Consider the following 144179-nt stretch of genomic DNA (forward strand, 5'->3'; position numbering starts at 1 on the left):
GGGCGGCATGGTGGTTCAGTGATTAGCACTGCTGCCTCACAGCGTCAGGGACCCGGGTTCGAATGTGTGGAGTTTGCACATTCTCCCTGTGTCTGCGTGGGTTTCCTCCAGGTGCTCCAGTTTCCTCCGACAGTCCAAAGACGTGCAGGTTAGGTTAATTGGTCAGGCTAAATTGCCCGCACAGTTAGATGCATTAGTTAGGGGGAATGGGTCTGGATGGGTTACTCTTCGGAGGGTTGGTGTGGACTAGTTGGGCCGACGGGCTTGTTGCCACACTGTTAGGGATCTAATCTAAAGGGTGTGTGTGTGTGTGTGTGTGTGTGTGTGTGTGTGTGTGTGTGTGTGTGTGTGTGTGTGTGTGTGTGTGTGTGTGTGTGTGTGTGTGTGTGTGTGTGTGTGTGTGTGTGTGTGTGTGTGTGTGTGTGTGTGTGTGTGTGTGTGTGTGTGTGATGAGCTGTCAGAAGTGTTGGAGGCTGGTACAATTACAACACGTAAAAGGCATCTGGATGGGAATATGAATAGGAATGGGCCAAGAGCTGGCAAATGGGATCAGATGTATGTAGGATATCTGTTGGCATGGACACGTTGGACCGAAGGATCTGTTTGCATACTGTACAGCTCGATAATCTTATGACAAAACATTAAACAAAAGACAATTGTCCATCAGAAACAACAAAAACATAGACGAATAGGTTATACGGGCTACTCCTGAACTTTCCATTTAAGGATGTAGGCAGAGACATGAGAACAGGTTGGTGGATGAAGTGCAGTGCAGTGTGGGCAGATCCCTTTCTCCCCTCCCCAGACGATATACCGGGTTAGTGAAGTAGAATGAAGAAATTACCTTCTCTCTTATGTGAGTTCATTTTGCAACACGGTCATCATGCAATCACCTGACTGTGATCTGGCATTGATAGAGCTTAACTTTTCGGTTTTATTCAGCTTGTCCAGCTTTTCTATGGTGACCACTTCACTCCTCTCAAATAAAAGCAGATGAATGATTAGATGTCGGTGAAGGTTTCCTTTGGTATATCTCTGGTTCTTTTCACACTGACCTCAGTCTGAACATTTTTCATGCTGCCTCGATTAGTGTTCAGTTCACAAAGTGATTATCCCCATTCAGTTTCTCGCTTTGGGGTCTCCGTCTTTCATTAGCTGGAGTGAAGCTTCTGTTTGCAATTGGAGAATTTACTTTTTGGCAATATCCTCATATTATTTGTAAGCTGCTTTTAAACAGTTAACACTGACCAGTCAAATGTCATTTGCAATTGCAATTTAACTGTGACTAGTCAACTGAACAGCAATCCAGACTGTTATCTCTTGTTCATGAGAATACTTCACAATTGTTAATACAATGTCAGAAGATATGGTGACATTTGTCAATAGGGCAAACTCAAGATGTTCAAAGTGTGACATTGAGTAACTGGTACAATTTGAAGTCTTTAATCTTGAGAGATTTGTGGCTGTGACAGGAAACAATGAGAGGGAAGTATTCAACTTTGTACACTCTCGGTTACCAATCCCATTACATGGGCTCTGAGGCTAATAAAAAAATTGGTGAATTTGACTTATTTGGGTTTATCATTGCAACTGAATCTTTCTCATTTGGCTATGGCTATGGAAGGGATAGATTTAACAGAAATAGGAAAATAGCGTTCTTGGCTTGGGTCTGTAGTAAGTGTAGAAGAAATGGAGCCTCGGTACAGTGGGGGTGGTTAGTTCAGTAGACAGTTAACTCATGAATCAAATTAACGATAATAGCAGAGGTTCAATTCCCATTCCAGAAGAGGTGGATTTGAGAACTGAATTCCTGCTCTGCCCCTTAGAATGAAAGCAAAGAGTAAGCAACCGGTCCCTGACAAGAAAATAACTTCAGGTGAAGCAAAAGCAAATAATGAGCTAAGAACCAGAATACACATGAATGAAAGACATTAGGAATGGAGAGTGGAAGAACTGTATCCATACAATCACCATTACTGAGGTCTCTGGTCCTGTTTTGCCTCACTAGTGTAGTATGCTGGAAATCAAATCCCACTACCTCTGAAGTCATCATAAAAGATAATACATTTGTCAAAATATGCGAAGTCTCCAATTTACTGTCTGATAGGTTAACAGAAAATACAGATGGAAGTAACAATATATAGTTTTTACAAATAGTACTGTTTATTACAAATGAACAGATTCATGAATAACTATGAATTGTCAACATTTAACTCTACGAGTGAAAACTCAAAGCTGCTTTGAAAATTCCTCTACACACATAAAGACAGACAAAATAAATTGGTGTTATGGATGGAGGGGAAAAATACTGGGAAAACAGGTGATTTTCACCAGTCCTGAGGGCCCAATGTAGGGGTCCTCTTATTTCCCAAGTCCTTTAGTTTGCTGAACGTTTTCTTAAAGCTCGTTTACTTTTTCACATGAGGTACAGTACAACAAAGTCTCTTCCTTATTGCTTAAAACAACAGCTTACAGCAATTGATGGGGAAACAAAAACTACTGGCTTTCTTTAGGCCAGAGTACAAAAAAAATCCCTTGAAGAATTTTATAAGCTTCTGAGATTGCTTCGTGTTTTTATAAACTTTAGAGAACACAGGTCCAGTCTCCTCAATTACCCCACATGGTGGCTTAGTGAGGGCAGCATGGTGGCTCAGTGGTTAGCACTGCTGCCTCACAGCACCAGAGACCCCAGTTCAATTCCAGCCTCGGGTGACTGTCTGTGTGGTGCTTGCATGTTCTCCCTGTGTCTGTGTGGTGTTTATATGTTCTCCCTGTGTCTGTGTGGGTCTCCTCCAGGTGCTCAGGTTTCCTCCCACTGTCCAAAGATATGTAAGTGAGATGGATTGGCCATGCTAAATTGCTCATAGTGTCCAGAGATGTGTGGGTTAGATGGATTTGTCGAGGGAAATACAGGAGGTGGGATGCTTTTGAGAGTTGGTGTGGATTTATTGGGCTGAATGGATTCTAGGAAACAATTTACTTTCATAAAATTCAGTGATTTTACTGTAATGAATCAGATTTGTTTTTGCTAAATTTTTCCATCTTCCATTCCCACAGAAGCTTTTACAGTCCATGTTTATGTTTCTTGCTATTCTACATGCATATCCTATTCTCTCTTTCTTCATGAATTTCACGGAACCTGATCAAGGAGTTTGGGTAGGAATTGTTCCAAGTAGGTCTCTTCAAAAAGCAAATAGGACATAGATAGAGGAACAATGTGGCTGCATTCTGATGAGGTGGCACACTAATTGCCAGACTATAGGCTGGCTCCAAAGTTTCATGGATCATTTGGTGTTATATTTTGCCCATGGTCAGTATCAAGAAACCTATAGCTATGGAACACGACATTGTGCTTCTTCCTGTGTTTAAAGTCAATAGCACAGCATTGAATGAAGTCAGCACATTCAGTTGTCTTGGGTCTACAGTGATATACAATCTGGCTCTTGACAAAGAGCACAATGCATGCATTGGTAAAGCAACCATCAACATTGACCAACTAACTGGCTAAGGAAAAGCAACAACCATATCCTCAAGGTTGAGATGCTTATCTGCAATGCCTGTATCTATAGGATAATAAGTAATGCCCACTGCATTGCGAAATAGTATGTCTCATCAGTGATACCTGCTCTCGTATTCATGCCTGGAAAGAGGACCAAGACAACAATGTGGGCGGCATGGTGGCTCAGTGGTTAGCACTGCTGCCTCACAACGCCAGAGACCCAGGTTCAATTCCTGCCTCAGGCGACTCTCTGTGTGGGGTTTGCACGTTCTCCCTGTGTCTGTGTGGGTTTCCTCTGGGTGCTCTGGTTTTCTCCCACAGTCCAAAAATGTGCAGGTTAGGGAATTGGCCAAGTTAAATTGCCTGTAGTGTTGGGTGAAGGGGTAAATGTAGGGGAATGGGTCTGGATGGGTTGCGCTTCGGCGGGTCGGTATGGACTTGTTGGGCCGAAGGGCCTGTTTCCACACTGTAAGTAATCTAAAAAATGACAACAAGGTTGTCAGAATGTTCTTACTTGCACAGTTTTAAAGACATACATTTTAATTTACTCACTGGCTGGGTCAACATTCAATGCCCATCCTTGTTGACCTTGAGGAGGTGCTGGTGAGCTCATTTGTTGAACTGCTGCAGTCCAGTTGGCATAGGTATACCCACAATGCCATTAGGGAGAGAATTCCAGGATTTTGCCCCAATGCAGCAGAAAGAATGGCAATATATTTCCAGAGTCAGGATGCAGAATGGCTTGTGGGGTACTTTGCAGGTGGTAATGTTGCCATGATCTGCTGCCCTTGTCCTTCAATGTTTGGAAGGCTCTACTTCAGGAGCTTTAGAGTGTTGGTGCAGTACATCTCGTATACATTACTGTTACTGTGTGTTGGAGGTAGAAGGATCAGATGTTTGCGGATGTCATGCCAATCAAATGGCCTCCTTTGTCCAGCGTGGTGCTAAGCTCCTAGTGTGTGGTTGAAGCTGTACTCATCCAGGCCAGTGAGGTGTACTTCATTGCTCTCTTGACTTGTGCCTCATAGATAGTGGACAGGCTTTGGGCAGTCAGGAGTACAGTTACTTGCTGCAAGGAACAATATATAGTTTTAACAATTAAGTAAGGTTGTTGTTCATCAGTATAAATTCAGACAGACTCTTTTTCCTCTCCAACCTACTATGATTTCACAGTATTCTCAGCATCCACAGCAACGAAACTTGGGCAATTTTTTTTCTGTTCATTCATGGGATGTGGGCACCACTGGCTCGGCCAGCATTTATTACCCATCCCTAATTGCCCAGAGTAGAGCTACGTGTTAACCACATTGTTGTGGGTCTGGAGTCACATGTCGGCCAGACCAGGTACAGACAACAGTTTCCTTCCCTGAAGGACATTAGTGGATCAGATAGGTTTTCCTCCAACAATCAATAATGGTTTCATGATCATTATTAATTTCTTAATTCCAGATTTTTATTGAACTCCAATTCCACGATCCACTGTAGCAGGATTTGAACTGGGTCCCTCTGACATTACCTGGGTCTCTTGGTAAATAGTCTTGCAATAATACCACTAAGCGATTGCTTCCCATCGTAGGGGATATCAGTTCCATATCATGTATTCTCCATTCAAAACGGTAAGTAAAATATCTTCAGTATCGCTTTTTATGTCTCAAAGCATTCCAGGTCCTTTTTTTCTCTAGAATTTAGAAGGTCAAGGGATGATCTGATCAAAGTTTTCAAGACGCTAACAGAGACAGGATGGATAAACTATTTCCACTGGCTAGGGACTCTAGAACTAGAGGATTAAGTCTGACAATTAAGGCCAGACTGTCCAGGAGAGAGACTAGGAAGCAAGTCTACACATAAAGGGTTGTAGATGTTTGTAACTCTCTTCTGCAAGTGAATGCAGAATCAGTTATTAAGTTTAGATCTGAAATTGATGAGTTTTTGTTAAACTAAGGTATTAAGACCAAAGACAGGCATCTGGGGTTAGACCACAGATCAGCCATGATCTCACTGAATGGCAAAATAGGCTGGATGGGCTGAATGGGCTACTCCTGTTCCTGATGTTCCACAGCAGGGGTGTGCATTGTTAATCTTTAGCACAATAGCTCCCTCCACTGGACACACTAAACACGAAACACATGACAATTCATAATTTCAAGATCTGAAGGTAACACAGATTCAAGAAATCATTGGAATGAAATATTGTGATTAGCAAATTCTTGATGGTGAGCCAGAGTCAGACTAACAGACAACTGAATGGAGATAGCCCTAATATTAACCAAAAAACACAGAACTCGGCCCAGAAAACTACAAAGGCCAACCTTCCATCTCGAATCCATCTACCAGGCCCGCTGTCAAGGAAAGACCGCCAGCATTCTTAAAGATCCATCCCACCCTGGCAATGATTTTCTACAACCTCTCCCATCGGGGAGAAGGTACAGAAGCCTGAGCACACGGTTTCACAACGGTTTCTACCCTACTGTTGTTAGAATACTGAATCACTCACAAACTCTTAACATTCGCCTGTACCTGTGTTTTTGTTTTTGTTGCTGTTTACCTATTATTTACTAACTATGCTAATTAACTCTGTGATCTGCCTGTATCGCTTGCAAGACAAAGTTTTTCACTGTGCCTCGGTACACGTGACAATAAATTAAATTCAGTTCAATTCAAGTTACCATTTGTATTATATGTGATGCAGACAACCAAAGCATGGGGTGTTGTGAACTGTGGAGAAGATAGCAACAGATTGTAAGAAAATATAGAGAGGCTGATGGAACAGGTTTTGGGGTTCATGATCACAGTTACCTAATACAGACAGTTGACTGCTTGGAAGCAATTTTCAGAAAGTTTGTTGAGTTTGTCAAGAAGGAGCAGTTTAGGCATATAAATTTATTCCATTCCAAGACTAGAAATTCTTCTATCAAATAAGTAAAGCTGCAGGACAAAATTCTTAAAGCTAAGTCTATTATCATGAAGAAAATGACTGATTTTTTTCCCCAAAAAAATCAGTTTCTGAAAGCAATAAGCAACAGCTGTCCAACTTGGAAATTTAAATCATTCAATAGGGTGAAGTGTGACTAGTGAGAATAAACTGCTCAGTTGCCACCAGTTTCTAACTTAATGTTGCTTTTGAGTTTTGCATAGAGCATAGTTAATTAGGTAAAGCAAGTACACCGTCATGACAATTATGAATGGTCCACTGATACCTGAGGACAAACAGTCTGTTAGTTTGGAGTGTGCTGATCTCATTAAAGTTGCGAAGGCATCCTCCTGTTCTCCAGGCAAAGTGTTAAGGAATGCTTCACTGGTTTTTCCTCCTCCTCTTATGGCCCATCTTCCATCTGGTGAAGACAACTGAAGACTGCCTCTGCTCTCTAATTACTTGTAGAAATTCCTTTTTTCTAGGAGCTGGTTGTTTATGATGTAGCAACCAATTGTCTGAATCCTTGCGACCAATAACCATTATTAAGATGGAAGACAGCACATATAGAGGCAAATATTAAGGAGCTTCATAAAGGAGGAAACAGAGGTTAGGGCCTGGGATGTGAATGCGTATTCACCAATGAAGAAGTGATTAAGATTTAAAAAGAGATCATGTTTTGGAGGAGTTTGTAAATCTCAGAGGTGGGGCAGGAAGAGATTACAGAGATTTGGTGACAAGGATGAGAATGCTGAAATTGATGTTGGTGCTTTACCAAGAGCCAATGTAGCTCAGTGACCACAAGGTGATATCTGAACGGAACAAGTTAGGGCATGCGCAGCAGAACTTCCAGTTGCTGGAAGTTGAGAGTGTGATGCTGGAAAAGACAGCAGGACAGGCAGCATCTGAGGAGCAGAAGAATTGACATTTCGGGCAAAAGCTGCCTGACCTGCTGTGCTTTTCCAGCACTTCACTCTAGACTCTAATCTCCAGCATCTGCAGTCCTCATTTTCATCTAGATGCTTGAAGTTGTCAGACAGCTGGGCGAGAAGTGAAAGAAAGAAATCTCAAAATAATAATAGTATAAATGAGGGTTTCAGATGAAGTGTGGCTGGAGTGAATTTGGTCAATATTACAATTATGAAAATAGATTCAGTGATCTTTGACAGTCTAACCTGTCGAACTTTATCTATCAGGGAACTTCAGGGGCATATCCATTGGTTACCCTTCATTCAGTAGCTCAGTTGTCTTCTCAAAGAACCTCTGTAGGGTTATAATGCATGTGAGTTTCTGTGATTTTGAGTAGTTCTAACCAAGATGGTACCTCACTCAAGTGAGACGATTCTCTTTAAGGGGTCTTTTCAGATACAATTAGCATTGTCAAATCTCTTGAACTGTCCTGGAATCCCAAGGAATTCAAGATTAATCTGCAAGATGATGATGTTGGAGGAGCATCACAGAGTCATTACTAAACCGATGGCTTTTGTTTTCATTCTCTATTTCATTTCTTAGTTGAAATATATTGGAGGGAGGCAAAATGTGCTGCTTGACTGATAGCCAAAAATCATCCAATCAGTTAAAGAAGACTTACTGCAAAAGATGGTCACTGAGGGTCATATGACTTTGTGGATCCAAGTACTGTCACACTGTTCTGAAAGGGCAAAAGAATACAGTCTGGGCTGAGTAGTGGTCCTTACCCATGTCCTAAGAACATCCAAGCTATATTCCAAACCTAGTGGTTCATTCTGAAACTAAAAGTGTGATCATCTCAAATATTTATTGTGAATGTTTGCAAACAGTAACCCAGGTAATGGCTAATCAACTGAGATCTAATGCTGTTTTTGTAAAGGAAACTCTGATAAACAACATGCAAAGTCAGCCTTGTTGGCCTCGCTATTTGATATCCAAAGGGACATGACAACTCAACAACAGCAAGAAACAACAGTTGCACAAGGGGCAGTAACATACATGTCTTAAGAACATAGAACATAGAAGAATACAGCGCAGTACAGGCCCTTTGGCCCTCGATGTTGCGCCGATCCAAGCCCACCTAATCTACACTAGACCACTATCCTCCATATGCCTATCCAATGCCCGCTTAAATGCCCATAAAGAGGGAGAGTCCACCACTGCTACTTGCAGGGCATTCCATGAACTCACGACTCGTAAGAACTGGAGACTGTAACATTGCAATGTCTCCAAAAAGAAATGACTCCTTGCTAATATAGACTAAAGTAACTAACATTGTGATCTGTAGACAATCTATCCCTTTGAGGGAATTCTGCATTATTTCTGATAGACAACTCTGGTTATTGTATTCACTGAGACTACACTTCAAGAGTGCAAACATCCTGCTTCTTAAACCTGCACCATGTGCTTTTCAAAATGAGTCAGTCACATGAATGTCAAGTTACTCTTCCTGTCTATCATGTGTAAAAGTGCACTATTCCCTTTAACTACTTTTCCAAGTGTGTGTTTGTGTAAGTGAATGAGTGATGCAGCATGAGATTTTCAGGATGAATGTGGAAATAAATAATTCTCTTCATTTAGTTCTCAAGAAATGCTTGCTGCTAGTTATTCAAATTGTCCTCACACTGGTTAAAAAAAAAATGCACGATGTCTTCCTTACAAAAGAAAGTTAAAAATCACACAACACCAGGTTATAGTCCAACAGGTTTATTTGGAAGCACTAGCGTTCGGAGCACTGCTCTTTCATCAGATGGTTGTCTTTTAACTTTGTCCACCTCAGTCCAACACTGGCATCTCCAAATTATAAAAGAAAGCACACACACCGATTTTCCACAATAGGTGAAGGGAAAAGGACTTTCACTTCTCTCTCTTCCCAGTCCATAACAAAGTCACCTTCACAATTAATCTTTTATTTATCATCTCCTATAACAAAATCATTTATACAGTGTATGGCTACGATCTGCAAAACAATAAGTTCTGCTTACTCAAAGTGTCATTGTGTGAGGAGAGGGTGAAAACATTGGAGAGAAGTTTGCAAGTTTGTTGCAGTGTCAAAGTCACTAAATTATGTCTGGAGCAGGGAAATAGCTTCAGAAGTACATTCCAAGTGTACATACATCCATTGACCTTGCATATGTCCTATGTACATAAGTTACTGCATGGCCCTTTGTTTAAGGTTACCAAGACAATGCATCAAATATCCAAAGTCCAAGAATTATTGGATTTCAAAATGCAATCTGACTAACTGTACCATGATTGGAACTGTGATCTCCAAGAAGCATTTTTTAAATGCCAAAAGGTTCACTTGGTTAAATAACGTAATTAGATATAATGAAAACCACGTGCATTAAGGGAAAACTGGAAATAATTACCAACTTTATTTTTGTATTTTTGTATTTCCTGTCAATTGGAGGATTGTGCTTCTCTTATTTGCAAAGAATTGCAGACCTGTGACAAAAATGCACACAATTATGACAGTAATCTTGATAAGACCGTCCCTGATGGATGAATTACTCTGCTGCAAGTTTAGAATAACAAAGCCTGACTGTATCTAAAGTATCTGACACCAGCAACATTACTCATTCAGACATCAACAGTAAGTAGCCATAGTAGTTAGTGACCTTTTCAGCTTATCTGCAAGTATAATTAGGGTGAAATTGTCCTTTAAAATGCACAAACAAGACAATTAAATAAAACCTCAGCTTTCTGTATGCTGTTGCAATATCCCATCTGTCCACCAAGTGGCAGCACTTGCTTAAATTGCCGAAAATGTGCCACAATATTATTTCTTGGAACATTCCTTCACCATTATTATCATGGTATTTACATATCTATCGGATCAAACTTTTGAGTACAATCGTAGCTTGGAATCAAATGCCATGCTTTTTCAGCTCAAAAAAACTGACCATATCAATTTCCCAAAGTGTAGATCAGGCAAGATTCGGCTAAAAAGCAACTATCTTCCCTTCATCAGAAGGCCAGAAGTGGGTAGATAAACTGATGATTACACAATGTTTAACAGCATTCGCAACTCCTCAGGTACTGAAGCAGTCAATTTCCAGAAAGACATGGACAAAATCCGGGTTTTGGCTGAAAAGTGCCAAATAACTGGGGCGGCACGGTGGCTCAGCGGCTAGCAATGCTGCCTCACAGCACCAGAGACCCGGGTTCGATTCCCACCTCGGGCAACTGTCTGTGTGGAGTTTGCACATTCTCCCCGTGTCTGCTTGGGTTTGCTCTGGTTTCCTCCCACAATCCAAAGACGTGCAGGTTAGGTGAATTGGCCATGCTAAATTGCCCGTAGTGCTAGATGTAGGGGAATAGGTCTGGGTGGGTTGCTGTTCAGAGGGTCGGTGTGGACTTGTTGGGCCGAAGGGCCTGTTTCCACACTGTAGGTAATCTAAACTTTCTCGCTACACAAATTCCAGGCAATAACCATCTCCAACAAGAAACAAATGTGAACAGCAATTGATGTACATAAAATTGTGAGAGTTATGGAGAAGATGGATAATCAGAACCTAGACGGCATAGGTTTAAGGTGAGGGGGCGGGGGATGTATGAGGAAAAGCCTTTTACACAGAGGATGGGTAGGTGCCTGGAAATTACTGCCAGGGGAGGTGGTGGAAGCAGATACGATAGTAGGGTTTAAGAGGCATTTAGACAGGCATGGAATAGAGGGAAATGGACCAAAAGTAGCAGATGGGATAAATTTAGCATGGCATCATGGTCAGCACAGGCATGGTGGGCCGATGGGCCTGCTCCTGTGCTGTACTGTTCCATGTTCTATGTCGAAAGGTGTGTTCAATAGGAACATTCCTGATAAAGGGCTTATGCCTGAAACGTCAATTCTCCTGCTCCTCGGATGCTGCCCGACATGCTGTGCTTTTCAGGCATCACACTTTTCGACTCTGACCTCCAGTATCTGCAGTCCTTGCTTTCTGCTGTTCTATGTTCTGTGTTCATTGTCTCTTGTCATTCAATGGCATTACCATCACTCCATCAATACATCACCTGGGGATTACCAGAAACTGGGCTGGGCGAGCCATAGAGACACTCAGGCTGCAAAAGCCAGTCAGAGGCTAGGAATCCTGCAATGAGTAACTTAACTCCTAATTCTCCAAAGCTTGTCCACCATCTACATGGTACAAGTCAGAAATGTGACAGCATCCTCCCTACTTGACAGGGTGAGTGCAGATCTAATAACACTTCAGAAGCTTGACACCATCCAGGACAACACAGCTGACTTGATTGTTTGTGGTTGTGGTGCCAATCCGTCCCGCCACTGTGAATGATCAGTGGCAGCAGATGTTACTGTCTACAAGGTACCATCTACATCTTCAGGATTTCACCCAGGATCCTCAGACAGCATCTTCAAACCCTACACCAATCACCATCTAGAAAGACCAGGACAGCAATACACAGGAACATCATCACTTGCAGGATCCCCTCTAAGCTACAAATCATCCTGACTTGAAAACACATCACTCCTTCTCTGGCCCAAAATCCCAGAAATCCCACCCCAGTGGCAATGTGGCTCTCCCTCCAGAAATTGGTCTGCTGTGGTTCAAGAAGGAAGCTTACCACCATCTTCTCCAGGATGACTAGGGATGGACAATAAATACTCATCCAACTAGCAACACCCACATCCCATGAATGAATAATCATATCAAAATATAAATACTGCAAAATATAAATTGATTTGCTGAAATAGTTCCAGCAACCATCTTGATTTTGAACTTAACTCCACAGGGAGCTGCATAAATAACATGCACAGAATAAAATTATAAATTATCTCTAAAAATCATTTAAGCTTCCAATTTGTCTGTTGATGCTGGGCATCCTTGCAAGAAATGTTTTCAAGTGGTACTGGCATTAAAAATACTTGTACGTTCATCAGTGCTCTGTGATCAATTCTAAAGTTAATCTCATGATGTGGAGGTGACAGATGGCTTTCTCTGGTGTACCTTAGTGAACCTTAGTTCAATTTTTACAATAATCCAGTGGTGTTCACAATCATTTTCTGGTCTTAGCTCACAGATAGGATAGAATTCAACATATCTTTGTGGAATTTCGATCACAAATCCCCTGGATTGCTAGTCTGCCATGGTATTCTGAGATCATGACATCCCAACAGATGCTGATAGGAAGTCATTACCACCTGTATTGACTTGATTTTGTTTTGACTTGATTTGATTTATTCCTGTCATGTGTACCAAGTTACAGTGAAAAGTACTGTGTTACCTGCTTTACAGTCAGATCATACTGAACAAGTGGATGAGGGTAATAGAACTGAGTGCAGGGTATAGTCTTAAAGCTGCCAAGAATGTGCAGAGACTATGATCAACAATAACATTAAAGATTTCCATTCAAAAATCTGATAACAATTGAAAAGTCTGCTATGTTGTACCTAGGGACTTTTAGGTGGGGAAAATAATATTTGGATTGACTAAATTCATAACTATCTTAGTGTATTCTACATATCTGGAATATTTAAAGCGAAGATTATCAGTTGTTGGGAAACAGGATCACAAAATTTGACTCAAGTGATTATTAAGAACTATAATCATTACAACTTGTGATCTTGGGTGGAGTTTTAATAGCAAATGATAATTAGATTCAAAAGGTCAGCCAAATTCTGCCTCCTCACCCAATGATTAGCCAATTGTTCCTACTGAAAAGCACACACAGATATGGCTGTGATTGGAGACAAAATGAAGTTCAGGTGTGATTCCCCTCAGAACTGAATTGCCTGCAGGCTGTGGGACTCAAGAGCTGTCAGAGACCATGGAATTGTGCCTAGAAGTGGAATAGTCAATAGCTTCAAGGAGGAAATAATTCCTTTTCCAGAAATTAAAGTATATTGTAATAAAAAACGGATTGTGATTGATTAACATGCCTTCTCTCACAGGCTGCCAGCTCTGATATTGGCCCTTGGACTTCCCCTTCTTTCCAACAGATCTTGCAGAAATAATATTTAGCTTTTGTTACACTTCAGGATTTTTTGCTGACTCTCTCCATTCATGTTCCTCATAAAAATAAAGTTTGCATGAAGGCTCATGTCCTTGAGGGTCTCAAGTTGACATCTTTATGCCTGCAATAAATATGAATAGAGTGCTGCAGGATTTCCAATTACTGGTTCACTGAGCTGCTTCCCACTTGGGGCTCTATGGCACCGTCACTAAACAGTTTGTTTCCATCAGCTGATAACACCACAGTTACATGGAATACACAACACAGAAGCAGACCGTTCAGGCCAACCCATTTATGGACTACTCAAGTCTCCTGTGAGTCTTCCTTGTTTAATGATGAACATAGCCCTCCAGTCCCTTCCTCTCACAAGCACAACCAATTGTTCATTGGTGTCATGCTGCCTAAAACTGGTCATCAAATTTCTTTCCACAATCTTTCATTTCGCATGAACAAAATAATATACAGGGGACCATTGACAACTGTTCAATAATTAATATGATAGTACCAGAGCATTAACAGTGTTTCAAATTAGTTTTTTTTCTGATTGTTTTGTATATATGCTTCTACACATCAAGTCTCACTTCCCCACAAACAATAGAGATTGTTGGTGGCCCAGTGGTTAGCACTGCTGCCTCACAGCGCCAGAGACCGGGGTTCAATTCCCGCCTCAGGCGACTGACTGTGTGGAGTTTGCACGTTCCCCCCGTGTCTGCGTGGGTTTCCTCCGGGTGCTCCGGTTTCCTCCCACAGTCCAAAGATGTGCAGGTCAGGTGAATTGGCCATGCTAAGTTGCCCGTAGTGTTAGGTAAGGGGTAGTGGTAGGGGTATGGGTGGGTAGTGCTTTGGCGGGTCGGTGTGGACTTGTTGGGCCGAAGGGCCTGTTTCCACACTGTAATCTAATCTAATCTAATCTAAAACTGCAGAACATGAAATATGAAATACCCTAACTTATTGTACAGCTTTTAAGACCACGGAGCATATTTTCAAAGTGAGGAGAAAGATTTAAAAAAGACAAGAGGGAGAAACCTTTTTACACAGAGAGTGGCTCGTGTGGGGAATGAATTTCCAGAGGAAGTGATGGATGCAGGTTACAACATTTAGAAAACATTTAGTTAAGTACATGAATAAAAATGTTTGGAGGGATATGGGCCAAGTGCAGGAGGTGGGACTGGTTTAGTTCGGGATTATGGTCTACATGGACTGGTTGGACAAAAGTGTCTATTTCTGTGCTGTATGACTCTATAACTTCTCCAGGGTAAAATGGGCTACCCAAATCACATGTATTGTAAACAATTTCTCTATTAAATAATGGCATTCAAGCTGAAAAATGCTTCAGTCTGAATGTTTTTGTGCCTCATTGGTAGCCTTTGATCTGTGAGGCAATGGTTTGTGTGTTGGGGGTGTTAACCTCTGTTCAGCCTTGTCCGGTGTGGCTCCGGAGCAGCTCTCTCTGGTATGCCTGTCTCTGCTGCGAAGGAATACATTGGGTTGAGATGGTTTTCTTTGGGCCTTCTTCTCAGCCAGCTGAGCTCCCTGTTTCTGCTTGCCTTTTCCAAACCATCGGCCTTCACAAGTCACAGCCATTGGTGATGATCTCCCAGTTGTCTCTGACTACTTTGATGTTTAACCAGTATTATGTCACTGGGGCTGTGAAAAAAGGCTACAGTGTCACCTTGCACACGTATCACACAAACATGAAGCTATTTCTGCCACAATTAATTTTAAAGTGTAGCTGATCTGCAGTATCGTGGAGAACCGACTGGCATTTCAGCTTTTACTAGAAGGATTTTATTGTCTTGTTGTTCTTGTAGAAGTACAAGATACTTCTCTGCAAATAGCATATAACAGATTATTCATTTTGATTTGTAATATTAGCCCATGTTCTTTCAAATGTGGTTCTATTTGTTTGATGCAGGATGGGAACACAAACTGGTTATTTTCTTTTTTGTTAGGATGTACAACTTCCAACTGTCCTTGTGGACTAGCTTCCTAAACTATTATGATTGAATCATTTCATGTGGAAACCACATTGGGACCAAACTGAACAAGTTGTGACCAGTTGCCCATCTTGAATAAAATTCATAAACCTGTTGATTATATTTTACATTAATCTGGTTTCTGAAATCAGGTTCAAATTGGAATTTATATTCCACTAAAATATTAATCTAATTCAATACTTTGGTTAACCAGTTCTAGTGACATAACCATTACATTACCAGGCCTACTAAATCAGGAGTTGAAAGTTCATTCACTTCAACTAACAGAGAAAAAATTATATTGTCTTTGGCCTGACCCTGGTCCTACAACACTTCCTTGTTTTAAAACAAAGCTCCAATCTTTCAATTGAACATTTCATTATGACAGAAGATGATAGTTTGATTTGTTAAGGATATCTCAGGTATATGAAGTACGAAGGAGTAAGTAAATACCTCAACAGTCAATATTATGGAAGGAAATAGTTTGGAACCAAAACTTCCTTAAAACTAGTGCCAGTCTTTTAACTGTTCCATGAAAAGTCAACAATGGCACAATCAAAATGTTATTACAGGTTTACAAATTGCTTTGATTGCATCAATATTTTTAGCTAAAATTGTCCTCTTCCTCTTCCTTTTGGGCAATTTAATCTAATTTCCACGTAGACAGATGTCCCTACTTTCTGACAGGCCTATTGCTTGTGTTAAAATTCACTCGCAAACTTGGAATTTGACCCTGAAATGATATTTTCCCGTTGAAAGCTCCTGGAGTTTGAACCTTGTGGAGACATTAACCTGCAGCTGAACTCTAGACGTAATAGGCCAAAGGTTAAAAGGAATTGAATCAAGCAACGCAAATGCCTTTGAATGTAGAAAATGGTTTTATTTTCCAACAGAAAAGACAAATAGATTTTAAAATCAGATTCTTAAATCTCTGTTTCAAACCAGTGAATTGTAATATGTCAAACTGACATCAGCCTGTCACCTATATATTATCTTCAGTACTGTTTTAGAGGGTCTGGTGTTATGTCTTTGTACATTTTGAGAAATCCTTACTATACAATGATATACTTTTTTATTCTTTTGTGAAATGCAGATGCCACAATTAAGGTCAGCATTTGTTGACAACTCCTAATTGCGTTTGAATGGAGGAGTCTGCTGGACCATCAGAATCAAACATATTGCCGTAGGTGTGGAGTCACTTTTAGACCAGACCAGGTAGGGAGAGCAGATTTCCTTTCCCAAAAAGACATTACTGAACCAGATAATTTTTAAAATAACAATTAGCAATAGTTTCATAGTTAACATTGCAGAGACTAGCTTTCAAAAAGATGTTGCTAAACTTGAAAGGGTTCAGACAAGATTTACAAGGATGTTGCCAGGGTTGGAGGGTTTGAGCTATAGGGAGAGGTGAATAGGCTGGGGCTATTTTCCTTGGAGCATCAGAGGCTGAGGGGTGACCTCTCAGGAGTTTATGGAATCATGAGGGGCATGGATAGGGTAAATAGACAAGTTATTTTTCCCTGGAGTGAGGCAGTCAAAAACTAGAAGGCAAATGTTTAAGGTGAGAGAGGAAAGATTTGAAAGGGACTTAAGGGGTTGCTTTTTCATGCAGAGGGTGGTGCATGTATAGAATGTGTTGCCAGAAGAAGTGGTGGAGGCTGATACAATTACAACATGTAAAAGGCATCTGGATGGGTACATAAATAGGAAGGAGTTAGAGGGATATGAGCCTAATGCTGGCAATTAGGGCTAGATTTATCCCGGATATCTAGTTGGCATGGATGAGTTGGACCAAAGGGTCTGTTTCCATGCTGTGACTCGATGACTCTATATTAGATGAGAAGTTCAAGTTTCATCCATCACCTTGTAATGGTCAATTCAATCTAATTCCCTTTTCCTCACCAAGTTTTGAAAGTGTTGACGTAGGATAGGGATTAGACAGTGGTATGCACATATCCTCAAGAACTGGACCAGACAACCAATCTGCATTACTCGCTAACTGACCCTACAAGCTACATTTAGAATATGCCTAGAAAGCAGTCATTTCTGTGGCTGGGAGACACACTGTCAGAGGAAACAGAGAATGCAAAAGGAGGAGAGAATGAAGAATTTAAATATAATCACAGTCTTGGAGTTTGAGATATCCTGGAAACTGCCAAGTAGCCAGATTAATTCCAGCTACTAATGAACAATGTCATTGTCAAACTGTCAAAAGGATTCTATTCTGTTGCAGAGATTCCAGGGTTGTTTTCTCAAGCCTTGCTAATGCACCTTTGAATTCCTACATTTTGCGCCAGTCCAATATTGTCACACTACATTGGCATCATTATTGCCATGCATGATAATTCAGGTGAGTTAAATAGGTAAGATTGGGCAGTGTAAATTCCTGTTCATAGATAGGAATTAGAGTGGGTTAAAACAAATTCCACAAAAAGACAGGCAGCCCTTACTGTTTCTCTCTCTCTCTCTCTTTCACACACACACACGTACATATATATTATGGGAGTCACACAAGGCTTTGTCAGCGTAATGTAGGAATTGGAGATTGAAGACATGAAAGCCATATCCCTTGGAAGAGTTAAATCATTTGATCCCATAACCTCTTGAACTGCTGAAGTTGTTCCATAGAGCAACATTCAAAAGTTATGGCTCTGACCTATTTTCAGAATTTTTAAACTCTCAGCACTAGACCAGATGTTTAAGCAGGGTTGTATTTTGCAACAGCTGTTATCAGATGACTGTCTGAGGACTGATGCTTCAAACAGTGGGACAGCCAGAGTGGAATGTATAGGTTACATTGCATGACAGCGGGAGCAGAAAGCCTAATGTCTGACGAATAATAATAGGTCTCACCCATGCTGGTTCACACAATCTAGATTCAGGAATTCTGACTTGGTTGGAGAGTTAACTTAAGACAGAAAAGGAGAATGTGCACGAGGGCTGAGACTGTAATGTCCCAACTCCTTGTATGGACAGGAGCTGAATGCCATCAGTTTGATCAGACTTTCTTGCTACCAGCTTTAAACTGGGAAAAATGCCACATGACTTTGAAATGTATGTTTAGGGTAAATTCACTGTGAGAATATTTATAAAGCCATCAGACCTTTTCAGGCAGAGATAGAAAACTTGGCTGTATATGGCTTAGCCACGCACAATGAAAATCCTTTTTTAATATATTGGCAACTCCATTTACTTCAGCACCAAACAGCAATAAAGGCAGGATCACAGACATTTATGAATAATCTAGCTTTCTCAGGATTTACAGTGACAGTAATTTTAAATGTTTGGTGATTTAGCGATTTGCATCAACATTAAAAGTGTCCACTTTTTCAACTGGACTCAGTTTAGAATTGGCATTGACATGTCTAAATACACCTGAACTGTTGCATTAAAGTTATATATTTGATATATTGTCCATGCATTAAATGGCTCAACATAACTCAAGTTAATTAGTGGCAAGTTTTTGATTAAATCTATGCTCTCAGGATTAGAGTTTACATTTTTAATGCCCTAAAATCAAAAATATTGATAAATGCAAATAACAGTCTTGTCCATGCTGCCTAAATGCTCAGGTTACTGGTAATGCCAGATGTAAAATGGATACAAAACCTCTAACTGGGTCACCATGACAACCACACAAACAAAGGCACACCAATAACATCCGAGAGAACTCCTTGACTTGAACTTAATCCTGGCTTCTACCATCCACCTCATCCACAGTACAATTCAATGAAATCTATACAGCTTGCAGAATCAGTTCAGTTGGTTCATGTATTTGATTAAACACTGAATCCCAAAACTAAAAAGGGGATAATGATAGAAATGATCAAAATCAATCGATTTATGACAAAGGCTGGTTACAAGCTCTGATGAATGGTTGGGAATCCTGATGATGTAGCAATGTTATAGGGGTTACCTGGGTTACAGGTTTGTGTACGTGACATATACAATTTTGAATTCTGGATGTAGCCACACCAAAAATGGGTGTTGCGTGAAAGCTTTACAATGTGAATCAGTGCCAAGAGCGCTGAACAAGGGAGCATTGTTTTATACTCGCTGTGCTCAATTAAATTGTTTACAACAATTATTTGCACATCATTCCACCCACCAGAACAATTGCAGCAAGATGTACTTCAAATTGCCTGGAGCATTTTTCAATTTCTTCCCTGAAATCAAGCATAAAATATGGTTGCCCTGTATCAAAACTGCTTTATTTTTTGAAGACCAGGGGTCCAATTTGAGCAGTGTTACAGAGCATTTTCGAGCATTTTGAAATAAGTAACATATTCAAGTAGCATCACGATGGCTCCATAAAGGGAAAATAATATTTGGCAAATTTGTAAAAAATTTCTTTGAGGACCTAATACACAGGATAGACAAAGAGGAACCAGTAGATGCAATATATTTGGACTTCCAAAACGTGTTCAATAATGGTACTGCATGCATGTCTATATAGTAAGATCAAAAGCCATTGTATTGGGGTTATTATATTGGCATGGATAAAGGATTTCATGCCCGAAATGTCAATTCTCCTGTTCCTTGGATGCTGCCTGACCTGCTGCGCTTTTCCAGCAACGCATTTTCAGCTTTGATCTCCAGCATCTGCAGTCCTCACTTTCTCCATAGATAAAGGATTGGCCAACTAATAGAAAACAGAAAGTTGGGTTAAAGGGAGCATTTTAAGGGTGGCAAACTGAACAGTGAAGTCCTACAAAGCTCAGTGCTGGGGCCATAGTTATTTGTAATATATATTATGATCTATTATCAATTGTGTAGACACTCAAAGACTCAGAGGTCTTGGTTTCAGAGTAAGGTCATCCATTAAGACAGAAATTAGGACTTTTTTTCTGTTAAAGGATAGCGAATCTTTGGATATCTTAACCATACAAGGCTATTGAAGCTTTGTCAATAATTATATTCAATGCTGAGAATTTTAATCAGTAAGATAATCAAGGGTTATGTGGATAAGGAGGAAGTGAGGACTGCAGATGCTGGAGATCGGAGTTGAAAAGTATGGCACTATGTTTCAGGCATTCCTGATGAAGGGCTTATGCTCGAAATGTCAATTCTCCTGCTCCTTGGATGCTGACTGACCGGCTGTGCTTTTCCAGCACCACACGTTTCAACGGTTATGTGAATAAGACAAGAAAGTGGAGTTAAGACTCTCAGATCAGCCATTATGTCATTAAATGGTGAAGTAGACTTGATGAGCCAAATGGCCCACTTCTGCTCCTATATCTCATGGTCTTATCTTAATTGTACTCGTAGGTTTACCAGTCTGAGCCCTAGGATGGTAGGACTAATGTTTGAAGGAAGACTGAATCAGTTAGAACTATACTCACTGGAGTTTAGAAGAATAGATGTGATCTCATAGAAACTTGAGGATATAAAGGACCGATGTTCCATTTTAATCCAGGATCACGTGAAGCATTATGCTTTATGTTGCTCTGGTTGCAATCTGATAATTTAATATGAGCCCAGACAATTATGTGATTGCAAATCTAATGTTCGCTTGTAATAATTAGCTGTAATAAACATTTATTAATGAAACAGAAGATGGTATTAATAGTAACATTAGCAAATTTGCTGATGATACAAAGCTGGGTGGCAGGGTGAAATGTGAGGAGGATGTTAGGAAATTTCAGGGTGACCTGGACAGGTTAGGTGAGTGGACAGATACATGGCAGATGCAGTTTAATGTGGATAAATGTATGGTTATCCACTTTGGTGGCAAGAACAGGAAGGCAGATTACTATCTAAATGGAGTCAAGTTATGTAAAGGGACAGTACAAAGAGATCTGGGTGTTCTTGTATACCAGTCAATGAAGGCAAGCATGCAGGTACAGCAGGTAGTGAAGAAAGCTAATAGCATGCTGGCCTTCATAACAAGAGGGATTGCGTATAGAAGCAAAGAGGTACTTCTGCAGCTGTAGAGGGCCCTGGTGAGACCACACCTGGAATATTGTGTGCAGTTCTGGTCTCCAAATTTGAGGAAAGACATTCTGGCTATTGAGGGAGAGCAGCGTAGGTTCACGAGGTCAATTCCTGGAATGGGGGAACATCTTATGTTGAAAGATTGGAGCGACTGGGCTTGTATACCCTTGAGTTTAAAAGACTGAGAGGGGATCTGATTGAGATGTATAAGATTATTAAAGGATTGGACACTCTGGAGGCAGGAAACATGTTTCCACAGATGGGTGAGTCCCGAACCAGAGGACACAGCTTAAAAATAAGGGGTAGGCCATTTAGGATAGAGATGAGGAGAACCTTCTTCACCCAGAGAGTGGAGGATGTGTGGAATGCTCTGCCCCAGAAGGCAGTGGAGGCCCAGTCTCTGGATTTGTTTAAGAAAGACTTGGATAGAGCTCTCAAGGATAGTGGAATCAAGGGTTATGGAGATAAGGCAGGAACAGGATACTGATTGAGGATGATCAGCCATGATCATAATGAATGGTGGTGCAGGCTCGAAGGGCAAAATGGCCTACTCCTGCACCTATTCTCTATTTAAATCTTCAATATCATAATTCCCATGCCTAGTTCTCTGTGTTACAAGGAATAACATACAAAATACCATATTGGCAGAACATCCTGCTGGAAGCAACTGTACCTCATATTTAGCAATGGTGGCCAAATTTGAAAAATATTGCAATACCTTGGTGACAGATGTTTAAAAACTAATCAACAGAGAAGTCAGCCATCTCTGCACTTTTCAGTAACGTTAATTTCTGAAAGTACAGACACTATTCAGCCTTTTAGATAAAGCATCAAACAGACAGAACAAATTTCCTTTCTGGTTGGCATGCAAGTTCTTTCAAACTTTATAATAATATCTTACTTAAAGAAGAACAAGGCTGAAGTTACAAATACGGCCAAAACTAACACTTACAAACCTGCCGTGAAGAACAGTGAGTGTTCCACCTCTCTCTCTTTAAAAATAAACTAACATGAGAGGCCTGCTGATCCAACTAAAACACGACAATTAAATGGCTTTGAAACTACAGCTCCAAAGTGCTCCTAAAAGAAAATAGAGCCCAAAAACTCCTTAAAAATAGTTTTCCACATTAAGAAAATTTACTATTTCCAAGCATCGATCTGTCTGCAATTTTATTTCTCCAAAATTGATACAAACGTAGAGCAAAAAGCTGGCCTGACATTATTACTTCTTAATTGGCATTAATGCTACATGCAAACAGAAACCTATTACTACGAGCCCGTAATTCTTAAAGGAGCAGCAACCGGTGGAAATAAAAAGAAACTGAAGCAAAAAATGGAAACATTAAAAAAGAGAAATAAAATAAGTAAAAGAAATAAACAAACACTGCATTGCACTCTATGTATAATGAAGAACAAAGATCTAATTAACACAGAAATTAACATAAAAGACAAACACAATAATAGACTGGGCATCCAGTGGTACCCCTACTGAATTAAATCTGTTCAAACAACATATAGAACATAGACCATAGAACAGTACAGTGCAGTGCAGGCCCTTTGGCCCTCGATTTTGTGCCGACCTTTTATCCTACTCTAAGTTTAAACTAACCTACATACCCATCATTGTATGATCTTCCATGTGCCTATCCCAGAGTCACTTAAATATCCCTAATCTGACTTTACTACCACTGCTGGCAGTGAATTCCATGCACGCACCACTCTCTGTGTAAAGAACCTACCTCTGATATCACCCCTAAACCTTCCTCCATCATCTTAAAATTATGTCCTCTCATGATAACCATTTCCACCCTGGGAAAACAAGTCTCTGGCTATCCATTCTATTTATGCCTCTCATCATCTTGTACACCTCCACCAAGTTACATCACAACATGGAATTCTATTTTACAGTTCAAATGATGAATAATCTCAAGGCAAGGTTCTTAAACATTCTGGAATTAAGAGTCTGATGATGACCATGAATCCATTGTCGATTGTCAGGAAAAAAACCATCTGGTTCACTAATGTCCTTTAGGGAAGGGAACTGCCATCCTTAGCTGGTCTGGCCTAGAGTTGACACCAGACCCACAGCAATATGGCTAACTCTTAACTGCTCTCTGGGCAATTAGGAATGGGCAATAAATGTTGATCTCGTCAGCAATGCCCACATCCTGTGAATGAATCAAAAAGAAAACTTTTGGTTCCTACTGACAAGCAGGTACTTCACAGAATTAACACATCTGGTCAAACCATGGATGATCAGAAAGATCTAAAACTATCCAGAAAGTCCTCAAAAACTATCCCAAGGTACAAAATTGCTTCAATTAACAGATTCCAATTCATGTCATACACACAGCAAACCCAAGAATCTCAAGAAGGCTCACTGAGTTTGTGTACTCTTTCACAAGGATCTTTTAGTCAACAAAAAAACAGTACCACTGATGTAGTACTTGAGGATGAATGCAAATATTGAGCAATGATGGCAGGCCAACTTTAGATGCATGATTTTGGTGTTGTCAACACTAATGTTAAGGTGGACACAATGCAACAAAGTAACTAAATCTGTATCAGTTGTGCATCTACCCAAAAGCTGTCTAACTTGTCATGATATCTGTGAAACATGTACCACAAAGTATCAATGGGCACCCATTTACAGGAAATCTAGATCCAAAATCCAAGCTAGAACAGAACCCAAAATAAAACATGGGCGACCAACAAGATGATGCAATACCATAAAATTAGCAGTAAAGTATTTGAGAAGGGGCACGGTCACTAACACATCAATGAGATTCAGCATCAACCAAGTAAAAGGTAGATTTCAGAAGATGACCGAACTTTCCATCTTATTAATCACACACCATGTTGACTATACAAGTTGATCAGAAGCCAGTACAACCCTTAATATCATATGTCTTGGAAAGACAGTATGACATGCTTTAAAAGCTAAACTTTACACAGGAGCTGGTGCTAACACATTACCACTACTCATCCTGAAAGACATGTGCCTCAGTAAGTGACATTACATGATGTAGTCGATGAAAGAACATCTCACAATATATCACAGATCACCAACTGCATGCATTACAGATCTGCCTTACAGTTCTAATACACAAGCTTAGCTTAGATTCCAAAATCTCCTAGCTGGTAGATAACAATACTCCAACAGGATCAGAGCTACCAGTAGACACAGATCTCAGTATAGTCACAATTCATGAGATTCAAATCACAATGGCTGATATGTTGAGCTGATTACCCAACTCACACAAAGACTAAGGTACTCCTCGTGATCCATAGGTTGATGCATTTGACTGCGAAGTTGAAGACATTCTCAAGGTTGTCCTGTTACACTGTGGCCAGAGCCAGTATGACCAGTTGTAATCATCAACTGCCAAAGATGAGCAACTACAAGAGGTGCAAAAGATCACTATCCAGAGATGGCATGACAGTATCAAAAAAGTACTTGAGAGGATTTGTTCAGTTTGGCTATACAGTGACCTGTCATTTTTAAGGGAAAAAAAGGTCCTCATACCAAACGCATTACACCAAAACGTCATACCCATGTACACCAGGGACACAGTATATTAAACATACAAGACAGCTAGCACATGAATCCTTATACTGGCCAAAGATGAGTCAAGATATTCGATGACTAATGAATGCATATGAGACATGTCAAATATATCAACCCCAGCATCAGAGGGAGTGTTTATATCCATATGATGTTCTATCCATTCCTTGAATGAAAATGGAAACAATAGCAATAGCTATATTTATAGTGCAAAGGGAAAATTACATCCTTGCCATGGATTACTTCTTTGTGACCCACATTGCATTGTCATCCCAATATCTATGCTCAAATAACGTAGCAAAACATATGATAAATGCTCTCAACCAAAGATCACTATGTGTTGAGAAGCAAAGTAAGTTTATCACATTGCATTGAAAAATCTGTAAATGTTGGGCAACCATCCACTACAAGTTGTTGTCTTCACTATATGTTGACAGCGTGTATGTAGCACTCAGGAATCCCTCATCATTCACACTCTGTGCAATTGTTTATTGTCATAAATGTAATCACGCATGGAAACAGCAATTAAACAAATTAAGCACACGCCATTATCCTGATAATATCAGTGCAATTTTATCTAATGGAAACAATATGTTGGAAGCATTAATGATGGGGATGAGGGGATTGGGAGGGGCAAATTTGATCTCCTCAGGGATTAAAACAATGACTTGAAACTTTTATCTTTCTTTTCCAGAGCTCTCTCCTCTTTCATTGGGATAAAGGCTTCGATACAACTTTGGCATCTTGACCAAGTGGTAGCCTACTCTCATACCTTTGTGCAAGTCACTGAGTTTCTCCCTGATTTGGGTGCCAATATCAGGGAATTCCAGGTACAAGTTTCACCTAATCAGCACCTGGTGCCAATGGCATTGTCTCCTAAGGTTTCTTTGCAGGTTCAGGCAGCAATCATCTTGTGAACAGAGATAACCCTGTGCATTTACTCTCTGTAGTGATTAATATTCTTCACTGACACCCACACTAATTACTTTATGTTTGAGAAATCATTTCAGAAAAGCGAAATTGCCACTTCCAGAATTGGACAGGGAATTAAACAGGGTTTTTATACAAATACTAAAGTTAAACCTGCTACAAACAATTATGAATTTTATATTGATGTATGTTTGTGTGAGTCAATGCAAAAAATAAGAAATGTCATTGCTGTCAAAACCAGAAGGGGAAAATATACTTGCTTGCAATGCATCCGTATGTGCAAACAGTGCTGGTGAAAAGCACGTATTATAGATACAGTGACAAAAATAAAAATGTAAGTGACACTTGAAAGTGTCAAGGGAATGTCATCTTGAACCTCTGATAGTACAGCACTCTCTTAGTACTGTATAGATTGTAAAGCTGGCTCTGGAACTAAGTTAGAGTGCAAAGATGCAAAGTGTTCTTTGTATTGTAAATAGAAATTCAATCAGTGTTTCTCAGCTCCTCCTTCACGTTATACAGGCAGCAGTTTCAAACATGCTTCTCCCAACAACTGGATGCACAAAGGCAGGAGGGGCTCACTACCTCCTCATAGAATCCCTACAGTGTGAAAGCAGGCCCTTCAGCCCAACAAGTCCACACTGACCCTCTGAAGAGCATCCCATCCAAGCCCATTCCCCATTACTCCACATTTACCCCTGACTAATGCACCAAACCTACACATCCCTGAACATTATGGACAATTTAGCATGGCCAATTCACCTAACCTGCTAATCTTTGGAATGTCAGAGGAAATCCACGCAGGCATGGGGAGAATATGTAAACTCCACACAGACAGTCACCCGAGCCTGGAATCGAACCTGGGTCCTCACGCTATGAGGCAGCAGTGCTAACCACTGAGCCACCTCTCCAGTTCCATTGCAGTTCGAACACACCATTCTGACTGGGACATATTTCACTGTTCCTTCACTATCACTGAGTCAAAGTTATGGAACTTCATCCATAATGGCATCTTAAAGGCAAATGGTTGCTTTTGGGCTACTGATCACTGGCTGTGATTTGGAACACACTGTAAGCATGAATCCAATTTTTGGTATGTAACATGTTCACAAATATTGGAAACAGTTCTTAAAAATTCATTCATGGGATGTGGCTGACACCGGTGAAGCATTTACTGCCCATCTCTAATTGCCCTTGAGAAGGTGTTGACCACTGCAATGCTTGCGGTGCATGTACTCTTAGTGGTGTTTGGGAGGCAGTTCTAGGAATTTGTTCCAGAGAGTGTTAAATAATGATATGGAATGAAGTCAGGATAATGTATGGCTCAGAAGGAACTTGCAGATCATCATGTTCCTAAGTGGAGAAGTGGAGATCACAGATTTGGACAATGCTGCCTGAGAAGCCTTGCTGAAGTATTGCAATGCATCTTGTATATTCTGCACATTCAATCACTGTCCATCAATGGTAGGAAGCTTCAATGTTGAAAGTGGTGGATCGGGTGCCAATCAAACAGGCTTCTTTGTCTTGGCTGGTGTTGAGCTTCTTGAGTGTAGTTGGAGCTGAACCCATGTAGGCAAGTTGGGACTATTCAAACTTACTCCTGACACATGCCTTATGCAGGCTTTGAGGAGCAGAAGACGAGATTCTCATCACAGAATCCTAACCTTTGACCTGGTCTTGTGACTACAGTATTTTCTGGCTGATCCAGTTCAGTTTCTGTCAATGGTGATCTCTAGGATGTTGAAGTGAGGCATTCAGTGATAGAAATGCCACTAAACTGAGGGGTGATGTTTAGTTTCTCTTTTGCTTATGATAGTTATTTCATGACACTATTGTGGCACAAATGTTAATTGCCTCTGATTAGCACAAACCTGAAGGTTGTCCAGCTCCTGCTTAGCTGCTTTGATAGCTGAGAAGTCACAGTTGATGTTGACCCTTGTGCATTCATCAGTAAACTTTCCCATTTCTCACCTTATGGTGTTGGAATGTTATTGATGAATCAGTTGTAGATGATTGGGCCTATGACATTCCGTTGTGGAACTCTTGCAGGGATGTCCTGGGACTGAGATGATTGACCTCCAATAAGCATAGCAATCTTCCATTCTGCTGGGTATGACTCCAACCAACAGAGAGTTACCCTTGATTCCTATTGAATCCAGTTTTATTGGGGCTCTTTGGTGCCATACTCAGTCAAATGCTGCCGAGATGACAAAGGCAATCATTCTCACCTCATTTCATTTTCAGGTTTGCCTTTTGCTGCTCCTGGAATGACCTCCTGCACTCTTTATTGTACTCGTGTTCTGGATGTAGGTTTGCACGCTGAGCTGGAAGGTTCATGTTCAGACATTTCATCACCATACTAGGTAACATCTTCAGTGAGCCTCCGGATGAAGCATTGCTGATGATTCCTGCTTTCTATTTATATGATTGGGATTTTTGGGGGTTGGTGATGTCATTTCCTATGGTGATGTCATTTCCTGTTCCTTTTCTCAGGGTGTGGTAGATTGGGTCCAAGTCAATGTGTTTGTTGATAGAGTTCCAGTTGGAATGCCATGCCTCTAGGAATTCTTGTGCATGTCTCTGATTGGCTTGTCCTAGGATGGATGTGTTGGCCCAGTTGAAGTGGTGTCCTTCCTCATCTGTAAGTAAGGATATTAGTGAGAGAGGGTCATGTGAATATCAACTAGCCACAAAATGACATGACCCTCATCATTACTCATCAGATCTGGAAGCATGAAGCAGTGCTAACATTTCAGTTTGATGACAACTCTTCAGAACTCTTGTAAGGTCAATGGTTTGAAGTGTTAAATCTGTTTCTCTTTCTACAGCTGTAACCTGATCTACTGGATGTGTCCAGAATTTTCAGTTTCTGTTTCTGACAGGCCGTTGTGTCAAATCATTGATGAGGAGACGGTGGTATAGTGGTGATATTGTTCGTCTAGAAACCGAGGAAATCAAGCTGATGCACCTGGATTCAAATCTCACTGTGGTAGCTGATTGAATTAATATTCAGTTATTTAGGAAATCTGGAAATTAAAGTTATTCTGAAGTTATGGTGACCATGAAAGCTCATCCTTCTGGTTCACTAATATTCTTTAGGGAAGGAAATCTGCCTCGGTCTGGCCATCATATGATTGCTGACCCACAGCAATGCAGCTTACTCTGAAATTGCCCAGCAAGTCTTTCAGTCTTAGGGCAAGTAGGGAATAGGCAACAACAGTTGACCTTGCCACAGTCAGTCAAAGCCCATGGAAATCTTTTCAAAACGTTACGTTACAATCAACTATTTGTTAAATCCGATTAATAAATAGAGATAAACAAATCTAAACATGTAATTTTTTGTGTTACACCTCTGACAGCTACACTTCTAATTATGGGAAGTTGGCATTAACAACTCATCATTAATTATTGGTCTCTGCCATTAAAGCAGACAGGTTGAAAATATTGCTTTATGAGGAGTGAGATTTAAACAAATATGTTGACATTTTAAAATTAAACTAAATGGGCCTCTATCTACATTAGTGAAGGATGATTGATTTGGCATCGACACCTAAACATCTGGTAAAAGAACAAGTAGCCATTTACTGTAAAAGTACATCATTGGAGGAGCTCCAATTTCTGTGGGATGAGAACAGATCCATCCCAAATAAATTGGAATCAAAATTGGCAGGAAAAAGCCGTAAAGGAACAATGGGCTAGCTTTAATGTGAAGATGTTTCAGGTACAATGTAGGTACATTCCCACAAGGGTGAAAGATAGGGCAGCCAAAACCAGAACTCCTGACATGACAAAACAGAGAGACAGTTGGATGAAGCAGAAAAAAGGTGCATTTAACAGATGTCACGGAGAGAAGGCAAGTGAGAATGAGGCTGAGTATTGAAAGTTCAGACGAAAAGTGTCAAAGGAAATAAGAGAAGCAAAGAGAGAGGATGAGAAGAGTCTGGTACCAAATACTAAAAGGAATGCAAAATGTCAAAAGGGTAGAATTGATCAGTGACCAAAAAAGCTCTATTCAGGGACAGAAAGCAAACCTTGATTTAACTGGAATCTTATGGACCAGCATTCTCGATAAAACAGTTAAAGAAAAGTACCTCAAATACCACAAAGTTAACTATATTATCATGAAATCCGAGTAGTCAGTTCAGGGTGTGAGGGAGAAGGCCCTCTGCCAGTAAATTATATTTGAGGCAAAGTTGAATAATTATTAAGCAATTTGTGCTGTAAATAAATTGTAACAGTGATGTGTATACCCCCGCATAATATTTCTATTACTGCGTGTTTTTACATTGACTATGTGGACTTCTGGATCAACTGGAATATTTGATCAATCAGCACACTCCTATTCCCACAGGCAACCAGTTAATAAAATGTTTACTGTAGAAGGCATGGCTGAATTACTGAATGAGTGCTATGCGTCTGTCTTTACCAAGAAAAAGAAGCAATCAAAATTATTTGAGATGCTGGAAGGATGAAAAGTTATTCTGGATGAAATATTCAAAAACGTTTGCAGTCCTTCAAATAAATGATTGAATAGGGTACATCTGAGAATGCTGAGGAGAATAATGGTAGAAATTGTTCAACAATGGACAAGAAATAACCTCCGTCATTACAAGCTAGTTGGGAAAGTTTTCAGAGAAAATAACTGGAGGCAAAATTAAAAATTACCTGAGCAAAAAGGATTAATTGCAGAGAAGCCTTGTGTTGGAGTACAGAGCCACCTTAAGGATATTTTGAACAAAAACTGAACATGAATCTTTTGGACACAAGTGTTGCGGGGGGGGGGAAGGTTATTTCACAGATAGTCAACATTAGTCCAATCACGAGCCAAAAATGTCTCTCCTGTTTTCAACTGAATGTCAGTGTCTGGCACCTAGAGATGGACCAATGGAAGGAAACTGGAGACAGGGTGATTTAAGATGGGAAATCATGTGATTGAAATGTCAGAAATGCATACAACCGGAACTAAGTTTTAAATCAACCTGTTTGGACATGTATATGACACATCTCTGCAGGCATCATATCCCAGGATAGACTTGAACCAGACAGACATTTCCACAGTGCAGAAGTTTTAAAAATTGGCAAAGGAGTACTAAAGAAATAATAAAGAGGAGAAAATAAACTTTGAGGGTAATCTATCAATAAAAATTATAATGAATAGTAGCAGTTTCCTTGAATATATAAAGGGGATGAGACAGGCCAAATTGAACAGGGGCCCAATGAGGTTTGGAAAGTAATAATATAGAACCAGTAAGTGGCAGAGGAGTTGAATGAATAATTTTCATCAGTCTTTGTGGTAGAAGACATTGATTCCAAAAATACTAAATAATCAAATGGCAAAAGTGGGTAAAGAAATAAGTAGAATAACTATCACTAGAGAAAAAATACTAGGGAAACTAATGGGGCTGAAGGCCCCTAAGTCCCCTGGAGCTAATGGGATGGACCAGAGGATATTATAGGAAGCAGCTACAGAGATAATGGATGTACTGGTGGTAATCTTCCAAGAATCCTTAGATTCTGGAAAAGTCCCAGAGTATTGGAAAACTTTCAATGTAACACCCCGCTCAAAAAGGTTTGGGGAGAAAACAGGTAACCATAGATATGTTAGCTTAACATCTGTCATTGGGAAAAGTCTGTGATAAAGGAAGCAACAGCAAGCCATTTGGCAACCAGAGTCTGAATGGTTTCATGAAGGGAAAATCATGCTTGACACATTTATTAAAATTCTCTGAGGAGGTAGCACGCAGGATAAATAACGGAGAACCAGAAGAAGTAATATATTAGAATTCCAAAAGATGCACAAAAGGGTACCGCATGTAAGATTAATTAATAAGATGAGTCCAGAGTAACCAAGGCAGTATAATAGCATGGATGGAGAAGTAGCTAACTACAGAAGGCAGAGAATTGGGACAAGGGGACATTTTCAGGACGGTAACCTGTAACTAGTGAAGTACCGTATGGATCAGTGCTGGGGCCACATTTACTTACAATATAGTAATAACCTGAATGAGGAAGGTGAATGTGCTGTCTCCAACTTTGTGGATGACATAAAAATAGGTGGAAAGGCAAGTAATGAGGATGGTACAAGGAGTCTACAGAGGGATATAGGCAGGTTAAGCAAAAACTTGGCAGATAGAATATAATATGGAAAAATGAGGTTCTGGATTTTGGCAAGAAAAATAAAGGAGCTGAATATTATTTTAAATCGAGCAAGGCTCTAAAATCCGTAGCAGAAAGGGATATGGAATTCCTTGTGGGTGAATCACATTAAAGCTTGTAGACAAAATCAGCAGGTAATAGGTAAGGTAAATGGAATGTTAACCTTTATTTCAAAGAGAGCGGAGTACAAATAAGGAAGTCTAACTAAAACTACGTGAGAGACTAGCTGGATCTCATCCAGAAAACTGTGAACCCATTTGTGGCCTTACTTAAGGAAGGATATGTTAGCATTAGAGGCAGGCTAGAGAAAGGTCAGTTGATTGAGTCCAGGTTTTGTGGAATTTCTTTATGAGGAGAGTTTGAATAAGTTGAGGCTGCACTCATTGGAGTTTAGAAAACCATTAGATTACCTTATTGAAACACAAAAGATTCTAAGGGGACTTCACATGGTACATTCAGAAAGATTGCTTCCCCTTGTGGGAGAGTTTAGGACCAGAGAACATTATTACAGAATATGGGGGTCACCACTTAAAGGCAGAGATTGAGAAGAATTTCTTCTCTCAGACAGCATCTGTAGAACTCTTTACTCTAGAGGGATGTGTAAGGTGTATCATTAAGTATATTCAAGGCTAAGATGGACAGATTTTTAATCAGAAAGGGAATCAAAGATTGGGGGAAACTACAGAAAGTGGAGTGATGATGATCAGAGTAGCCATGTTCTCATAGAATCCCTATGGTATGGAAGCAGGCCATTCGGCAGATTGAGTCTGCACTGACCCTCTGAAGTGCATCCCACCCAAACCTACCCCCTACCCTATTCCTGTAACCCTGCATTTCTGTGGCTAATATACCTAGCCACTATATCCCTGGACACTACGGACAATTTAGCATGGTCAATCCACCTAATTTACACATCTTTGGATTGTGGGAAGAAACCAGAACACCAGCAAGAATTGCAGGGATAGAACTGTAAGCTCCACACAGACCGAGGGTAGAATTGAACCCACGTCTCTGGCGCTGTAAGGCAGCAGGGCTAACCACTGAACCACCGTGCTGCCCCAAATTGAATGACAAAGCAGACTTAATGGGCTGAATGGCCTACTTCACCCCTATATCTTATGGTCTGGAAACATATTGACACACTATTACCCAACCATCATTGACAACTTTCGTCCAGCTGGTGTTAATGATAAATGGACTGAGAGCCACTCAGATTCCTCCCATTCATTTCTTAGCTGGTAGCTAAAAGGAAATGCTGGCAGAAGGCTAGAAGTTTTCATTCTGCCTTGTTTACATTTGTGACAGAGCAGGTGGAAAGACAGGAGGGCAAGTGATAAAAATAATTCCCAAAAAATGTTGAAAATCTTGATATGAAAATGAGAACTGCTGCCAAATAAGCTGACACTGAGAAAGCAGAAGAAGAAGAATTCTACTTGATTTTAAACAAAGATATACCTGTCTTTTTAAAAAAGGTCCATAGCCAAGGTCCATTTTTAGGAATTTACTTGTTGGACCTTTGCTCTCTGACACTGGGTTCATTAAAGGATCCTGAACTTGACAGAAATAAAGGTCAAGATGTGCAAATGCACCGATACACATTCCTGGAATTGAATTGTGTCATGAAAGGCACAGGACTGAATTTGAGAAGAAGTTCGGACTCACTTAACTCGTTTCTCTAGACACCTGAAGAATCGTTTGTGAGGACTTCAGGAAACAGGAACATCAAACAAAGCAGTCATTAAATCACCTGAAAAGAAAACTAAGTTTTAAAATCCTCTGCATATTATTAGACATGTTTTGAAACATCCTGGGGAATTCCTTTATGCTCCAAAATGACAGGATCCTGGCAGGTTTTTGGAATGGAGTATTCTCTGGTAGAATATTTTGGTGAGGGTTGTCAAAATGTAGGTAGTTTAGTCGGACTAGTTCACCGAAATCTATGGATGCTCATCTGCCTCTATAGAGCTGCAAAATAGGAGACTTTACATGAATAGAAAAAGATATCCTAAATATGTCAGCTACTGGCAATTATCTAAGTGCCTCAACAATGAATGTCTCAGGCTTGTGATGTTTTGAAAATCAGGTCTGTCTGTTCTTTTTGTCTCCAGCACAATTACAGGAAGTAGGCCAAATTCAGAGACAGACTAGAATTTGGCTAAGTATTTTGCCCTGTGGTTAAATTGGCACTGGTACCTGAGGTGAAGACATGCGCCAAAAGGGATATGAGGAGACTTTGTGTGTGAAAGTTTGGGGGGCACTTTTTAAGAAAGAGCAGCTTACTAAACAGACAATTTGTAAAATACATTAGAAGTGAACTGCCATTTGTTTAAATTAGTATATGACAAAATCTACTGCCAGTTTAGGCTTCCTTTGTAAATTCAGAGAGAAAGTTAACTTTAAATCACTTATTCCATAACTTACGTGTGGTCGTTCAGATTGTGGTATAGCCTCTGTCATCTAGATTTTTATTGCAATTGCAACTTATCAATATTTCCTTTCACACAAAATGAAATAAAAAGCCTAACATGTATAACAGCCGTGGATAATTTACAGAACCACCAGCAGTAGTAGCAGAGGAGGCTTTCACGTTGCAATCCTGTGGTTGTGGGTTTGAAGTCCAGCCCATGTTTAACACTGGAGTCTGTGTGCAATTCTTTTACCAATTAGTTTGAACCTCAATGGATCACATCCAATGCCTATTACTGCCATTCTCTATAATGCTTCCCAGTAAAGTAATGGCCATTAAGGTGATGCTGAAGTATCCAGGTGTGTCACCCTCCAAAATCCATTGCCTACTGAATTGGTTTATTTCAAACCGGAACAGTGGAATTCAAGTATTACCAAAGTCCTGAACAGCCCACTCATGAAAAATAAACTTAATCAGCACCAGCACAAAAGCAGCATCACATTCCCTTCAGGGATGGAGAAGAACTTACTTTCTAAGACAAAATTTACCGAGAATTTCCTGAAATTTCAAGGTATTTGAAGAATATTCCCATGATAAGAAATCTTACAGGGTGATGGACACTATCCCTAACCTTAAGCCAGAACTGCTGAGTTTAAGAACCAATCAGGATGTGGTGGTTATACATGGTGTGATCACACTGTGACCAAATAAACTGAACCTGCAGGTCCTTGCAATATGCCTGTGGAAGGTAATGAAAGTGGGAGAGACACCTGATCAGTTGTACTTGATGTGGAGTCACACCCATCAAGTTATAGACTTTGACTTTAGACTAGCAATACGATCCAGAAAAATAAGGTATGGGAATCAGACTTACGTAAGTGCTTTGGCTGCCTCAGGAATCTCTGGGTTTGGAAAGTCAAGTTTTCAATTGTCAAGTTTTAAGCTAATATTTGAGTTACAAGTTGAGCTGTGTTCTGTTTCCTGGCATCATTCAAGGATTTACTTATCCATCGACAATCCTATGGTGCAGTATGAGTTTAGATCCCTTTACAGGCTGGAGTTCTACTTGCCAAAAGAAAAGAGAATCCAGAGACCAACTTGAATTATGTTTTAACTCTTATCCTTATACTCAATTCACATTTGGGAACAATGTGTACCTGTGCCATGTTTTGTCATCTTTTCTCATTTTTAGTAACTATTAAGCTAACCCTTTCTTTAACTCAAGAAAACACAAGACTCCTTTTAAAAAATAAATACCTTTGGCTTAGAAAAACGATTTCTTTTGAGGAAAGGGGTCCTTTTTCAAATTAACCTTGTTGCAACCAACTGAGAAAGTGATTGAATTAAGAAGTGGGACTAGTTTATCTCTCCTTATCCAGGGGAACATCATTTGGAGGTATCATTTGGAAATGCAGCAAGTTGAAGGACCCTTGACTAGGGGGCAACTATAATAGGATCATCTCATTTTTGACAAGTGTTTTACACCAAATAGAAAGTATTTTGTTCTATTCCTTCTGGATCCAAAGTGGATTACCTCATGCTTGCCTCAAAATGTTAACTCAAATGGTTCTCACCGTGAGCGGCACGGTGGCACAGTGGTTAGCACTGCTGCCTCACAGCGCCTGAGACCCGGGTTCAATTCCCGCCTCAGGCGACTGACTGTGTGGAGTTTGCACATTCTCCCCGTGTCTGCGTGGGTTTCCTCCGGGTGCTCCGGTTTCCTCCCACAGTCCAAAGATGTGCAGGGTCAGGTGAATTGGCCATGCTAAATTGCCCGTAGTGTTAGGTAAGGGGTAAATGTAGGGGTATGGGTGGGTTTCGCTTCGGCGGGTCAGTGTGGACTTGTTGGGCCGAAGGGCCTGTTTCCACACTGTAATGTAATCTAATCTAATCTTTCCACACATGCTGCCAGACATGTTGACTGTTTTGAAAACTTTCCATTTTTATTTCATTAGCATGATACCCAGATTTGAAGACTTAAATTACCAGGAGAGATTATGCAAAGTAGGTTTATGTTTAAAGAATTTAGATAGTTATGCTGTAGTTTGATTGAAGTTTACAAATGTAAAGAGGTGCAGTGATGTAGTGTTAATTCACTAGACTAGTAATCCAGAACCCCAAGTAAATGTTCTGTGATATGAGTTTGAAACCCACCAACACAAATGGTGAAATTGGAACTCAACAAAAATAATGAAATTGAAAGCTAACCTAATGGCGACCATAGAAACATTGTTGATTGATGAACCATCTGATTCACTAATGTCCTTTAGGGAAGGACAATAAAAGCTTGCCTAGCCGGTGGCTTCTACATCCCAGGATTTTTTTAAAAAAGATTAAGGGGAACAGTTAGGCTAATTAGAATGACAGTATCTCCACTGGTTGGGGTACCTAAGTCTAGGGTACATAGCCAAAAATATGAGTGCCAGACTGTCAGAAATATAAATAGGAAACACTTTGATACCAAAAAAGTTGTCGAAGTTTGGAACTGTCTTCTTCAAAAGCAATTGATACTAGTTCATTGTAAAACTGAGACTGATAGATTTCTGTAACCACAGGTGTTAAGAGACATAGATAGAATTTATGGAGTTAGGTCACAAATTGGTCAAAATCTCACTGAACGATGCAATAGATTTAAGGGGTTAAGTGGCTCACTCCTCCTAGAGCAGGTAAGTGAGCTGGCAGTGAAACTGTAAGATGTAAGATGTAACTGTAAGATTAGCAGAAACTTCCTCAGTGGATGCCCTGTCACGTTCATGAAGTGACCACTCATCATGGCCTCAATTTTCCAAACAAAGTCCCTACATAAATTGGAACTGGATTCCTTCATACACTGCGCAGAAACTCTCAGGGAGGCAACCCACTGTATCTAGCATCTTCCAGCATTTGCCTATTTGTCTACTTCAGTCACTTGGGCTCTCATAGTCTTCCTCTGAGTTCTCCACAGCAGCGCTGGTATGTGATCTTGCCTCCTTGATGATCTGGCATTGTGTCAGCCAATCCTTGGATAAAACCTCCAGTCCATATAAAGTTGGTGATGTATTATATGGGTCAAATTGGTCTTGGGCAGTAGAACAAAATGGATAATAGCACCTAGGCAGAATGTTTTGCACTGAGGTCAGATTTACATTTTGTTTATATCAACAGAGATTTCATATTTTGTATTGTCTGTAAAGTGGGCAATTGATGACTTACTGCCCATTTTATGCTCCTGATAAAGACCATTTACGCTTTTCTTAAGGGCAAAGGCATTGAACTTACAAGTAAATTCTGGAGGGCAATTTCAATTTTCGATGGTGAATCTCCTGTTTGGTGATTAAATTTATCAACGGTGACTGATAGTTTGCACCTATTTCGTACCATTGTCAAAAGTTAAAATAACTCATTAAAAATATTTACTGGAATCCATTTTGTAAATTAATTGATTAGTGCAATACAGAGATATGGTGCTCTTTATGCTTGAATTGTTTCCATACTACCATCTTGGTACAATATTTTTCAACAACACAGAATTCGAACGACACAATATCAGTTGAGCCAAGTACACAGGAGTTCCTCTGGACCTGTAGTCTAAACATTGCATCATGTAGTGACTCACTCAGGCAGTGGACTGGAAATGAAGCCCCATTATTCCTCGGCTTATCAAATTATGAAACTAGAGTTGGACTCAGTGCATGAATGCTGATTAACAAATGCTCATACTTTTTCCTTGTGAATAAGAACACATATTAGCATCAATTTTAAGGATCTGACATGATCATTTGCTTGTCTCTGTTGATATAAACAAAATGTAAATCTGACCTCAGTGCAAAACATTCTGCCTAGGTGCTATTATCCATTTTGTTCTACTGCCCAAGACCAATTTGACCCATATAATACATCACCAACTTTATATGGACTGGAGGTTTTATCCAAGGATTGGCTGACACAATGCCAGATCATCAAGGAGGCAAGATCACATACCAGCGCTGCTGTGGAGAACTCAGAGGAAGACTATGAGAGCCCAAGTGACTGAAGTAGACAAATAGGCAAATGCTGGAAGATGCTAGATACAGTGGGTTGCCTCCCTGAGAGTTTCTGCGCAGTGTATGAAGGAATCCAGTTCCAATTTATGTAGGGACTTTGTTTGGAAAATTGAGGCCATGATGAGTGGTCACTTCATGAACGTGACAGGGCATCCACTGAGGAAGTTTCTGCTAATCTTACAGTTACATCTTACATCTTACAGTTTCACTGCAGCAGTTCCTCAGTATAGTGCCCTAAGCCCAACTGTCAGCTACTTCATCAATGACTTTCCCTCCAATATAAGGTGGGGATGTTTGCTGATGATTACACAACATTCACCACTCATAGAACATAGAATGTTACAGGCCCTATGGCCCTCGATGTTGCACCAACCTGTGAAATTAATCTGATGCCCATCTAACCTACACCGTTCCATTATTAGACGTTGGCAAGTCTACTACTGTTGCAGGCAGGTCATTCCATGCCCTTACTACTTTCTGATTAAAGAAACTACCCCTGATATCTGTCTGAAATCTATCACACCTTAATTTAAAGCTATTTCCCCTCGTATTAACCTTCACCATCTGTGGAAAAAGGTTCTCACTGTCCACCCTATCTAACTCTCTGATTATCTTATACGTCTTGATTAAGTCACCTCTCAATCTTCTTCTGTCCAACGAAAACAGCCTCAGTTCCTTCAGCCTTTCCTTGTAAGACCTTCTTTCCATACTAGGCAAAATCCTAGTAAATCTCCACTGATCCCAATCTTCCTATGATGCAGTGACCAGAACTTTCAGAGTGCTGCTCCTATGTCAGGTGAATGAAAGGAGCAGTGCTCTGAAACCTTGTGCCTTCAAATAAACCTGTTGGACTATAACCTGGTGATGCATGATTTCTGACTATGTACAAATTGGCTTACAAATGTACTCAGGAATGGAATGCTCAGGATATGCAATTACCTGACTGATGAACTCAGGTTATGGGAAAACACTCACCAGGTTATTGTACTTACCAAAGAAATAACTGGTTATTACAAATTGTCTTTAATCATTGATAGAAATGAAATCAAAATTTCCATTATGATTTTATAACTTAAACTTTATCCATTTAGTTTCCCATTCTCACGGACAATAGACTGAAACAGGCAAGATGTGGATGTACAGTGGAAAAAGAAAGTATCTGGGAAACACAGTTTGCTGGCACCAATCTGGACCAAAACCTGATGAGTTATTTACTTTCAGTTTCTTTCAATCCCTTTGTTTGCACACCCATGCTCTCTTTCATTCACTTGTTGAGATTTTGGCCCTTTCATTGTCTCTGAAGGCATTTTCCATTCTTCATTTCAACAAGAGGAAGACGAATGGAAAAATGTTAGCTTTTATGAGAACTTTCAGTTTGAGGCTGGGTGTTTCTGTTGGACTGGCTCTGCACATGTCATGGCCTCTTGGTCAGGACTAAACAAAGTATTGTTATCAAGCAATTGTTGCCTAGTTGAAATCCCATTGATTGTGGTCTGTCTGATTTTGCTATCAATGTTTAAGGACAAAAACTATATTGTATACAACTCACAATGTGCTCTGGAGTTTTGAAACTGTTGCTCTCTCATGGCTCAGTATCCTTGGTTTAAAGCAGTACTTTCCCATTTAAGTTTATCATCTAAAGACACAAGGAAAAAACATCATGGTTTTGACAAACACCTGAAAAAGACTCTTTCCCATCACTGTTTTAGCCTAATTGTATTTCTCAAGAGAATATCAGAAATTAACTAACTTGCGGACGATTAAAAATTTCACAGCCTGTTTTCAACCAGTGTCTTGCGTTGGGCACAACAAGCCTAGAAAAGAGTGCTGCTATTTGCAAATAAATATCTAATGCATTTCAGGAGAGACACATACTTGGATACTTTAAATGGACTGAAGCTTCAATTAAACTAGTAACCAGGGGAACTTCAAATGAATGTTGAAAGTGTTTTCCCATACGTTAGCCACAAATAAGAGACCACAGTGATTTAAAGAAAACGTGCAGCTATAAATAAACCAAAAGCTTAACCAGTCAGGGTATTGTGTGCCAATTTGGATTTTATAATCTTTTATAAGATTAATTTCTAATTAACAATCCTGCTCTTATTACTGGATAAAGCTGTCTGCCCTTTTAATTTTGATATTTAAGATAAAGATACAAGCCTCAAAAGATTGAAGTTTCTGAATGGTGAACCTTCTTATCCTAATTAGTGTAGCTTCACCTGCCTGTCTGAGTTTGGGCCTGTCATAACAGGGAGGGACATTTTTGTGGTCTCTCTGGTATGTTGTATATTGCTGTCAGCCCAAATCAGGGCTTGGTTCCTGCATGCAAAACTGTTAGTATTATCAAAATCCCCATTAATTATTACTTTTTTGCTGACAGATGCTTTCAGGGATGAAAAAGTAAGCATGGTATTTCTTTTAAACTATTCTTGGGGAACGAAGGTAAAGGCTCATTGAAGATTTATTGTGCAGAACATCATCAGAGTTGCTCACTCCCAAATCACGAACATATCTGGATCACCATTGCTATCTTGTTCCTGGGCTACCCATCCTATAACTCTCTACCTCTTTCATAGGATGAGGGCAGCACTGGCCAGGCCAGCATTTATTGCCCATCCCTAATTGCCCAGAAGACAGTTCAGAGTCAACCACGTTGCTGTGGGTCTGGAGTTACATGGCCAGACCAAGTAAGGATGGCAGTTTCCTTCCCTAAAGGACATTAGTGAACCAAATGTTTTTTTTCCGACAACCAGGAATGAATTCATAGTCACCATTATGCTCTTAATTCCAGACGTTTATTAAGTTCAAATTTCACAATTTGTCTATAGCAGGATTCGAACCCAGGTCACTGGATTAATAGTCCAATGATAATACCACTAGGCCATCACCTCCTGATTGCTGCCATATTGGCTATGGAAGACAAATTGACAGTTAGATCCAAAAACTTGTATCTCCCTTGCTTATATTTGAAGTTTCTAATGACATTCCTGATTACCAGTGTGTGGTGCTAGATCACAGATAACAGCAGACACGATTGAATTCTGCCTTGACTAGAAAGAACCAGCTCTTCTGCTGTAACCCTTAGTTTTGTCCTCTTTACCTCGAAACTCAACTATTCCAAAGCACCTCCAATGATGTCCCATACTTTGTAAATGTGAACTGAACAAACTTCTGATGCCTGGGTCTTAACCCTATCAGTCTGACTACCCTATCACTCCTGTGATCCACATTGCCATAGCCTGACACCATCCTATATTGTTGTCTAGTCCATTAATCTTCTGAAATATCTGTACTCTTCTAATTCTGATCTCTTGAACATCCCTGAATGCATTGCTTCAGCATTTGGCGGTTGCACATTTGTTACTTATGCGTTATGCTCTGAAATCCTCTCTCTAAACCTCTCTACCTCACATTCTTCCTTAAAGTTTACCTGTTTAATCAAGCTTTTGGACATATGATCAAATATATTTCCTTATGTGGCTTGGTGTCATATTCTGATTTCTAATGTTTCCTCAAAATATCTTGGAATATTTTACTACTTTAAAGGTGCTAACTATACGTTGTTGCTTCAACACCAGCTTTAAAGTGAGATTGAGCTAAAGGGAAGATTATTTGTATACACTTCCCACAGCAGTAAAACCTGACTTATAAAAGTATTCCCACAGGCTATGAGGAAAGTTGACATAGTCAGAACTGAGAATTTCCTTTAAACCTTTGGCAAACAAGTCACACAGTCCACACTGGGCATTCATTCATCAACATAGAGCAATGTTTTGACATAACGTTTTGAATAAAAGTCAAATCAAAACAATGCTTTGACTTGAGCAGACAGGGGGAAAAAGGCAGGAAATCCACAACTGTTGGCTATTAGGGAGCTATCGAAACATCATGTGATGAGGTTTATATAAAAGTTGAGATTTAAATTGCTTAGCTCTGCTATCAATTACTCAATTTGTGGCACAGCTAAAAGCTAATGTGAGAGAAGAGACAGCTCTTACTGTTCAAAAATGTGTAAACAATTACGGCAAACTACAATTATAGTAAAAATATAACTCTTAAAGCCAATCAAGAAGACGTTTTATCTCGGATATGAATCTGAAAGCCAGAGGAGCCTTGCACTCAGACCAAAGTAAAAGACCGGGTGATGTTAAATGAAGCGAATATTGTTTTCTAATTCATTCATATGGTGACAGTTAACTGAGGATTTCAATTTCTAGTTTCCTAAATTTGCTAGTTACAGGTCAGGCTGTAGCAGACATAATTTATATTACAATCTTTTATTTTGTTTTCTGATAAGTGGTTAACGACAGGTTTGCTTCTCAAGTGAAATGATACATTAAGGATTTCCCAAAAACCTGAAATAAAATGTAAGTGTAATAACTCTAAAGCTAAGCAACATTTACTTCCAGAAGTCCCTACCATAAACCTGCCACACATCCATGTATTGACTCAGTACTGACAATGTTCATGGATGGAGTGTATTTGGGTAAAGGTTCCAGTCAGTATTGACCAACAAACTAGCAATTAACTGTCTGTGAAGAGAGGGTTCTAACACACACAAAAAAGCATGGTGCCTCAAAAAGTCTGCAATTAGCAATACTGCCATATATTATTCGGCAATAATGTCCAATTTCTATTTCATTATTAATTTGTGCTATGTTGTCCATTGGTTGGATCTGATTGACATAGAAATCAGGCACTGCTCATTGATTATTCATTAAGTTTGTGATTTTGTTTTACCTTGCATGTCATTTGAATTTGCTTATGATAAGAGAATGTCCTGGAATGAATTGGGCAAAATCAGGAACTTAGAGAAAATACAATGGGTGAGATTTCTTGGTCTGAAGGGATAGTACATGGGATGACGATGAGCTTTGTTAATACCAACCGAGAAATGTTGGAAGATCGCATGGCTTGAAACGTCGTTATGGAACGTGCATTCAGTTTCTTTGACATTCCTCACAAACTGAAACAACGCAAACGAAAATATCATCCTGAGCACAGTACTTTCAATGTGCCACAGTCCATGCTATTGATCTGAGTATTCAGATGTTCTTTTTGTCTATCCTTGGCTGAGTTTGGAATCGCTCCTAATTATAGGGCTTCGTGGGATAGAGATGAAGTCAGCATCACAAATCACTTGTCCTCCTGCCAGAAGGGGAGCTGTGCAAATACAGCCAGAATGAGTAAACACCCTGAAACTTTATTGTGTGGACTTTGGAATGTTATATCTTCAGTCTGTCTCATTTCCTTTAGACGACAAGAAGCATATTTTAGATAAACTTAATCAAAACCATATCACGAGCATAGCACAAATGGGATGTGTTCCTTTGTGACAGTCTGTTACAACAGAAATTACTTTGGGGCATCTCTTGACATTATTCAAATAAACTTGAGTTGGCACAGCACACAATGGAAATAGAATGTGATTTCTGACTTCTGCAGATGGCATCTAAGAGATTTTCCCAAGGATGAAGCTATGTGAAAGGGTAAATCAGTTTCTATCAGTCCCATTCCAGTTCTGACCTTCTCCCAGTGCAGTTTCTCAGGCCACATCTAATTCCATTTGAGTAATGCCGGCACAAGTGCCTGCATCTGATGATTTGTGAGCTTTTCCCAAGATAAGGGGTGCACTGTATATTTTTCACTGAAAGCCAGCACTGGGGAAGAGAATAGTCCCTTTCACAGAGCCGCACAGTTACTCCAATATGTGGATATTCTTAAAGCAGTTCTGTCTGAATATATTTATGACCTTAGAAATGTGGTTTAGGAAGTCAAGCAAAGAAATCAGCTTTTAAGATATATTGTGTACTTCATGAATAAATACAAAACAGTCAGTTTATTGGATTTTTGTCATGGAACGTGTTTATAATCCTTTACCAGTTTAGCTGAATGTTTTTTTGAAGCATTACTTAAATAGAGGGCAAGTAAGTAGAACTATTTTTTGTCTTCATCCTTGCCATTCATGGAGTCGAACTGAGTCCCCTATGTATTTAATATGTTTGCAATTCAAATTCCATACATCGTTGTTTTCTACATCACTGCATTAAACACTGAGCTTTTTTAAAAACTGAATTAATGTTTCAGCTTCTAATTGTTTATTCCTCAGTGGTTACTTGACATCATTTATCAGGAGTAATAAAAATAGAGGTGTAGCTTTCTTGCTCACAACCTCAATTTTCTATTAATTGCCAAATTGACTGTGTATCCAGTCCATCAAAACAGAAAATATATGTTTACTTCAATAACATTACTCACCTTATGTAATCAATGTTGAAACTTTCGCCCATACATCTCTCACTTTCAGATTTGACTAACTCAGTGCTCGCCAGACTGGACTTATTTGCCTCTTACTTGATAAACTTCAGCTTATCCAAAGCTCTGCTGCTCTTTCCTATCCTACATCAAGCAACATTTAGTGACTTGCTTCTAGTTCACCATTACCTCAAATTTTACTTTCTCACCTCTACGTTCAAATCCCTTCATAGTCTTGTACCTTCCTAGCTCTTTAATCAACTTCAGCTCTACACAGATTCAAGACATCTCTTGTATTTCAACACTGGGGGCATGGGATCTCTGCTGGAAAGCACATGAGGGAACATGAACATGATTTGTGTCAAGAGTATGGTGCTGGAAAAGCACAGCAGATCAGGCAGCATCTAAGGAGCAAGAGAATTGACATTTCAGGCATAAGTCCTTCAACATATGAGAAGCAGATGCCCAGTCACAACCTAAATGGCAAGCTAACATCAAAAATAGTGCCAAGAACTTATGTTCAACAAAAGCAGCCTCTGAGAGAGAATGTAGGAGCAGGAGTATGCTGCTGGACCCCTCAAGCCTGCTCTGTCTTGGTTGATCATATTGTGGCCATAGCTCCAATTTCCAGCCTACCTTCTTTGAGTTCCAAATTCTCGAATCTAACCTGCCTTAATATTATTCAATGACCCTGCCTTCACTGCTCTCCATAGATCCACAGCCCTGAAGGAGAAGAAACCCCATGTCTCCATCTTACAAAAGAGATCCCTTATTTTGAAACTGTGTCCCCTAGTTCTAGTCTCTTCTACAAAGGAAATTATCAATTCCGCATCCATCCAGGCAAGTCCCCTCACAATGCAGCATAGTAGTTCAGTGGCCAGCATTGCTGCTGCACAATCCCATGGACCTGGGTTCAATTCCAGCCTCAGGTGACTGTCTGTTTGGAGTATGTATGTTCTCTTTGTGTCTGCGTGGGTTTCCTCCCACAATTCAAAGATGTGTAGGTTTGGTGAATTGTGCATGCTAAATTACCCATAGTGTTCAGGGGTGTGTAGGTTAGGTACATTAGTCAGGGGTAAATGTAGAGTAATAGGATAGGGAATGGGTCTGGGTGGGTATTCTTCAGCGGATTGGTGTGGGTCTAATGGCCTGTTTCCACACTGTAGGGGTTCTATGATCTTATGTGATCGGTTTCTGGCAAAGACAGAAAGAGAGGGCAGTTGCACAACCAACAATCTGCCTCTGTCTTTATTGGCTGACAAATGATGTCTTCACTGTGGGGCAGTCTATGAGGCTAAGATCAGGCTCATAACCCACCTGCAAATCCAAATTGAACACTAATGTTCCAATTTCACCCAGCCATCCCGAAGAAAAAGTCAACTTGCATGCAAAGAATTGCTGATGATGATTAGCCAAGCTATTATACCATAAAAGTGTTGTTACTCTCCTTGAAAGGAAAATAAATATGTCGTACTGTTCATTACAATCGACAGATGTGCTGCAAAAAACCAGGAACAAGCAAAGATGCGGAGAATTTAAAGTATCTACTGTTTATAGTTTCTGAGCGTGTATTCTATAGGCCCTTATTTTAAATATGTGGTATCCAACAGTTTTGTAATTCCATGCACAAAAGGAACAATAGATAACATAAAAAGGGAAATGTCGGTTCCAGGTCAGGTGCTGCCAATACTGGAGGATGTTGAAGATATCAGAGGTCAGAGATAAGATCTATTGTTGATGCAGGCTGTAGATTAGCTGTCATCAGACACATTTTGCTGTAAACGCTGATAATTAAACTGTTAACTGTGTCTTTTCCTTTTGAATAAAGTTATTATTGCTCCAATCAAAGCTGTCTCTTAACACAATGACAAATGATTGCCAAGGGGTCATATTATTATTTATTTCATTTTTAGCTTCCAGCTATTCAGAAGAAGTCTGATATTCAATGCAGAAAATGACAGGAAACTGTAAAGAATAAACATATCCTTAATATGCATTTGTTTTGCTCCCTATTTATACAAGGGCAACAAATGAAAGAGATAATTTGTCATGTCTAAAATAGATTTGTTACTCTTTGATTAACTCAAATTCCAATGTTTCCAAATGCTGTGAAATTAATGTTGGCAATAGAAGATAATCACAAAGGGTTACTGAATGCTTCAGACCCCAACATTGGGAGTAAAGGAAGGTTCATACCCCCACCCACCTTCCTTCCTCACTGGCCAGTCTCCTGTTTGGCCACCTATTGACCTACCATCCATGTGAAGATTGAGAGTGAGCGCCATCTGTCAGCTCATAGGACCAGCAACACTGAAACCTCACCAGTACCACTGTGACAGGTGAGCACGGCTGAGATAGGTATGACAGTTCAGTCCTCCTTCAACTGAGTACAAAAATAATTTAATGAGCCGAGGCGGCAGTGCTAACTGAACCACTGTGCTTTTACACTTCATTCAACAAGGACATTCACAGGAAGAATAATATAAAAAAAAAGTAGACATTCATGTCAAATGATAGAGTCAATTAGAAATCAATCTGTATAGACTACAACATAAAGAAGAACACCAAGCATGCAGTATGCAAATGTTTGAATCTCAGGTTCAATACTGATACTTAGCTTCTTCTTCCTCATCCAGGATGTAAGAATAAGCAATCATACCTTCCAAACATGCCTCTCTTAGTCAATCAGAAGGTGCATATTGACCCTAGTCATTGGTGTTTGGAAGAATAAGTGGTGATCTTATTGAGATACATATCAGGTCCAAACAGAACTTGACAAGATAGATGATAAAAGAATATTCCCAATGTGGAAGGAACTGGGACTGAAAAACAAAGCTTACAAATAAAGGGTCTTCCATTTAAGATGGAGATACAAGGGGAATTTTTTTCTCATAGAGAGAGAATGTGAATGTATGGAATTCTCTTGCCCAGAATGCAACGGAGACATAGTCATTGAACAGTTCAAGATTAGAGTGGTGGAAAGTCACAGCAGGTCAGGCAGCATCTGAGGAGCAGTAAAATTGATGTTTCGGGCAAAAGCCCTTCATCAGGAATGAGTCCTCACTTTCGCCATGGTCATTGAACAGTCATGTTTAAATAGAGCTGGATAAACCTTTACGTGACAATAGAGTTAATGTTATGAAGGCTTGGTATGTGACGTGGTGTTGAGCCCACCATCAGATCAGCCATGAGCTTATTAAAATAAAGCAGGTCTGAGTGGCTAAATTGCCTGATTGATTAAGGTCATGTTTGGAAGATATGACTGCCTCATCTGATATCCTGGACAAGGCAGAAGGAATCATGTTCCAATATTGAACCTCAGATTCATCTTGCATGTTTAGTGCTCTTCTGCCAAAGTTATCCTTTCACAACAGTTTAAGGTTCCACATGAAAAGCAGTGCTACCTAACTCTGGGGTACATACAAGGATCCTCATAATGGGAATATTTCTCTGGAGTGTACAATGCTGCCTTGACCTATGTATTATTACTAAGTAATCACCAGTAAATACAACAGCTGAAGAGGAGCGCAAATCCACTTTTCACTTTCTGAATTGGTACATTAGAATCAGTCCCAGTGAGCTCAGTGCATTTGCTTTTATACCCTAATAACCTAATATAAGCCTGCTGTTAGACTTGCAATTGGCAAATAACTTACATTGTTGGAAACTTATAGGATTCATTACTCCTAATCAGAACGACACACGTGCCGTTGATAGACTGGAACAATTAGATAAATGAAGTGTCTGTTTTCACCAGGAGAGTGAGAAGTTTGAACCACAATTTATAAAGTACAGTTGCTCTGTATGTGGAACTTTTGGCAGGAAATCTGTGGAATACTTCAGTGAACACTAATACCAGCTGTGAAATTGTTCCATGGGCAGAGTGCAATCGAGGTAACATTGATCCTCGCAACATCTTTACAAGTACCAACCCTCTGATAGTTTTAAATAGATTGGTTCCAAAGGACTAGGATTGTCCAGTCATTGAGAATTCATTTTGCAGTCTTTGAATGTAAGGTTATTAAAACTCGTTTGTTCCTTAAAATTGTGATAGAATTTTTAAGAGGAGTACTTAAATTAATGGTCAGTAGATTGCATGTGCCAACTGTTATTATGAATATATTGTTTATAAATAGTAAAAATATTAACATGTTCTATGAACAAAAGTTTGTTTGCTTCTGAAAATATGAGTAATCCCTGTCTTTTTGATTAAACGGAAAATGAACAGTTGCCCATGGCACAGCCCATTCAAGTCTGACAACTATTCTCTACAAGTCTAGAAAAATTCAGCTTCAATTTCTTTTTCAATTGAAACACCCATCTTTTCAGAGATGTTATGATACATAAACAGAAATTGCTGGAGAAACTCGGCAGGTCTGGTGACACCTGTGGAGAGAAAGCAGAGTTAACGTTTCGAGACCAGTAACCCTTCTTGAAAACTGGGCCAAAAATGTTAACTCTGCTTTCTCTTTATAAATGCTGCCAGACCTGCTGAGTTTCTTTCAGCAATTTTTGTTTTCATTTCAGATTTCCAGCATCTGCGGTTCTTCATTTTATTTAAGTGTGTGTGGCTACAGCAGGGGGACTTGAACCTGGGCATCCTGACTCAGAGGTAGAGCCACTAACACTGCACCACAAGAAGGCCCATCTTCACCATCTTAACAATTACAGCATGAACTGATGTGGACATGTGAACCGACTATGACAAAACATTCTTTTGCTGTTTCTTTAATTATTTTATATATCCAATGATATCAAAACAATCCTCCTTGGTTTCTAAGCATTCCTAACTAAGACACCATTTTTTCAGAAAATAACTGCCTCACAGAACCAGGGTCCCAAGTTCAATTCCAGCCTCGGGTGACTATCTGTTTGGAGTTTGTACATTCTCCCTGTGTCTGTGTGGGGTTTCCTCCCACAGTCCAAACATGTGCATGTTAGGGTGGATTGGCCATGCTAAAATTGCCCATAGTGTTAGATGCATTAGTCAGAGAGAAATAGGTCTGGGTGGGTTACTCTTCAGAGAATCGGTGTGGATTTGTTGGGCCGAAGGGCCTGTTTCCACACTGCAGGGAATCTAAACTGCTGTTTGTTGACTATTCATGGGCATGTCCTTGTACAAACATGCAATAAAATGTATGCGTGATGCTTCAACATGTTTTCTTTATAAAGGTCTGTATATGCAGAAAAGTTCCCTTTCATTGTATCTCTTCATATCTTGTTCTTTACATTACAAATTTAAGTGAAAAGGTCAAGGATGATTGTGTCGGGTATCAGCAATCTGAAATAAAATATTAAAGATATTTAATATTAAACAAATAACATAGAAAAAACCTATAGATTGTTAGGGACAGAAGATTGAAAGATGTAGGCCTTGGGAGTTTTGTTGCAATGAATTAGATTGTAATTTGGAAAATTACTCTTGATTTCAATATAGTGACATGACAGAAAAGAAAACAGGGTTATAGATGTTTAAAGCCATAGACTCTGGTGAAATCCATTTGACTGTATCAAGCACAGCATCACATTGTAATAGTATTGGGTGATCTAAAAGTCTGTGGTATTTGCAATCTTTATCACAACATAACTATGTAACTCCTAAGAACTATATATCTCCTAATAAGTCTAGTAAATTAACACTCCATTGAAAATGTATTTTATAAAACATTTTCTACTGGGTTAAACACATTGACATTTTGAGGAAATTAATGACACTTCAGTCATATCATGATCATTTTGTTCTCACATGCTGTCAAAATACTCTAACTTGACATCTCACCCCAATGAGACAGAACTGGATCCAGTTTCAAAACCAAAAAAAACCTGTCAAATGGTCCAGTATTGTGTAAAACTGAAACATTCATCAGAGAACCACACAAATAAAAGGACAAAAAATGTGAAGTATTCTCTGGAGGAGAAGGTAGGGCAATAGCCCTGGTAATTTTTTCCCAAGTTTCATTTGAAACCTCTTCATAGGAGTTTTACTGGAAGTACATGATATGACAAGAATGTCAACTTCAAACAGCGCACTAGTGACATTAATTGCAGTTACCGCAATTGGAATCTGCAGTGGAATTCATTTAAAAATCAACATATGAAAACATACTTTAATTAGAAAAAGCTGTGCTCTCAATGTAGTTAGTATGTTTATCAAGTTGAAAACTTTAGTGCCTCTCCATTCTCCTGATAACCTTGATTTGAATTTTTAAAATCAATTTCGGAGTTTGATGTATATTCCCCAAGTAGAAAAATTAAGCTGATCTGAGATTGGACTGAGTTGTTTGTCTTTGATATTTGTTCTCCTATGTGGAATTTTGACTTAGACCTCAGTGCCACTGAAATTGCTGCAACATTTTGCCATAACTGTTTATTGGGGTTGGACTCACCATACAACATATTATTTTCACAAAGACTGAGTTTTTTTTTCAATTTATTTTATTTTTAAAGGCATGTCTGAATAAGTCAATAGAATTATTAAAGAAATGATCTGCAGTATGAGTTTGATCAGAGAAAATGGTGCAAAGCATCCCATTTAAGTTACAAGTCTTGGTATTCTAATCCATGAAGTAATGTGTGTTGACAGAGAATGGTTCCTCGGTTGAGTACTGGGATGTTGTACATTCCCCTCTTTAGAAGTGGCTGGAAATGCAAATAAATGAGTTGGCACCATGAGATTCCCAACCCCTTCCCTCAGGAATTACATTCTTGATGGAAAGGCCCATGTTTGCCCTCCCCAACCTGCCACCAATTAAGGCCCTTAAATGGTCAATTAACTATTACTCAAAAGGTCTCATCCTAACAGTGGCCTGATCAACCACCTGTTCCTAGCCGACAAGATTTGTGGTAACTTTCCTGATTGGTTAAACAGAGCAGCCTGTCTGCCCGGATGTTGGGAAACACTAATTTGCACCAACAAAGGGTGGAAGGTGAGGGGCTCAGGCAAGTGAATACCAAAAACCTCACTAGTTTGCTTGGCACAAACACTGTCTGACCACTCCCTCCTTTCCCTGGGACTTCAAACTCCACAATCCATCTCCAAAAGTCACATCTACTCTTGCTTCTTGTGGCACTGCTGTGTAGCCAGGAGCCTGACCCACAGAGGAGTCCTCACTGTGGCTGCCAGTCTCTAATTGGCTGGCTCTTCAGGCAGGGTGGGACATTATTCTTCCTCGAAGTGACTGACCATGAGAAATGTTGGAAGTCTTGCATATGCTTGCCTGATGATCAATTGGTCCAGTGATGCCTTTTGTTAGTGGTGGTGAGTAGTGATTTGACCCTGAGGGTGCTTATCACTAAGTCAAACTGAACAATGGGAAAACTCCACTCTGCGTCTTACAGTTATTGCAGAGAGGTGAAACAACAGCTTATAAGTGTATTGTAAGTTTATTTGCAAATGTTTTACACTGATCAAGCACAATGAGGTTCGATAATAAACAGACTTTCACAATAAAAAAAATAACAGTTGAATAATTGAATGCAACAAAGGGGTGTCTTGTGAAGAAAGATTAAGTAAGTGAGTCTATTCTGAATTGAGCTTGAAGAATCTTATTGATCTTATTGAAATATATAAGATACCAAAGGGTTTTGACCAAGTGGATGCTGAGAGGATAATTCCCTCCTAGGGCATGCAGTTTAAAAATAAGGAGTTTTCCATTTAAGATGACGATAAGAAGAAATTTATTTTCTTGGAAGGTGATTAGTCTATGGAATTCTCTTCCCCAAAGAGCAGTGATGGCTGTGTCATTAAACGTATTCAAGGCTGAGTTAGTCTAAATTTGGATCTACAAAGGAGTCCAAGGTTTGGAAAACTGCCAGAAAAGTGGAGTTAAGGCCAAAATCAAACCAGTTATGATCTTACTGAATGATGCGATGGGCTCAAGGAAAGTCTACTATCGTCTACTCGCTCCCACTTCTTTAGACTTATACGCATCACTGATAATTCATGTAGAATTTCTATCATAGAATCTCTACAGTGTTGAAGCAGGCCCTTTGGCCCACGCCAACCATCCGAAGAGTATCCCACCTAAAACCATTCCCCTACCCAATTACTCTACGTTTACCCCTAACTAACATCCCCAAACGCTATAGGCAGTTTAGTATGGCCAATTCACCTAACCTGCACATCTTTGGATTGTGGGAGGAAACCAGAGCACCTGAAGGAAACCCATGCAGACACGGGGAGAATGTGCAAACTCCACACAGTCGTCCAAAGCTGGCATTGAACCCATGAACCTGATGCTATGAGGCAGCAGTGCTAACGACTGAGCCACCATGCCACCCTTTTTAGATGGTTTCATCGTAGCACTCATGTCTCTGATTCAGAAAGCAAACCCTATAAGTTTAAACTATACTCCACAGACTTGAGCACATCACATGACATGACACTTAATGCAGTCATGAGGGGTAAACACACTGTCAGAGATGCCATCTTGTGGATAAGATATTGGACTGAAGTTCTACCTGCAGATTTAAGTAAATGATCCCACAGACTACTTGAAGAGCAGGGACATCTTCCTGTTGTCCAAACCAACTCTAATTCCTCAAACAACAACAGAAACCTCGGGTCATTTGTTTCTTTCATGTTTGTGGGGGTTTACTGTGTATAAAATGGTTACCATTTTTCCTACATAATGAAAGTGAGTGTAGAACTAAGAGGTGCTTTGGGATGTCCTGTGTGCCATGTAAATGCAGGTATGCTTTCTTCAAAAATATTGAAATAAATGCAAGAGCAACAGGAATAACTGATGACATATTGATTTATGTCAATGATATTAAATGTGGTGGGAAGGTTTGGTTTCTTTGCTATTTTGGAAAAAAATGACTATTATAGAATTAATGATTGGAGTAAATATTCCCATTCTATTTACCATGTAATTAGTATCCAGCAATCAGAGAGAGAAAAAAAGTCTGTTTTTTTATTCATTCCCACATATTCATACTTAGTAGTGTATCACTGTGTGTAATGCACATCTTTTGTTTCCTGTGTGTATCCTGAACTCTAATCTTCATTCTTGCATTTGCCTATGCTTCAAAAGGAAAAGAATGATTTAAGTTTATTTGAAGCGGTCCATAGTTTTGCACAGAAACAGTTCAGCAGCAACTAAAATGGTTAAATCTTTCTATCGAATTTATTTTGCAAAGTCAGTTGTTGCTCCCCGTATAATTTGGTGTGAAGCAAGGGGAAAGAATTGATAATTCCTTTCTTGGATAGAATGTAAGGTGCAGCTGTGTGTAATTTGGCATATACAGCTAGTAAAGGATCCTACAGAAAAGAAAATATTCATTTTAAAGGAATTTACAATCAAAGTACTCAATTAACTGCAAGAGAAGCCAGATGTTTATCGTGTTTTAATTAAAGTGGAATTTGCAGAATTAGTTGCTTTAATAAATTCTTGAAGATAGGGCCATCATCCTTCAAACTTGTTGAAAGCCCTCAGTGAGTGTAACAAAACACACATTTGCTTGCCTAAACTAAATGGTGAAAGTAGCAATATTAAAACTATTATTAAATACCTATAATTATAACAGGAAACAGGTACCTGCTAATTACCAGACTTCAGGCTGCATCGAGGCTGCTGTAGTAGCCAGGAAGCAGCTGTCTCCTAGCTCAGATACCAATTTCACTTTATTATTCATGGTAATATTGCAGTAGAATCAAATTGCCTTGATGAAAATTGATACATCACACAGGAATTGAACTGTAAAAGTTTAGAACACTTCATAACAAAAGTTAATTAGACAATTTTTTGAGGCTCATGTTTGCACTTCTACATCTGTGCACAAAAAGGTTAAACGTTATTGGTTTCATTCAGACTATTCCACCACATTGATCTTTATTTAAAAAGAAAGTAAAACTTACGTTTCAGTCGCACAGTGAAAACTAAATTAAAAATGCACACCACAAGCTCATTAGTAACCCAAGTGCATCTGATCTGGAATACTGCATTTAGGAAATCAGTTCATTGATCTGTCTGGATTGTTCACCTTTTGTCACATTGATTTGAAATCTGAAAAATAGCTTAAAGAAACTGAATCATTGTAGTGAACCCATGACTCATGTTCGTGCAGTGTCCTGTAGGAGTTTCTCTATCTTGAACTCATTGGCAATTACTTTCTTCACACCTTTTGAAGATCATTTGCGGCTTTAGTTGAACATTCAACTCACGGTCAGACGATGAATGTTAGTCGATTCTTTCAACTGTGGTATACCAAGAGCAAATGATAAGAGTCAATGTGAACTCTTTTGCCTGAGGCTATAACTGTCACAAGTAACCACATTTTTCCCCTCATAAAACTGACTATCAAGATAACTTGAAGAAATCTGGCATGTTGGAACACTAAAGCGTTCGGTTTTCCACCCTATGGCAGGACGCTGATAATGACAGAAACATGAATGTTAAAAGTGAAAAAAATCCACTAGTGTTTTTCTACTCAACTATAAATTGGAGCTCTGTCATCAGCCCGAACTGAGGAATAGTTATTCACTATCTAACTCGCATAAACACCTGTATCCACATTCACAACACACTCAGTATTTACACTTTCCTCTTCCCTGCGTGTTAAATTGCTCTTTGTTGAGTCAGGAATATCTTACTTCCCTTTCATAATGCTGTGACTGCATTTGGATTCATCCAAATAGCAAATAGTAGTTCCTTCAGTTCATATTGCCCTAGATTTATGATAATTGTTGCTTTTGTTTTGTTGGTTGCTTCAACACAGAAAGCATCAAGCACAACTGCCTAATTGCCTGCATTGTTAAAGACATTAATCTTTGAAGCCTCCTTCCCTTCTCCAAGCCTTTATTTAATATAATAAGAGATTTAACTGTTAATATTCCAACTTAAATAATAAATATAAGACTGAGTTGCTATTGTTGCAGAAAATGCTGATGTTGAAATCAGTTGCATGACTTGTTTCGGAGGAGTCTGACACAGCTTCAGCCCAGCCCTGGAACTCCCGGTGAGCAAGGAGCAGGCATTGTTCGGGATGAGCTTAACTGCTCCAGGCTGGCCGCATGCTTTATTTTTCTGTCCTTTTTTGTCTTTTTGTTTAGAATTACAGTTATTGAGTCATACAGCCCAAACAGACCCTTCGATCCAACTAGTCCATGCCAATCATGTTCCCAAACTAAACTAGTCCCAAAGTTAAAAATCAGGATGAAGGAGCGGCACTCCAAAAACTAATACTTCCAAATAAACCTGTTGGACTATAACCTGGTGTTGTGTGATTTTTAACTTTGTACACCCCAGTCCAACACCGGCATCTCCAAATCATAAACTAGTCCCACTTTGCCTTAGTTTGGCCCATATCCCTCCAAATCTTTCCTATTCATGAACTTATCCAAATGTTTTTTAAATGTTGTACCTGTACCTGCATCCACCACTTCCTTTGACAGATCATTGCACACAATCACCACTTTCTGTGTAATAAGGTTGTCCCTCATGTCCTTTTTAAATTTTTCTCTTCTCACCTTAAAAAATGGCCCTAGTTTTGAACTCCCTGCACCTTAAAACATAGAATATAGAATGATACAGCGCAGTACAGGCCCTTTGGCCCTTGATGTTGCATCAATCTGTGAAAATAATCTGATGCCCGTCTAACCTACACCGTTCCATCATTATCCATAAGTACATCCAATGCCTATTTAAACACCCTTAACATCGACGAGTCTACTACTGTTGCAGGCAGGCTGTTCTATGCTGCATTACTCTCTGAGTAAAGAAACTATCCCTAACATCTTTCCTAAATTTATCACCTTTCAATTTAAAGCTATGTCCCCTCATGTTAGCCTTCACCATCCAAGGAAAAAGGCTCTGATTGTCCACCCTATCTAACCCTCTGATTATCTTATACGTCTCAATTACATCACCTCTCAACCCTCTTCTCTCCAACAAAAGCAGTCTCAGTTCTCTGAGCCTTTCCTTGTAAGACCTTCCTTCCATACCAGGCAACATCCTAGTAAATCTCTTCTGAACCCTTTCCAAAGCTTCTACACCCTTCCAATAATGCTGTGATCATAACTGCACACAATGCTCCAGGTGTAGCCGCACCAGTGTGTTGTACAGCTGAAGCATGACCTCATGGCTGAGAAACTCAATCATCCTACCAATAAACGCCAATACACCATATGCCTTCTTAACTGGGTGGCAACTTTCAAGGATTTATGCATTAGGACACCGAGATCTCTCTGTTTATCTATACTGCCAAGAATTTTACCATTAGCCCAGTACTCTGTATTCCTGTTATTTCTTCTGAAGTGAACCACCTCACACTTTTGCACATTAAGCTTCATTTGCCACTTCTCAGCCCAGCTTAGGGAAAAGACCTTTGCTATTCACCTTATCTATGCCCCTCATGCTTTTATCAACTTCGATAAGGTCACCCTTCAACCTCCCACTCTCCAGTGGAAAATAATCCCAGTCTATCCAGCCTATTCTCATAACTCAACCCCTCCATTCCTGGCAATATCCCAGAAAACCCTTTTCTGAACACTTTCCAGTTTAGTAATATCCTTCCTATAACAGGGCAACTAGAATTGCACAGAGTAATCCGGAAGTGGTCTCACCAATGTCCTGTACAATTCAACATGATGTCCCAACTCCTATACTCAAAGGTCTGAGCAGTGAAGGCAAGCACCCTGTCTACGTGTGATTCAAATTTCAATGACTTAAGTACTTGAACCCCTAGGTCTCCCTGTTCTACAGCACTACCCAGGGCTTTATCATTAATTGTATAAGATCTGCCCTTGTTTGTTTTATCAATGCCGTACCTTGCATTTGTCCCAATTAAATTCTATCTGCCATTCCTCAGCCCATTGACCCAATTGATCAAGATCTCTTTGTAATCTAAGATAACTTTCTTCACTGTCTACTATATCACCAATCTTGGTGCCATCCACAAACTTACAAATTATGCCTCCTATATTCTCCTCTATATCGTTTAAATAAATAATAAGCAAAAGTAGACCCAGTGCCGCTCCCTGTGGAACACTACTGGTCACAGGCCTCTAGTCCAAAAAACAATGCTCCACCACCACCTTCTGCCTCCTACTGTAAAACCAATTTTGTATCCAATTGGCAAGCTCACTGTGAATCCCAGGTGACCTAACTTTATTAATTCGTCTATCATGAGGAAACCTTTCAAAGACTTAGCTAAAAGTTCAAGTAAACCATGTCTACCACTCTGCCCCATCAATCTTTTTGGTTCCTTTTCAATTGTGAATTGAACTCTTGTTTAGAAAAATGCAGTGAAAATCCAGTGGAGTCAGTGACAAGTTTAATTAGATTGAGTATCAATTCGTAAATCCTTTGAACAGACACCAATGGAAGCTCATAAGAACAGGAGAAATGCCTGGTCAGCCACGTGAAAGAAAACAATCAGAGTCACTATTCATATCTCTGGATTACAACATATGTGTACCTATGTATGTTGCCAGAGAAACTAGCACATACCATCATCTACATACTGCTTAGGTTGCCTTTCAAGTTAGGGAACCAAAAATAGGTTGCTATGACCCTCAGAAGTGCTAGAGAGTCAGTAAACTCTTCATCCCCACCTGCATCCACATCAAAATTTCAAATCAGCGTTTCACCTTATTGGGGGTGGTTCCATTGGGTCCTGGCTTTGGATGAGATTGATCCATGAAAGCACACTTCCCATTCCAGCTGGGGTGGATTCAAGACCTAGATTTAGATTTAGATTTAGATCTAATACCTCTTTGCCCTATGTGTTCTGGAAACTGTGATGCTGGGGGTCAGACCTGCTTTTAGGTGAGAACTAAAAAAGATTTATTTTTCAGTGCTAAATTTTGACTTGAACTCACCCACTCGATATTACACTTCTTACACACTGTACATAAAATCTCTCAATTTGGTTGGCTCTGTCAATGCAAAGCTTATCCCATTTGCTCCAATCCCAGGTTCCTGACTTGCTTTGGCACAACGTTATCAGCTCACACTTTCAATAACTTGCCATATAAAATGTTTGAGAACCTAAGCATGTGAGGATGAGTCAACTAAGGAGAGACACCATGAGGTGGCCTGCCACTGCAAATTACAGCCCGGTGTATTTAACATTTCCTTTAACGCAGGTCTTCCTTAACTCCCCTGAGCCATGGATTTGTTTTGTCTGTTGCTATAAAAACATCTCAGCTCCTCCAGCACTTTGCAATTCAGGAAATGCGATGTAAAACTATCCTGACGAGTAAAGAGTAATCACAGCACACCTGTACCAGCACAGCCACTGCTTATATTGGCCACACAAAGATTGACAGGTATCTAGGCAATGCAGCTGGCTTAATAAACACCACAGGAACTGGGACTGGACTCAAAAGATTTTGTGCAAATAGCAGGAAATTAAAACAACAGCTGACAAAATACTATTTCTATATTAAAAGTGTAATGAAAACCATCAGTTTCATTTAATTTATTTGAATTTGATTGGAGAATCTATTTTAAAGATTTTACGGATAAGTAGCTCGCAAGATACACAAACCCAAAATGCTCCAGTTAATCATTATTTTCATATGAAATTTACGGCCACTTTAACTCATTCATATTCATAGGTGTCTGCGATTTAATCCAATAATCATGCACAATGTCAGGTGAACAAACTGCACTCATGCTGTGTGCTGTACGTCATTCCATAAGCTTCTAGACTCTGGTTGAAATCCAAATTATTAAATGTGAAGGCACAACACAGGCTTCAGGATAATGGGGAAGAAATCCTGCACGTGGACTAGCTTGTTCCAGTATCCTGAAACATTTCTCCTTCTCGGTGGCAGGGCTCAGAGGAATGTAGTTTGGTCTGGAAGGAGTGTTCCAGACCTGCTGACACTTCTATGACACCATTGATTGGTGAGGTCATAAAGGAGCCTCACTCTAGTTGGAGTCAAGTTTCAAGGATGATGTCACATGCTTTCCGTCATTCTGCTATATCACCCTGACATTTGTATAGTCGCTCCACACACTCCCTCAGGATCATCAGGTACTTCCTCATTTAAGAAAGCCTATGGACTGTCCACATCCCCATGCCAAATGCTCACCCCTTCGCTGCTCGAATTTGTGGAGAGTGGAACAGACTACAATTATCCTGGAGGCTGTGGTACATACTGCAGCACACCGCCTGGGCACTTCAGGCAGCAGAGACTCACCTCCAGCATTCCCCTGGTCTGGTCTTTGTGGAGTTGAGGGCAGCACCATACCTTGCTTCCTCTGGGCTTTGTGTTTTCCGAATAAGTTTCATGTGTTGGTTCCCTTGAGGCTGTCTCTTGTTCCCAAGGAGCTGTCCCTCCAGCTGCTAAGGGGGAGCAACATATTGTTTAACATGTGTGCTATCAGTTGCTCCCATACCTGTGAAAATCTAGTGATGATACTGAGACCCATGGCTCTGCCTGTCTCTCAGACTCCCCCAAAGTCATCTGCTATTCTGAACAGATCATTGGTACCTCCCTAATGCATTCATGAGTGGCTGACTTCAAGATGCCATATATGACCCTGGTGGAATCATGGAACAATCCAGAAGAATAAAAAAAAATTCCATCAGAAGTGTTAAAGCTACTGGAGCAGGATTGCTTCACAGTCCATGGGAACTTAGGCCACCATGAAGCAATTAACGTACATGAATATCTGAATCCCTAGACATCTTCCGTCTTCTGAAACACTTGTGACATTTTCAGACAGATTTTCCATCTGTGGTATCTTTGATTACTTTCCAATGGTTGATGTCTCACTGGCCCGATTCCCAGTTGCCTAACCTCTACTGACTCCCCTTGTTAACGTTTTGACCATTGCTTTGCCAGGTCCTGGGCCATCCTCTAACTGTTGCTCCTCATTGCACCATGGAAGTCAGAAGCACTGGGTGAACCATGGTCAAAGGAGAAATGTGGATACAAGGTGAGTAAAGATCACATTATAGGAGGGATGTGATTGCACTGGAGATGGTGCAGAGGAGATCTATCAGGATGCCCCCTGGGGTAGAGACTTTTAGTTGTTAAGAGAGATTGGAAAGACTGGGTTGTTTTTGTAGGAGGAGAGGAAACTGCGGCAGTGACATGATTGAGATGTTTAACATTCTGTGCGACATCAAAGGGGTGAGCAATTGGCAGATGGGGATGTGGACAGTCCAGAGGCTTTCTCAAATGAAGAAGAATGTAATGATCCTGAGGGAATGTGTGCAGTGACAATACAGATGTCAGGGTGATATAGCAGAATGACAGACAAGCATGTGACATCAGCCCTGAAACTTGACTCTAACTAGAGTGAGGCTCCTTTATGACCTCCCCAATCAATGGTGTCATAGAAGTGTCAGCAACTTTGGGGTGACATGAGGATTTCGTTTTCACCCAGAGGTTGGTGGGAATCCAGAACTCACTGTCTGTAAGTGTAGGAGTGGCAGAAACCTAACAGTAAAGAAGGGCTTAGGTTTCCACTTGCAATGCTAAAGCGTGCCAGGCTAATGGCCACAATAGCTTGCAAATGGGATTAGAATAGTTAGGGGTTGTTTTAGCCTGGTATAGGCTTAATGGGCCAAAGAGCCTTTGTTGTGCTATAGACTTTTATGATTCTGTAAGATCTTGTCTTATGGCACTCCCATCTGGCCTGAGAACTTATGACCAATGAGGGTCCTTCTACTTTGTGCATCCACAACACAGTCCCCTCCAGCCAAGTTGAATACCGCTGAATGCACTATTCAGTGAAAGTACTCTCGAGATCTCTTTATGTTGCTACTGTACTGTGCCTTAACACTCTAATATTGACACTGAAGTTGGAACACTTCATCCCACCTCCTCCCTCAGTTATCAGGCTCAGCCATTGCTCCACCACCCTTTCCCTGTCGTCATTGACGCTTAATTTTATCTACCATTTCCCACAACCTTCAAACACCCAAGAGTCATTACTGAGCACCCCACACACAGCTCCCTTGACCTACTATCTAGAATCATTGAACTTTTCTTGGACCAGCCCCCTTTTACCCTCTGAGAACCTCACAGTTAATCTTTCTTTCATAATGCTGGGTCCCTCTCCTTAGCTGTTGATCTTCAGCTTTCTACCTTTGTCCTGCATAAACCCTTGCAAGTTCACTGTGATCCATCTTCCCGCTCTCAGTCAACCATGCTCAAATCCTGTGTGCACAGAGAGCACCATCCACCTCTCTTCCTCCTTTTCTCAGCCATGCTCTGCTCTCCTTACACTACCTTCACCAAAGCCTCCTCTCCTATGGTTCAGTAAAGCAGGTCATAAGATAAGCACAGCTCCTACTCAGCACAAATTCCCCCAGGAAAGCTACCTTAACTGCTGCATGCTATCCTTAACCAGTCATCAATCTGAAGGAACATGGTGCAGAGTTTAATTGTAAAGGCCTCATTTAATCTGGCGAAATGGTGTTTTAGCAAGCACACATGACATGGTAATGAATTAAAAATAGGTTCTCGCCACTTGCTGTTGGGAATCTTGGTATATCTCCAATCCAGCGCAATCACAATTCCCTAATTTCATCCTGTCATCAAGAAGCTGACCTTTCAACACCCCCGTAATTAAATACGGCCGCCTGCCTCATTTCCCATTCTGATAGCAGCACGAGATTCCAGCTATGCTCTCAAAATTATGAGGAGTCTTTGGCCATAGTTTTAAAATCTGCAGATGTAACTATTATACTGATTAGTTTAGCTTGTCTTGCATGAGCAATTGTCACTTTCTCTTGCATCTCTCCTGTAGGTAAAGAGGTTATTATTGGTCAGCAAACTTCACAGCTTTAAAACAGCCCGCTTGATTTAGTGTGTGCTTGAGATTTTGCTGGTAGTTGGTTGTGGCTAGACAGGAGGCTGCTATCACTGCATTCCCATGGCCTAATGCCCCTCATTGTATTCATTTCCATGCAAAGCTAGATTCCCTGTCTGGCTGAAGGCACCATATTATAAAAAGCATACGATTAATCAGCCGCTGTATTCTACCAAGCTATTCAAGGAAAAAAGTGTTTAGAAAACAATTCTTGACCTACTGCTGCATCATTATTTTTATGCTAGATAGTTCACCCTTTACTTTCTACAAGGCTCAGTCTACAGTATCTTACCATTAAAAGTAAATTCAGTTCTGCTTACTCCACTCATTAACTGTTTGACCATAGTTTGGAACTGTTTCATTGTTTTTAGATATTGTAGCTGCCATAAAATCTCAAACTAGCAAAGTTTTCGCTTCAGCAGTTGTGTCATCGATGCACATTGATTGCATTGGGAACGTAAATGTCCTTAAAAATAATAAACCTTGTAAATGTTAATAATGTTTCACAATATACAGTTTTTCTGTAGCTATGGATTCCTCAGTTGCATTGAGTTTTATAAAAGATACACGACATCTGAAAGGAATGTGTGGGAAAGTCCATCTTTTTCTAAGATGGTGCAAACCGTATCACATCACAGACCCAGAATATCACTGACCCCCAACGACTTGATCTTCTCAGAAATGCGGAAAGGCCAACTCAGAAAAATCCAGAGGAAATCTGCCCCCACCCCCAACACATTGAGCTTTCGACCTTCAGGAGTCCAAAGGGTTAAAATTCATCAAATGCAAACATAAAGGTTTACATTGGCTGCCTACAGACCTACCTCATGTCCAGTTCCTTGGAATCAATGTTATTTTTTACAGAGACCAACTTTCCTGACATTATGTTTTAACATGCTTATGCTGCAATCATGCTAAAGATCAGCAGAGAAGAGATGACTTCTCTTTCAGAGCAGGTGAGATTGGGTGTGACTGTGGGGGTTACATTGGGAAAAAGTTTGAGTGTGCCAGGGAGCCAACTCCAGGCACTAACTTCCATGTATTACAAAGGCAACATCAGGGTCTGACACCAACAAACTCTTAGGAGATGGACTGACATTTTAAATACGATAAAGAGGCAGAAATTCTCTTAACCTGCACTGCAGATTTGATTTTGGTCGATTAGGCTTCCCATGTCTCAGAACACCTGACTGTTGAAGCAAAGTGAGGACAGCTATGCCTAAGGGAGGAAGTAAAATCCTTTACAGCACTGTTTGTGGGTCAGAAGGATTGACAGTGATTCCTCATACTGGTCCCAAACCCACCAAGTTCCCTTCCTGTCATTAACCTCTCTCATACAAAGAGGTTGGGAACTAGGCTCCCGCCACCCACATCCCCCTCACCCTGCTCCTGCAAGAGCAAATCATCACCGGCAGGAATGGGATTGAAAAAGACCCCCTGCCCTCTCCTGGCGAATCCCATGTCCTGAGGTCTGGAATAAGTTGTATGCATAACTCTTTGACTCTATGACCTGCTCCAGAGGCTGTCCCTTTGGACTGGAAGCCAAACCTATCCATCGGGCTGAATGTTAGGTGGGAAACCTGTCATGGCCAAAAGACACATGCATTGGAGTTGAATCTCTACAGTTCAATCTCTAACTTTTGCCTGGGTAGTGGGCAGGCCAATAATTTTGAAAGGACCTGGTTTCACTTGGATCAATCTCAGTTATTATTCAGGAAAGGGGATGAGTGTCAACATGGGGACATGTCCAGAGAAATTTTGAAAGAGCTCTAAGATTTCTGAATTCTTGACCATTGGTGAGCCTCAGTGGTAGTCTAGCTAGTGGACAGGGATTATGAGCTGTGGAGGGGCTCTTGGAGATCACAGATTACCTTGTGCATTCATCAGGTTTAATCTCTGAAGGCAGATCATTGAGAAACAGAGCTCTGCAATGGTTCCTTGATGTCTGATCTGACCAGAAATGATCTGAATGTTTTTGTATTAACACTGGAGCAAAAGGCTCAGATGTATCCCCATAGGTACCAATGGCTCATCACATGCAAAATGACAGTGGCGCCTTCCCTGGAATTAGGTACAGAATCAGCATCTATCCCTACGGAGAGTGGGGAGTTCTACATGGAGATATACAGAATTGGGCAGGACCTTTGAATCTTAAAGCTATAGAATGTAATCTGTGATGTTTAACTGGCAAAGATATCTAAAATGTGGCTCATTTCACCAGTAATTACAATATCAGCATTCTCAGCAATAACTGCACCGGCAAGAAATTACAGCAACTCTTTGACTGAAAAACATTCTATTCTGAAATTTAAGACAGTTTGTTTGTAAAGGTAACTTGTTTGTAAGCATGGTAATATGTTTCTTCAAGTTAATTTTCACACTGTTGTAAAAACATGAATCAGACTAGAGATTCAAGATGGCAGTGGGGCAGCAGGAGAGTGTGCAGGCTCTTCCCTGGGCCTCATCCTTCGCTGCACGCTTTCTTTCTTTCTTTTTACTTCTGCTCTTTTTCTTTCATTCTTTTCTTTCATTCTTCTATTCTTTGGAGCCTTTAGCGGTGACTTAGTCGGTGAACTCAGCGTGGCAGCTCGAGTGGGGCATGAGAGGAATGGAGGCTCCTCCCAGATGCCTGAGGTGGTTGTGGACGTAGCTCCTCATGGCGACTGGAGGGGGTGGCGGCAGCGCCAGTTGGGACATCCTCTCAGTGTTCGGGGCCAGCAGCAGCAAAGCTCCTCCAGTGATTGGAGGTGGCACCGGCAGTGGACTTTGCAAGATGACAGCACTGGCACAGCAACATCTCAGAGGAGGGCGGCCAGAGTTGGACTCCTGGCACGGCTATAAAAATGGCCTGGGAGCAGAGCTTGGGACTCCTGGTTGCAGTTGGCCCAGAGTGTGGACTCCTGGCATTGGCGGGGCAGTGGCTACGGTGTGATATGCCTGGAGGCAGGATGCCTGATTGTGAGATGAGTTTGGGTTCAGCCCAGACCAAGTATCAGCGGCAGTGTTGAGCCCAGTGGTGAAGCGATGGTGCCTAAAGAGTGGTGACTCATACACTGTTGGGAGTGGCGGAGGTGGCGGTAAGTCAGTAGGAGAGGGTGTTGGCACAGGAGTCACTGGTGAACCGGCTCAGGGCTCAGGACACTCTTTCAATTACATCTTTTATCCTTTTTTATTCTTAAACTTTTCAAAATGGCACCCCATCATGGCAACTGTTGAAGCTTTTCACTGTATTATTCACTAAAATGCAAGTGGCAATAAATAATTCACTCATTCATTCAACCTATTTGAGGGGTATGGATAGGATAAATAGACAAAGTCTTTTCCCTGGGATGGGGAGTCCAGAACTCCCCACCCCAGGTGGGCGGCACGGTGGCACAGTGGTTAGCACTGCTGCCTCACAGCGCCTGAGACCCGGGTTCAATTCCCGCCTCGGGCGACTGACTGTGTGGAGTTTGAACATTCTCCCCATGTCTGCGTGGGTTTCCTCCGGGTGCTCCGGTTTCCTCCCACAGTCCAAAGATGTGCAGGTCAGGTGAATTGGCCATGCTAAATTGCCCGTAGTGTTAGGTAGGGGTTAAATGTAGGGGTATGGGTGGGTTGCGCTTCGGCGGGTCGGTGTGGACTTGTTGGGCCAAAGGGCCTGTTTCCACGCTGTAATGTAATGTAATGTAAAAAAAAACTAGAGGGCATAGGTTTAGGGTGAGAGGGGAAAGATATAAAAGGGACCTAAGGAGCAACTTTTTTACCCAGAGGGTGGTAGGTGTATAGAATGAGCTACCAGAGGAAGTGGTGGAGGCTGGTGCAATTGCAACATTTAAAATACATTTGGATGGGTTTATGAATAGGAATGGTTTGGAGGGATATAGGCACGTGGGACTAGATTGGGTTGGGATATCTGGTCGGCATGGACGGATTGGAACAAAGGGTCTTTCCTTGCTGTACATCTCTATGACACGAATAACCAGTATTAAGACTTAATCCATTCATTTGAAATGTATTTCGTTGTTGCTTTGCTGATATTTTATCCTCTTTCAGGTAAAAGTGTCAACAGGTCACTATTTGGTGGCAAAATAGAGTGGGGACGAATACCATTTTCTATTATTTACATTGAAATGATATAGCTCCTTCAGGAGACGCCACACCCAAGAATAAACTCAAAACTCCTAAAGTTGTTGTTGTTGGTGCACTTCTCCATAGTCAGCTTTGTGAAAATGGCAAATTGTCGTCTGCCTCACTATTGTAATGAAATCAGTGATGGCAAGTTACAGTACTTAATATGAACTAAATTTGCCAAAGAAGGTTCAATATTTTCAGTCGAAAAACTGTGATCAGTGTTAATTACAGTCAGTCAACCTCTCTGACATTTAGAATTAACTATTACAAGCATAAAGCCTTCAAGTTCTAATTGTTGTTGGATTTTTAAAAGTAGTAACATTAAATATTTTGACATTAAGTTTCATTCCTTTCTGTCTCTTTTTCTGACTCCAAACTCTAGCTTTCTTTAGTTTCTTGTTTTTGTTTCATTTCTGTCTCTGATTTAACAGCGAGTTTGCTTGATTTAATTTCTAATTCCTTCTCAGTCCTTATATCATTAATTTTACAATCCTTCAATCTGACAGATTAAGCAGATACCTCTCGCTTGCCATGTTCAAGTAGCTCCCAGATGCCCAGTTATCCTCACTGCGACATTAGCAGTTCTCATTTCCAGTAACCTACCATGCAAAATATTTCAAATCTTAAACATGTAAAGGCAAGACTAATTAACGGCAGGCACTGTTAGATACTCCGCCAAAGCAGGAAAATTAGCCAACATGTCTGCTCAAATTGGAGAAAGGTGTAAGCTGGACGTGATAACTGATTCGGAATCCCATGCCAAAATTTCAAATTTTGATTATTCCATATAAGCACTGTCAACAGGGGATTGACACATTGATATTTTCTTTCCTTATTTATACTTACTTTTATTGAAGATATGCACTCCATTCTGAACACAATACCTAAGTAATTCTGCTCCCCTGTTGACAGTCTATTACATAAAAGACCACCCATGTAAATGCTCAGTGCATAGCTTGATAATGGCAGGTTGTTGACATACATTAAACTATTTTTTATCATTTCCACTCAAACACATTAAGTAATAACATCCTTTTTAGAAGTGAATGCAGTTGAAACTTGGGTGGGTCCTTCCGTTCAAGTACAGCCTTTTTTTTGTATTACTGTCTGCTGAGTGATGGTATAGATTTTCACTGGTCTGACATTCCAATGAAAGGAAAATGTAACTGTCAATCTTTCTTGTGACTTCCCACCTACATTTCTAATGTTTTCACTTCCTTTGAAGTGAATAAGCTTTTAGCCATAATAGTTCTTAGATTCCAAATGTGCAAGCAATAAAGCCCACCATTAAACTCTTAAAATGTCACTTTTTCTAACAGTATAGTAGTTGCTGACTGAAAATAAGTGCAAAATTGGTTTCTTTGAATTATGATTCCTTAACACAGTTACATTTTAAAGCTATTATGTAAATGTTTTTAACAGAAGCATCAATTTTCAGTCTTTATTCTCTCTGGAAGATTTCCCTGTCTAAAAATGCTCTGAGGTTTCAACGCTGTGCAATTTGTTAAGTTGAGGCAACTGACTGAAGCACATAGTGACAGCCTTGTTGAAAGGAGTGATGCAGTGGTGTGTTATGGTTCATTTAAAGAGACCAAATTGCTGTGGCAATGTACACTTTTGCATGCATATTGTAGTCTGGAGCTGTAGACTGTGGTGGCAGAGGCCTCAAAACTCTTATCATGACATTAGTGACCAGGAATCTCTTCTACTCGTTCCATCTGACATAGGAAAGTATGAGAAGTTTTTAAAGGATACACAAGCTGTTGGGCTTCATTATAAATGTGTCTGTTTACCCAATAGGTCAATTGTGACTCAAACTCAAAACTTCTAGATCAGAGAATAGAGCACCGCCCATTGTGTCACAGGACCTTACATTGAAAGAACAGGATCAAGTAAATCATTAAATACCCTGAACCTTAAATCCACTAACACCCTTAACTCTCCCTTCAAGATTGTGCACTCGGAAAACTGTTTAGCCTCTTCCATAAAGTTACTTCACGACCTCAGGACTGTATGTTTAAATGACCACGAATGTCAATATAAGCATCACAAAGTGATTCATTCCAAGCGCTCATTTCATTCCCATTTGGGAAAGGCTGGGTTCCTTTCACTCTCACTTCACCTCACATTAAGTTTTATGCTTCAGAGAATTATAGATACATATGTGTGCTCTGTCCCTGGTAGAATTTGCACAAAGAAGAATGCCAGTTTTAATGGAGGTCTCATTAAAATATGGCACCACTTGGGGTTTGAACAAAGATATGAACTGGGAGACCTGCTCATCCTTCCATTTCAGTGCCGTCAAGTGGAAGTGACATGATGATGCGTATCAATCCAAATTCCATTGTACGCATGAAGACAAGAAATGTGAGAGTTGCAGAAAACCATGTACAATGCTTCTTCAAATTCCAGGACATCCAAAGTTTTTTTTATCATTCAATATGAGAATATAAGAACTAAGAGCAGTTGTAAACAATTTAGCACCTTGAGTCTGTGCTGCCATTCAAAGCAATTATGGCTGATTTCATCTTGACTTCAATTCCACTCTCCTGCCTGCTACCCATAACCTTTCAAGCCATTAGTAATCAAAAATCTGTCCCAAAGCAATAAAGCTCTGGGGAAGTGAACAGAAACTGAACCCTCTGAAAGAAGTGCATTATCTTCATCCCTGTTTTAAATTTGATACCCCTTATCTTAAAACTATGACCTCTTGTTCTAGATTGCTCCACAAGAGGAAACATACTATTTACATTGACTTTGTTGATCCCCTTCAGCAACTGATATACCTCAATTAGATTTCCTCTCATTCTTCTATATTCCATTGAGCATAGGCTTAAACTGCTCAATCTCTCTTTATAAGACAAACTCAAGACTCCAGGAATCAATTTAGTGAATCTCCGGTGAACAGTCTTGAATGTAACTACATTCCTCCTCAATGTAAGGGGTCTAAAACTGTACACGATGTTTGAGGTGCGGTCTCACTAATGCAGTTGCAGCAACACTTCCCTTCTTTTAAACTCTACTCCTCAACAAAATATTGAGCCGTATCTTATGGGTCACCACAGATGTTAGGTAAACCTTTAGATTAGGGTCCTGTGCCATCGGCACCATGGTCACGGTCAACTGGCTCACCTCTGGCCACACTATGATTTTAGAGATGGCAGCAGAGTTGGGTCAACTGCTTGTGGCCCAACTGGGGCCTCACCTTAACATCCAAGTTTAACCCTGGGGATGGCTGGCCAGTTAAAGTGAGGGGTCCCTTGTGCCACAGTGGTTTCTTAGGCCAATCAAAGGGCTGTGCCTGTAGTTTGATTAGATTCGATTCCCTACAGTGTGGAAACAGGCTCTTTGGCCCAACAAGTCCACACCAACCCTCCAAACAGTAACCCACCCAGAGCCATTTCCCTCTGACTAATGCACTTAACGCTATGGGCAATTTAGTATGGCCAATTCACCTGACCTGCACATCTTTGGATTGTGGGAGGAAACCCATGGAGACACAGGGAGAATGTGCAAACTCCATACAGACAGTCGCCCGAGGCTGGAATCGAACCTGGGACCCTGGTGCTGTGAGGCAGCAGTGCTAACCACTGAGCCACCGTGCCGCCCCTTAGATTAGATTCCCTACAGAATGGAAACAGGCCATTTGGCCCAACAAGTCCACACCGACCCTCCGAAGAGTAACCCATCCAGACCCAATTCCCTACCCTAATGCACCTAACACTTTCGGCAATTTAGCATGACCAATTCATCTGAAAGAATTCACCTGACCTGCACAACTTTGGACTGTGGGAGGAAACCCACACAGACACAGGGAGAATGTGCAAACTCCACAGATAGTCACCCAAGGCAGGAATTGAACCCGGGTCCCTGGCACTGTGAGGCAGCAGTGCTAACCACTGAGCCACCGTGCTCTTTGTATCCATCCATCCGCCCTGCCCTGTCAGGTTGGCACCAGCAAGTTGTTAGACATACCTGAGACTAAAACCATTGCCGAGTGCCACTTCTCTGGCTTTTCTGCAGTACCAGCACTGGTCTGTGTCCCTATTGGTATTGCCAGGATGCAACACTGCTTCACAGAGCTGCCAACTTTGCATTAAGTTGGCAGCTCTGTGAAGCAGACATCATTCTGGAGTCCCACCTCACATTGAAGGACTATTGCCTGACAATTAACGTAGTGCAATTGTGGCATAGTGGAGGTGCTCTCACCCAGACCTTTATGTTGGGGTTGGGAACCTACTCTCAGTGCTTTAGGCATCCTATTGTTATATGCTGCGATGATGACTTGTGGTTGCAAATAAAACATTTCCATACAATTAAGTGTCAAGATTCAAAGTCATTTAGCATCGCATTCATCACAATCTTAGCATTTGTTTTCTGAACAACTTAATTGTTTTCTTTAAAACTTTCAAAAGGAAACTGACCATTCTTAGAGTGTATACCTAGCCCAAAATTAACTTGTGGTGGAAGAGTTTAATGTTTCTCCATGTTTTAGATATGATAAATGGCTTTTTTCTCATCACTGACTTTTGATATATTCATATGGATTGGCCTATGTATACATATTGGGATTTTTGGATTGCAATTGATCAATTCCTGTCTCTAATGCTACATTAAATGCCTTAATCCTAAATGCATAAAAAATATGTTTCTTGTTTAAATTCTGTTTGCTTCCAATAAAACTTCCTTTTTCAAGTCATACGGCGTCGTGGGGTTGATTCTAATCAGTGTTCAGCTGTTCTAAATTGGCATAAGTTATTAAAACTGAGAGTTATGGAGACACCAGTTAAAAACAGCCAAACCTTGATTAGAATCAGAACTCTGAGGTTTCCAAACTGCAAAACCACAGAGAGCTCAGAAATAGGTCATTTCGATTCATCGAGTCCCATGTGAAATCAACCTCAGCATTTCCATCAAATTTCTGACTGCAATGTTCATGTGATATAATACTGCAACTGTTCAATATTATGCCCTATGAAAGGTTCGGCTTTCTTACCAGTGGCTTGTCTTGAAAATGAAAGGGCTAATAATCACTTTACCTCATAAGATTCTGAGCCTCTCAGATAGCTTGGTTTGCAGACAAGTGCATAATAGTAGATGAAAAAGTCATTTGATTCAATATCTTATTGATTCAGTGAGAGTCACACTTGGTGCAATGGCAGATTTGCTGTAATGTGAATATAGCATGGCGGGGGGAGCACGTTAGCTCAGTTGGCCAGTTTGTGATGTAGACTAACATCAACAGCATAGGTTCAATTCCAATACCAACTGAGGTTACTATGAAGGACTCTCCTCAATATCGCCCCTTGCCTGAGACCTGGGGACCCTCAGATTAAATTACCATAAATCACCTTTCTCCAGTTAGAGAACAGCCCTATAGCCTGGGAAGACTTTGGAGCTTTTACTTTACATGGCACACCTAGATAATGGTCTAGGAGCGGAAAAGGTAGTAGCCAGGTCAATCATTAGTGTTGTCATCTAATGTTTTATGGCAATTACACTTTGAAAACAGGAGTAATGACTGCATCTAGTATAGTTTCAAATATAACTTTTATTCATTAAATAGTCTCTACTTCGGAATATACTTTAACAGTGACAGAAATTGAATGGTTATTCACGATACAATCTTCCCAATTTCCCATTCCATAAAAACTCAGCAGCTGATCACAGTTGTATAAGGGCCTGAAATACTGAGAGTCATAAGAATCGCACATTTTGCATATGAACCTTTGGGCATAACAGCTTCAAATTTCAAAGAAGTGAGACCCAACACCCAGATCCTCCTCAAAGTCTCCATGCAATGTCTGTCATTTCATCATTACTTCTACCATTGCAGACCAATCAGGCCTTGTACTTTCCAACACTCAAAGTGGATGGTGGCAGCAATCTTCATCATGAGCAGTGACTCATACAACAATGTGAGCTGGCCTGCTCTTCCATCACCAGTGCTGAAAGTTAAAACCTGCCTGCATTTCAGAGCTTAAAAATGGAAAGTGAGTCTCATTGCCCTAAACCGAGAATAGGGTTCTCCAGCTTCCAAGTGAACTAACAATGCACCATTTGAGATGTAAGATTAATGGCTTTAGGCCAATATTTTGACTTGACACACCTGAAGCAACAACCGAGCTGCACTCACACCATAGACTTTCCTCTAGGCTACCAAGCTAGAATCATGTCTCTACTAATCCCAGTTGTTTCAGGCTCTGATTCCAGTTACACCAAAAGTATGTTACTGGCTTGTTATTTCATCAAGCTTAATTTTCAGGGAGCTAAGGACAGAGTATACAGAAATTCTGCTCTGTGTAGCATTGTCCGTAGCTGCTGAAGTTCTAATAGATAAGGAGCACATTTTATCTGTTAGTATCATTTATTTTTCTCAATATTTAATCTCCTGCACAAAAAGAGATATTTCAAAGCATTTTATGAGATGGGCAAATAAAAAGTGGAACCTAAAATAGCAAGGGAAAGGGAAAATGGGGCAGGATATTTTCAGCCCAGAGGAACCTAAGCATTTTTACGATCCTTTTGAAAGTGAAGTTAAAAGACATTTCCGAAGGACCCTGGTTAAAAGCGCACCATCAGTAGTAGCAGGAAACATGCCATGAACTGGATTGAATGGTATACGTCAGGATGTACAGTTCAAGGTTATTATGGTAAGGCAAGGTGAGAAGTTATGATAAATGCTTGTATCTTCAGTTCATTTTGCTGGGCTATGGGGAGCTTGGATAGGTCAAGGATGGGGAAAGTGCAGGACTTTGTATGGGCAGAAAGTGCCAGCCAAAGTTTTCTGCAAGAATTGTGCATTGTGATAGATAATGGTTGGTTAGGATGGCATGAGTGAGATGGTTGCTTATTGTGGCAGACACATGGATTCTGGCAGCACTGCGAGAGATGGAGAGGTAGAAGAAGGCAGTGTCCTGAGGTACATGAAAGTAGTCTACATGATTGAATGGATCTGGGAAGGAAGTTCTTAGGATCAAGAGTACCACCTAGTTCTTGCATCTCTAGATTTAACCCGGTGACAGTCGGCAAGGAGTTTGGGGAATGAGACTTGAGACACACTGTACTGGTAGGAGCCAACAAAACTTGTTTTGGTAGCATTGACATGCAACTGAAGGAAAATTCATCTCCAACATCTGGGTCATAATATTGTGCAGGTCTGCAGAGAGTGATACAGTTCCTATGAGAAATCAAAAATGTACAGCTTTATGTTAACAACATTTATCTGGGATGCAAACAATGAATATTGTAGCATTTACTGCATAACGAAACACTCTACAAAAAAGAAACAGTAAATAAGAAAACAATGACCAGGGTACACATATTTCGGTAACAATATTTGCTCCAACGACACCATCGTATTCATTCTTTTCACAAAAATTTAAATTAGCAGATGGAAAATCATGAGGACCCTGTGGCATAAATTTTGAAAGTACAGTTCCAGAGGACAAAACTCTATGCCAGGAACGTCAGTTAGTGGAGTGTATGCTTACAGTTGATTTGAATTTAAAAAATGTACTTTGTTTGAATTTGTCTGTGGGAGATTAGTAATGAATGTGCTAATACATGCCTTTTAAATTCTTTAGTTCACCGTTTGAATTGCATTACCATGGATTAATGTCTTTATTAAACATTAGTCAGAACTCTTTTATAAAATGCATTAACGAAATCATTTCTAACACAATTATGACTCAAATATTTTGTTTCCAATTTCTAACCTTTGGACTACTAATTAGCCATTCAATGATACCCTTCATTAAGAATGAAGCCTAATAAATCATGAGAAGCCACAACTTAAAGAATACAACCACCATTACAAAGGTGCCAAATGTAACCAATTCCAGGGGCTGGACTTTCCCAGTGTAGGAGGGAATCAGAAGGCACCTTTGATTTTAGTTGCAAACCCAACCAACGCCATCTCCAGTGTGCCGTGAAAGCATGGTTTTTACTGGTTAGCTGCTGACATATTGGTAGGAATCTAGTGTAAAGTGCTTTTTTTTAAATTCATTTATAGGATATGGGCATTGCTGGCAAGGTATTATTTGAATATGCTTCCAATGAATAATAGCTTTGTCACTTTATGTGCTGAATAAGACCAGATAAGTTGTCATTATTGGTGAGTTTCATGGAGGATTTCTCCCTGTGAGCCCTAGCAAGCTTACACGCTCTACCTTCTCAAACTTGCCTTTTCTTTTAAACAATTAACAATGCCCCATGCCCCTATAGTGCTCCACTTGTATTCTCCCACTTGCCATAGGCAGAAATATTCTGGATCAGTGGTGCTGGAAGAGCACAGCAATTCAGGCAGTATCCAACGAGCAGCAAAATCAACATTTCGGGCAAAAGCCCTTCATCAGGAATAAAGGCAGAGAGCCTGAAGCGTGGAGAGATAAGCTAGAGGAGGGTGGGGGTGGGGAGAAAGTAGCATAGAGTACAATAGGTGAGTGGGGGAGGAGATGAAGGAGATAGGTCAGGGAGGAGAGGGTGGAGTGGATAGGTGGAAAAGGAGCTAGGCAGGTCGGACAAGTCCGGACAGGTCAAGGGGACAGTGCGGGCTGGAAGTTTGAAACTAGGATGAGGTGGGGGAAGGGGAATGAGGAAGCTGTTGAAGTCCACATTGATGCCCTGGGGTTGAAGTGTTCCGAGGTGGAAGATGAGGCCTTCTTCCTCCAGGCGTCTGGTGGTGAGGGAGCGGCGGTGAAAGAGGCCCAGGACCTCCATGTCCTCGGCAGAGTGGGAGGGGGAGTTGAAATGTTGGGCCATGGGGCGGTTTGGTTGATTGGTGCGGGTGTCCCGGAGATGTTCCCTAAAGCGGTCTGCTAGGAGGCGCCCAGTCTCCCCAATGTAGAGGAGACCGTATCGGGAGCAACGGATACAATAAATGATATTAGTGGATGTGCAGGTAAAACTTTGATGGATGTGGAAGGCTCCTTTAGGGCCTTGGATGGAGGTGAGGAGGGAGGTGTGGGCACAGGTTTTACAGTTCCTGCGGTGGCAGGGGAAAGTGCCAGGATGGGAGGGTGGGTCGTAGGGGGGCGTGGACCTGACCAGGTAGTCACGGAGGGAACGGTCTTTGCTGAAGGCGGAAAGGGGTGGGGAGGGAAATATATCCCTGGTGGTGGGGTCTTTTTGGAGGTGGTGGAAATGTCGGCGGATGATTTGGTTTATGCGGAGGTTTGTAGGGTGGAAGGTGAGCACCAGGGGCGTTCTGTCCTTGTTATGGTTGGAGGGTTGGGGTATGAGGGCGGAGGTGCCCGATGTGGACGAGATGCGTTGGAGGGCATCTTTATCCACGTGGGAAGGGAAATTGCGGTCTCTAAAGAAGGAGGCCATCTGGTGTGTTCTATGGTGGAACTGGCCCTCCTGGGAGCAGATACGGCGGAGGCGGAGGACTTGGGAATACAGGATGGCATTTTTGCAAGAGATAGGGTGGGAAGAGGTGTAATCCAGGTAGCTGTGGGAGTCGGTGGGTTTGTAAAAAATGTCAGTGTCAAGTCGGTCGTCACTAATGGAAATGGAAAGGTCCAGGAAGGGGAAGGAGGTGTCAGAGATGGTCCAGGTAAATTTAAGGTCAGGGTGGAATGTGTTGGTGAAGTTGATGAATTGCTCAACCTCCTCGCGGGAGCACAAGGTGACGCCAATGCAGTCATCAATGTAGCGGAGGAAGAGGTGGGGAGTGGTGCCGGTGTAATTACGGAAGATCAACTGTTCTACGTAGCCAACAAAGAGACAGGCATAGCTGGGGCCCATATGTGTGCCCATGGCTACCCCTTTGGTCTGGAGGAAGTGGGAGGATTCTAAGGAGAAATTGTTAAGGGTGAGGACCAGTTTGGCCAAACGAATGAGAGTGTCGGTGGAAGGGTACTGTTGGGGACGTCTGGAGAGGAAAAAACGGTGGGCTTGGAGGCCCTGGTCATGGCGGATGGAGGTGTAGAGGGATTGGATATCCATGGTGAAGATGAGGCGTTGGGGACCGGGGAAACTGATGTCTTGGAGGAGGTGGAAGGCGTGGGTGGTGTCTTGAACATATGTGGGGAGTTCCTGGACTAGGGGGGATAGGACAGTGTTGAGGTAGGTAGAGATGAGTTAAGTGGGGCAGGAGCATGCCTTCCTGGTCATCTTTAAAGCTAAGTCAAATGCTGGCAGTCTGCAGTTGCCTTGCATGGTTCATTTTATTGGTCATGCACATTGTCAGACAGAGGGTAGTTGGCATCCTGCTTTGTCAACAGAGGTCTGGAGGTCCTACGAGATAGCAGGAGCATGTGGCCATTGGCAGTGGAGAGTGCCTTGAGACGGTGTTGACTGATTGAGGTCTAGAGGAACACATGGTGAGCTGGAGTCACCAGGTGACCACTCTGAATTTCATATCAGGAATTGTTGATGTCTAATTTGTATGTGCTGGGTGAGAGAATGGGAAATTGCATATCATTCAGGTGATGTAATAACGAGAAGGCTAATGCATGTCAACATATGGAAATGCACCTGAACCACCCGAATCTCATCTCCCTGTTCAACGTGTTATGGGAACTGGGACATTTCTCTGTCAATAGTAGAAGGCTCCTCACAGTCAATCTCATGTGATTTTACCAGCTTTCTCATCAATGTCCATATCGTTCAGGAGCAGGGAAGATTCCACCTTCTGTATGAAACTAAATGTAAAAACCTAAAAAGAAATAATTTCTTAAATCCAATTTTTAATAAGTTTAATAAGAACACAAGAAGCCTAGAAAAATTAGAATACAATACTAAAGTATAAATAACATTTTAAAACATGTTAAATTATTAACAGGATGTGTGTGGCCCTGAAGATCTGCAATCCTCAGTTCTAAATGCAAAGATACATCCGTAGGGGAGCCGAATAAAGTTTCATTCCTTTCTAACCTTTTCCAACATGCCAATATTGAAACAGGAGGTAATTAAACAATTTTTATCGTGCCCTTCAGAAAAATTCTATCTCCTGTTCGTCTGCCCAGATTGTTAGTGTTCTTGCAGCAAACATATCCAATTTGTGCAAGTTTGATCTATGTGCCATTTGCTTGCAGGAATTTTGTCAGATCATAAATTCTAAAACTCACCTTGTTGTCAGTTTTATGTTGCCTTTGTAAAGTTAAAAACAGAAAATATAGGGAACAATCACAGATCAGGACTGCATTTGTGAAGGGAGATAGAGAATTAATGTTTCAGCTTGATAACATTTCACCTAATCTCCAGCATCCATAGAATTTTGCTTTTGCATTTTTGGCCTTTTAAAATTTTATTCAATTGACTTTTGAGTTTGAAAACAGGTTAGAAATGCCAGTGAAATTGTAGTTTGGATTATATGGAGATTTTCAGTCAGGTATCTGCTGTACATTTAAGACTATCATTGTGTTTAACATTGTCCAGTTGAAGCAAGTGAATATTCAACATGAATGCATGCAAGCTCTTCCCTCTACATTCCAAAAGTTCAAATCCTGGAACTGTGAATGCAAATCACCCACCCCTTGGTGTGATTGGGAGTACTGCAACGATGCCAAGTTCAGCCAATTGAGATTAGTTAATTCAGCACAGACCAAAGATTGTATTTGACAGCTTAATTGCTGTTATGGTTTGTCTGTTGTGGATGCAATGAATAGTCAAAGGAGATAGTAAAGATACAGACCACTTGGCCATTGCAGGACTTGAAGTGGAAGACAAGGATTTTCAATTAGATTCTTTTTAAGACAGTGGAAATCAAAGATGGGAGGGTTTGTGAAAATAGAGTCATAGACTTGTACAGCACAGAAATAGACCTTTCAGTCCAACTTGTCCATGCCGACCAGATATCCTAATCTAATCTAGTCCCATATTTAAGCACATGGCCCATATCCCTCTCAACTCTTCCTATTCATATACCCATCCAGAATGTTGGCTGAAAGTGGGTAAAAGCGCAAGGCAGTGACTTAGCAAAACACTTGATCTTGGATCATGATCTTTCAATGCAACAAGTCTTAATGATAACAACTTAGAGTGTCTTATGCTGTTTGCATAATAACATTACTCCGTGAGGAGGGGTGATGAGTGAGAGAGTATTATCATTTCAAAATCAGAATGAGAATGTTGGAGCTACCTTTGTGGAAGAAGTACAATAACATTTTTGCCTTCTTTGTACATTATAACAATCAACAAGAGGTGCCTGAGCACATTGCTGAGTTTAATAAATATTCACACAGTCAAATGTGAGTTAGTGTGGAAAAAGCAAGAGACGTATGGCAACACAATATCCATCTTTCATGAATTGAATTCCTGTGGTTGACAACTATGAATTGATATGATGATAGCAGCAATAACCTATGGCAACCATGGTTTTCAAGACAGCTGGTTGATTCCAGCTCTAAGAAAAGAACAGATAAATAGCTTTGACTTCTGCAAAATAAAATGCAACATGAAATGAGCTGAACAGAACTAAGGAGATACATACAATGACCTATTTGCAATTGCCTATCTTTACAAGTCAGATAATTTATTTTCAGACATGAGACAAGGTTACATTTATGTTTGAAGTTCAAAAAGAGACATCTGAATGACAGACAAAATCTCATGATTAATTCTTCAAACTTATTAGCCATGTATTTATTCTCGTTCACCTCCTCCTGTTTTTCCCTATGATAAATTGCTGCAAGCTGACAGTTATTAATTAAACTGCTTGAAGTAGCAGTGTACCCACTGATAAGGTCTATGAATGACATCCAACAGGAAGATGTATAGCATTCCATAGGTCTCATCATAAGAACAGTCCAGAATGCCCTCTGGCTTAACAAAAATTCAACTAAATAGCCAGCGTTCCAGGAATACTGGCTACCTAGTAACCATTCCAAGCAAGGGCCAAAAAATGAAACCTTTTCTCATGAGATGGAATCAGAGTAATTAAACTCCTACATTCCTTCCGAGTGAAATGCCTTGTCTACATTGTTCCCACACTGTCTCTATGAAGTGGGTGCTAAAACAATAATTTAGTTCCTTGAAGCTTTGTCAGATTACCAGAGGATTTTCACAGTAGACCTTAAATGTTGTTGTCATAATAAGCTACTTGAACACGCATTGTGAAATTTTGCTTTGCTACGCATTTTACACACAACCAAGGAATGTGTGGGTGAACACAGTAGAATTGTTGAACAGATACAATTGTAGTTTAGGCCCATTTAGAGCAAATAAATAGCAAATATAAAGTCATATAATAAAATGAAATATGAAATAAAACAAATTTCACAACTAAACAGTGCACAACTCTGAGTCTGGTCTGCCACAACTGAAATACATTTCATTGGTATTCAGATGGTTTCCTGAGTGGGGTGCTCATTAAAATCATCTATCTTCTCTCATTAAAAGGCCACTGTCTGTCAGTCATTCTATTATCAAGTGTGTTACTCTGACAATCATCCAACTGAGAAACCTCTTGGGGGAAAGTATTTGGAAAAAAGTCCAGGAAGAAAATGGGAGTGATGGATTCACAAGAAATAAGCATTTCTTTCAGTTGTTCATTTCCTTATTGTTGTGTTTGGAAGCCAGGAGTTACTGATATGAGTATTCATTTATTGCATATATAATGTGCTTTCATCTAAACCAAAGGTAATATTTGATGCTGAAACTATTAGCTAAATTCACTTTACAAGTGGTTATAAAAATGATTTAATCGAATGAATGTTTCTGGAGATGGATTAAAGTTGATTAAAACATGGGGCACACAGTTTTTCTCTGTTGTTTGTCTCTAAAATTCATTCTAAACGCAGCAGATAACTTGCAATATTTATTCATATTTTCTCATTGAATACTTTGGACTCTTATAAGTCATTGATGCCACATTAGCTCAGTGTTCGCACTATTGCCTTTGAGAAAAAAAACAATGGTTTTAAACCCTAAGCTAGGATTTACATTCCGACTGATAATTTAGAGCATCCCTGAAGGAGTGCTGCACTATAAACAGGGCTTTTTTTTTGTGGATTGGATATTCAATTGTGACCTCACGTCTGCTCAAATGGATGCCAATTGGTCCAATGGTATTTTGTTCCAGAAGATTAGGGAGAGATTTAGAGTTTGGATCTCAGGATTGAGACATCGATCAACAGATGGAAGGTCTTGATTAAATATCTGGAGAGAGGAGAGGAAAGAGGCAGTAACTGTGAAACTGGAATCTTCACCTGCTTCCAGGACCCATGCCATCTCTGCAGTTTACAGGGATTTTGGTTTTCTGTGTCTGAGGATTGCCAATGAGTTGTCATAACAGTGGATGAAGCAGGAGCCAAAGAACATGTCTTCTTACCTTATTAATGTAGCCCTTAACCTACTGCAGGAACATGTCAATCTGTGCAACAATAGAAATCCTGGCAAATATAAAAAGGCAGAGACCCAGTTATCTTCACCCTTCGACTGCATTAAAACTTGCTTTATTAGAGGAAAGGGGAAGGAAATTGCTATGAAAAATTGAATATGAAGAATGGAGGGACACTGGCAGCTGTGTGGCTTTGCCCCAACCCACAAATAAGACATAGAAGAGAACAGCATAGAAAGATGGCAACATTGGAACAGGCGTAGACCATTTAGCTTGTTGGTTCACTCTGCTATTTAATATGATCATGGTCAGTCAAACACTTTTGCTCACATGATTACTGTAACCCTTTATGCCATTGGCAATCAGAAATCTATCAACATCTGTTTTTATCGTACTTAAATTCTGAGCTTCCACAACCATCTGGGGCAGAGAATTTCAAAGATTCACAATTCTCTGAATAAAAATATTTTTCTTCATCTTTATCCAAAATGGCACCCACCTTATTTTTAAATCACGTCCCCAGTTCTAAACTTCCCAAACCATTTTACCCTCCATCTACCCTGAAAATAACTTTAAATACTTTGTAGCTTTCAATGAGATTTCCTCATTGTTTGGAAGTCCAGAGAATACAGGCCTGGTTTGCCCAATCGCTCTTCATCGGACAGTCCCAGAACAAGTCTGGTGAACCCTTATTGCCCTCCTCTGTGTCAATAATATCTTTCCTGAGATAAGGGACCAAAATTGCTCTGGATGGAGTCTAAACAAGCTTCTCTGCATTTGAAGTAAGACTTCACTACTCCTGTACTCAAATCCTCTTGCAATAAAGGCTAACATTCCATTAGTCTGTGTAATACTTTGCAGCACCTGCATGCTTGCCTTCAGCAACTTACTGACAAGGATACCCGAGTCCCTTTGCGTCTCTAGACTTTCCAATCTCTCATCATTTAAGAAATAATCTGCACATCTGTTCCTTCTACCAAAGTGGATAACCTCACATTTTTCTACAATATGTTCCATCTGCCACTTTCTTGCCCACTCAGTAAGCCTGTCCAAATCCTTCTGAAACCACTTTGCACCTTCCTCACAACACACATTCCCACATAGCTTTGTATCATCTGCTAATCTGAAAATAGTGCGTTTGGTCCCCACATCCAAATCATTGATCTGTATTGTGAACAGCTGGCACCCAAGAAAGCAGCAGGGAATTGAAAAGTAAACAACATGAGAATTATCTCAACAATTTATTCAGAAAGTCGAACACTAGAATTGGCATCATTTCCAAACCATTCACTATTTAAGCAAACATCTCATTTAACTGATTTTTTTGGTCTGAGAATCCACTGGCACCATTTATTTTGTGAAGGTAGCCTGCAACATCAGAACGAGCCACAGGAATCAATTACAAAGAACTACAAATAACTAATATTTTTATTGACTTAATTCCGCAGTTTTGTAGATTTAAGCAATGAATGCTTGTGATAATATCAGCTATAAAGTTGGATTGCTGCAGTTTTTGAGTCTGACATTACAGCAGAATTTTAATTAATGCACGTTTGCTGCTATAATTTATCCACAGCTTCTGGAATGTTGTTAATTCTGTTTCCCTATTTCATCAATTTATGTTTCATCACATTTCAAAGTTCTCTGAAAGATAAAGGCTCATGGAGTTGAGAGTAATTTATTAGCACTGATGGCAGATTGGCAAAAGGACATCAGGCTTTGAGTAGAAACATACCAAGCATTTTCCAAGTTGCTGTAACTATTGCAGAGGCATAAGGATCAGTGCTAAGGATGTGAATATTTCATGTGAAAAGAGACAGGGATTGGTTAAAGTGAGGGACAACAAGTGACAGATGAAGTATAATGTAGGGAAGATTGACATTATTTACTTTGATAATATAGATAGAAAAAGCCATGGCGTGAAATTTTGGTATTGATATTCAGCAATGTTTGGGCATACTCATGGAAGGAATACAAGAAATTAGCATACAAGTACAAGAAGCAATATGGAAGTAAATGGCATATTGGCCTTTATTGTAAGAGGCTGAAAATCAAGAACAAGGAAGCCCTTGTTCAAATTTTATAATAATTTAGTAAGACAACACCTGGATTATGTACAGTATTTTGGTTTTCATATCTATGGAAAGATTTCCTGTACAGCCTCCAAAACAAGGATAGGTTCACAACATTGGTTCTGGAGCTTGATGGGTTATCCCATGATAAAAGCCTGAGTAAGTCTAGACCTCTCAAGTTTCGAATAATAGAAATGATCCAATTGAAACATACACGATTTTGAAGGGGCTTAACTTGGCAGACACTGGGAGGTTGTTTCTACTTAGTTCACCCAGGCTTGTTCCCAGAACTGTCCTATGAAGAGATGTTGGGCAAACCGGGCCAGAAATCTCTGGAGTTTCCCAAGAGTAAGAATCGAGCAGATCAAAGTGATTAGTAAGGTAGGTTTAGGTAAGATGCTTTATCTAGTTGAGGAGAACAGAACCAGGGGATACTATTTAAAAATAGGAAAGAAGTGCCACTTCCAAGTTGAGAAATACTTTTCCTCAGATGGTTGCCAATCTTTGGAATTCTTTTTTCCATTTACAGTTTCAGGATAAGGGATCAATATTGAGGTGCAGAGTACTTTCTCTCTAAGCTGTGCAGCCATGTGGCCATGTAGCCACTCAAAAGGTCAGGCATGCGATGTACACGCCAGTTGACACATGGAGTTCCCATTCAGGATGTTATTGAATGCATGATCCGCAGAGGTCCACACAGCAGCAGAAAAAATTAGACAGAACGTCACATGGATGCTCCATCATCGAATATATTTAAGGCTGGGATATACAAATTTTTGATCTCTTACAGAAACAATCCATGGACATGGGAAAGGTAGGAGAAATGAAGTTCCGATGAAAGATTCACTCTGAACGTATTGAATGGTCAATGAGGCTTGGATTATACAGTTTACTTCGGCTCCCTATTTTATGTTCCAATAAAATGTGGCACTATATTAAAAAAAGTAGCGAGGGAAAAAAAAGACATTCAGTAACATTCAAACTATTAAGAATTGCAATAAAATGATTCATTTTCACATGTTCAGTTTGGACTGTGTGATCATTTCAATACATCTACTCATTAGCAGGGACTTAGAAAATATTTTGTTAAGGAACAATGGACCACATTTCTCTCATTATTTCACTACAAGCCAAAACCAAAATGCTTTGGTTCTTCAGTTAGGGATGAAGTCAGGATATTGGGATTTACTGAAAAAGCTGCTCTCCTCAGGAAATCTGCCAATTAATATGATTCTTGTCGATCTAAAGCTTAACAATTAACCCTGTATATTCCAAAGTGCTCCTTATGAAGTGGGAGTGAAGCTCATATTTCTAGATGCCTGTTCAAAGCCCATTTAAGTCCCTAAAGGGAATGCTATATCTTACCAGACTTTATAAAAGTGGAAGAGAGAGTTAAATGCACAAATGCATTGATGATTGTACATTAGATTAGATTAGATTAGATTACTTACAGTGTGGAAACAGGCCCTTCGGCCCAACAAGTCCACACCGCCCCGCCGAAGCGCAACCCACCCATACTCCTAACCTAACACTACGGGCAATTTAGCATGGCCAATTCACCTGACCTGCACATCTTTGGACTGTGGGAGGAAACCGGAGCACCCGGAGGAAACCCATGCAGACACGGGGAGAACGTGCAAACTCCACACAGTCAGTCGCCTGAGGCGGGAATTGTACCCGGGTCTCTGGCGCTGTGAGGCAGCAGTACATTTCCAAGTAGGAGACAGTTTATTCTGCTGATGCCCTATAACTACACATCATTCGGCTATTAGATTAATGTCGGTTAACATGAAGGTTATGAGCAACTTTCACAAAAGAGTATTACAAACATGAAAACATAAATCAAATTCAATCACACGCAATATACCATGAATCAGAATGTTGCACAGCTCTTTTTTCTTGCCCACTGGTTGTAAAGTGACTTTTAAAATATTCAATTACGATTGCTGACAAGTGAAATATTTCCACTTTTAACACAGAATGCCTGTGATTTCCACTCCCAGACCAGCTATATCAAACCAGATGGCAAGGAAATTCTGCACCACATCACCTCACACTCCCCCAGGCCCCACAACATACCTTTGATCAAGCAGGTGAGCAGCCATTAATACAGTTGCATGAATTTCCCAAATTAGCAGCCCTTTAAAGACAGAATGAAATTACAAATTTCCATCCGTTTATGGCACATTTTGAGGAAGCACTTAAGTCCACCAGGAAACCTGTCATTACAGCACAAAGTCATTGAATAATCATCTTATGTTGATTTGGAGGAGCTGGTATTGGACTGGGGTGGACAAAGTTAAAAATCACAACACCAGGTTATAATCAAAAAGGTTTATTTGGAAGTACCAGCATTCAAAACTTTGCTTCTTCATCGTATGTTTATATAGATGGCATGGCAGAAGAAAAGGTCAGCACCACTTCATCACAGTGCCAGGGCCCCAGGTTTGATTCCAGCCTTGGGTGACTGTCTGTGTGAAGTATGCACATTCTCTCCATGTTTGCAAGGGTTGTCTCTGGGTGCTGTGGTTTTCTCCCGCTGTCCAAAGATCTGCAGGTTAGGTGGATTGGCCTTGATACATTTCTCCATGATGTACAAGCTAGGTGAACAAGTCATGGGAAATGCAGGATTGTCGGGTTGGGGGGGGGGGGGGGGGGAGGATTGTAGGGATGGGTGGGATGGTCTTTGGAGGAATGGTGTTTGACTTGATGGGCTGAATGGTCTAGTTCTACAGTGTAGGGATTCTACAAAATTTAGTGAGTTGCCACATTTGATCTGCATATCAGCCACAGCAGTGTGGAAATCTTAATGGATTAGCAACTCAAATATTGAATCCCTTATGGCTGGAGGAACTTATATTTAAAGTTTCAATAATTAAAATGTGGAATAAAAATACTAGCCTCATAATTAATAGTAAACAGGAAACCACTGGAATATCGTAAAATCGTTTGCTGCATGGGAGGAAATCTGCTGTCCTTACCTAGTCTGGCCTACATATAACTTCATTAGAGACAAAAAAAACTGCAGATGCTGGAATCCAAGATAGACAAGCAGGATGCTGGAAGAACACAGCAAACCAAGTAACATCAGTAGGTGGAGAAGTCAACATTTTGGGAATAACCCTTCTTCAGGGCTGGGAATGGGTGTAAAGGGAGCTGCAGATGAAGGGGGTGGGGGGCAGGGTGGTAAGGTGAAGTTAGATGAACACCGGTAGAGGGTACGACTTGGTTGGTTGATGGGAGAAATGAATCTGGTTGGTGGCAGGGAGGAAGGGTCAATGAGAGGAATGGAAGGGGGAGGGGGAGGGAGGTTATTTGAAATTGGAGAACTCAATGTTATGTCCTCCTGGTTGTAGGCTGCCCAGGCACAATGCATTGTGAATAGCATAGCAAGACACTCATTTCAGGCCAATTAACAATGGGTAACAAATGCTGACATTGCCAGCAATGCTCTCTTATGAAATTATTTATAATAATTAAGTGTGGAAAGAAATTTCAGCTTGTCAGGCAATTTTGTAAATGCAAAATTACCTTATATATATAGCAACAGCATAATTTTGTTTCTGGTTGCAATGGATTAAGATATTCAGTCACATAACAAAAAAGAAAATGACAATTGAGCATCACAACAGATCAGACATTAGACCCTTGAACCTCCAACATGGTATAGTTCTAGATCACAAGATAGCTTGGTTATTAAAAGCACTTTTTTCTATTTCACCTTCCCATTATACCATACCATAGGTTCTTAAATTAGTCATGCACCTTCAACTCAACCACCTTTCAACAACTACTTTGATCTATTTAGCTCTTTTAATGGGGCAAAACAGTGTTTTACAGAAGTGAAAACAAACAAAAATGGCTACTCAACCAAAGAAAATAGTTAAACAGATAAATAAAATGGTCACCAAAGAAATTGGTTTCAAGGAGCTTTGCAAATGGTTCCATCTGTTGATCACACTGCACATATGGATACTTTTTGACATCTGTCCTAAATTTGCCCTTTCCAATTCTGAATCTGTTACATGGGCATGTCTGAAAATAGTGTGCTAGGCTCACTTTCTCCATTCAATTAAATACCTTACATACCTCTTATGGGTTCCCTGGAAATCTTTCTCAAACCTGCAGAGATCTAGTTTGTCACTTTTTAAACAATTCATTCCTATAATGTCAGTTATTATCAGGGCAATCCTGAGGTAAAGAACTTAGCAAAGGGTCACCCCATTTAAGAGAGGGTTGAGAAAAAATTATTTTCTCAGACAGTAATGAAGCTTTGGAATTCTTTACCTCAGACAGCTGTGGAGGCTGGATCATTAAATATGCTCAAAGCTGAGGTGGATCGTTGAATTATGGGACTATCAAGAGGTGTGCAGGACAGGCAGGAAAATTAAATTGAGCCCAATGCCTAGGCAGTAATGATCCTGTTGAATGACAGATGAGGCTCAAGAGGATATATGCTTCATTCCTGCTCTTCTTTCTAATGTCAAATTGTTTGCTTTTTGATTACTTCCTGCAGTGATTGGAATAAGGTGGATCTTGTTGATTATGAGATCCTTGAGATCCTACAAGATCTTGTTGACTATGAGATCTTTAATTGGGGATGTTAACCTGGGCCAATCTAGAAGCCCTCACTGACCAATATAAATAGAGGAATTACACAGGATGGGCTGTCCTAGAGGTGATTGGAAGGTCAGAGTGGCTGAAAGCCAGAAGGTGCAAAGGTGAGGGCCAAGATCCAGAAGGCTTGTGGGCTGTCCTAGAGGTGTTTGAAGGTGTATCAGGGCAGTCTAAAGGCTGGATGGCATGTCATGGTGGGTAAGATAGTATGTAGGGGCAGACTATGAGCCAGAAGGTGGGTAGGCCATCCTCAGTGCTGTCACCCCAGGAAAGTACTGGGGCTGGCTGCCCTAGAGGTGACTGGAAGGTGCAAAAGGGTGGTTAGGGACGCCAGAAGATGGGTAGGTCCTCCTGACTGTTGTCCTGGCGGTTTGGGGAAGTAGGACTAGCTGTCCTAGAGGTGGCTGGAAGGTGTGTTGGGGTGGACTGAGAACTGGAAGGGGTATGGGGTGGACTGAAAGCCAGAAGGGATGTGTGGTGGGCTGCCTTTAGAGTTGTCAGAAGGTGGGAGGGATGGTGGGTTGCTTGGGGAATCTGTATTTTATGCACTGTTTTCTGTAATTGGACTGTCTTATGTATGTCATTGTTAATTTTTTGTGATGATTTAAGTGGGATTTGAAGTTGTCACTTCCCTGAAAACTGCTTGAACAGTTGGGTTTGGGGCCTGGCTTTGCTGCTCCTCTCCCTTGTAAAATTGCTGTTTCTTTGTATTCAGCTGTTAATGTTAACTTTCATTTTGTAAACTGTGTATTGTTTAATAAAATAAAAAAAGATGAGTTAATTGGAGTGGGTTGTCCTAGAGGTGGTCAGAAGGTGTCAGAGCAGCTGAGAGCCAGAGGTGCATTGGGGCAGGCTGAGATCTGGAAAGCTTATGGGCTTCCCTGCATGCTGTCATCCCAGGGAAAAGGACAGGCCCTCCTAGAGGTGGCTGGAGGGTGTCAGGGCAGTCAACAGGCTGGATGGCACGTCAGGGTGGGTGAGAGCCTAATGGTATGTAGGGACCAGCTGAGAGCTGGAAGGCGGGTAGGCCATCCTCAGCTCTGTCACCCTGGGCAGGTACCAGGGTGGGTTGTCCTCGAGATGGCTGGAAGGTGCAAAGAGTGGTTAGTGAAGCTGGAAGGTAGGTAGGCTGTCCTGACTGCTGTATTCCTGGTGTGTTGGGGAAGCAAGATGGGCTGTCCTAGAGGTGGCCGGACCGAAACTGAAAGGGGCATGGGGTGGACCGAGAGCTGGAAGGGGCATGGGGTGGGTTGCCTTAGAGTGGCTGGAAGGTATAGAGGGACATTGGGTTGCTGGGGGTCTGTATTGTATGTACTGTTTTGTGTAATTGGACTGTCTTATATGTACAAATGTTACTGTTATGGTTTTGTGGTGATTGAAACCGGGATTTGAGGTTTGTCCTCATTTCCCTGAAAACTGGTTGACCAGTAGGGTTTGGTGGCCTGTCTTTGCCATTCCTCTCCCTTGTAAAATTGCTGTTTTTCTGTATACTGCTGCTAATGTTAATTGTTGTGTGAACTGTATATTTAATAAAATAAAAAATATATACAAACAGCAGTTGCTGGGGGTCTGTATTGTGTGCTCTGTTTTATGTAATTGGACTGTCTTATATATACTTGGCATTGTTACTGTTTTGTGATGATTAAAACAGATTTGAGGTTTGTCCTCTCCTTTCTTCCCCTGAAAACTAGTTGAACACTAGGGTTTGGGTCCTGACATTACTGTTCCCCTCCCTTATAAAATGGCTGTTTCTTTGTATATAGCTGCTAGTGTTAATTTAGTTTAGTAAATTGTACTGTTTAATAAAATTTTAAAAATTTAAAAGAATCTCCTCAGTCTAAGGCACTAACTCTTGGCTGGCCACAGTCAGTGTTCCTGCTGCAAAACAAATTATAAACGAGTTAGAATCTCCTCAGTCCAATGGACTGACTCTGAGCTGACTGACTCCAGCCAGTGTACTGTGCACAAGTAAATAAAGTGTGACTTGGTGATGGGATACTGGCCTCTGACCAGTTATTTCACCTCCACTGTACTGACTCAAGCTAGATGCCCTTGTGCTACATACCTCCATAAGAAGGTTCCTCACCAAGACTGGATATGAAAATTTGAATAGAAAATGACCAACCAATTTAGCAATGAAAGATTTATGGAGAGGATGTATGTATTCCTGGATTAATAAATGAGTTGTAATCATGAGGTGATAGTTTCATAAATGTAAATGTGAAGTTTAAAAGAATTGCTCATGCTCTCTGAATCTTGTGAAATCTCAATCATTTAGTAACTATTCACCTTTTTTGTCTAATGGTAAATCTACTGTAATCTGGTAGTGTTAGGAAATATTTAAAATATTTTGACAATGTAAATGGATCTTAAAATGATGTAAGAAAGTGCATGATAATAACCTTATCTTCAGAAAGGTGTAACTTTGCACATCACATAAAAACACCTCCTTATGTCTCTATGCATCCTCTAGTCTTATATGTTTTCTTATTGCTGGCCAAACCAATTTCTCTTCTGTTGTAAAAACAATTCAAGGTCTATATCTATTGAGAACAAAAGTAGACCTGTACTAAACCCTGAGATAAAGAACTTGCATTTGTTACCAATCGGAACAATATCCCCAAACGTTAAGCTGTTCTTTCTTTCAACAGAAACAATATTATACCCACATTCTTATGTTACACTTCCTCCTTGTTTCAAATCTTGATTGATCTGCCACAGATTTCTGTTGAAAAGGTAGCATGTTAACTCTGTTCTAATTTCTCCGGTCAGGAGAAGACTCTTCAATTAATTCTATTTCTTTCTGTCCACAAGAGCTAGGATGACCTGCTGAGTGTTTTCCAGCACTTATTATTCCAGTTTTATTTCCGATTTCCAGCAATTGCTTTTATATTCTTTAAAAATTCAACAAGGTAAACCTCTTGAAAGAGAGAAAGCTTTAGAAGTCCTAAGAGCTTATTGTAATTCTTGGTTAAATATTGCTCCTGTGATTGTATGAGACAAAACTGCAGATGCTGGAATCCAAAGTAAACAGGCAGGAGGCTTGAAGAACACAGCAAGCCAGGCAGCATCAGGAGGTGGACGAGTCAACGTTTCGGGTAACATTGACTTCTCCACCTCCTGATGCTGCTTGGCTTGCTGTGTTCTTTCTGCATTTGTATAGACATGTAATGAATAACCCATTGGAATGGGTTTGTTACAAACATTTATTATATAAAAATATGCATTTTTAACCTTGTTCTTTTAAAAAGTAATGATACTATACTCTGTGGAAAGTATACATGGTGATGAAACAAATCTAGTTATTTCCATGAAAGTAAGTTATCTCAAATGGTAGTGACCAAATATAAGCTATGCAATATTCAGCTGATATCCCTCAGTTTACACTTGTTCATCTCTCAGACTAGGTGCAAGCACTTCTCATCTCAAAGTTAAATTGTCATCCATCTTTCACAAGAGATTAAAAATCTTCTTTAGCAACCTTTTAAAGAGAGAACTCACCTATTTTTGTCACCTCTTGACTGACCACAGCAGGATGTATACAAAGAAATGTTTTAACACCTTGAATGCTGTGACTTTAAAGAATAGACACAAAACTAATTTTCTTATAAATTTACTTTAAGAAAGCACAAACATTTACTTCTCTCAACATTGGAAATGTAAATATGACAATCATCTACTCCTCACATATAGTTGACATGTATATACACATTCAAAAGAATGACTTCTAAAGATGTAACATTTGCTTAAATTGTTGAAAGAATAAAAGAAACATTTCTTTTCTTTGAACAGTACTTAAAATATTGATTGAAACTTTTCAGGACTGAAGGAATCGAATCTTTTAGTTTATTTGAGACTGAAGGTTGTAAGATCTTGGCTTTTCCAGTCAAACAATAGTTGAGCTCCTGTAGTAACAAATTGTAATCCTGCAAGTAAAACAAATCAGCCCCAGCTTGTGATGACTTTCTTTGTGAGGCATGATTCAATGTTTTGTTGGATGAGAGAGCTTCCCTTTGGTCTTCATAACCCAGGCAGATTCACTGGGCTGCTTTTGTGGTATAATAAGACATTGGCTATCTCTAGCTTGTTTCAGTCATGTGACAACAGGATAAATGCATTTCATACCCAAAATGCATTCATTGCAGATGTAATTGACACAATGTTCATTGAATGATGTTTTATCAACATTTGAGCTGAGTGACCTCTTCATGTTTCTCTTATTTAAAATTCAATCTTCATGAAGCCAGTTAGTCAAACAACAATGCTTACTTTAAGATTCTTCAATTGAAATGGAGAGGGCAATCAACAAAATCTGATAAAACATTTACATTTTGATGGTTTTCTGGGAATGTGTCCAGACATGAAGCTTATCCCAACTTGAAAACAGGCCACAGAAGTCATTTATAAAACTCAATGCCAGGGAAATGTAAGTGTGTGGCAAGAAATGAAAATGCTTAGAGTGCCATGACTGACCAATTGCCATTCTTCTCCATTGTAATGATTCTGAAAAGACGTCCCCTGTTTCTTTCTGGATCCTATCAGATCAGTCTTCATATTCTGGGCTTAATTTTCAAAGGAAAGTGTCTGTCTATCCAGAAGCTTTGTAGGATATCATGTGGCCCTAACAACTGGGGATGAGAGAAATTGAGGACCGCAGAGGGTAGCGAGTCAGAGTCAAAAGGTATGGTGCTGGAAAAGCACAGCAGACCAGGCAGCATTTTAGGAGCCGGAGAGTCAATGTTTCAGGCTTATGTTCTTCATCAGGAATGCCTGATGAAGGGCTTATGCCTGAAACATCAACTCTCCTGCTCCTCAGATGCTGCCTGGACTACTGTGCTTTTCCAGCATCACACTTTTCAACCCTAACAATTGGGAATGTCAAATATTGAGATTAAATATCTGTCCTGACTGCAGATCTCAGTGCTCATTAACATCGATCCCTCAAAGTTGCCACTCAAGTTGATAGGGCTGTTAAGAAGAGAGGGATTGAGTTTAGCAAACATGAGGTCATGCTGCAGCTGTACAAAATTCTGTGGCCGCACTTGGACAAGAATGAATAGTGTAGGTGAGATGGGCTTCAGATTGGTCTCACGGAGCTTGATTTGTGCTGTAACGTTCAACGTTCATTTACTCTAACCCTGAGGTAAAAACAATGACTGCAGATGCTGGAAACCAGATTCTGGATTAGTGGTGCTGGAAGAGCACAGCAGTTCAGGCAGCATCCAAGGAGCTTCAAAATCGACGTTTCGGGCAAAAGCCCTTCATCAGGTATTAAAATCTATCTTCTGTATATGAGTTGCCTGTAGATGGATTTTTGCCCCAATATGGAGGTGGTCAGGCAGATAATTTTGTGCCACTGACTGATATGCCTGTTCCCTGTCTCGAGACTGCTCCAAACTATTTTTCCAGACAGAATTAGGTGAAGAACAGGCACCCACCAGCAGGTGGCGGGTAACTTAAGTTCAGTCTTGCGACAAAAGCCTTGCCCGAAACGTCGATTTCGAAGCTCCTTGGATGCTGCCTGAACTGCTGTGCTCTTCCAGCACCACTAATCCAGAATCTACTCTCACCCTGAACCCGGCTGAGATGGACCAGAGGCTGCACTTCCATTTAAGAACAGTGAGTGGGCTCTTAAAGTGGAGGTACAATACATTTCTAGGAAACAAAGAAGCTGCAGCCTGACATGTAAGGTAAGGGACTAAGAGGACTCATCTCTGTTAAAGTGCTGTCTCAGCGATGGTTAAAAAATCTGAAAGAAAATATGGCCACAGTTGCTGGACGAGCATCACCGAGGGGGGAATCAATTAACAGGGCAACCTGCAATTAGAAATATGGCTGTGGTGCCTCAAAGTCTTCCAGTAATGGCTCTATATTCTACCCCTGGAATGCAACCTTTGGAGAGTTGGAAAATTGTAATTGGCCTTAATGAGCCTTTTAATGAACTTAAGTTACCCGCCACCTGCTGGTGGGTGCCTGTTCTTCACCTAATTCTGCCTGGAAAAATAGTTTGGAGCAGTCTAGAGACAGGGACAGGCATATCAGTCAGTGGCACAAAATTATCTGCCTGTCCACCTCCATATCAGGGCAAAAATCCACCTACAGGCAACTCATATACAGAAGATAGATTTTTAATATTTAATTAAACCGCGCTGATCATACATCCATTTTAGGAACCACGTCGGCTTTGGTTCTATTGTGACAGAAACATTGGCTCAGAGCAGTAGGCCATTCAGCCCCTCAAGCTTGTTCCACCATTCAATGAAATCCTGGCTGATCTGTTGTCTAACTCCTTATATTTGCTTTGGCCCATTACCCTTAATACCTTTGTTTACCAAAAATAGTTATCTATTTCAGATTTAAAATTAACTAATCCTGCATCCATTGGCGCTTATGGAAGAGAGTTCAAAACATCTACTGTCTGTCAATGAATTAAAAATCTACAAGGAGTGTAATAATAAGTAATCTTTGAGTTTGATGTACAACTTTGATTTAACTCAGATTGCTTATTATTTTCATCAAAGTTGTGTCCAATAAGATTTTAATCAAAACCCTAGAGATTCTTAATCAGAGCTGAAAGATATCCAGCTTGGAAAATTCTTGCTATTTAAAAGCTAAATTGTCAGTTTATCTCCATGAACGGCAAACAGAAAGGACTAATGAGAACTTACACACAGCACAATTTAATATTACTATCGGAAAGTACAGCATGTTGCTTTCCATCAGGTGTGCCAATCTTCCCTCTCCCTTGAGCCATTACATCACTTCATCATTTAATTTAAATGTTGATTAGAAAACTAGAGGTCATGGGAACAAGACTAACAAGCTCCAGGGCAACTCAATAAAGGGAAGTTATTTTTTGTGCAACTGACGACAGTGAAAAGCAATTAATGTTGTTGATTCCCTCCCTTGAACAGGTACCGGGTGAATATTTATTTCAACTTAGCAACATGATTAAAGGTTGGAAGGGTAATCAAATAATACATGATGCTGGTATTCCTGGGGCCTTGTGAAAATCACCTATAAACAGAAATTAGGGAGGGGCAAATAACCTAGATTTCAAATTTCAACTCACACCCAGCTCATAGAGAAATTATAATATCTCCATTTTAGAAATTTTGTTTATTGATATTCACTTTCCTCAGATTAAATAATTTGGCTAAAGGTAGGAGTATGCAAATGACTGTTTGTAGATTCAGCCTCAAAGATGAACTATTTTATTTTTCATACTTCATGTTTTCACACTTCATAACATGTTGCATGCCAAATTAATCTGTTACTTAAAATGTGAATTGTTCGAGCTTTTATCTTTTTTAATCAACTTGTTCAGAGATGTTATTACATAGGCATGGGACTTGAATGTAGAATCTCTTGATTCAGAGGTACAGACACCACAGGATCCCTGTTGTTGGAATCTTTATTTTCATTTTTTATATATCCAGAGGAACCCTCACACCAACTGAATTTATTTTTGCCATCACCACAGTTTGGTTATGTTTACTTTAGCGATGGAAAGGGATATTTACATATTGCAGGGCAAGAGTTATAGCTTGGAGAAAGGCAATTATGATGTGATTAGGCAAGATTTAGGATGCATTGGATGGGAAAGGAAACTGCAAGGGACAGGCACAACTGAAATGTGGAGCTTATTAAAGGACCAGCTACTGCAGGTCCTTGATACATATGTACAGGTCAGTCAGGGAGGAAGTTGTCAAGCACTGGATCTATGGTTTACTGAGGAAGTTGAATCTCCTGTCAAGAGGAAGAAGAAGATTTATGTTAGGGTGAGATGTGAAGGCTCAGTTAGGGCATTTGAGAGTTACAAGTTAGCCAGGAAAGACCTAAAGAAAGAGTTAAGAGCCAGGAGGGGACATGAGAAGTCATTAGCGGATAGGGTCAAGAAAACCCCTAAGGCTTTCTATAGGTATATCAGGAATAAAAGAATGACTAGACTAAGATGAAGGTCAATCAAGGATTGTAGTTGGAAGTGGTGCGTGGAGTCAGAGGAGATAGGGAAGGTGCTAAATTAATATTTTTCTTCAGTATTCACACGAGAAAAAGACAATGTTGCTGATGAGAATACTGAGATACAGGTTACTAGACTATGTAGGATTGAGATTCACAAGGAGGAGGTGTTAGCAATTCTGGAAAGTGTGAAAATAGCTAAGTCCCCTGGGCCAGAGGGGATTTGTCCTAGGATTCTCTGGGAAACCAGGGAGGAGATTGCCAAGCCTTTGGCTTTGATCTTTATGTCGTCATTGTCTATAGTGCCAGAAGACTGCAGAATTGTAAATGTTGTTCCCTTGTTCAAGAAGGGGAGTAGAGACAACCCTGATAATTATAGATCTGTGAGCCTTTGGTTGTGGGTAGAGTGTTGGTAAAGGTTATAAGAGAATTTATAATCTTCTAATAGGAGTAGGGATAATCAACATGATTTTGTGAAGAGTAGGTCATGCCTCATAAACCTTATTGAGTTCTTTGAGAGGGCAAAACGGTTGATGTGGTGTATATGGATTTCAGCAAGGTGTTTGATAAGTTTCCCCACGGTAGGCTATTGCACAAAATATGGAGGCATGGGATTGAGGGTGATTTAATGGTTTGGATCAGAAATTGGCTAGCAGAAAGAAAAAAAGAAGGTAGTGGTTGATGGGAAATGTTCATCTTGGATTTCAGTAACTAGTGGTGTACCACAAGGGTCCACTGCTGTTTGTCATTTTTATTAACGACCTGGAGAGGGTGTAGAAGGATGGGTTTGTAAATTTGCAGAATACAGGTCAGTAGAGCTAGGGATAGTGCAGGAGGATGTTGTAGGTTACAGAGGGACATAGGTAAGCTGCAGAGCTGGGCTGAGAGGTGGCAAATGGATTTTAATGCGGAAAAACATGAGGTGATTCATTTTGGAAGGAGCAACAGGAATGCAGAGTACTGGGCTAATGGGAAGATTCTTGGTAGCATAGATGAGCAGAGAGATCTTGGTATCCATGTACATAGATCGCTGAAAGTTGCCACCCAGGCTGATAGGGTTGTTAAAAATGCAGAGATGGAAATGTGTTGCTGGAAAAGCGCAGCAGGTCAGGCAGCATCTAGGGAACAGGAGAATCGACGTTTCGGGCATTAGCCCTTCTTCAGGAATGAGGAAAGTTTGTCCAGCAGGCTAAGATAAAAGATAGGGAGGAGGGACTTGGGGGAGGGGCGTCGGAAATGTGATAGGTGGAAAAAGGTCAAGGTGAGGGTGATAGGACAGATTAGGGTGGGGGCGGAGAGGTCGGGAAGAAGATTGCAGGTTAGGGAGGCGGTGCTGAATTTGATGGATTTGACTGAGACAGGCTGGGGGGAGGGGAAATGAGGAAACTGGTGAAATCCGAGTTCATCCCTTGTGGTTGGAGGGTTCCTAGCCGGAAGATGAGGCGTTCTTCCTCCAACCGTCGTTTCGCTGTGGTCTGACGATGGAGGAGTCCAAAGACCTGCATATCCTTGGTGGAGTGGGAGGGGGAATTGAAATGTTGAGCTACAGGGTGGTTGGGTTGGTTGGTCCGGGTGTCCCAGAGGTGTTCTCTGAAACGCTCCGCAAGTAGGCGGCCTGTCTCCCCAATCTAGAGGAGGCCACATCGGGTACAGAGGATGCAATAGATGATATGTGTGGAGGTACAGGTGAATCTGTGGCGGATATGGAAGTTTCCTTTGGGGCCTTGGAGGGAGGTGAGAGGGGAGGTGTGGGCGCAAGTCTTGCACCTCCTGCGGTTGCAGGAGAAAGTGCCGGGAGTGGAGGTTGGGTTGGTGGGGGGTGTGGATCTGACGAGGGAGTCACGGAGGGAGTGGTCTTTACGGAATGCTGATAGGGGAGGGGAGGGAAATATATCCTTGGTGGTGGGGTCCGTTTGGAGGTGGCGGAAATGACGGCGGATGATGCGCTGTACATGGAGGTTAGTGGGGTGGTAGGTGAGGACCAGTGGGGTTCTGTCCTGGTGGCGGTTGGAGGGGCGGGGTTCAAGGGCGGAGGATCGGGAAGTGGAAGAAATGCGGTGGAGGGCATTGTCGATCACGTCGGGGGGGAAATTGCGGTTCTTGAAGAAGGAGGCCATCTGGGATGTGCGTTTTTGGAACTGGTCCTCCTGGGAGCAGATGCGGCGGAGTCGAAGGAATTGGGAGAATGGGATGGTGTTTTTGCAGGGGGCAGGATGGGAGGAGGTGTAGTCCAGGTAGCTGTGGGAGTCGGTCGGTTTGTAGTAGATGTCCGTGTTGATTCGGTCGCCTGAGATGGAAATAGAAAGGTCGAGGAAGGGGAGGGAGGAATCTGAGACTGTCCAGGTGAATTTGAGGTCGGGGTGGAAGGTGTTGGTGAAGTGGATGAACTGTTCCACCTCCTCGTGGGAGCACGAGGCGGCGCCGATACAGTCATCGATGTAGCGGAGGAAAAGGTGGGGGGTGGGGCCAGTGTAGTTGCGGAAGATGGATTGTTCCACATATCCTACGAAGAGGCAGGCATAGCTGGGGCCCATGCGAGTGCCCATGGCTACTCCTTTCGTTTGGAGGAAGTGGGAGGATTGGAAAGAGAAGTTGTTCAGGGTGAGGACCAGTTCAGTCAGTCGAAGGAGGGTGTCAGTGGAAGGGTACTGGTCGGTACGGCGGGAAAGGAAGAAGCGGAGGGCTTTGAGTCCTTCGTGATGGGGGATGGAGGTGTACAGGGACTGGATGTCCAGGGTGAAAATAAGGCGTTGGGGACCGGGGAAGCGAAAATCATGGAGCAGGTGGAGGGCGTGGGTGGTGTCCCGAACGTAGGTGGGGAGTTCTTGGACTAAGGGGGACAGGACGGTGTCAAGGTAGGCGGAGGTGAGTTCGGTGGGGCAGGAGCAGGCGGAGACAATGGGTCGGCCGGGGCAGTCAGGTTTGTGGATTTTGGGCAGGAGGTAGAAGCGGGAGGTGCGGGTTGTGGGACTATGATGTTGGAGGCGGTGGATGGGAGGTCCCCTGAGGTGATGAGATTATGGACGGTCTGGGAGATGATGGTTTGGTGGTGGGGGGTGGGGTCATGGTCAAGGGGGCAGTAGGAGGAGGTATCTGCGAGCTGGCGTTTGGCCTCAGCGGTGTAGAGGTCGGTGCGCCAAACTACTACCGCGCCTCCCTTGTCTGCTGGTTTGATAGTGAGGTTGGGGTTGCAACGGAGGGAGTGGAGGGCTGCGCGTTCCGAAGGTGAGTGGTTGGAGTGGGTGAGAGGGGTGGGGGAGTTCAGGTGGCGGTTAATATCGCGGCGGCAGTTGGATATGAACAGGTCGAGGGCAGGTAGGAGGCCAGCACGGGGTGTCCAGGTGGATGGGGTGTGTTGGAGGCGGGAGAAGGGGTCATCAGAGGGTGGGCGGGAGTCTTGGTTAAAGAAATAGGCGCGAAGGCGGCGGAAGAATTGAAATGCATTCAGTGTGTTAGCTTTTACTGGTAGAGGGATTGAGTTTCAGAGCCCCAAAGTCATGCTGCAGCTATAAAAAAAACTTCTGGTGCTGCTGCACTTGGAGTATTGTGTACAGTTCTTGTCACCACATTATAAGAAGGATGTAGAAGCTTTGAAAGGGTAGAGAGGAGATTTGTCAGGATGTTGCCTGGTTTGGAGTGATGGGTCTTACAAGGAAAGGCTGAGGGACTTGAGGCTGTATTCGTTGGAGAAAAGAAGGTTGAGAGGTGATTTAATTGAGACATATAAGATAATCAGAGGGTTAGATAGGGTGGACAGGGAGAACCTTTTTTCTTTGGCTGGTGATGGCTAGCAGAGGGGGCATAGCTTTAAATTGAGAGTGGATAGATATAGGACAAATGTCAGAGGTAGTTTCTTTACTCAGTGTGTAGGAGGGGTGTGGAACGTACTCCCTGCAACCATAGTAGACTTGATAACTTTAAGGACATTTAAATGGTCATTAGATAGCCTTATGGACGAAAATGAATTTGTGTAGGTTAGATGGTCTTCAGGTTGGTTTCACAGGGCAGTGCTACATCGAGAGCCGAAGGGCCTGTACTGCACTGTAATGGTCTATGTTCTAATCACCTTGGTGATAGAATCCCTATGGTGTTGAAGCAGGCCATTTGGCACATTGAATCCACGTGGACCCTCCGAAGAGCGTCCTACCCAAACGTAGCTCCCTACTGCATCCCTGCAACCCGACATTTCCCGAGATTAACTCACCAGCCCGTACATCCCTGAACACGATGGCAATGAAGCAATGCCAATCCACCTAACTTAGTCATCTTTGTGTTGCTGGAACTTGTTTTTAAAAGAGCTTGTTCAGCCTATTAATTGATCTGTTCTGTGATGTTATTGCATATCTTTGGAGCAGATGGGACTTGAACCCAGGTTGTTCAGACCATGATTAGGGACACTACCACTGCACCACAAGTGGGCCCCCTACTGCAGTTTTTACTGAATTACGGGCTACCCATTTCACCTGGCATTTCATTGTCTCTAAAAATTCATGCTTTTTTCCCTAATATCCAAGAGAACAACCTGTGAAGTGTTGTGGGATTTTCTAAGCTTTTGCATGGTTAATAGACAAACTGGGCAGATTGTATTTGTACATATGTAAACCAAATCTGAAATGAACATTGTTGTTTTGGGCTTTGGTTACCAACCACTAATGGCTTGTGGTTGGGATAGTTCACTGTCAATAAGCTTCCTTTCTATGCTGATACTAAGAGCCTGTTAACATGAATTAACAATTAGCAATAACTGGTTAGCCATAATTATAACTATCAAGTGCCAGGTATGTGACATCTATCTCCAACAGGATCTCATCAAGACTCGGAGAAGTGAGGACTGCAGATGCTGGAGATTAGAATCGAGTGTGGTGCTGGAAAAGCACAGCAGGTCAGACAACATCCGAGGAGCAGGAAAATCAATGTTTCGGGCAAAAGCCCTTCATCAGGCAATGTGCAAGTGAAAAATCAACATGTTACATTAAGCTTGTTGTGTACAGCAATTGTTCAAAACCATTACTGTACACAACAAACTTAATGTAACATGTTGATTTGTTCAACATGGAGTTGTAGAGGCCTACAGCACAGAAAAATGGCCTTCATCCCATTGAGGCTGAGCCAGTCAAAAACAACCACTTAACTATTCTAATCCCAACAAGGACGTCATTTGAAGGTACTTTTTTAGGATTAAGAGTAGATGAACAGTCACTCAAGCCTGTTCCATCATTCAATAACACCTTTGCTGATTTATACCTAACTCAGTCTAACTGACTTGGCTCCATATTTCTTAACACCTTTGGTGAGCACATATCTACCCCGAAACGTCGATTTCGAAGCTCCTCGGATGCTGCCTGAATTGCTGTGCTCTTCCAGCACCACTGATCCACATATCTACCAATGCCATAATTAAAGTTATTCATTAAGCAAGCATCCATCGCTTTTTGCGAGAGAAAATTCCACACACTACTACACAGTGCATTAAGCAATGTTTTCCAACTTATTTCCGTAGTGGCCTGGCTCACATTTTAAGATTACTCCTTGTCCTGGATGTCTTCACTGCAGTAGAAGCTTCTCTCGACATACTCTATTCATTCCATACAAAATCCTAAAAGCACCCAATTTGTCCAAAACTATTTTGAACAAATCATTTCATACATAGTTGTAAAATTTTGAAATTGTATTGGCTCTTTCTTTTGTGTTGATATATTGATTATAGCTTTTAGTTTTGGGGAAATTAAGCTATTTTGTCTCCAGGAATAACTGGTCCCAATGAGACCAGTCAATAACAATAGAAGAACAAGTCAAATCCAGATTGGAGATGGTAGGAGAGAGATCACAAGAGAGAGGGTGGATAGAGAGAAAGATAGGCTGGGAGACTGAGGTGGAAAGATTATAAGAAACAGAAGCAGGAGTAAGATAGTCAGACAACTAAATCCATTCTGCCATTTGGTGATGAGGGGAGTGGGGGGAGACAGAGAAAGAAAGAGAAAACAATCAACACACAAACTGACTATTGATTGGATTACCAGTTGGAAGATAAAGGGAAATCATATTTTAAGATGCCAGCTTAGTGAGCAATATAATTTTCTTTTACCTGAGAAAATATTATTTTGGTTTTATTACTGCAAGTGTAAATAAACTTTGTGCAATGCATTCTGTAAAGTGTGACTTCTTCTAAAGCGATTGGCTTTGCTCAGCTTGGTTGTTACTGTTGAAAATTGTCACCTCATTTAACACACAATTCACCTCAATATTTATTATGTTTACAGATCATATTAAAGTCCATAGATGGTTGTGTAACCTTACTTAATGTGAACTAAAAATGAATTGTTAAGAGGGTCTGATCAGTGACTCTTAACAGTATCAACTCTTGGTTTCTTCAAGTCTGTCTACTTAGTGGAATGGTTCATAACCATAAAGAATAAGAAATGCCATCAATATAGGCCTGAGGGAACAGTGTCTGTTTGAGAGCCGGGAAGAATGTGAAATATCTTTGACAACACCTGCAAGGATTCTTTATTTCCAACCTTCCTTTGATCTCCAAGTATCTGGAGGTATATCTCTCGATAGGTGAAAACATTTACATAAATAGATATAAAAAAAAGAACAAAGCATTCTTTCATGTGTACCTTCTAGCTTCCTCTAATTATCTCATCTAAGAGAAACACTGCAAGAAGTGAGGCATTTTCATAAATCATAAGCTTTAGGAAACAAATCATTTCAGGAAAATGGATGCTTAACTGTCCACCTTCTGTCCTCCATTGGGAAAATGTGAATAAAAAGAACAGGTGCCAGGTGTTACCAGTGGCAGTAACCTGTGTTTAGAGAGGATGCTGACGATAATATAGCAATGCTATTAGTCTAGCCTCTATTTTCTCACAGCATTCTTTTGTTACAGCCAGAACCCAGTCGCTCAGTCACAAGACATGGGTTGACAGTATTACTATACTGCCTCTTTGGTCATTCTGATGACTGACTGATATCCCATGTGATTATAGCAGCTATTGAGCTCTACAGTCTGTTCCCCAGGACACACACACAGACAAACATAAGCTGCACCTGGATGACTATCAACTTGGTGAAAGGCGCTCTTTGGTCAGCTCAAACCTTATTGGTCTTCCAGAGCAAGGAGTTGACCCCAACAAAGCGTTGCAGACTGGCACATTCCAAGCTCCAGGATGACATGCTGAGGGCCACACTAAAGTTTGAGGCAGCTGCCAAAGCACAGTGGGGGAAGACTACTGAGGTCTTCCTGCTGAAGTTAAATGGTGGTCCGTTCAGTTATCAGACCCTAATAGTGCCTCAACTATAGGTAAATATTAGTATTGTATGTAGAATCGAGGTCTTTGTTTTTTGTGAATAGAGTTAAAGTCCAGTGCTTGTTTGTTTCTTCCCGTGATATGCCATTGTACAGATGTATATATGCAAAGTTTTTTTTATGAATAAAGCCTAATTTTGGAATTAAAAATAATTATAGCGGTTGTTCAGCTTGTTGTACTCAGTTTTTGATTGAAGACCCACTCCAGGACTTAAGTGCAAGCATCAAGGCCAACTCTCTAACACAAAACTGAGGTTTTACCATTTCAAGGAGACATTAAACAAAGGCCTAAGCTGCCCTCTCAGGTGGTTGGGAAAGAACTCACAACACTATTGCAAAGAAGAGCACAGGATCCTTGGGGTTCTGGCCACCATGTATCTTCCAATCAATATGTATGCTGGCTGTGGGAGTATGTTGGGCAGATTTTCTGTTTCCAATTGTTCTATTTCATCTGTGTTGTAATGGTTCCAACATTACAGCATTGGCCGTCCCTTAAAAATACTTCAATTTAAAAAGTCCTGTGCTCATGGAAGGTGATTTGAAAATACAAATCATTTCTTTATTTCAGCAATAATGTAATACGGGTGGTTGTGTTCTGAATTCAGCCTCTTTTTACAATGTGGAATATATTGAGTGCCTGCCACAAAACGGAAACTGAGATTTATGGATTCATAGCTGCGCAGCTCTCCCATTTGTAATTCTGCATGGCTGGCCATCAATCTTTCCAATGTGGAGAAAGTGAGGACTGCAGATGCTGGAGAATCATTGTCAAAAACTGTGGTGCTGGTCAAAGCACAGCAGGTCAGGCAGCGTCCAAGGAGCAGGAGAATCGACATTTTGGGCAAAGCCCTTCATCAGGAACGTGGAGGGGGAAGGGGGCTGAGAGATAAATAGGGCAGTGGGACTGTTGGGTGGGAATGGGGCTGTGGGAAGGGTAGATGGGAAGGCCATAGGAGGATGCAGGTGGGCGGTAATTATGATAGGTCAGTGGGGAGGGAGGAGTGGATAGGAAGGACAGGTAGGACAGATCAAGAGGGCAATGCTGAGTTGGAGAGTTGGCTCTGGGATGAGTTGGGGGCTGAGGAGATTTGGAAACTGGTAAAGTTAACGTTGATGTTTGGAGGGTCCAGAGACGGAAGATGGGACGTTCTTCCTCCTGTTGGCAGGTGGCTTTGATTTGGTGGTGGAGGAGGACCAGGATTTGCATGCCCTTGGGGCAGTGTGAGGGGGAGTTGAAATGGTTGGCTACAGGACGGTGGGGTTATTTGGTGTGTGCAGACCAGAGATGTTCTCTGAATTGGTCCGTGAGTTGACGCTCAGTCTCCCTGATGTGAAAGAGACCACATCAAGAGCAACGGATGCAGTAAATGAGGTGGGAGGATGTGCAGGAAAATCTCTGCCAGATTTGGAATGATCCTTTAACGCCTTGGACAGAGGTGAGGTGCGACATTTGGGCATAGGTTTTACATCTTCTATGGCAGCAGGGGAAGATGCCGGGCAAGTAAGTCAGGACTATGTTACTGGCCATTGGACATTGGACAGACAAGCTGAGAGCTAGCCTGAATGTATGACAGCAGACATTCTGAACAATAAGCTATACTGGCAATTGCCATTGACATCTTCCTGCAGTGTGAATGGAGGGGTTATGTTGATGGTACCTGGAAGTTTTGAATGTTGGTTTCCTGATATTGCAGCATTATCCCACAGAGTAATATAAAATATGTAAGATAATGTTCCAAAATTTGCAACCACAAGCAACATGTACCACTCATGTACAACTTAACATTTTTTGATATGGAGAAGCTTCCTTCATACAATATTCTAGAAAAAGAGATGTTTATAAAATGAATATTTGTTATCAGAACTGGAGAAGCTCACTGCTAATAGTTAAATAACACACTTTGTAAAACAAGGAAAGCGATCACAAGTTTATTTGTTTTCTTATCTTGAGAAAGCTGGTGATTATTTTAAAGAATTAAATAAAACAAAGACTTAAATTATTTAACACCTTTTGCAACCCCAGGTCATTCCAAAGTGCTATACAGTCAATAATGTAGTTTTGAAATCACTTTTATAGTGAAAAAAACATGGGTGCCAATACACGCACAGCAAAGATAAATGTGAAGATCCCGAGATAATTTTTGTGATACTTGAAAGATAAATATTCACCAGCACCCTAAAGATAACTCCCTTCTTCCTCCTAAACATGATACCTCAAGACCTTTTGTATCCTCCTCAGAGAGTACACAGAATCTCAGTTTGTCTTACATGAAAGACAGGGTATTCAACAGTCGGCACTGTTTAGAAGTTTAGAAAAATGTGGGAGGATCTTATGGAGACCTATAAAATGACAACAAAACTAGATAATTGCAGGAAGCTTGTTGCCAATGACCAGGGAGTTCAGAGCTGGGGTCACAGTATAAGGGTATGGGATAGGCCCTTTAACATTGAGAGAAGGAGAAATGTCTTTATTCAGAGAGCAGTGAGCCTGTGGAATCCACTGCAACATTAAATAGTTAAGGCCAAACCACTGAATGTTTTCAAGAAAGAGTTAGACATATTTCTTTGGGCTAAAGGGATCATAAGGTACGGGGAGAAAGCAGGAAGAGGGCACTGGGTTGGATGGTTAGCCATGATGATAGTGCCTTGTACGGTGGTTTGAAAGGCCAAATGGCCTCCTCTTGATCCTATTTTCCTGTTTTCTATGTTACTTTAGCAGTAATGTACTGGAGAATCAGCCTTGGACATTGTACTCAGGACATGGAATATGACTGGAATCAACCTTCTGAACGAAAGGCAAAAAATCTTCCATAGAACCTCTCATAAAGGTGTAAAGATTAAAATAAAATGAAAGTGTACAAGTTTCAGTCAAGTGGGGATATGGGCTGTGTGCTGGCAAATGGGACTAGATTAGTTTTGGCTATCTGGTAGGTATGGACGAATTGGACCGAAGGGCCTGTTTCCATGCTGTACATCTCTATGACTCTATGGTACAAAGAATATTAAGAAAATTGCTTGACATTGTTGCAACAAGGATGGGGCATGTAGAAAGTCATACAGAGATCTGTTGTATTGTGTTAATCATGAAGCTCTATGATTTGAACTTTCCTTTTGGATTTGCTTAAATAAACTGTTTTTGGTTGCATTGTGCAAGCGTCTATCAATCTGAACCTGGTACCCCAATGAGCACAATAGTGAAGTGTGGCAGCAACTCATCCTCTCTTTGTCAGATAGACCTCCCTGATTGCTCTGTGGTTTTTTGAAATGAATTAATGTATTTGAACGGAAAGAATTAAATCAAAACTCAGCGATCACAAATAATCGTTCACATGCCAAGTATGGATTATTGCAACCTTTTTAAGCTCACTCCATCACTCATGTTTATTCATGTTGACTTTAGAATAATTGAAAATAATGAAGTGTTAAGTATGTCTGTGAAAGCCATCTTCCCTGAGGCAAGGTACGTTTTCAGTGCTTTCACATGTTGTACTTTGTCATTGGAAATGTGCACCGGAATCTGCTATTAAACTGTATTGAAGGATTGAAGCTAAGACATCTGCAAAGCAATTTAAATTAGGTGCCACTTGTTTGGGATTGGGGGCAATGTTACAAATCCTACAAGATCAGACCAAATTACTTTTATGCTCCAAGGTCTTGTTTCATTGTATCTTATGCCAGTTACACCCATCTCCCTTAAACAGACCTGTGATGAGCATTCACATTACTTCAAAGCAAATCAAAGCATTAATCTAAGTCTATTCAGTCTTCAACTGATCCTAACAGCAAAATGACTGTCATTTTCTTAAAATTACACATTCCGTGTAGTAGATATCATATTTCCTGGAAACAACATTAAGGAATACTGTTTCACATTATAGGACACAACTGTCATCACCTTGGATGTGGTGAGAAGGGTGGTGAGGAGGGGAAATAATTGTGCGAGTTGGCCCTAGAGAGATACTTGGGCATTTATCTTCATCTCACCAATTAAGTACTAAACACAAAAATTCATGAGTGACTTTTACAAGCTGTGATCAATTAAGGCTCTTAAGTGGCTAGGGAGTTAATAGCATAGTGGTAACGTGACTGGATTGTGCTCTGACACCCCAGACTAATACACTAATTTCAAATCTCACCATGGCAGAGGGTGTCAATGGAAATCTGGAAATAGAAGCTAGCTACCACAGTTAGAGTCATAGAGTCATAGAGATGTACAGCATGGAAACAGACCCTTCGGTCCAACCCATCCATGCCGACCAGATATCCCAACCCAATCTAGTCCCACCTGCCAGCACCTGGCCCATATTCCTCCAAACCCTTCCTATTCATATACCCATCCAAATGCCTCTTAAATGTTGTAATTGTACCAGCCTCCACCACTTCCTCTGGCAGCTCATTCCATACACATACCACCCTCTGTGTGAAAATGTTGTCCCTTGTATATCTTTCCCCTCTCACCCTAAATCTATGCCCTCTAGTTCTGGACTCCGCGACCCCAGGGAAAAGACTTTGTCTATTTATCCTATCCATGCCCCTCATAATTTCGTAGACCTCAATAAGGTCACCTCTCAGCCTCTGATGCTCCAGGGAAAACAGCGTCAGCTTGTTCAGCCTCTCGCCATAGCTCAAATCCTCCAACCCAGGCAACATCCTTGTAAATCTTTTCTGAACCCTTTCAAGTTTCACAACATCCTTCCGATAGGAAGGAGACCAGAATTGCATGCAATATTCCAACAGTGGCCTAACCAGTGTCCTGTACAGCCGCAACATGACCTCCCAACTCCTGTACTCAATACTCTGACCAATAAAGGAAAGCGTACCAAATGCCTTCTTCACTATCCTATCTACCTGTGACTTCACTTTCAAGGAGCTATGAACCTGAACTCCAAGGTCTCTTTGGAGCAGGAGGGTGTGGGCGCAAGTTTTGTACTTCTTGCGGTTGCAGGGGAAGGTGCCGGGAGTGGAGGTTGGGTTGTTGGGGAGTGTGGACCTGACGAGGGAGTCGCGGAGGGAGTCGTCTCTCCAGAACTCTGATAGAGGTGGGGAGGGAAATATATCCCTGGTGGTGGGGTCTGTTTGGAGGTGGCGGAAATGACGGAGGATGATATGATGTATCCGGAGGTTGGTGGGATGGAAGGTGAGGACCAGTGGGGTTCTATCCTGGTGGCGATTGGAGGGGCAGGGTTCAAGGGCGGAGGTGCGGGAAGTGGGGGACATGCAGTGGAGACCACCTCCTATTTAAACAGTTCATCGCTTTTACTAATTGAACAGTTCATCCACTTTATTAACACGAGGAGGTTGAACAGTTCATCCACTTTACTAACACCTTCCACCCCGACCTCAAATTTACCTGGACCGTCTCAGACTCCTCCCTCCCCTTCCTAGACCTCTCCATTTCTATCTCGGGCGACCGACTCAACACAGACATTTACTACAAACCGACCGACTCCCACAGCTACCTAGATTACACCTCCTCCCACCCTGCCCTCTGTAAAAATGCCATCCCATATTCCCAATTCCTTCGCCTCCACCGCATCTGCTCCCAGGAGGACCAATTCCAATACCGAACAACCCAAATGGCCTCCTTCTTCAAGGACCGCAATTTCCCCTCCGACGTGGTCGACGATGCTCTCCACTGCATCTCCTCCACTTCCCGCACCTCCGCCCTTGAACCCCGCCCCTCCAATCGCCACCAGGATAGAACCCCACTGGTCCTCACCTTCCACCCCACCAACCTCCGGATACATCATATCATCCTCCGTCATTTCCGCCACCTCCAAACAGACCCCACCACCAGGGATATATTTCCCTCCCAACCCCTATCAGCATTCTGGAGAGACCACTCCCTCCGCGACTCCTTCGTCAGGTCCACACCCCCCAACAACCCAACCTCCACTCCTGGCACCTTACCCTGCAAACGCAAGAAGTGCAAAACTTGCGCCCACACCTCCCCCCTCACCTACTTCCAAGGCCCAATGGATCCTTCCATATCCATTGCAAATTCACCTGCACCTCCACACACATCATTTACTGTAACCACTGCACCTGCGGTGGTCTCCTCTACATTGGGGAGACAGGCCGTCTCCTGGCGGAACGTTTCAGGGAACACCTCTGGGACACCCGCACCAACCAACCCAACCGCCCCATGGCTGAACACTTTAACACCCCTTCCAACTCCGCCAAGGACATTCAGGTCCTTGGCCTCCTCCATCACCAGACCCTGGCCACATGACGCCTGGAGGAAGAGCGCCTCATCTTCCACCTAGGAAACCTCCAACCACACGGGATGAATGTAGATTTCTCTAGCTTCCTCATTTCTCCTCCCCCCACCTTATCTCAGTCCCAACTCCCGGATTCAACACCGCCCTCTTGACCTGCAATCTTCTTCCCGAACTCTCCGTCCCCACCCCCTCTCTGGCCTATCATCTTCACCCTCACCTCCTTCCACCTATCGTATTCCCAGTGCCCCTCCCCCAAATTTCCCCCCCCCCACCACCTTTTATCTCAGCCCACTTGGCACACCAGCCTCATTCCTGAAGAAGGGCTTATGCCCGAACGTCGATTCTCCTGCTCCTCGGATGCTGCCTGGCCTGCTGCGCTTTTCCAGCATCACACTTTTCAACTCTGGTCTCCAGCATCTGCAGTCCTCACTTTCTCCAAGGTCTCTTTGTTCAGCAACACTCCCAAGGACCTTACCATTTAAGTGTATAAGTCCTGCTAAGATTTGCTTTCCCAAAATGTAGCACCTCACATTTATCTGAATTAAACTCCATCTGCCACTTCTTGACTCATTGACCCATCTGATCAAGATCCTGTTGTAATTTGAGGTAACTTTCTTCGCTGTCCACTTCACCTCCAATTTCGGTGTCATCTGCAAACTTAGTAACTGTACCTCTTGGTTAAAAACCCATTTGTTTTGTTAATACCTTTTTGGGGATGGAAATCAATTGTCCTTACCTGGTCTGGGCCTGTGCATCCAACCCTCAGCAATGTGGTTCACCCTTAACTACTTTTTGAAATAATGCCAGCAAACTACCCAGACAAGGCAATTCAGGACATGCAATAAATAGACTGGAACTGTGATGTAGTGCTAAGTCACTAGACGAGTAATCCAAAGCCTCTATTTAATGTTCTGAGGTTATTGATTTGTATCCACCATGGCAGATGGTGACATTTAAATTCAATTTATTTTTAAAAATATTTGGTATTAGAATAAAAGCTAGCCAAGTGATGACCATGCAATCACTATCAATTGTCATAAAGTTAAAAATCACACAACACCAACAGGTTTATTTGGAATTACTAGCTTTTGAGACATCTTCATCAGGTGGTTATGGAGCAGGACCATACGACAGAGAATTTATAGAAAAAGGGTTACAGTGTCATGGAGTTGTAATGATTTATTAAACAACTTGAGTTAAAATCACACAACACCAGGTTATAGTTTTTAAACAAATTTAGATTAAGTCTTTCATCTTTTGAAGGGGGTTTGATTACATCTGGTTTGTTTGTGCACTTTAGCAAAGGCACTCTTACCTGGTCTGCCCCTATGATGTGTACCCTAATGTGCAGCAATGTGGTTGACTCTTAACTGACTTGGACAAACAACCAATGAAGGTCATCAATAGGAAGGGCTACTGCTACCTCCTCAACTACTGGTCTGTGACAGCTACAAGAGTTTCTTCCATGAGTACACTCACTTTGTTGGCAGCTGCCTTGATTCTTTCAACATCTGTCAGTTCAGTCTGCCCTGGAGCTTCATTCCAACTCCCAAACTGTAGGGATGGGTCCTTACCCCGCCACCCACCTTAAAAGCCCCAACCATACACATGTAAATGGTAGCACTCATAAGAATAACCAGTGATAAGTTCATGGGGCTTCTGAAAACATAATCCTGGTGCCTTCACTGTTCAGGTGGTGTCTTCTAATATTCTCCTACAAGGGTCTGGGTAATTATAATTGTCTCTTACATGGTCTTCCAGAAGGATGTGGATCTTGAGGACAATGAGACCCAAGAAGGTGATGGATCATCTGGATTGTAGCAAGGGCAGGAAGTGAGAGAGGTGAGGAAAAAGGAAGGGAAGGGAGAAGGTGCTGAATAAGGAGGTGGTTTTGCTGCTTGTTCAGCTACGCAAAACGATGGGTAAAAGACCATTGACATGTAGCATTACTTTTTTTTTCTTCACAAATACTGCCTGAATATATCTGGTATTTTCTGCTTTTATTGTGTCATGATGTAGCTTTCCATCATTGATGAGTGGATTTAAAAGACAATGAATAATTATAATTAATTGACAGGCCTGAAATTTAATGTTTCCAACGCATGATGAGTTTTGCTTCTGACAATTATTGAACAGTGTAGCTCAACAGAGTTAATTGCCTTTAAACAGTGTATATTTTATAACTCAATAAATTGTTACAATCAGGTGAGAAGTAAAGTTGCTCCCTTCTTTTCTGCCTCTGCATTAGAATGTGAGTTTTTTTTTGTAAATAATGTACTTGCCAATTCACTGAGTGTTTTGTCTATGTGTTATGGCCATTAAGGACACAGTCAAACAGTCTTCCTTTAGATTTTAAAAAGGAAAGAGGACCTTGTTATTGTACTTTAACTAGTCTAAGAAAAATAATGAAAACACTTTGAATATCGCACTTTGTCACATTCGAAGCTCACACTCACACCAAAAGGTCATACAGTGAGGAGAATAGGTAAGTAATTTAGAGTACAATGAAAAATGAAAGGGTATACAGCTCTTGAAGGTTAGTGAGCTCAATAGTTTCGGGATGTACACAGGCCTCTTGCTATTTTCTCTTGGTGGTCCTAATGTATATATTGTCACGGTATTATTAAGGTGTAGGTGGATGATTAATCTGTTCATCTGAAGGCAGAAGTCCATCACAGCGAAGACAAGTTAAAATGTTATTTTTAAAATCAGTCTGCAGCACTTGTACAGTCAAATTCATCAGAAAATGTTCATAAATCTGCAAGTCATTTCGAGACAGAGGAAAGGAATCCTTTTTTGTTTCAATGTTACAATTGATTATCCTGCTTTGCAGAAAAAAAATTGCCTAAATACATAAAAGGTTATCACATGACCTTCTTTCTCCAACTGCTCAATAGTCCAAATATGGTCATAGCTACTGAATTCCAGTATTTGTAAAAATTATTTATGGGATGTGGGCATCACTGACTAAGCCAATTCCTAATTGCCCAGATAGTAGATAAGAGTCAACGATGTTGCTGTGGTTCTAGAGTCTGATAGAGAACCAGACCCGATAAGGACAGTAGTTTCCTTCCCTAAATGAACCCTAAAGTGAACCAGATGGATTTTTCTGACAACCCACAATGGTTTCATGGTCATCATTCGCCCAGAGTTTCTTCTTGAATTCATGTTCCACCATTTGCTGTCGGTGCATTTGCATCCAAGTCCCCAGAACACTATCTGGGTCTCCACATTAATAGTCTATAGTAATGCTGCTAGACCGTTAGCTCCCTCATTGCTTGTCTGATATGATGAGGTTATGTCTTTTTCTACCTAATATCCCATTGATCAAGTGATTACATCTAATGCTTTCTCTCCACCATTTGAGAACTCCATATGATTGTTGAGAAGCCATACCAATAGGTTAGAAGATGGCCCAATTCATACTCCACCAAAGTGATTATTTCAGGCACAGAATATGCATATAAATTGTCTCAACAGAAATGATTCCGAAAAGGTCAGTGAAACAAGTATGTAACCATGTTTCACTCTGATCTCAAGCCACTAGAAACTAGCTTCAGACTTTTATTAAAACAAAATGCAGGCAGTAAATTGAAAAGTCACTGTCTGGTATAAAGTATGGTTTCACAATAAAGTTAAGGTTTGGTTTGTCATTGCATTTGAAGTGAGGCCAACCTAGATGGTGAACAACTGGTCTTGTTGCTGGACACTCATCTGATGAAGCAACAGTTGAATCCATCATCATTTTACGTATATTAGGATGGGACTTATCCCCTATGCAATGGTTAAGTTAAAATAATCATAGTTTCTTCCAGCTCTTCTAAGCACTCCATTAAATGTATTACTTTTGAATTGCAGTCACTGCTGTTATGAAGGCAAACAAAGTCAATAATTTGTTTCATAACAAAGTCCCATAAAAAGCAATGAGTGGAGTTGCCAGTTGTGTTTTATTTTGGTGCTATTAAATGAAAGAGTAATGTTGGGCAGGACTTTGGACAAAAATCTCAATATCTTATAATGTCACATCACCTTGAATATTATGTACTCCATCATTAGAACTTAACAGCATCTTCCTTAAATTTTCATCCAAGGTAGTCACATTCGTCACTGTTCCTCTGTATTTGATTGTCGCACTAAATTATTTGAATTAGAAAACTTCTGACTTGTAGTTGAGAGTGTTGCCACTGGAGCTAAGCTAACACTGCCATTAAAGTCATTAAAAATTAAACAAAGCTATCAGCTTCTTAACCATAAACTGAGAATACTTTGATATTTTTTCAGTTTTCTTGTTTCTGTCAGTACCATGTAATATTTAGTCAGATTAGCCAAAGGTGTTTTCTTTTATAGTTACCAGTGCATAAGTGAAGAATGTGAATAATTAATACTCTTAAAAGGAATGTCTTCAAAATACGTCAATGCAAATGTTTTAAAGTGCAAGCTGTGACAGGGCAAGCAGTAGGAACCAAATCAATACAATTTCATATTTATGTAGAACCATTCATTCAGATGGAAGTCAACTGGTCTGTTGTACCTCTGTTAATTCTTTAGTAGAGATGCCTGATTGATCTCATTTCTCAGCCCTTGTCCCAACACACTGCAATTTGTTTTATTTTGAAGTAGTATTCAATTCTCCTTTGAATGATACAGTTGAACATGATTCCTTTCAGGAAGTGCATTCCAGTTCACAACAATCCACTATGCAAAAACAATTCTTCCTCACATTGTCACAGGTTCTTTTCTTAATTACATTAAATCTGTGTCCTCTAATTATCAAATCTTTTGTCTGTTGCTTTGTAAACAAAACTGTTGATGATTTTAAACACCTTTGTCAAATCACCTCCTAGCATTCCTAATGAAGTGCTTATGCCCAAAATGCTGACTCTCCTGCTCCTTGGGTGCTGCCTGACATGCTGTGCTTTCCAGCGTCACAATTTTTGACTCCTAACACTCATAGATGAACAATAATCCATGACTTGAAACAACTGTGTCTTTTTGTAGTACCAAATGTACTTTCATGGGAACATTGTGGTTTAATACGAGGAAAATTAAAGGAAAATAAATGAAAACTTTCATTCCACATAATGTATGTTGAAAACGAAACCCCTTAATTCCATCAGTCATTCCTCCTATCTGTAATCTATAGCTATGAAACCGCACTATCACTTAACATATCGTCTCTCCTATTTCATCCTTCAAGGCATTCTAGATCATAACCTTTCACCTCAAGTTAGAGAAGAATTCCTTTTTTAAAGAAGAAATCACTCTGCAACTGATACATACATTTTTTGCCTGCATTAGTGTCCAAATTATTTTTTTCAATGGGATGTAACGAAGGAAGGTTTCTAAGGATATCCAATTGACAGTAATATGTGGTCAAAATGAACAAAAATATGTTTGGTTTTGTAGCTACAAAAATCCTAACTATTTCATAGCTCTGAGTTCACAGGCATTTCCAAATAAATTATTTTATTAAAATTATTTTAATTATTTCCTTTGATTTACAGTTCCAAGCAGATTGATTGGCATTGTGCCATTTATAACAGCAGCAGCTCAAATTCTCCCAACATCACTAAATATGACAATCTGATTGATCAATTTGTGATTGTTATAATTTATTTATTGGTGAGAAAAGTACATAAATAGTCTACATTAAGTGGGTAATGTAGCACACACAATCTACACTGAGTAAAGAAGGCACTAGAGCGCAAGGCTTCAGTTTTCAGTGCAGATCAATCTTCAGTGGGTGCCTTTTGATATCAATTCTAAACTGATTTGTGTCATGTGTCATGTGTTTGATTTAAAGAATAGGGAACGGTAGATGGCAATTACTAAGGGGTGGGGGGAATATAGTGATAAGTTTGCAGCTGGAGAAATCTAAAATATCCATGTTGTGACTGGAGGAGTGTACCTGCACCTTCTGGTCTCAAAAGAATAGTTATAAACTACATGTTAAACTTGCCTCTTTGACCTTCTCTGGCTTTGGTTCACTTGTTTACTGATTAGTCCAGCAGACAACACACTAGCACCTTCTTCTCAGGCCTCTGAGCAAAAGCTGCTGTCAGTTCTGAGTGTGGTCCAATGCAGATGATAAATGGCCAGTTTTGAGTGGGTGTACTTTCAGCAGACTAAAACAGCAAGAGGTCAGATCTTGGCATCTCTGGTCAGGAAAATGACTTGTCCAGACTTAAATACTTATCTGTCCAATTTCTGCCATAGAAAATCACTCTCTCCCATGATTCTCCAGTTTGTGAACAAGGTTCACTGTAAGCTGCATGGCTGCACAGTTCCTGCAAGATTCTGTGCCTGCCAACACTTCTGCTTCTGAAAGCCACTGCTGTGGATGCACCTTGGCTAACATACAAATGCATTACTTTAATTCATAAAACTTTTGATTAATAAGAAACATCACTCTACGTTATTGAGGTTACATTCTGTTACAAAAACATCTCTTGACACATTAATCCTATTTGAGAGATATTTACTGTGTCAACAGTCATTGACTTTTGCCTTGATAAGTCTGCAATGATTACTGTTTAATTAGTTTCAAAGGAGTTAATACATAGAAAAAACTGCTTATTAGACATTTTTCAATAATATTGATCCATCAAGGCCATTGATGGCATAACAGAATTATACATGTAACCCTAGATATTAAAACAAAATGAAACTTTGGATATTGCATGAACAGTAATGAGTTCCTACTATATAATCCAAGTGAAGTTTGAAATATAACTTAATATCTATGTTTGTTAAACAAATATTGGCTAGACAACTTGGAAAATTAATAGGCTTTCAGGGAAGGTTATCAGACATTGACTGGAAACGTAATTACCTTAAAAGAAAATAATAATCATCTTCAATTACTTAACAGAAGAGGATTCCACAGAATAAGTTAAAGAAGGATCTTAAAAGGGATATAAACTTGACTAACAGATATTAAGTACTTTGTTGCTGAAGGAGGAAATGATTATGTTCTTTATTTAAACTTTGAATGCGACAGCTTCTGAAAAGAATTTTATCTTTCTTTACTGAGAATTATTCATGGAGCAGATTTCATTTGTGTTTTCAGCTTTAAAAGATAAGCATTCCAATTGTGTTTAATAAGGAACTTATCTTTATACAGCACCTCTTATGGCCTGAGAATGACACCACACTTTGTAATCAATGAAGCACTTTTGAAGCATAGTCACCATTGTAAAGAGAGAAAAGCAATTATGCTTGGTAAGATCCTTCAAATAGCAATGTGTTGGTGTCCTGTTATTCTGCTTTATTTAGTGATTTTTGTTGAGGGGTAAATATTGAGCATAACATTTATGTGCACACACTTAGTAGCTAACCAGTTGCTTTAAAGTAGTGCATGTCAGACCATAATAACAACTCACCAGGGCTTCTGAGACAGCACTTTGCAAACCCATGACCACAAGCATCTTGATGAACAAGGGCAGCAAATGCAGAGGAACACAATCGCCTGCAAGTTCCCCTTTAAGGCTCTCACTATCCTGACTTGGAAATTTGTCATTCCCTCAGTGTCATTGGCTTAAAATAGAATGATGGAAGTCTACAGAATGGGGAAGGAAAGACCCTTCAGTCCATCAGGTTTGTGCTGGCAAAAACCAAGTGCTTAACTTTTCTACTCCCATTTTCCAACACTTAGCCCACAGCCTTGAATGCCTTGGCATTATAATTACCTCTTAGATGTTATGAGGGTTTCTACCACAGGCAGTAAGTTCCAGACTCACACCATACTGTGCATGAAATAAATTTACCTGACATCCCTTCTAAACGTTCCTCAAAGTTACGTCCTTGGTCATTGCTTCCCTCCACCAAAGGGAAATGTCTGTTCCTGTCTACCCTCCATAACTTTATACATCTCAATCACATCTTTCCTCAGTCTTCTCCACTCCAAGGAAAGCAACCTTGGCCTATCCAATCTCTCTTCATAACCGAAACTCTCCAGCCCAGCCAGCGTCCTGGGAATTCTCTGCTGGTTAATTACCAAACTCTTGGAACTCACCTCCCTAAAACACTATGCATATCTACAGCAAATGGATTTCAATGGTTCAAGAAGGCAGCTCACCACCATCTTCTCAAGGGTAATACAGGATGGATAATGAATGGTAACCCAGCCAATGAAACCCACATCCTATGGATGAATTAAGAAAGATTATGTAATGGGACAGTGAAAACAGGTTCTAAATCGATACTAATAAGACATGTCGGTCCAAAAGTCTGTTTTTGGTACACAGTTGATGAACTTGCCTAGAGGCATTGAGACACCTGCAGGTTTAGCACTCCATCACATTAGAAGAAATTTTCCTGATGCAGGATATGATGGGTCCATGCACCTATTTTCATATGACGGTTGGAGCAGCTGGACTAACACAGAGGCAGTTTCAGATGCCAAAGGAACAATTGAATAACAGGGAGACTGGGTGGTCTTGGTAGAGAAGGTCCTGAGGAAGAGGGATGTTCTGTACACACAGAAATGAAGGACTCCTCCCCCACCTTCACCTCGCCCCTCCTCAAGCTCCTCCATCTCTTGTGTCTCCACCTAAACCCGAACCTCTGGGACAGTTACTAATTATTATGAATGGTCTCTGATTGACAGGTTGTGAAGAACATAGCAAATCAACGTGCATCTTAGAGTCCCATTCAACCTTTCTTCCCCAGTTTTATGTAGTTGTTAGCGTTACTTCTGCTTGGTCTCAGCATTTTGTCTCATTCCTCACGCAGAACAAATGGTCTGCTTAGTGAGATGTTTGTAACACTTTCTTCCATTAACTTATTAAAGATGTTCAAGAATGTAGAGAAGCATATTCCATATTGAAAATCTCATTGAAGATGGTTTGGGCGAATTACTGCTGCAGTGATGAGGATCTTGTAGAAGACTGTCAATATGTTTTGGAAATCTCTTCTGACATCCAGTAGTAAGTTAACTGTTAAATGTGCATTATCTTTTTGCACTGCGCAAACCCCTCAGAAATAACTTGTTGTCTGAAACACTTGTCAAGGCAATGCATGAGGTCAAGCAATAAGCAGCGAAATAGTTTGCATCCTCCTTAACAAGAATGCACATGCAACATAAGAGACAGTCAGCTGCTTAATAATCTTCTAGATAGATGTTCCTAGTGTAAGCCTTAACTCCTTTACCAAGATGGTATTAAATATGGGTTGTAGAATCATAGAGTCATGGAGATGTACAGCATGGAAACAGACCCTTCAGTCCAACTCATCCATGCCGACCAGATATTCTAACCTAATCTAGTCCCATTTGCCAGCATATGGTCCATATCCCTCTAAACCCTTCCTATTCATATACACATCCAGATGCCTTTTAAATGTTGTAATTGTCCCAGCCTCCACTATGTCATTTGGCAGCTCATTCCATACACACACCACCTTCTGTGTGAAAAAGTTGCCTCTTGGATCCCTTTATATCTTTTCCCTCTTACCTTAAGCCTATGTCCTCTAGTTCTGGACTCCTCCATCCCAGGGAAAAGACCTTGTCTATTTGCCCTATCCATGCCCCTCATGATTTTATAAACCTTGTTAAGGTCACCTCTCAGTCTCCAACTGACGCTTCACCTTATAACCCCTATATTGCCTACCATGAAGGCACTTCAGCAGAGAAAACCATTTATTTATACTTGAGTTTGAGGGTCAGAACTTAAATGTTCAATAAATTATTACTGAATTTTTGTTTTAGTTTGGTGATGACACTTAGGAAAATTCATCATTAGTTCTCACTGTGGGACTTAGCTGGGTACATATTAAATGAGTAAAGTTCTATGGCACTGGGAATGAAATTGAAATGAATCTGGTTCAGATTCAAATCATTGTTATCACTGCTTCCTCATCCAGAGCAGTAGCAAAGAGAACATGTGGTTGAGATCCAAGTTTCCAGCTAATTATTATGTTTAAAATTTGAGTTTATCCTCATTTCAACTGAACAAACGTCTAGTCCATTCTGTCATATTGTGTCTGGGCAATATCACATCCAGATTGGCTGTGTATAACTTCTTAGCTGCTACTGATTTAATACCAGGAATCACAAAGATGCCCGTCATGTGAGACGGAAGAGAAAAAAATCTTTGGCAATTTCCTTATCTGATAAACCAAACACTTGTGCTGGGGAGGAGTAATATTTATGTCTACATTTTAATTCTCCAGTCAACCATCAGTCTCACCACACTACTCACATTTATACATTTATCTTAAGTAACAGTCTATTGTCCAACATATTTGTTTACAATATTTTTTAATGTCATCCTTAAGAGGAGCAACATTTTGAACACACTTCCTTTCATTCATTTGTTTAAGTTGCACCATGACGATCTGGGAATTTTAACTCATGTTTAAAAGTCTGGACACAAAAAGCTGAAGTCAGTTAAGTAATTTTGAAATTGTTGGATTGTTGCAAAAACCCAACAGTACATTAATGTTACTTCGGGATGGTCGAAGTTTAGCTCCATGCCTGCACAAATTGTTCTTCATTGTCCTTTAAATTGACTTAGTAAGTCACTCAGTTGTAACAAATGATGGACTGCGACAATTCAGTACTGTTCAAATCCTGAAAATGTATATATTTCTTTCAAACTGCTTCTCACAAAAAGACGGAGTAAAATTGAAAAGAATGTGTTTGCGATATTCTTAGATGGAACCACTAGTCTCTCAAACTGCATTCCAGAAATCAGAGAGGCACAATGCAATTGGGAGAAATAAACGATAGGAAAATGCTCAGTATTTCGGGACTCACAATTCATATGAAAATTTTTAAGAATACACGTTTAAAGGGATAATTTAAAATGATCTGTCAAAGTGATAGCTACTTGTATCTAACCTAATTCACCTTTCAGCCATTATTATGGAATCACTAACACCCAATCCTAACGGACACTAAACAAAAGATGTGTTGCCTTTAATGCATGTGTAGAACGATATGGATTTAGACATGGAATTATGCTGTAAGCATTATGCAGTACCAAACGACTGATGTAAGAAACATACTGTATTCCGTATATTTTACAAGTTGCGTAGCAGAAATAGCTATCTAATTTTCATTACTAAGATAAAATCTCGGAACCATGTTGTAAGGAACCACAATTACTACTGATAACATCGATACTTTGCAAAAATAGGATGGTCGTTACTCTCTCTCTGCCACCCTCAAATCTTACCACAGGGAACCTAAATAGCCAATTGTGCCTGGAAATTCATTAATGACGTTTCTGTCTTCGAATTTCCCCTCTGCATTCCTAATACAGTCTCCCATCTTCAAATATATTTGAAAGTTTTGTGTTGGTAAATTCTGCAACATCCTAGTACTAGACTTTGCTCTTCATTAAAAATGGGGCATGACAATAAAGTGAGAGAATTTCTAAAGTCATCAGCCTTTTCATTAATAACACCATACAGAGGAAACTACTCTTGGATTTCTTTGTTCAGGTCAAATAATTCTTATCCATTATTATATTTAAAGTATACAATGCAAAAACATTTTGTGAATTAGAGAAAACAAAGGAGTATTCTGTCAGTGCGTGGATTCTATTGCCTCCAATATCATTGCATAGCCAAATCTCATATATATCTCTTTCTATGAAATATAATAAAACCTAAAGTCAGCTTTAATACTGCAATGGGACAGATGTGAGAAAGTTTAAACACCTAAAATATGTGGGAATGGGTGGCATGAAAACCATTTTTTTAAAACTCTGAAATTCAACCTTAACCATCTCCAACCCACCAACTTCCAATTTAATGCAGTTGGTATTGGAAGCTGACATCGATCTTGCTCCCATGGGTGAAATTATATAAGTCTATATGCCTGAAAATTAACCACCATTTGAAACTTAACACCGGTCAGCCAGATTTCCTCAGTCTTGGGAAAGCTGATAGCTACAGGAAGATGAGGACTGCTGGATCCAGAAGCTGCATACCTTTCCAGTTCCCTGTTGGATCAATCAGGCACTCCGTTCATCTCAAAACAAAGCTGTTCTCTTTTATCTTCTTTCATGAGGTCTCCCATCTCCTTCTCACCACCTCTTCTGATCTCCTCTTCAACATACCAGTCCTTAAAAACTTTTCCCCATTCTTCCAGTCTCTCCCCCTTAGAAGGCCTCTAATCTTCCATCGCCAATGCTTCTAAACTGGCCTTGAAGTCCTGCTGATCTCCTGACTCCTGATTTAGGCAAGACCTGAGAGAAACCCCTTCTTATGAGGTTTATCCACCCTGAAATCATATCTCTTTCTCCAACCCCATCTTCAAGTTTATATATGTCTTGTATAACCATAAACACTTTCCATTACAATGACATAAAAGACATTTGGAAAGGGACATGGATAGGAAAGCTTTAGAGGGATTTGGGCCAAATGCTGACAAATGGGACTAGTTCAGTTTAGGAAATCTGGTTGGCATGGCTGAGTGGGGCCGAAGGGCCTGTTTCAGTGCTGTATACCTCTATGACTGTATTCTCAATTGTCCACTTCCTCAAGTGGAAATCTGTAAATTGCAAACAGCAACATCTTCCTGTGAACAAAGAATTTCTTTGTCAATCTATTATATTTGTGTAACTGGACTGGCAACTGTTAGACCTGAAGGCACTTTTGAAGATTCTTAATTAAAAAGAACATTTAACACAATAGGATTAAATTGCTTGAAGGATGCCAAGCAGCAATTTATCTTTCTTAGTGCCAGGGTGAAATGTTCTGGCAAATATGCCTTTGACAGTTGTGTATTTTGTCTAAGCACGGATTTTCTGTTATAGAAAGGTTACTCATGAAACAAATTTTTTTGTTATGCGTCATTTTGAAGTTGTATCATTTTAAGGCCTCTCTACTTGAGTAGGGAGAAACTAACAATCAAACCTAGTTAACCTATATTACAGACTGGATTTTGTTTGCCAGGGAAATTACAGTGTGGCACTTCTGCCCACTATTATAAACCATGCCATAATTCTGTGGTTGTCTCTTGGCTTAAAGGTCGTTTATAAAGCCTCATTACAAGAGAGCCTGACACTTAAACTTAATAAAATGGTTGTAGTGCCATTAAAGAACCGAGTCAGCACTTAAAGGTACAACTAACGAGTCAAACCATCTCAAAGACAATAGCACAATTCTTCTTTGAGCAAACCACCATGACTCCCTTCTCTGTATAACACCCTCAGTTTGACGGTTGTCGAGCCATGGCTTTTCATTGTGATTTTGTTATGGGGCAGAAGGAGGAGGGGAGCCCCTTGTCTATTCCACCAGCAAAGGCAATCAAATCCCTTGCAGTTGACTCTAATCTCAGCCATGCACTAGCCATTTAGCCAACTGAACTAACCAATCTCCTACTCACTCCTCCCCAATGTCCCTAACCCTTGCCATTATTAAGATTGGTAAAAACTGGGACTGTTATAGAGGGAAGAAAGACCCAGTAAAGTGTTTGTTTCTCGCTCCAGTGCTTCAGTGCTCCAGTTATTCCCCACTCGCCGCTCCCACCCACAATCAAGCAACTTTACAGGTTGCTTCCTACTGTGACCTTTCTTTGCCACTGCACCTGATGAGGACAGTTAACGAAGGGATCTGGGCCCTGCTTGTTGACACAATGAGCATGAAGTGAGTGGTGCATGGGTTGTTGAGGGATGCAGAGATGGAGATCAAGATCTGGATGGAAGAACAATGCCCTTTCTGTTTGTTTGTCTTTCATTTTAGGTGGCACATCAGAAAATAAAGCACAGGTGCCCCATACTTATTTTCTGTTGCAAGATTCATTGAGGACATGTTTGGCACAGAACAGAAAGGAGAATTTGCTCCCTGATGCATGTGATAGCTTCTTTGAAGGAGCTATCCAGCTAATCCAGTGCCTGCCCTTCCTGCCTGCAAAAAGCTTCAACGGTTTCCCCGTCAAGAACTCGCTCAATCCCCTCTGTAAGTTGTTATTGAATCTGCTTCATGCACCTTTTCAGGCAATTCATTGCAGACTAAGGCAATTCATTATGTAAAAAGAAAAGACTCATCATTCCCATTTGATTCTTCTGACAAATTGTCTGGAGACCCCTCCACCAGAAGCAGTTTCTCCTGATTTCACTCTATCAAAACCTTTCAGGATTTTGAGCACCTCCATTAAATCTTCCCTGAATGTCACAGCTCCATGGAATGTCCCCACTTTTTCTACTTTCTCTGTGCAATTGCAGTCCTACAACCCTGATGCTAATCTAGTAAATCTTCTTGTTAGCCTCTCTGTGGCTTTAGTATTCTTCCTGATGATTTAAGTGGAACTACAACAGGAATGCTAAAAGAGTGAAAAGCCAGAGACAGACTGGCAGGATTGCCTTGCCTCCCATTTACTCCCCACCGCATCGCTCCCCCCCCCTCCCCGCCCCACCTCGCTCTCAACAGCATAAGGTTTTGATCGTTTCCACAGTAATTGCCTCCACTTCTGTCTGCACAGATGACCATTCTTTTTCTTAGTGTGAATAAGTACTCTTCGTCATCTGTCTTGATTCTCACCTTTAACCAATTTGTACCCATGCTTCCTTGCCCTATGTTATAATTTAACAGATAATTGTGTTCAGGCTTAACCGTAACCATGCAATTACCTATTTAATTCACTTTGTTTTAAAGCTTGAGGCCATTCTTTTTGAACATTGCTCCATCCTTCAGTCTCTCTAGCAAAAGGGGCTGATTTTTTGGGATGTTCTAAAGGCAGGAGCAGTGATAAGGCCTGCAAACTTACCACCTAGGCCATGTGTCAATTTCCAGATGTTTCTCTCAGCACAACACTAATTAGCAGGATGGAGGATGGCAGGACAGGATGCTGCTCTCCTCTAACTTGAGGTTAATTAAATTTGTCATTTTGAAACCATTGAAGATGACTGAGCATGCGTTTTTGTATGTTTCTGAACAGCTGAAGGGATGAGAGCCAGAAATCAGCCAAGTCTACCTCAGGTCATCATTTTGACCTTGTCAGAGGGTTAGCTGGGCATACAGCCAACTTTTCATTTGTGTCATATCCACACTGATTGGGAGTTTCTTTAATTCAGAAATATAATCTGCAACTGTCTCAATTGGCCACTGCTTTCTTTGATGGAACATAGTTCTCAATGCAGCTTCATTCCTAGTCACACCATAATCTGAGTTCAGAATCTCATCAATTTCAGCATATTCTACAGTACTGGAATCCCATGGGCAACATTAGTGAGACGCTATTTCAAAAGTGTCTGGCCCCATGATGGTGAGGAAAACATTAATGTTATCTTCATCTCCTATTTAATTTGTGTTCAGCCAAATGTGAAATTTTGATTCATGATTACAATGATCTCTCTTTGTTAGGATTAAATTGAGCTAGTTTTCTTAAATATGTCTTCTTTTTTGCCTTTTTCCAATTAGGTACCATGCTGAGTCACTGTGTGTGCATGAAACAATCTTTCAGACTACTCAAAGTTCCTCAAAGTGGCCTTTAAGGGCATTAAAATTGTGGACACAATGTTCTTCAGTCCTTAAATGTCAAAGAAAATTCCACCCCATCGTTGTAGCCATTCATTGTGTATCTTGTACTGAGAGAACATTAACAGGGCAGCACGGTGGCTCAGTGGTTAGCACTGCTGCCTCACAGCACCAGAGACCCGGGTTCAATTCCTGCCTTGGGCAACTGTTTGTGTGGAGTTTGCACATTCTTCCCGTGTCTGTGTGGGTTTCCTTCCACAGTCCAAAGATGGCAGTTAGGTAAATTAGCCATGCTAAATTGCCCGTAGTGTTAGGTGTAGGGGAATGGGTCTGGCTGGGTTGCTCTTTGGAGGGTCGGTGTGGACTTGTTGGGCCAAAGGGTCTGTTTCCACACTGTAGGGAATCTAATCTAATCATATTGATCCATAGTAGGCACCTGTAATCTCTAGAGAACTAACTTTATGTGAACTTCCCCAACAGAGAAGGTAATGTTATAGAACATGCAAATTTTGCAGTTCACTGCATCTCTAAAGAATGGATCCTCATGGACAAGAGATATCCCTTGAAGATACCGTTCCTTCCTTTATGAGATCACCATTCAGATGCACAGGTGTAATACAACAAATGCAGTGGGCTAGGGCTTTCTGAAGTTGCCTGGCTTGGTCAGGTGGTACACTCCAATACAAAACAGTCATTGTGGAAGTATGCCATACTGTACATACAATGGTCTTCCAAATAAATCATCACTTTGAGAACTATGTGGCTGTGGAAAGCGACAGTTGTTGGATTAATCGCAGGGGTTGAGTTAGGAGGAGGAAGATGAAGCGGAGGGAGATGGCAGAATTTTTATATGAACATATATCATGAAGCTTCCAGCTTCATAGTCAGGTGGTCTTCTCCTGCCACCATTCAGGAAGAAGACCCTTTCCCTCCCACTTCATGCTTTCACGCATTAGATCCTAGGACGGCATTGATGAAGATGTGGGGGACTCCCCTCAAGCTCCCGTCTGCCATTTTGTTTCTCTCTGGAATTTGGGAGAAAATTGCAGATCTCCTCCTCATCACAATCAGCAGTCTGGGTTGTAGTTGAGAGTCTAAATGAGTTACAAATTTTATCTACCTGTCTCGCTTCCAATGTGCACTGACTCTAAGTAGACCACCCCAGACCAATTACTGTAAAGGCTTCCTCACATGAGAATCTGAACATCAATCAGTTTCCCACCAGAGGTGGGAATCAGATCCAAAATAAACCCGGCTGACCACCTCCTGCCTTCACTACTGCCCCCAAGATGAGAATTCAGATGAAGAAATCAGCTGGCTTGTCCTACCTTCATTATGTTTGTCTTGTTTCTCCATATTGCTATAATTTAATGCTGTGGTCAAGATGCAGCCTGATGAGAACACTGTTATGTATCAGGTCCCATAGATTACAAATAAACACAGGTTAGGCTTCAAATGCTTGAGCTCCATTGAGCATGTATTTTGCATCTCTGCATGTAAATGGTCAGCTGACTGGACCGATACGTTGTTAGTTGGCACATGACGGCAGTGCAATAGTCTTCAACAACTTGTGATATATATTCATATAAAAATTAACTCCTAACTCTCTACAAATATTTTAGTAACACCATTCAATTCCAGTAAAAATGTCTCATGGAATATTCCACTGCATTAGTAATGTAGCTCAGCTTTACCATTAGCTGCTCTACAATGTCTGAGCATAGTCAAGTGTTTAATCTCCTGTCACTCTACAATCTCTTTCAGACTATTCGCCAACCAGCTTGACACCATCCTTTGAGTAATTACAAGATTTCAATGCCGAGTGCCAATAATGATTTTCATAATGGAATGGTCAATACTTGTTCATGTTGATTCTATTTGAATGATGCAAAATAAATGGAGCAGATAAGGCAATGCTAAGAAATCTACCTGCTTAAAGATAAATAGCAAGGGGAAAAAGATACCTAATACAGAGGGGAGAGGAGACATAGTTTGGTGCCATTAGAAGGGTCCTTTAGAACTGAGCAATTTTACAGATTCTCATTTGTAAAATGAGAAGTAAGGAAGCCTGTAGTGCATTCACTATTTTACATTGTGTGAAATAGATACAAGTTCTAAGTAATGAAGCAGGGTAGGGTCATTTGCCTTCAAAGCATCATTAATTTAACTAAGTTGTACATATTGTCACAGTAGTACTTATGTAAGTGGAGAAGGTTGTACCTTGGGGAAACCCTGATTGTACTGGTAACAGACCTCATTTGAAATACAAAGAAAGAAAACATCTAATGTTAATCTGTCAATTGTTATTACATTCAACCTTTAATATTTCAGGCAGCTTGAAATCTTCTGTTGTGACCGATGCACTTTGGGCTAAATGAAAGGGAATTTTATCTGTGATTCACAGGCTCATGTTAAAGATTGAAATTAAGAAATTTGTAAAATTCTAGAACTGGGTAAATAATTCAGTGCTCATGGATACTGTACTTAAATTGCCTAAATTGGAGAAATTCCAAGTGTTTATTTTTAAAAGCCATAGGATTTTAAGAGCCATGAAATTGTATTGGAGGGCATGAGAATGAGACTTTGAAGCTCCCAAAAAAGGAGCCAAGGATATAGTTTTACTACATGAGGCACTTTAGAGCTACAAACACTATAAAAGTATGAAACTAAAGCAGGAAGAAAAATAAGTTACAACAAGAATGTTGTCATGGGATCTCCTGTTGCAGCTGTACAGGACATTGGTTAGGCCACTTTTGGAATACTGCACTTAATTCTCGTCTCCCTACTATAGGAAAGACATTCTAAAACCTGAAAGGATGCAAAAACCATTTACAAAGATGTTGCCGGGATTTGAGGGTTTGAGCTATAGGGAGAGACTGAATATGTTGGGAAATTTTCCCTGGAGCATTGAATGCTGAGGGGTGACCTTAGAGAGGTTTTTAAAATCATGACGGGCATGGGTAGGGTGAATTGACAAGGTCTTGTCCCCAGCATAGGGGAGTCTAAAACTAGAAGACATAGTCTCAGGTGAGAGGGGAAAGATTTAGAAGGGACTTAAGGGGTAACTTTTTCAGGCAGAGGGTGGTGCATGTATGAAATGCCAGACGAAATGGTGGAGGTTGGTACAATTACAACATTTTAAAGGCATCTGGATAGGTATATGAATAAGAAAGGTTTAGAGAGATATGGGCCAAGTGCTGGCAAATGAGTCTAAATTAATTTAAGATATCTGGTCGGCATGAACAAATTGGACTGAAGAATCTGTTATTGTAATGTACAACTCTATGACTCTAAGAAGCATGAATTTCAAATGCTTTTACATTTTTAGAAGAACTAAAAACTTTTGCAGTTTTTTGATCTTGAGAATGTCAGAGAGACCAACAGAAACTGAACCATGACTTCAACACTGTGAGGAAAAGCATTAAATTTGACCTGTGCAATCTTCATCTCATGATTGAGCCCTAAATTGACAAGGTGGAGAATTTTAGAATGTCTCTTTTGGATAAATAATTGGCAGAATTTTCTCAGCCCTTGAGTGATGTAGGCAGTGGTGAGAAAGTTTGGAAAATAAACAAGAATGAAAGAATCTGATTCTTGAGAAAATGCTTTTTTGGTTTTCTTTTTAAGATTTACAGGGTAAATCCTGAATCTCACTAATGAGCAGTGACTACCACATCTCCAGACACTCGCACTTCATTAATAACTGACTTCGTGACATTTCTACACAGCTGCAATCTCTCCTTCTTTCCTGAGAAACTAAGTCAAAGAAGTTCCATGGTGGGAACATCTTGCCATTTAATTCTGTTGACTGTAATTCCCTCCAGCAACATGGCCTTGAATGTTCTATGAGAGTGTCCTCCTCCTCCAACAATGATGTTGAAAATTAGCAAATCTCCAGCCTCACCACATTATCATGGCTAATCACAAACCAATTAAGAATCCACTTCACCCCATTAGGACTGATTTTGGAGCTTGGGGATTTTTTTTGATTTGCATACTCCTGCTGGGTAATGATGTGCACTGGCACACATAACCATCTTATGCATCCACACAGGATACATCTAATCACCCTCAGCTCCATTTCTTAACATTCATTCATTTTGTACCTGCTTGGAAGCTGCCAGTCTCTGTGGATTGCATTGCATAGCTTTTTAATCAGATGCAGGACAAATTCGTAGATAAGGAGAATGAGATGGGTAAGAGTTGTTGATTGCAGATGTTTCATACAATTGTGAATTTGATAGTCTGTGTGCATTGAAGAGGTTTGTGCGCAGTAGCAGAGTTAGTGTTAATTGCGGTAACTGACAGAGATGGTGGCACTTACCCTTGCAGAACACAGACAATCGTTGACAAAAACAGAAGTTAACGTTTTGGGTCCGGTGACCCTTCCTCTGAGGAAAGGTCGCTGGACCTGAAACTTTAACTATGATTTCGCTTTACAGATGCTGCCAGACCTGCTGAGCTTTTCCAACCATTTCTGATTTACAGCATCCGCAATTCTTTCCGTTTTTATACAGAAAATCATTGACTGTTTTCCTACGTATTCCACCTGACCCTGGAGAAAGCACTGGCCTCGGTTATCGAGGTCAGCTATAATTGGTGCTTTGGCCTTTTCCACTAATCCACCAGATAAAAGTTGGACTTCCTCTTGCTCACCTATTCTTTAAGACCTCTGGGTCCCTATTTCGAGACAAGGGTGCTACCTTCCCTTTCTGAGACATTTCAGTTTCTTAAGGGGGAAGTGTACTGATGTATCTTGATTTGCAGCTTCTGAATTGGAGTGTAGCTGGACTTTAAATATGGCGTCAGTGGTTTTGCACCAAAAGGTGCTGGCAGCAACAGGAATTTCATCTCTGCTGCAGTACAATTGTATAAAAAGGATGTCAAAGAGACTAGTTACGAAATTAAAGATGTGAAGAGCAGAAGATAGCGTGCGATAAATTGCTCTCAGTGGGCTTCCCATCAAGAAACCCCCAAAAATAACACAGTCAAACAATGGGAAAAAGTCAGCCCACTGTATCTAATTTATATCTATAGGCTTCATATCTACAACAGAGGTCAAAGCAAGCATATTCAAGATGAGGTGAAACCTGGAGCTTCAAATACTTAATGTCATGCCAAAATGTTTATTTTAAATGTGTATGTCTGAAAGTCCCTTCATACACAAGTCCCTATTGTGATGATGCTGTTCCTTTGACGAGGTTTTGTTATCATTCAGTCATAGTCATAGAGATGTACAGCACGGAAACAGACCCTTCGGTCCAACTCGTCCATGCCAACCAGATATCCCAACCTAATCTAGTCCCATTTACCAGCACTAGGCCCATATCCCTCCAAACCTTTCCTATCCATATACTTATCCAGATGACTGTTATAAAATGTTGCAATTGTACCAGCCTCCACCACTTCCTCTGACAGCTTATTCCAAAACAAGCACCACCCTCTGTGTGAAAAAGTTGCCCCTCAGGTCCCTTTTATATCTTTCCCCTCTTACCTTAAACCTTTAGTTCTGGACTCCCCCACCCCAGGGAAAAGACCTTGTCTATTTATCCTATCCATGCCCCTCATGACTTTATAAATCTCTATATAAATCCCTCAGCCTCTGATGGTCCAGGGAAAACAGCCCCAGCCTATTCAGCCTCTCCCTAAAGCTCAAATCTTCCAACCCTGGCAACATCCTTGTAAATCTTTTCTGAACCCTTTCAAGTTTCACAACATCCTTCCAAAAGGAGGGAGACTGGAATTGCACGCAATATTCTAAAAGTGGCCTAACCAATGACCTGTACTGTCGCAACATGACCTACCAACCTTTTTTTCAAAGAGGTCATAAAAGACGCAGAATTCCGAAAGGTCTGGGGTTGAAGGGGTTCAGTGCCAATTTGATTATAGCTAACAGTTACTGCCTCAGGAAAAAGGAATTCAAGTTTAAAAAAAACACTTGTACAATGAAAGGGAAGTGGCCAGTTCTCCCAGCTCAGCTTTACTCTGGTTTGATTTGGTTTGATAGTCTGGCTATTCACTGAAAGCAGTCAGGCAGTTGTGGAGGCTGCTGGACCCAAAGAAGCAGGGCCATGTTGGTCCTCTCTCTCTGACATTCTCCTGTAAGACCCGGTGTTTGATTTTATCTTTTGTGCCAAGGGATCTTTTTGGGAATTGTTGCAAGTAGTTGAAACAACGTCATTAAGTTGGAATGATCTTTTGGATTTTCGGATAGGTTAAGTTATTCTGTATTCTGTTCTCTTTTGTTTGTTTTTTATTCGGTAATCTTGTAAATTAATTCTGTTTTGCTTAAAACTACATGGCTTGACCAACTGCACCCCTCCTAGAATATTTGCATTACCCCTGCTTAAAACAACTAGCAAAGTTAGGGTCTTGACCATTTTCTTCAAATGTTTTGAGGGGGTCTAGTCTGGTTCACAATGCTATCATTTCTTTATGTTGAAGGACATCCAGATATTCTAAGTAAGTTGTAATCAGTTGTCACCATTTTTTTCTCTGTTTTTGAGGAGATTCTAAATCTTTTTTTTATTTTTTTTCGGAGTTAGTCTCCTGAACAGAGGAGATTCTAAATGTCCTGGTAATATTTTTATTTACGGCAGTAGTGCTTATTTTTCCCCAGCACCCATGTCATGTGCATGTAGGTGCAGGACACAGTGAAGAAACATTAAGTGCAGAAAACTTTATTCATATTCCACTTCCAGGAAGAAAAAACACCGAGTGGCCAGTGATAAAGCTGTACCCTCCTCCTCAAGGGCAATGCCTACATGAATGAAAAAGTGAAGGGGAGGGTAGGGATTAAATTAAAATAGAATTGAAGGGGGAAATAAAGCACTCCACGCCCCTAGGTGGCCACCTCTCCCTGAAAACCTCAAAGGTGTTGGTAGATACCACATGTTCCCTCTCCAGGGGCACCTGGGACTGTTGGGCTTTACATTGAACAACTCTTCGTAGATTCAGTCTTGTAATTAATTGCAGTGATTGTAATTGTAATTGTAATTGTGAATTGCAGCGCATTGTGTTTCCATTGGCTGTGTGCAATTGCCAAGGCATTATTTCTTGCCAACACGTCTTGTCTTTTCCAAGTGTACAGATGAAAGAAGAAGTTATTTCTAGATTTTTCACGTAAAGAACAAAAATAGCTTAACTAAGAACTCCGGATATGCATGATACCTCATAGACTAAACATAATAATCATGGTATTTTAATAATCACGGTATTAATCACATCAGATATCAATAGGAGAATTTACAAATGTAACCTGTCACAAACAACATGGGTGTTCTTGGTAAATACTTTCAGACAAATTAATTTCATTCTTCTCAAGTCACAAGAATGCAGAAGAATGGATTGACCTCTTGTCATGGATCTGCTTTGCTGAACATGTGACTGTAAAAGAGCAATGGAATCAGAGATACCAAGATCAGGTAAACACTCAACATCACAAACTATGAGTGTGCAGTCTCCAAAGAATTTGAAATATACGGAAGTGTTAAACATACTTTAAGAATTATTTACATTCAAATAGGCCCCATTTTTAAATGAAAATGAGTGATTGTGATTCATAATGTATGCAGGCTTTATAGCAATTCTATATTCCATGTAGTCTGCCAATAATTATTAAATGCAGAATGTAATAACAAAAATAAAAAGATCTCAATGGAATTTATTCCCATTATGAGTCTACAGAAGGCCATTGACAGTTCAAAGACCCGAGGTAGTGAGCCACAGGACTCATGGTCTTACACGATTATGAGATAGTGCCTCAAGATCAGAACATTCTATCATTGAGTTCTGACAGTGTGTAATTGGTACATAAACTTATTGTTTATGTTCATGATTTCATCTATGCTCCATTTCCTTTTTTTTGTCCACTGGATTTGGTATTGTAACAACACAAACATTCCTAATCAGTCCAGTCTGGTCTTCAGACAATTGTTCACCTCCGCTTTCCAAGATTTACATCACAAGCAACTTTTTTTTGTTTTTGCAAGAGTTGGAACAAAAAGTACTTCTTCCTGTTTGCCAAAGATTTCTCTTAAAGTTATTTGATTGCCATAGAAACCATCCATCCAGTCCAGTTGTTTTTGCTATCTCAAATCAAAGTAATGACTCAGTCCTTGGTGGCCATAGAACAGTCACTTATCTGATTTCACAATATCTACAAGAGTGTAGCTTCTTCGTCAGTAAGAATGGGAAAGATTTCTAAACAGGAACAAGAAGCAAGATTGTTTGGCTACAGAAAATAAGCCTTTACAACAAATAGACAGACATGTGTCCCAGGAGAAAGTGAGTGCTGGGGATCAGAGCTTAAAAATGTGTTGCTGGAAAAGCGCAGCAGGTCAGGCAGCATCAAAGGAGAAGGAGAATCGACATTTCGGGCATAAGCCCTATGCCTGAAATGTCGATTCTCCTTCTCCTTTGATGCTGCCTGACCTGCTGCGCTTTTCCAGCAACACATTTTTAAGACATGTGTCCCAACCTGAAAAGATTTCCGCACAAATTGTCATTTTATGTATCTACAGAAGGAATATAGTTTCATGAAGTTTTCATCTTCACTCCTTAATACCCTCTACTAAAAGTGGTACATCATGATAGAAACAGTTTTAAAAAAATCATTCCTAGAATGTCAGCGTTGCTGGTTAAACCAGTGTTTATTGCCTATCCCTAATTGGGCTGGACATCAGTTAAGAGTCAATCAAATTGCTGTGGATCTGGAGTCACGCATAGACCAGACAGAAGCTTACTTTCCTAAAGATATCAGTGAACCATATAGGTTTTTCCCAACAATTGACAATGGTCTCATGTTCATGATTAGACTCTTAATTCCATTTTTTTATTGAATTCATGACAGCTCATGGAATTTGAAATCAGGCTTCCAGAAGATTAACAACAACAAACACAAACATTGATGGAAAAGCTCAGCAGGTCTGGCAGAATCTGCGGAGAAAAATCAGAGTGAATCTTTTATGTCCAGTGACCTTTCTTCAGAACTGGAACAATATGTGGTCTCTGGATTAATAGTTTAGCAATAATACTGCTAAGCCATTATCTCTATCTAAATGCATGCCATTTTCAAATGCATTAAAGTAATACAAAAATCCTTTTGACAATAGCCATAATAACCAAACATCTAACAAAATCAAGTTCAGCTTTAGCCTCTCACAGTTGGATAGGCTGCCAGCACAAATTGGGTAGACTTAGAAAATGAATTGAGCAGTTACCCGAGAGACTGTGGAGTTACCACCATCTGTAAAATTGAAGCTTAACCAAGCCCTTTAGGAGGTAAAATTTGAGAGAAAGATCCATACTTCTCACTTTCTCCTGATAATGCTGATTAATGTTGAGGTATGAGTCTCTGACCCCTCATTGGCTCCCAATTGGTTGTGACCCTCATTAAAAGCATTGATCCTGTCTGTCCAGGAAAAATCCTTTGTTGTCCCAATGAGGTTCTGTGGACTAACAGAAAACTTCTTGAACTCCTTCCAGGGTATTATTTAATTAAAGAGATTCACCTTGTGTTTATTTCCTTCAAACTCTAGTAAATCAATTAAACATGTCTGCTCCTTTTATGATTTTCTAAGTACAGTCAGTTCTGTTATAATGCATGTTTCTTCAATGAGAATTGACTTTAATGCTTTTGAAGAATTTAGGTCATTATTTGCAGAGCTCAAACTTTACTTCCCTGCATTGTCTATAACACGATTCCGGCCCCATTAGTTTAAATGGCGCGGCTATTACACAATTTTCTTATAATGCGAGATGGCACAAGAACTGAACTATTGTGTTATATCAGAACTGACTGTAGATGTCTTCCTTAAAATGGATTATAGCATCTTTCAGCTTCACCCCACTAATCCTGTCTCCTGAAAGTGCTGGACGAAAGGGGGCCATTCAGTTCAATCAGAGATTAATTTTATAGTTTGGGTAAGAGAACAGGAGCAGGAGGGAGAGGGCCTCAATTTTGAGGCACTTTTTATCCAATTCCTTAAAGTCTTAAATCTAAAAATGTCCTTGACTGCAGAGGCAACCAACAAAGACTTGGCAGGCAGGGAGGGCCTCAGAAGCTGTGTGAAACGCTGACCCTCTGGTCTGCTGCTGGATGGCTGAGTTCAGGCAGCTAGACTGGACTCTGACAGCTTGGAGAGCCTGGGGATGGTCTATGTCAATAGGCTTTAGTAATACTGGCTTCTTGTGTAGTCACGTCTGGGAGCTTAATGTTTCAGATTGGCCTATTAAGGAGTGAAAAACCCTTTATGCCACTCACATGCTGTGCAAACCATGCTTGGCTGTCAAACATTCTGCCTCGTTCACAGGAAATAAAATTGCCATCACAGATTATCATTCTTACCCAGGAAGATGCCTTGAAAAGCATCAGATAGAAAGTCATCATCATTATTGATTTCTGTAACTTCATCCAAACCAAATATTCCATGACATCCTTGTTTAGTTGCATTAACATTTTCATCTCCAAAGCCCGCCAGTTTTTAATGTGTTTGTCAACTGAAAGGCAAAAATATGCTTGTTTTCCTTTGCAACCTCATGAAACCTCTTCCTGTCCACTGCCTTTCAAGTCAACAATTCTCTTTTGGCTCCAAAGTTTATTCTCTGTACTTCTGTGTACTTATGTAAACTTTGTGTTTCACAGAGGAGTCAAGTCACAGATGAGCTGAGAAGCAGCTCTCCTCCAGCTTCCTAAGGTGCTAGCCTAATCGCCATTGATCTGCAAGAATTGTTTCTGCACCTTGTGTAAGACTTAACAAATAGTGAGGGAGGACTTGTGACACAAGTCACAATGCGCCTGCCTCTCAACCAGAAGCTGCAAGCTCAAAGTCTCACTCCACACTTGATTGCATTCTTAATATGGCCATAAAGGTAAATCCTACCCATGTATGACAAAGGTGGGCAGTAAGAGCGGCAGAGACTCTTGATCAGCCAAGTGATGGAAATAAATTGTGCCTCTACCACTCACTGTGCATAGCTATTGGCAATATGCATGTAAAAGGATATAGCAAATGCAGAGAATGCTGGAGAAACTCAGCAGGTGATGTTCTGAAGAAGAGTCATACCATAATCAGAACATTAACTCTGTTTCTCTCTCCACGTTGCTGCCAGACCTGGATCAGTGGTGCTGGAAGAGCACAGCAATTCAGGCAGCATCCGAGGACAGGCAAAATCGACGTTTCGGGCAAAAGCCCTTCATCAGGAATAAAGGCAGAGAGCCTGAAGCGTGGAGAGATAAGCTAGAGGAGGGTGGGGGTGGGGAGAGAGTGGCATAGAGTACAATAGGTCAGTGGGGAAGGAGATGAAGGTGATAGGTCAGGGAGGAGAGGGTGGAGTGGATAGGTGGAAAAGGAGCTGGGCAGGTCAGACAAGTCCGGACAGGTCAAGGGGACAGTGCGGAGCTGCAAGTTTGAAACTAGGATGAGGTGGGGCAAGAGGAAATGAGGAAACTGTTGAAGTCCACATTGATGCCCTGGGGTTGAAGTGTTCCGAGGCGGAAGATGAGGCGTTCTTCCTCCAGGCGTCTGGTGGTGAGGGAGCGGCGGTGGAGGAGGCCCAGCACCTCCATATCCTCGGCAGAGTGGGAGGGGGAGTTGAAATGTTGAGCCACTGGGTGATTTGGTTGATTGGTGCGGGTGTCTCGGAGATGTTCCCTAAAGCGCTCTGCTAGGAGGCGCCCAGTCTCCCCAATGTAGAGGAGACCGCATCGGGAGCAACGGATACAATAGATGATGTTAGTGGATGTGCAGGTTTTTGCTGTGAAACTCAGCAGGTCTTGCAGCATCTGTGGATAGATTTAACATTTTAAGTCCATTAACCTTTCTTCAGAAACAAAAACAGAAATTGTTGGAAAAGCTCAGCAGGTCTGGCAGCACTTGTTAAGAGAAATCAGAGGTAACGTTTTGGGTCCAGTGATTCTTCCTCAGAACTGGACTCAAAACATTAGCTCTGTTTTCTCTCCACAGATGCTGCCAGACCTACTGAGTTTCTCCAGAAATTTCTATTTTTGTCCTTATTGCATTTGGTTGGATCCTTATAATGTATAGGCAAAGCTTTCTTTTTTGAAGGCTTTCTCCTTTAACTCGGGTATCCAATTAGTTTCCCAGGTTATTGCAGTATTTTTCCTGTGTTTTGGTTTGAATAGTGGATGCTGCACATTTCATCAAGTCAACTGGCCTGAAGGAGCCACTGATCTTAACAATGTGTAGGAGATCAATTAATATTCACAGTTAATTAACTCCCACAGACTGTTCGGATTGAATTCTCCTCCAGGCCAGTGAATAAGATGCACTATGGTGAATTGCTGATTTTAGCTCAACTCATGTGTTCTGTCTGTTACAGTGAATGCATCCAGGTGATTCACTTAATAAAGTTGTCAGACATTCCTGCTTCGACTCTTCAAAGCAAATGAAGGAAAAAAGTGTATCAACGTATTGTGTATTATCATATCCCAGATGCACCTCAACACATTTCACATCGCAGTGGATTGCTTTGAAAGGTGGTGACTTTTGATATGTCAGAAAATCTACAGAGATTTCTTGAACAAGTGTGCCACTGTTAAGGCACATGAGCAGCAGAATATTAGAACACAGGAATTTCAGGAAATTTGGCTCACATCTATATTTAAGCAACTCCACAACTTCTTGGAACTTTTGCAATCACAAGGGTCTTGTGAAAAACTGCAAGGAGTGAAGTTGCATAGCTTCAAGCCCCATTAAAATCAACCATTCCTGCCAACTTCCTGAAATACCACACTTTGATCATTACTCCTAGTTAGACTTTTAAATAATAATGCTGGCGAGTCCCTGGTGACCTGGTAGAGGGGTTTAACAGTTCTTGCTATTTACTTTAAAGAGTCTGTTTTATGTAACTCCAGGGATGCATGAAGGAAATATACATACCAGTTTAATTAAGTGTCAAAATTGTTTTATTGGAAGTTTCTGTATTTCTGTTTGAAACAGCAATTTAAACACAAAATCTATTGTACTGATAAAGCAAAACCAGCAAAACATATTGGATAATCAATATAGTCTACACATTTTTGGCATATCTGCTTAACCAATTTCAAGTTAGTTTCTCAGATTCAGATTTCCAGTTAATTTGTCAATAATTCCATTACTTTAACATTAAACAATTTTAAATGGAGAACAGAATTTAATGACAAGTTGTGTGTTTCAAAAGAGTTTCATTACAAAAATGTTAATAACAACGCTACCCCCAAGGCTGACTTTTGTATTTGATTTTACTCCAAACTGCATTTAATTTTTGATGCATGATATATCATCAGAATTGATTTTTGGTTTGGAACCTCATTACATTTCTTATAAATTTATGATGTTGTATTGATAAGGGATCTGGAATGAGATTTCCCTGTTGCCCCTGTGGGAATCGCAATAATAAGGAAACTCATAGCAGCACATAAAAGACCTGGGCCCTGGAGTGTTAAAACTTTTGTAGTGGGATTCAACAGTGAATTAGAGTATTTATTGCTAAATGCAGCAGATTAACTGATAAATATTTTCTGAAAGGAATAGAATTGCAGCTGAATGCAGACCCTTTTTATTGGAAGCTGAACTTGCTTCTAAACCTCAAATAGTAGAGTGGACATGAAGCATATTCTCATTTCATATGGAAGCTTTGAGTTATAAAGAAAGGCTAGAGGGTCTGGGACGTTTCTCACTGGAGCATAGGGGGTTGAGAGGTGACCTTATAGAGGTTGATAAAATCATAAAATAGAGTTAATGGTAGAAGTTTTTTCCCTAGAAGGGGAGATTTTAAGACAAGGGGGCTTATTTTTAAGGTGAGAGGAGAGAGATTTAAAACAGACATGAAGGGCGCTTTCTTCCCACAGAGGGTGGTTCGCGTGTGGAATAAGCTTCCTGAGGAAGTGGTGGATGCAGGCACAGTTACAGTGTTTAAAAAGCACTTAGCTAAGTACATGAATAGGAAAGATTTGGAGGGATATGGCCAGGAGCAGGCAGATGGGACTAATTTAACTTGGGATTATGTTCAGCTTGGACTGGTTGGACCATAGGGTCCGTTTCCATGCTGTATGACTCTATGTCCTAAGTTTACTCTTTGTGATTTTGTTTCAGACTGGAACAACAGGAGTGCAGTGCATATCTATTTGAGAAGGCGACATAGTCTGCTCTGAGGTGACATTCATGAGGTCCAGGCCAAACAAGCTGTCTAACAGTTGAGTTAAAAGGAGCTTTGCAGGTTTTGACCATCCAAGTGGTTTTCTGAATTGTATACATCTGATTATAGAGTGACCTCACGTTATAAAAACCACTGGCCTCTGCACCTGATCCTGTCCTCTCAGCTCCAAATAACAATTCCCCAACACTATCCACTAATCATTGACCTTGCACCTTAGCTGGTGATGTGGTTCATTGATTTGACAGAACTGAAGTTTGAAATCCAATGACAATGTTTCCATGAGCTACACAGCTGCAAGCAAAAAACACTGTGCCTCAAATTTCTAGGCCAGTGTTTCCCATTTGAAACTAAAACCTGGACTCAATAATGTCCCTTGTTGAATCTCCCATTAAAGTTAAAAATGAAATTCTCTTTTAAAATTAGTACTTGCCTTCACCTTGTGGGTGTATGCAAGAAGGTAAAAATCATTCATGAGCAATGAGAAAACTTTGATCATCTGAGGACGCCAGAGAGGAAACTTCCAGGTTACTTTTTCCATTATTGTCATGAGATTTTTTTCTCCATGTTTTCACCTCTCCCAGAAGATTTCAGAGCTAGGGGAAGGCAGAGTGCAGTGTGAAACTGGGTTGCATCTAGTGTTCATTCTTCAGCCATCATAAGTATAGGGCTGGCTCGATAGGTCAGCTCCAAAACGTGTGGTGCTGGAAAAGCACAGCAGGTCAGACAGCATCTGAGGAGCAGAAGAGTCGACATTTCAAGCATAAGCTCTTCATTAGGGATGAGGGGGTGGCCCAAGGGGGCTGATAGATAAATGGAAAGGGAAAGGTAGCTGGGAATGTGATAGGTAGATGAAGGTGGGGGGTGAAAGTGATCGGTTGGAGAGCAGTGTGGAGCAGATAGGTGGGAAGGAAGATGGACAGGTAGGACAGTTCAAGAGAGCGGTGCCAAATTGGAAGGTTGGACCTGGAATAAGGTGGGGGCAGGGAAAATGAGGAAACAGGTGAAATCCACATTGATCCTGTGTAGTAGTAGGATCCCAAGGTGGAAGATGAGGTGCTCTTCCTCCAGGTGTCGGGTGGTGGTGTTTGGCAGTGGAGGAGGTCCAGGACTTGCATGTCCTTGGTGGAGTGGGAGGGAGAGTTAAAGTATTTGGCCACACTCCCGCTGACCCAACCAGTAACCCCCCACTAACACACTCATTCAATTTGCTGAACTGGTCCTCACTCTCAATAACATCTCCTTTGAATCCTCCCACTTCCTCCAGGCCAAAGGCATATCTATGTGCACCCATATGGACCCCAGCTATGCCTGCTCTTCATCAGGTACATGGAACAGCTACACCAGCACCATTCCCCACCCTTTCCTCTGCTACATCGATGACTGTATTGACGCCACCTCTTGCTCCCACGAAGAGGTTGAACAGTTCATCAATTTCATGAACACCCTCCACCCTGACCTCAAGTTCACCTGGACCATCTCAGATACCTCCCTCCCCTTCCTGGACCTCTCCATCTCCATTTCTGGTGACCAACTATCGCCACCCCTATCAGCGTTCCGTAGAGACCATTTCCTCCCTGACTCCCTTGTTAGGTCCACACCTCCCCACCAACCCACCCTCCATCCCAGCACCTTTCTCTACCACTGCAAGAAGTACAAAACCAGTTGCCCACACCTCCCCCCTCACCTCCATCCAAGGCCCCAAAGGATCCTTCCACATCTGACAGAGATATATCTATACTTCTACACACGTCATCTATTGTGTATATTGCTCTTGATGTAGTCTCCTGTACATTGGGGAGATAGGACATCAATTTGCAGAATGTTTCAGAGAATATCTCTGGGACACACGTACAAAACATCGCCACTGTCCCGTGGCCAAACACTTTTAACTGCCCCTCCCACTCCACTAAGGGCATGCAAATCCTGGGCCTCCTCCACTGCCAAACTCTAGCCAATCAACACATGGAGGAGGAATGCCTCAATGCCTCATCTTCCACTTTGGGACCCTCCAACCTCATGGGGTCAATGTCAATTTCACCAGTTTCCTCATTTCCCCTCTCCCCATTTTATCTCAGGTCCAACCTCCAACTCGGCACTACCCTCTTGAACGGTCCTACCTGCCCATCTCCCTTCCCACCTATCTGCTCCACCCCCCTCTCTGACCTATCACTTTCACCCCCACCTTCATCTACTTATCACATTCCTAGCTACCTTCCCCAAGCCCCACCCCTTTCCCATTTATCTCTCAGCCCCCTTGGCCACCCCCTCGTCTCTGATGAAGGGCTTATGCATGAAACATCAAGTCTCCTGCTCCTCGGATGCAGCCTGACCCGACTGTGCTTTTCCAGCACCACACTTTTTGACTCTGATCTTCAGCATCTGAAGTTCTCACATTCTCCTTGGTGATAAATCAGCTGGTATTTTCCAGGTGTTTTCTTGTTCATCTTTTATATTAGGAACTGATACAGCCATCTTTTACTTATTGGTTCCGGCCAGTGCCATTTCTGATTTGTCACTATACTCCTTCTGACTGATTCAAGTCAATTCTTTTGCAGGTTTTGCCTTTTTTTTTATGGCTGAAGAATCATGGATCTACAATGGTCTTGTCATGAGTTTCCTGTTCTGGGGAATTCAGAGCCAATGAAACGGAACATTAATCTCAAATTATTTCAATCTTGTTTCCTTGACGGAGGGCACACCGGAGACGAATTCCTGTTGGTTGTAGTGTTTGAGCTGGAGAATTTTATGATGTGAATGCAACTTTTTTCTTTGTCTAGATCACATGCACCAGTCACCTGTTGTGTATCTGTCAGGGCTTCTACTGTCTGGTGTACTAAGTTGTGGAAAATTGAAAGCAATGTCAGAATGGAATTGTTATTCTATTTTTGTCAAGTCTTGCATTGCTATTGATTGAAAGAATGCACTGTTCAATAGAAAATTCTTACTTTTGTACTTACCTGAATTCCTGTAATTAATCCAAAGTGGAACAAAAGGTTTAACCAGTGTATTCAGGGTTTGCACTCAGTTTGAGCTAATAGAAGATTGCAGACATCACAAAGTGATTCCTGAAGTAAAAATTGAAGCTAAATTCATCTAGTGGTAGAGTGTATGTAAGTTAGCATCTTTTACCAATATATATTCAATCTGACATACTCCTCATCAATGAGATATTGCTATTTAGTACTATCCCTGAATGATTTTCCAGTCAAGAACTCCTTAACTCCCCTGTTTCTTAATTTACTCACAGGATTTATTGCCTAACACATAATGTCCATGAGAAGGTGATAATGCATGTATTTTGTTATCTTCCAGTAATAACTAGATCAGTTCAGAGAGCGATTAAGAAACAGCAACATTACTGTGAGCCTGGAGTCACATGTTGCACAGTTAAAAATCACACAACACCAGGTTATAGTCCAACAGATTTATTGGAAGCATTGGCTTTCAGAGCGCTGCTCCTTCATCAGGTGGTTGTGGTGGACAACCTCCTGATGAAAGAGCAGCGCTCCAAAAGCTAGTGCTTCCAAATAAACCTGTTGGACTATAACCTGGTGTTGTGTGATTTTTAACTTTGTGCACCCCACTCCAACACCAGCACCTCCAAATCATTGCTCAGTTGGGGTGATAAGGACTGGTGTCCTTCACTAAAGGGTAGTCGTGAATGTGTTGGGATTTTCTAGCATTCCAGCAATGCTTGCCGTTACTATTATTAGTGTTTCATTCCTGATTCATTTTCTTATTTTAAGTTAAAAATGCGATTTGTATTTTGGGCTGGATTTTACACATACCCCGGCCTACTTATATGAAGGTGGGAAGAGAGGTTGTAAAATAAAGTAGGTGACCTTGCCATTACCTTCCCAGAAAGCTCTGATCTGTTCCTCCATATTATGATGGTGAGGCAGGCAGCAGGCACTTTTTCCTGCTCCATTCATCCAGTTAAGTAGCTGGTAGTTTATGTGTGACCAGGGAAGGCAGGAGGCCCAGCAATTTCCACTGTAAAGGCTGGTATCTGGCATAATCCCTTACATAAGGAAAAAACAACAGAAATCATTGTCCACTTCAAAGAGTCTACAGCTACTTGGAGCTGTCAATTAAACTGTGAAATAGCAAGTATCTTGCTGTGATAATAATGGATTGTGAAAACTGTCATCTGATCTAAGTAATTGTGATCCCAGTAATTTATGTCAGTAGACAGATTGAAATAGTGAGCAATGGTTTTATTTTCAGCACTTTTTTGTTTAAACTGTAAAAGGTAGAGGGTTTCAATACATTGAAAAGCTTGACAGCTCCCTTTTGAATGTCCTTTCAATGCTCCACTTGATACTTTTGCCAATTCCTTTTGACAGTTCCTCGCTCCATTTCTGGTAATTCTTTCTGACGGTCTATCTTCACAGTCTCCCATGACAATTTTGCTTGCTACTTTCTAATGAGTTTCGCAGTTCCAATGAGTCTATGCATTTTTACAAACATTCATGCCTATTTTTACTTTATTTTTATTTTTAAAAGGCATTTATCTCTTCCAAAGGTTACCTTACTTCTCCTCGAGCCATCCTTAGTTTTCCCAAATGCTGCCATTCCTTCAAAGAGGATATCTCGCCTCACTTCATATGGAATTAACTTGGACTTTCACAAGCCAGTGCCATTATGCTATGGTCTGTGAAGAGACTAGATGTGTGTTGGTCTGATACTGTGGCTATGCTAAAGCAACTGTCAACCTCTCCAAATCAGGGCATTTCAAAAAGCTCTGGTTCTTATCATGATTATTTTTTTCTGAGTCTCTAAATTACTGTCAGCAATAGCAACATGGAAATGTCTAAATTGTTCATTCAATACTCTTTTGCCTACTTTTCACCAGGGATGTCAATCCATTTAAAATAAATGGACTGAAGGCAGTTCAGAGCATACATTGGAATGTGATATAAACCCTAAAAGCACTCACCTGCTGATATTTACAATATTGACATGCTCATCTTTTGTTTTTGACTCATGCATTATTTGTCTAGCTTTCTGACCAATGATCAACAAAACTCAGAGTGTGTGCAATCCCCTCAGATTGGCACCAGTCTCCTGCAATTTCCATAACAGTAGAATTTCCATTGTTCTGTGTTGGCAAGAGGGTCACTGGAAACTTTCATACTCATGCTTTTGCCAGCAAATTGAAGGCCCACATACATCGCTGAGAATTAATGCAGAGATCCCATGTGGCTGCAAGGTCCCAAGCCAGAAGATGAGGCGTTCTTCCTTCTGGCGTCAGGTGGTTAGGGTTTGGTAATGGAGGAGGCCCAGGACCTGCATGTCCTTTGTTAATTTAAGTGTTTGGCATACCACACAGCCAGAATTGCTTACTTCTGCTCAATGTTATCTGGGGTATGCTAAAAGATTCAATGGCAATTTCAGCATTTAAAGTCAACTGTTAGAAGCCTCGTATAGTATTCTTGAAGCTCTGTAAATGCAGGGATATTTAATTCTATGTGCTATCCAAGTTCAATATGCTACATGATGCGTCCAGATTTTAGACAGATATCCATTAACCCACGTGTACAGTGAAGCTCAGGCACTTGCCGGGTACAGAAGGACCACAGCAAGAAGAAGAGCCCGAATGAACTGGTGAAAACCCTACGGAAATGCCATAGTGTGG

This window comes from Chiloscyllium plagiosum, unplaced genomic scaffold (assembly GCF_037043375.1).
Source record: "Chiloscyllium plagiosum isolate Xiang-an unplaced genomic scaffold, Cpla_swu_hap1 HiC_scaffold_32, whole genome shotgun sequence".
Taxonomy (NCBI): domain Eukaryota; kingdom Metazoa; phylum Chordata; class Chondrichthyes; order Orectolobiformes; family Hemiscylliidae; genus Chiloscyllium; species Chiloscyllium plagiosum.